The following is a 144179-nucleotide window of genomic DNA, read 5'->3' as shown; positions in this document are numbered from 1 at the left end:
ATCGCTTTGTACCATCGCCTAGCTATCGCTTAGCTCTATCGTATAGAACTACATGATCGCTTAACACTATCGCTTAGCGCTCTCATGTCATCGCTTAGCGCGCGTCGTAGCTAAACGATCGTATAGTGCCATCGTTTAGTAAATCCAACGTATCGTTTAGTTCCCACACAATGATCGCTTAGCTCTGCATCTAAACGATCGCTCAGCGCTATCACGTAGCACTTCATCGCATCACTTAGCGCGTATCGTAGCTAAACGATCATGTAGTGTCATCGTTTAGCAAATTCAACGTATCATTTAGTTTCCACGTCACGATCGCTCAACACTATCGCGTAGCACTTCATCACATCGCTGTGCATGCGTCGTAGCTAAACGATCGTGTAGTGCCATTGTTTAGCAAATCCAACGTATCATTTAGTTCCCACACCATTATCATTTAGCTCTGCATCTAAACGATCGCTCAGCGCTATCGCGTAGCACTTCATCGCATCGCTTAGCGCGCGTCGTAGCTAAACGATCATGTAGTACCATCGTTTAGCAAATCCAACGTATCTTTTAATTCCCACGCAATGATCGCTTAGTTCTTCATCTAAAAGATCGCTCAGCGCTATCGCGTAGCACTTCATCGCATTGCTTAGCGCGCGTCGTAGCTAAACGATCGTGTAGTGCCATCGTTTAGCAAATCCAATATATCATTTAGTTCTCATACCATGATCGCTTAGCTCTTTATCTAAAAGATCGCTCAACGCTGTCGCGCAGCACTTCATCGCATCGCTTAGCGCGCGTCATAGCTAAACGATCGTGTAGTGCCATCGCTTAGCAAATCCAACATATCATTTAGTTCCTACGCCAAAGCTAAATGATCGTATAGTGCTGTTGTATAGCATTTAAATGCATCACTTAGCTCCCCGCAAGTACACAATCGTCTAACTTTTCTTCACATCGTGTAACTTCTGGAACTAAACTACCGCTTAGCAACTGAACCTCAAAATGGGAAGCTTCGGTGAAGCCCGACCAGGTATCTTAAAAAAAAAACAATTTTTTTATATAAATATCAAATGCAGAGCATTATAAAAAATAAAATAATCAACAAAGCAAGCATAAATCAAACTCCAAAAAGGTCATTTATTTTTGTCAAAATTTTCAGAAATTATCGAACTATCGAATACATACAAAACGAAATACAAAATTACAACTTCGTGAAATACAAGTTTTAGACTTGACGAAAGACTTTTCATTTTGGAAATAATTTGGTGAAGAGAACTTTTTGTGGGGTTGTAAACAAATTAAATTTCATGTTTTTTGTATTGGAATGTGAAATTTTTTTTGTCAATTAATTTTGGATAAAATAATTTTTTGTGAATAAATTTTTGAGGTGGAAAATTTTTTGTGAATTATTGTTAGGTTGGTTGTTGAAATTGAAAGTAAGAATTTAATAAGAGGTATAACAGTAATTGTACCATCAATATTTTTCATATTTGCATCATTTTCATCATCAATGGATCAAATAAACTTATTTTTCAAAAATAGGTCAAAAATACAAAATCAAACTCTAAATAGGTCATTTTTGTCCATTTTCCTTTTTACAAGTAAGTTTTTTTTTAAATTTTTTTTGGAGTACAGTCGAGTAATTTAATGGGCATTAAAAAAAACTTGTTAATTTAGTCGAAATTTTATTTTAAGTTTTAACTTTTTATTTTGCCAAAACCAATATAGCTCAAAGTGTTCAGGTTTGAATTCCTCGTTTCAGAAAATAATAATAATAAAATCCTATTTTCTGTTGGCCTATCTTAAACCCTATTTCACCTTCAGCTGCCCCCCTCCCTCTCCTTCCCAGCCACTGCATCTCGCGCCGCCGCACGCCGTCTCAGTGGGTGCCGCAATCTCAGCCTTCCGACGAAATCGCCGCCGCTGCCTCCCTCCTTCCAAATTCAAGAGTTCCACAGGGGATAAAACGAAGAACAATTCCCATTCGAACGATCTTTATTCCCCAAACCAATTTCTCGGCTCTACTGAAGCCAATCGCCGGTCGGCGAACAGTTTCTCGGCGACGCCTCTTCAGCTCTCTCTTCCTTCCTCACAGTCTCGAAAAGTGTTTCCGGCCGCTGCTCTCACGGCCGACGCCCGGCCGTTGTAATTGTGACTATCTCTATTTCTCGGACAAAAACGCAAGTTCATCCGACTTTCTCTGCCCCTCAGTCTCTCAATTTATTTCTTTCCCTCTAGCCGTGTCGTGATTTCTTCTAGATTACGGATGGAGGACTTCTTTTTCTTTGCAGCTAGAAGAACGGAAAGATGCGACATAGCAAGGATCTTTTGTATTTGGAGCGGAAGGATTTATCCTCTTCGTCTTTAGGTAGTTTTTATGGTCGATTTTTCTTCGTTTTAGCTTACATTGATTGTTGGGATCAGTAATTGTTTATTAAACTAATTTTTGCCTTATATCAGAGTCCTCACTGCTAGTTTGTAAAAAGAACTCAACGTCCAAGGAGCCCCGTCGGAATGAAAAACCGATTACTGAACCGGCTTCAAAAAGCCTAGGTACATATGTCCCTTTTGATTTTTAAATTTTTTTTTTTTATTATCTTTTGCTGCTTAGTTTAGTTTGAAATCTGGACACGAGCGTAGAATTTTTACTGCATTGACATCTAGCAGGCTAATTGCGGACATGGGCACACCCTTTAAATCACAATTTCAACTGTCTTCCCTAGTTTTGTGTTTAATGTTGGCTAGATTGTAATGTTTAGGAAATGTTAGATTAGTCAAATAGTACAATTATTTGATCAAGGATCCTCTTCCCAAAGAAGGTAATAAATATGAAAATTACTTGGTCGTATCTTAAACTACACCTATCTTTGTGCATTCCATCTAATTGTTCAATCATGGTTACCATGTGGCAAACTTTTCTTACATGGATTTATCTCGAGATGCACTCAGTATTTGAATATTATTGTAAAATAACGACTTTGCTTGTTGCAAGAGCTATGCATGGACATGTATGCCTGATGGCTGGTTAGAAATACTCACTGGTTGATACCCTTATCTTGATTTCCTCATTGTCTGGAAATATATTGGTTTTTTTAGTGCAATTTTTTTTTTTGCTTTTGCAAGTTTTTTTTTTTTTTTTCTTTTTTTGGTGGTTGTTGTTTCATATGCAACTGATGAGATGTATTTCCAGTTGCTGGTTTAAAACTTTGTGTAGCGGTATTCTATGCAGTTTGAAGTTACATACAGTGGTTGGAAAATTAGTGACTATATAACATTGTAGTGTTGTTAGGTATACTAACTGTTGTCAACTTTAGCACTATCATGAGATGTAATGTAGAGGTTGTTTGTAGCAACTGTTTCCAACTGTATAACATTGTTTACTTCAGCTGAAAACTTACCTCCCCCTTTTATGCCATTCGAAGCAAGCAAATTTCTTTTGGAGTACTGCACTTCGAGCATAGAACATTCAGCATCACAATTTGAATATATTATGGTTCTCGTTTTTTCTTAGGAGTTCCATGCGTTGCTTACTTCCTTTTCACTTCTTGTAGTATTGGGAAGAGTCAAAGATTTTTTAGGAGTAATATCAGAAGCTAATAAAAAGCTGCAAATGGATGCAAAGGTTTGCATAGTGAACAATTACTACTTACGTTTGAATCTAAACCCAAAAAGCTTTCATTGTTACTGATCTGTGCATTCTTGTTAATTGTCATAGGACAATGCTGAAAAATATGATATCGAAGCCCTCGATGGCAATGAATCTAAAGTGATTGAATTGGTAAGTCACTTTTCTTTGTAATGTTACGTTGTGGATGTGGTAGCATGGTTTTTCGTCATTCATAATGCCATGATTTGATCTAAACAGGACCTGATGTTGGGTATTGCCGATCTTCATACTCCTGAAGCTGTGGCCGCTGCTGAATCTGCAATAATTGGTAATCAGCCTGTAATTCCATTGACTTGTAGTAGTAGTAGTGAGTCAGAATCTGAAGAGAGTAGTGATGATAGTATTACCAGTAACGACAATAATGATGACAATGAAAAGAGCGACGATCAGAATACTGACCACAGTAACAGATCGTCAGTTAAACTCAAAAGATCAAATTCTAGGAAAACCAGCTGTAGAAGTAAAAGCAAAGGAAAAAGTAAATCAGAAAAGCGACCAAAGATTCTAGAGCTCTCTTAAGAGCCATCTTTTGATCACACCTATTGCGTCAATATGGATGTGTCGTTATGGTTTAAAAGTTTCATTCACTTTTGGTGTCATTGGGGGAAGTATAGGAAGCTTCTGAAGCTTGCACTGAGAAAATCACCAAGGTAGATTGCCAGCCTAGTCCTTTAAGCTTGGGCGGTAGAAATCAATTTCGCGCGACTGTATGATTTCAAGTTTTTTCTCTCCTCACCTTGATCATGATTTCAATTTTCAAGTGCAGATAAGGTGATGTCTTTATGCATTTCTTTTAGAAACTCCAATATAATTTCAAGTTGTAATTATTCTTGGTCAGTTTGTCAGCCTTGGTTTGTATACTTGATGTCGAACTTCGATATTTCACAATGGCCATTTTTTTCACTTGAGCATGAATCATCATCCTTTTTTCTTTTTTTTTTTCCCTTATATGTTGTAGCTTCAATGGAGAAGTGTAGTTTTGGCTTAAAATCATCATGAGTAGGGATGATAATTCTTGGTAAGAAGTTTCTATTCATGATAACCCGTTCATATTCAGACGTGATTTTAAAATATTGAAAATCACTTATTCATGCTTAAAATCATTTCGAAACACACTTTTGATTCCTCAAAATCAATTTAATGTTTAAGTTTATACTTTCAAACACATTTTTCATACTAATAAAATCATTTTAAATAATTAAAAGTATTTTCCGTGTGGTTTTGATCCATTCATCTTCATCACTGAAATCCTTGCATTTGGATGTTTTTTATCTTAAGAGGTTGTGATTTTGGATGCTTCATTGTTAGATACACTAATTCTGTGGCAGAAAGTTACCATGCACAACTTCCAAAATTTTCACACTATGACTCTAAATCTTGTGAAATGTTTTAGGTTAAATTTTATTTTGGTTGGTTTCATTTGTGCCTCTAATTTTTTTACAATGTTTATTTTAATTCTTAAATTTTTAAAATACCTATCATGATTTTCGAACCACCATTTTGACTCTACCTTTATTTATTTTACAAATTCGTTCCATCGTAAATATGAGAAATAAAAGAAGGGGATCAAGAGGGAAAATGATGGGAAATGGAGAAGTGTTTATATACCATAGATTAAAGTAGATGATGGTGAAGAAATAGAAGGAGGTGATAATGTGTAGATAAATGGTTTTTATCTATATATTAACGGAAAAAGACTTTTTCTAACTCTTTTTTAGAGATCAAGGATAGTAATGCAACCTTTGAACGTTAAGGGGTATTTTTCAAATAAGGTACCAATAGTTTTCATCCGCATACTAATGGTATGTGTATTTTTTGCATTTTTTTAAATGTTTTAAAGGTATGGATAAAAATTTTGAAAAGTCAAAAGTATTTTTGAAACAAAATGTAAAGTTTAAAGGTACTTAATGTAATTTAACCTTCTCCTCCTTATTATTATTGAGTTTTAAAAAAGAATATGTTAAACCATCAACAAATAGTTAAACCACTCTTCCATGTCTCAATCTCTTTTCCAAAATTTTAAAAAATTTCTACTCTAATGATAATTTCAAAATATTCATGCAAGATCGAGGGTAATGTTGTAACTTTCAAAACACTGGGGTATTTCTGAAATATAGGAAATAGTTCAACTGTTTTTTTATAATTTTGCCAATTTTGTAATAAAAAATAAAATAACTTAAAATAAATTTTAAGATCAAAGCTTTCATAGCTCAGTTGGTTAGAGCACCCGTTTAGTAAGCGGGAGGTCTTGAGTTCAACTCTCAATGAAAGCATTTGCTATTGTTTTTCAACTCATTTTGGTTAAAACCCCAACTTTCAAGATTGTTTTTATTTTGTTTCATAACTAGTAAGTTTTGGTTTTTAGTTTAAAAAGCAAGTTTGTTTCATTCCCAATTGAGTTTTCTTTTTTTCCAATTTTAAAAAGTTGTTTTAAAAAAAAAGTTTATTTTGTTTCCAATTGAGTTTTTTATTTTTCTAATTTTAAAAATGTATTTAAAAATGTTGAGAATTTGAAAACAGGAAAAACAAATTTTTCAAAATTTGGTTATTGCCTCTAAACTTTAAAATGATTATTTTGATCTTTAAAACCTCTTTTTCCATAGGGAGATTTTTTAACTTAAAATTTTAAATTAAAAAAAAAAAAAAAATCACTTTGACCCTCACCTTTATTCATCTTGTTTTTAACGAATTAATGACATAGTTTTACGTATGTACACTAACATGTTAATATAAGTTGTTAATGTTGGTCTTTAAAGTCTTTTTTCTATACCGATGTTTTTAACTTAAAATTTTAAATTTAAAAAAAAAACCACTTTGACCCTTATCTTTATTCATCTTATTTTTAACGAATTAATGACATAGTTTTATGTATGTATATTAGCATGTTAATATAAGTTGTCAAATTGATTCTTTTCCATTCAAGATAACTTATCAATGAAATTGATTGTTCAAGTGTTGAAATTTCTTATATTTATATTTGGACGAGATAATTCTTCCCATTTATTCATAATAATGATATTGAAGGAGGGGGAAAACAAGGAGAAGTGAGATAAAGTTGTAAAAATGAGGAGTGAAAGAAGTTGATTAAAAGGGTATCGAAGAAAAGAGAGAAAAAAAAAGGGAAATGGAGAAGTGTTTAAGTCTAAATCAAGAAAAATGAGAGGTAGTGAATGGAATAAGGAGGTAATGAAGTGTCAATAAATGGTATCCATCTATATATCAACAGTAAATACATTTTTAACCCCGTTTTTTTTTAGAAGTTAAGAATAATAATGCAACTTTTGAACATACTAATGTTAGTGATGTTCTTTAACTTTGTTTGAATGTCTATGGATGTTAATGAAAATTTAAAGATATTTTTTAAATGATGTGAAGGATATTTTCTATAATTTGACCTTTATTAATATTGAGTTTTAAAAAAGTAGCATGTTATGGTTATCGATCAATAATCAAACAATTGTTACATACCTTAGTTTTGTCCGGAACTCAAAATGATTTATACTTCAATGATAGTTTTAAAGCGTTTATAAAAGATCAATAGTAATATTTGTAACTTTCAAATGAATAAGGGTACTTTTGAAACAAAGATCAAAGTTCAAGTGTACTTTTATAATTAATTAAATTTATATTAAAAGATAAAATAGCTTAAAATAAGTTTTAGAATGAAGGCTTACACTTGTAAATTTTGAAAGAATAGAAGTACTTTTGAAACAAAGAGCAAAATTCATGTGTGTTTTTATATTTTAATCTATTTTATATTAAAAATTTTAAATAGCTAAAATTAGTTTTAGAATAAAAGCTTTCATAGCTCAGTTGGTTAAAGTACCCATTTAGTAAGCAGGAGGTCTTGAGTTTAACTCTCTATGAAAGCAATTTCAATATTCCTCAACTCTCAAACTTATTCCATTTGATTTGATATGTTATATAGCAAGTGAATATACAACATGTTTTTTTTTTTTTTGAATATTTACGACATGGTTTCAGGTCATATAAATTAGAGAAATGTATTTTAGTTCCCAGATTTTTAAAAGATCTTTCTTAGTAAAGTCATTTTTAGTCCTTAAACGTTAAAATAAGCTACTCATTTGGTTCTCTATACATTAACATTAACTTATGTTCCTTACGTAGAAGTATATATGGTTCATTTAATTTCCTTGTCGATAAAAGAAAAGTTACATTTTTGGTCCTTTGAATTTAGTTTAGGTCGCATTTTACAACATTCTCACCCTTCTATCGAGTTTTATGTCAATAATGCTAATGTAAATTTTGTTTGTTTTATTTTATGTATTTGTTTATATATCTTTCCCTCTACTTTTCCTTCTCGTTCTTATCCTTCATCACATCAATGCTTGTCATCAAGTGTGGCCAACGGCATCTTTTTTTAATTTGTTCCCTTTGTCTTGTTCATTTCATCCCATTGTTTCTTTTTTTATTATTAAAAAAAAAACTTAATTGTCGATAGAATTCTCGAAATCGAGAGGTCCCACTTGATTTCCACATATGAACATTTCATGATTATTAAAAAAAAATCATCAGTATTAATTGTGTTTTGTTAATATTTTAGCTATATTTTGTCAACTTTCCCATGATATAATAATAATCACACATTGCAATGTTGATGAAAATGTTGGCATGAGAGGAAATTTAAGAAAGTAAAAAAATTGAGAATTAAAGAACCTACTGTTAACAACCTCGGGGATGTAGCTCAGATGGTAGAGCGCTCGCTTAGCATGCGAGAGGTACGGGGATCGATACCCCGCATCTCCACATTTTTTATTTGGTTTTTTAAATATATATTTTCATGTGCGAAATTGGCTAGCCTTTTTTGGGCCGCAATATTTCTCAGGCTAACAGGGCCCAGGCCTTCTTATGGGCCCGCTTAATATACCATCCTTCAACTTCATTTTTTCTTTAAACGAAAATTGTTTTTCTTTTTCTTTTTCTTCTTCTTCTTCTTCTTCTTCTTCTTCTTCCCTTTTTTTAGGAAATTTAAAATTATTTTTAAACTATGGGATTATGTTATCAAAGTAATAAAATTTTAAAGAAATAATAGTTCACCCACTCGGTATATTTAAGCTTCATCGGCACATTGATTGGAGTTGCTAGAGGGAATTCAACCTTTTTATTGAATCATTTATTTTTTATTGACTAAACGTGGTTGCTCTAAATATTCAACTTTTATTTTTATTTTACCATTACACTCTTTTACTTGTTGGATTCGAAACATCTCCCATGCATTGTTTTATATATATTATATTTTTTAAAAGTGGATTTCCTTCGTTAAGGAAAAAACCATACATTTAAAGAATTCAAAATTTTAATCCAGATATTTAAAATGAAAAATCCAATAAAAATTTAGATCGATATATTATTTACTTTTTTTCATTCTTTTTTAATTATTAAAAAGTGTATAAAATAATATATAGTTCTTTTACATAAGAAACATATTCAACCTAGTCTCAGCTCTTGTACTGTCTCAACTCTTTTAGTTCTCAAAAAATATGGTAGTTGGCGCTTATGCATAGATAGTCGTGCGGTCAATAAAATAACAATCAAATATAGATTTTCAAACCCAAAAATTTCTTACCTATTGACCAATTAGTTAGTGCAAAGATATTTTCCAAGGTGGATCTACATAGTAGATACCACAAAATAAGAATTAGACCAGGGGATAAGTGGAAAACAGCATTCAAAACTAACCAAGAACTATTTGAGTGGCTTGTTGTCCTTTGAACTGTCAAATGCACCTAGCACTTTTATGAGACTTGTGAACCAAATATTTTTACCTTGCATCAATAAATTTGTGGTCATTTACTTTGATGACATCCTAATTTACAGCAAGACTGTCAATGACCACCTTACACACTTTCGGGAAGTATTCTCCATCGTTGAATCTAATGCTCTATACATCAATCCTAAGAAATGTGTCATTCTTATGCAGCAACATCAAATTTCTTGACTTTATTATTAGACAAGAAGGTGTCCAAGAAGATCCTTAAAAAATTGCAACAATCAAAGTATGGCCAATACCTACATCGATCAAAGAGGTGCAATCTTTCCTTGGTTTAGTATCATTTTACTGCAAATTTATTAAAAAAAATTAGCTCCATAGCTGCCCCTTTTACTCATTGCCTAAAGAAAGGTAAGTTTACATGGTTTAAAGAGACTACGGATAGTTTTAATGCTTTAAAAGACACATTAGCTAACCCACCAGTTTTAGCTCTCCCATATTTTAGTAAAGCATTTGAAGTAGTTGTAGATGCAAGTTCTATGGGCATATGGGTTGTCCTCATACAAAAATCTCATCCTTTAGAGTTTTTTTAGTGAAAAGTTAAGCGAGACTAGACAAAAGTTGTCCACCTATGAATAAGAACTTTATCCATCAATGGGACATAATCTTATAGGCAAGAAATTTGTTTTAATAGCTGATCATTATTCCTTAAAATTCCTTCATGCTCAGAAAAACATAAACCGAATGCATGCTAGATGGATTTCTTTTATACAAAAGTTTGATTTTATCATCAAGCATACATCTGGAATCACTAACAAAGTGACTGATGCCTTGAGTAGAAAGCCACATCTCCTTACCATGCTTCAAAGTAAAATTATTGCCTTTGACCATCTACCAACTTGTTATGAGAATGACTCTGATTTCCATGATATTTGGCATAAATGTTTCTCTAACTCTCCTCCTAAGGATTACCATCTTTTGGATGGTTTTTTATTTTGTGGTAATAGGTTATGCATCCCACAAGGATCTCTACGCGAAACTACCATCATGGAAGCCCATTCGGGCGGCCTAGCAGCTCATTTAGGTTGTGACAAGACTTATGAAACCTATGCCACACGATTTTTCTGGCCCCAGCTTCGCAAAGATGTCAACAATTTAGTGAAAATGTGCTTTACTTGCTAAATCTCCAAAGATCACACTCAAAACATTGGTTTGTATACTCATTTTCCAATCCCTACTAACATTTGGGAGGACTTATCAATGGATTTTATATTAGGGTTGCCAAGGACACAAAGGGGGGTTTGACTCTATATTTGTCGTTGTAGATAGGTTTAGCAAAATGGCTCATTTCGTACCTTGTAAGAAAACACATGATGCTTTGAACATTGCTAATATTTTCTTTCGAGATATTACTAGGCTTCATGGAATTCCAAAGACAATTGTGTTTAATAGAGATATCAAATTTATGAGTTTTTTTGGAAAAGTTTGTGGAAACATTTTAGCACTAACCTCAAATTTAGCTCTTCAAGCCACCCACAGATGGATGGTCAAGCAGAAGTTACAAATTGAATATTGGGTAATATGCTTCGATTTCTGGAGATCAACCAAAACAATGGAATACTAACCTTGCACAAGCGGAGTTTGCTTACAACAACATGCATAATAGATCAACAGGGAAGTTTTCATTTGAGATTGTATATACTAGACCCCCTCATTTGACTTTTGATCTTACAACTCTTCCTTCTAACGTAGATATTAGCGAAGAAACTGAACAACTTGCTAAATGTATTCAAAAACTACACTCAAAAGTAATTCACCACCTAAAGAAAGCAACCTCCACATATAAAGCTCAAGCGGATAGTCATAAAAAACAAGCTGGGAGATCTTCTAATGATATATCTTCGAAATGACCACTTGCCAAAAGGAGCATACAACAAACTTAATGACAAAAAGCTTAGACCATTTGCTATCCTTAAGAAATACAGTGATAATGCTTACAATATAGACCTCTCATCTTCATTCAACATAAGCAATACTTTCAATGTTGCAGACATCTTCCCTGGATGAGTTCAAGCTTTCAACTTAAACCTCGAGGATGAGTTTAATTCTAAGGGGACCAAGTTGATGTAGGGATATTAAGAGTATTTTGGGCATTTCTTGTAAAAGGGGTATTTTGGATATTTCTTGTAAAATGATAGATTGTATTCTCTTTTTAAATTCAGTTTTAATTTTAGAACATTTGTGACAAAACCCTTCTCCTTTGGGTCTATTTAAAAGAGGTTAGGTTAGTTAATTAATTAGATGTGTACAAGCCCTTTCCCTTTAGGCCTATTTAAAGGGTAACTTATCACTCATTTTAGTCAATGAATAAAAACTTCAGCTCCAAGATTCTTCCAAGATTTCTCCAAGACTCTTTAGTTTTCACCATTGTTCTTGATAGATGTGAACGATCCAATGGCTCTAATTGTTCTAGAGAGATGTGAAAGATCTAAGGGTCAAATTGGTCTTGACAAAGTGTAAGATCCAATGGCCCAAAGATGTCTTCTAAGAAACTTCTTGAATAATAAGGATTCTTCTTGATATTATCCAACAATCTCCCATTTGGAGATTTGATTGAGAATCAATCACATTTCCACATCATTCTTTCTACCTTGCCATCTTCATCTTGCTTATGTTTCTGCTAGGCCATTCGAGGATCAACACCAAATGAACTTGTCAACGTTGACTGTCTTTGTCAAGTAATCTACTAGGTTTTTTTTGTGTAATTTTTATTTCTTCCTCCACTTTCTCACGGACGAAGTGGTACTACACTTGAATATGTTTGGACTTAGCATGGAAAGTTGGATTCTTTGCAAAATACAAGGCGCTCTGTCTGTCACAAAATAGAGAAATTTTCTCATGTTCATGTCCGAGTTACTCCAATAGCATTTTTAACCATACCGATTTTTTGCTAATTTATGTAGCTACAACATATTGTGCTTCTGTTGTTGACGTAGCCACAACTGATTATAGTTTGGAAACCAAGCTTACAGCTCCGATAGCAAGAGTAAACACATATCCGGTGGTGGATTTGCTTTTATCAAGATCACCTGCAAAATTTGAGTCAGCATATCCTTTGACATTAAAGGCTGATCCTCCATAACACAATGCAACATCTATGGACCCATCTGGTACAAATCACATATGGTACTCAAGAAATCTCCATCCTTTCTGCTCCACTGCTAGGGCTCATACTAGAGGATATCTTGAAATTAATATAAAAAAGACTATAAATTGGCTTACATGTTGAAGCGTAATCTTGCATGTTGAAGCATTACATGACCTTCTTTAGATAATTTTTCTGAGATAGTTAAATCTTCCTATTATTTCTGTCTCGATGAATTTGCATCCCCAGAATCTTGTTTGCTGGTCTCAAGTCCTTCATTTCAAATTTTCTAGCCAATTGAGCCTTCAATTCTTACATACGATATTTGTTGGGGCCTACTACCAACATGTCTGCATACAACAAGACAATAAAATCTTTTATCTCCAAACCTCTTGAAATATTGATAACTTGTAAAACAATACAAGTTATTTTACCTTTTTTTATTTAGAAATATTAGGAAAATTTATAGGAAAATGCATTAGCTTGATAAGAAAATCATGCAATTCATCATATCCTGTGATCACATGCTTACAAAACCGATAATCCTTGAAAATTATAAAAATTGTCACTTTTGGATGCATGATTCTATAAAAATGGAGAAAATTGGCAAAAAAAAAAAAAAAAAAAAAGCAAGTTGCAGTTGTGAACGCATAGAACTAAGTCTAACGCCTAACTTGGCATCGCATAGTTCCACGCGATGAGATGAAACATGATTAGAAATACGACAAACACATGGGTGGAAGTCAAATAAAAAAGATTAAGTTGGTAGCTGATGTGAAAAGTTCGTGGTAGAGCCAGTGAATCTCGTGAAGTAGGCATGCTGCAAGGCATGGAATTCAAGACGAGGTGTCAGCATAATCATTAGAAAGAGACATTGAACCTTCTTTTTTTAACACCTATAAATAGCCCATCAAAGAATTTTTTAAGAATCATACTTCTAACCAAGAAATTGGTCGAGGCTCTGTTCATTTTCCACCTTATATTTGCCATAGCCACCACCTCTGAAGTTTTTCTTTGAGGAATTTCGGGTGAAGCTCAATTTTCTTCTCAGAAAAGGAAAAATAAAGACATCACCACCATTACAATCGCCATGAAGCAGCAACCATTGGAGTCAAGGAAGCAAGAAATTTCAACCTGCAAGTTGACACTCTCCACCCTTGTCTTTTATTTCATTCTTCTTATCATTAGTATTTGTATTATTCCGTAGAGATTGAAAAAACTCTCTATCAATATGGATGACATTACATTCTTCCATCCATCCATATTTCTTTCATCTAGCATGAGCAAAAAATTCATAATGGGTTGGGAAGGATAAGACTAACATGTTAATAAGTAATACATAAATAAACGCTCATCTTGTTTAGTGTATGCTTCATAAACTGTTTTAGATTAAATCGAGAGATTGCTCTAGATAGAATCAATCACTGCTTGAGAAAGTAAGGAACTTTAGAACTCATTAAATAAGAGAAGAAGTAGCTTTAGAAATAAAAGTTAATCTTCTATATGAAATACTCATGGCATGCATCCTAGAGATAATATATTGTGGTTCAAAGTACTGGGAGGTGAAGTTATAATATATGAGTAATTTGTATGAATGCAGGGCTTATGCATTGCTTAGGAAATGTTAGTAGAAGTCTTTCTCAATCCTACTTTATTTATTGAAGTCTCATCTCTGGACACCTGCAAGCTGTTTCATTTCATATTGTAATTATCATCTCATACTTACCATCATCCATCACATCGTCACTCACACACCCATCATCATTCACGTACTATAGTTGTAATTAGTAAGGCATATTAAGTAGATCCACATCATAAAAAACTTGAGGAACAATTCGCATTAAGATCAAAATAATTATTTCACGCAAGATTAAGCATGATCCATTTGTTCGACCCTGGACTCCCAAGACTCTGATTGGGCTTGCACTTGGGTTGAATTAGATAAAACAATGCATTTATAGGTTTAAAAGGCACGACTTAGGATTAATTTAATCGCACCATTCCAAACGCATCAAATATGCACAAGGGTCTGCATTAAGTCTATTGTATCCAAAGCTCACGATGAAGGAATCAAATCTCTCTTACCAATACCTCGACGTCTGTTTGAGACCATATAGAGATTTGTTTAACCTGGAAACCAAGTTTTCTTTTCCTTTCACTTCAAAACCTTTTGGTTGGAGCATACAAATTTCTTCTCAAAATCTCCATGGAGAAATACAGTCTTAACATCTAACTGCTCCAAGTGTAAGTCAAATGTAGAACACGTTATCAGGACTATTCTAACAGCAATAAGTCGAACTATTGGAGAAAAGATCTCATTGAAGTCAATATCTTCTTCTGAGCATATCATTTACCACCAATCTTGCATGATATTGCTCCACTTGGTCAACATTGTTGCGCTTGGTCTTATACACCAATTTGTTGCCAATGGGCTTTCTCCCTTGTGGCAGCTTTACAAGCTCCCAACTCTTGCTCTTATGAAGAGCTTCTATTTCTTTCTTCATTATTATCATTTATTAAGCAGAATTTGAACTTGTCATTTCTTCTTGAAAAGTTAATGGCACTTCATCCTTGATTAGAAGACAATATGTAACATTGCTATATAATATACTCAGATTGTCAACCTGGTGGTTTTGTTATCTAATTGGATCGATGAATTTTTGGTACTTGTTGTCGCAACGTCATCACGATGCGGAGTGTCCCTTGGAGTCTCTTTTGAGGTGAAAGGTTTTGAGTCGTTACCAATCATTTTAAGGTGTTATTGGTCACCCATTAAAAAAATGAAAATGAAAATGGAAATGGTCTACTGTTTCAAAGATAGGTTCAAGGGTCATTAAGTGTAAGGAAGATATTAGCACTCTACAACACTCATTTTAAAAAGAAGTTTTACTCTATCATCCAAAAGTGTAATGAAAATTAACAAAATGGAAACTTATGAGAATTGACTAGTTAAACAATTTCCAAGTAGAGGTGTTTCCTTACGATCAACTTAAGTACCTCAACCTAGACAGAATTATTACCTAGCCAATTATGTTTAAAATATAAAAAATAGTAAGTTTAATTAAAAGGAAATGACTCACCTAATTTCACTATAGCTTTAGTGATAAAGTATAATGGAATTTTGCGACAATATATGTCAATTTATATTTGGATTCTCTGATGAAAATATTTCCCTCTAGAGCAATATTAATTCCATCATAGGATTTTTGAAAAATCTCATAAAATATTTGAAATTTGAAATTTAAATTAAGCTAGAATTTTAATTTGAAAATGATATAGGGAATTTGGATTTTTTACTTAGAAATTCAACCAAAAAAAAAAAAAAAGAAAGAAATTTGAAGAAAATTTTAGATCAAGTCCAAATGAAGAAATATTTAATAAAATATACTCTCTAGCAAAGTGAAAATTCATTTTGTCAATCAAACAATCGAAGTTTTTTTGTTTAAAATTTTAAAATTTAAGCAATTTTAAATACTATTAAGAAACCTTATTTTAAATTTGAGAGCAAGGTTAGCAAAGTGAAAATGTTTAAATGTCTTAATATGATTTTAAAATTGAACTCCTATACTTGGAAACTTGCAATTGAATCTTGTTTAAGATTATTTGAAAATATTAAATTATGTCTCAAAATCAATTTATGAAATCTAAAATGTAACCTAACCAATTAAAGACCTTTAAAACAACTTAGAAAAATAAAGTAAAATAAAATTAAGAGAAATCCATGAGATATTCTGAAAGAGTTAAGAGGTAAAATAATAAAAAATAATAATAAAGATAAAAGAAGAAGGATGAAAAGTGAGCATGAAAAGGAAAAAATGAAATTGAGTAAGAAAAATGGGAAAACAATAAGGTAAAATGGTAATAGCACCAAATAAATTTGAGGGAAATAAAAATAGAGTGGGGCCCATCACTTTTATTAAACAAATAAAATATATTATAGAATAAAGTGGGCTCATCACTTATTAAACCAATAGATAAATAAATATAAAATAAAAGTGGAGTCCCCTGTAGTTATTAAAACAATAAATAAATAAATACAAAATAAAAGTGGGACCAACCTTCACCTTTACCAATTTTCTTTTCTTTTCCCTTCTCTTTCTTTCTTCCACCATTTTTCTCTCATTTTCTCTTCTTCTTCAAAATCTTCCTTCTTTAATGGGTCACTTTCTCTCCCTTCTTCTCTTATTTCTTCACCTCAAGTGTCAATGGAGCTTCACCAAAATTGTGCATAGTCGTCGGAAGTCACTCTGTTTGTGGGTCTGTCGAAAGTTTTTTCCTCTTTTTTTCTTTGATTTCCATTATACTCTCTACTCTCCCTATGGCCAAACCCTGCATTTTTCTTAATCTCTCTATTTTTTCTCTTCCTCTTTATTAATCTTTCACTTTTCCCCTCTCTCTATTTCTTCTCACTATCTCAAAATATTTTCCTCTTCGTTAATCGCTCAACCTATACTCTCCCATTCTCCAATTCTTTTTCACTCCTCCCATCTCCCTCTACTATGATCAATTTATAGGAGAAACAAGTATGGAGGTTGAGATTTTTCTACAAATTCTAAAGGAGAGAAGACGGGAAGAAAAGAAACGTTAGAATTTGAAGAGCTAATAATAGGGGAGGTTGAAGAATACGTTGGAGTTTAAAAGAGGAAAGAGGATAATAATAATAATAATAATAAATGAGTTAAAAATAAAAAGTACTCAAAATAATAATAATAAAAAACTTATATTAATAAATGAATTGACATTGAATAATAATAATAATAATAATAACACAACAACAATAATAATAAATGAGTTAAAAATAAAAAGTAGTAAAAATAATAATAAAAAAAAACTTATATTAATAAATAAATTGACATTGAATAAATAATAGTAATAATAAATAAATAAATAAACGTCGAACAAAAAACAATGTTTATAGTTTGCTCCCTTTTGTATATCTTTGAAGGATTGAAAGGGTAGACAAAGTGTTGGGAACAAATATTTAATTTTGAGATTACAATAGAATTTTAAAAGATGGCTTAAATGGTCCAACCTTGAATTGGACTAAATTAAACAAATATGAAAAGCAAACGGACCTTACTCGACCAGGCTTCAACCTCAATTAAATAGCAAAGTTCCATTTAACCAAAAATAAAATAAATAAACCTAATTTGACCAGACTTTGAACTTCAATCTTGAATTGGGTTCAAATTAATAAATATGAAAAGAAAACGAACCTGACTCGACCAAGCTCCAACCTTGTCTAAGTAACAAGGTTCGATTTAACCAACAGTAAAATAAACAAACCTGATTTTGACCAGGATTTGAACTCCAATCTTGAATTGGGTTTAAATTAACAAATATGAAAAGCAAACGGACCTGACTTGACCAGGATTCGACCTCGACTAAGTAACAAGATTCGATTTAACCAATAGTAAAATAAACAAACTTGATTTGACTAGATTTGAACTTCAATCTTGAATTGGGTTCAAATTAATAAATATGAAAAGAGAACGAACCTGACTCGACCAGGTTTTGACCTGGACTAAGTAACAAGGTTCGATTTAACCAACAATAAATAAAAGGAACTAACTTGATCAGGCTTCGAACTCTAATCTTAAATTGGGTTCAAATTAACAAATATGAAAAGCAAACGGACCTGGCTTGACCAGGTTTCGCCTCGATTAAGTAACAAGGTTCGATTTAATCAATAGTAAAATAAATAGACATGAATTGACCAGGCTTTGACCTCAACTAAATGGTGAGGTTCGATTAACCAATAGTAACAACTTCAAATGCGTTTATTGATGTTAAATTCTTGAATGCATTAGATGAGTATAACATTCAATATCGTAGAATAGTGACGAGTAAGTTTATATTACTTCTTATTTTAAAACAGATGATAGCCCAATCACCATCTTTACTTTGCACTTCTCCAAAAACTTGAGGTGAATCTAGCAACTTAATCTTCACAACACTATCTTTGTGGTACTAAAAATAAAATTACTTTGCTCCAATTTCGACTTTATGATGTTTTAACACTTGCCGAAATAGTGAGCTACCATAATTACTTTGATTATCAATGTAATTATTTAATTTTAATATTTTAAAGGTAATGCCAACATTCTCTATAACGTCTCAGACCCCATGATTCGAACAAAGATTTGGAATTAGGATTCGACATCCGACATTCTCCTACATACTTGTGGCCTGGCTAAATCATCCTTACTTTCCTTGAATGCTTTTTAGAAGTGAAAATTGTCCCTATAAACCAACACTGGTCCTTTTAGTGTGCTTTGTTCTTACTCACATGCATCCTATGAAATATCTAAGAAGGTCACCCAACATAGGATTGCTTCAAGCTAAGCACGCTAACTTTGGAGTTCTTATGATTGAGCCATTGAAAATGAAGGTACACCTTGTTGGTATAGGTTGTAACTTTTAATTCTTTTAAGCCTTTCTTAACTATACTTTCATGTCCTCGAGATTCCTCTCATTTGGCTGTGATATTAGTTCAATCATGTACCCCTTCTGAACTTGGGTCGTTACAGCTTGGTTCGTCACCGAACCAAATCTTACTAGGGGAGGTTCCTCTTTAATACCATATGTAATGCCCCAGGCCCAGGATTCGAAATTTGGATTCGACACCTGATGGCCCCGACATTCTTCTACATCCCCTACGGCCTGGCTACTTCATCCTCACTTGCCTTGAGTGCTTTTTAGAAGTGAAAGTTGTCCCCACAAATCAATACTGGTCCTTTCAGCATGCTTTTTCTTCACTCACATGCATTCTAAGAAATATCCAATAAGGTCATCCAACATAGAATTGCTCGAAGCTAAGCACACTTAACTTTGGAGTTTCTAAGATTGCGAAAAGGAAGGTGCATATGGTTGGTATAAGTAGTAACTTTTAATTATTTTAAGTCTTTCTTAACTATACTTTCATGTCCTCAAGATCCCTCTCATTTGGATGCGATATCGATTCAATCATGTACCTCTCCTAAACTTGGGTCGTTACATTCTCAATTTAAAGAAGAAGCAAACAACAATATATTTCATAAAGAGCATCTTATTAGGACCAAAGTCGAAAATATACATCAAAGTTGAAAAATGAGAATGAAAAAGAAATCTAATCCTCTTAGGCACTCGCTGAAAGTTTGCTAAGACTTCTAAAATTTAAGCATGGCAATTTCACACATGATCTAAATTCATTAGATTAGGCAGTCTATTGACATCCATATTTTTCAAGATTGGGGCTCCTCCAAAAAAAGTCTTTTCTACTACATATGGTCCTTCGTAATTTGGAGTCCATTTTCCTCGGTGATCTTTCTGAAATGGAGAATTCGTCTTAGAACCAGATCTTCTTCTCTGAAAACTTTGAGACGTACCTTCTTGTCATAAGCTCACGTCATCATAAGTGGAAGGAATAGAAGTCGAGGGCTTACAAAAAGTTCATGTATGAAAATTAGGCCCAAGGGTAACCTGAGCGAGCCCAGATGCCGTTTGGGGCACCAAATGAGCTTTGTTCCCAAAATCCTATGAGGCACTACATTTTCTCAAGGTTTTGAAGCATTAGGTATGTTTTGGGCCATCTGCCTGATGGAAAGTTCGCGCACAAAAATTGAGCCTAGGGGCAGCTCGGGCGAGACTAGAATCCATTTAAGGAACCAAATGAGATTCGTTTCCAAAATCCTCTAAGGCATGACATTTTTTCAAGGTTCTGAAGCACTGGGTCCATTTCGAGCCATCTACCTAGTGGAAAGTCCGTGCACGAAAATTTGGCCTAAAGGTAGCCCGGGCCGGTTCAGAAGTCGTTTGGGGTATCAAATGAGCTCCGTTCCCAAAATCCTCTAGGGCACTACGTTTTTTCAAGGTTCTGAGGCACTGGGTCCGTTCGGGCCACTTGCCTAGTGGAAAGTTTGCCCATGAAAATTGGGCCCAGGACGGCCCAAACTGGCCCAAAAGCCGTTTGGGACACCAGATGAGCTCTGTTCCCAAAATCCTTCAGGGCACGAATGTTTTTTTAAGATTCTAAGGCACTGGGTACGTTTCGGGCCATCTGCCCAACGAAAGTTTGTGCATGAAAATTAGGCTCAAGAGCTACTTAGGCAGGTTCAGAAGCCGTTTGGGGCACCAAATGAGTTTCGATCCCAAAATCCTTCAAGGCACGACATTTTTTCGAGGTTTTGAATGTTAGGTTATATGTCCTAAAACTCGTGGTTCATAAATATTAAACATATTCTATTTGACAATAAAGTTGTTACTGAGGTTTATTCAGTAAAAGGTGTTATTGAATAAGTGAATTGCACATTTTAACCCTAAATCCAATAAACTAAGAACCCTTGGCTATAACATGAATGCTTGAACTTTATGTGGAGACATAAAAATGGATCAAGTTTGAGTAATAGCCAAAACAATATATAGTATAGGGATAAGGTTGGGTGCCTTAACTTAGGGACACTATGGATGCAACCTACTTTGTATTTGATACAAACAATGTGATCCTGAATCGTTCATGTGGAGACATGTGAGTAGGGGCATCCTATGCAATGAGTTTTCATAAGACTGGACCACAAAATAGTCACTTTTACTTTATAACGTTGTTTACTGTTAAGACTAACTTCAACTCGATGACCTGAGTAACTCGATCTTAATCCTAAGCTAACTATGACTCCTATTTATTCGAGATTATCCTTTAATCTACATGGGTGAGAGTGGCTCAATATCACCAACTTAACAAGCCTCCCATTTTAAGGATAAGACTAGGTAGATAGCTGGGGACATTGTCCTGTAAGATAGAATTCACTCCTAGCCATCTTTAGGATTAATAGATAGATGTTCTCTTAAGTGTAAACTCCAGGTCTTGAATAAGGGGCCCCACCCTCTCCTTGGCCCAAGAAGGACTCAGTTTGGTGATTGGACCACAAACCAATTGTTCACTAAAGGATCAGTGGGGCTTAAGAAGAAACATGTAAGTATAGAGGTAAAATGGTTATTTTGACCCAGTTGTTGAGATTGGTGAATGATCCTTAAACATGTAAGTATAACTCCTTAAACATGTAAGTATAACGAACAACATGTAACTCCTTAAACATCTAACTCCTTAAACATGTAAGTATAACGAACAACATGTGAATGATCGACTTACTAATCATGGTTAATTGTTGGGATTGGTGTCTTAATTCTCCCGGAGTCTCATAGTTTGTAAACTTTGTACACATTGTTATTAATAAAATAAGAGTTATTTTATTTGCATTTATTCATATCAAATAAACAAAGATTTGTGGTTATTGTATGTAAACTTAAGCATGCATATGAGATATACAATTAGATCATGTCTTAAGTAATAACCTAAAAAGGACTGTAGTATAAGGATAAAGAAGGGATGCCTTATTCTTGTGACACTACGGATACGGTCCGCTATGTAGAGGTTTACAAGTGTTGTGAACTACTACATATGGTCTGATCTTGACCATTCATGTGGAGACATGTGAGCGGGAGTGTCATATACAAAGAGCTTATATAAGACCAGACCACGAGATGATTCGTCTCTTTATATAACATCGTTGATAATCTAAACTTACATCTCACTTAAACTACCATAAATGACATGACCTTAATCCTGAGTGTTTTGGGAATTCCTACCTTTGAGGGTGGTCCTTTGATTAGTATGAGTGAGAGTGGCCAGATTGCCAACTCAACAAGCCTACCTTTTTCGAGATTTGTCTAATTGGGGAGTTGGGAACTCAGTTACATAAGACGAAATTCACTTCTTCCCTGAAGTAGGGGTAAGTAGATAGATTGCTCCCTTAAAGACTGATTCCGAGTCTTGAACATGGTGGCTACATCCTCTCTTTGGAAAAGAGGCCTCAGTCATAGTAGGACTATGACTTAGGTTTATCGAAGAAATCAGTGGTACTTAAGAAGTTAGATGTAACTATAGAGGGAAAACGATAAATTGACCCTATTGTATGGTTGATATGGACACAGAAATATATTTGTAATGCAGAGAGTACAGTTGTCGGTCTTTATGGAGTGCCCGATAGTTAACAGATGGTAGATTCCATGACTAAAGAGTTTAGTTAGTTATTCACGTACCGTTGGAGATTCAAGCTACAGGTCCATAAGGTCCCCTTGGTAACTCAATGAATTCAAGTTGTGAATCAGTTCTTGGGGTTAGTTTGAAGTGTTCAAATTAACAAAAAGAAATTCAATTATATGTGATATAATTGGCGTGATGTATGAGATACATCAAGTGGAGGATTAATGTAAATATGATTTACATTAAGTACCATAAAATAGAAAAAGAACTATTGTTTGTATGTTTCATGAGATGAAATATTAAAACTATAGGTTATACATATAATATGGTAAGTTGGTTATCATATTTATTTATTATAAATTAATTATATGATAAATAAATCTTTTTCTCTAATAACCAATTGAGTGGGAGGTTATTGAGGGTTTTATGGTAACCATGAGATAAACGAAAAATGTTTTCCTAAAATTAATAGTTACTCAATTCGGAAAGAACTCACGGATAAGCTATCAAGTGAAAGTATTTCACTAAGCGATAGCTCACAGAGACTAAACGATCGTGGAGCATTGACTATACGATAGTTCATTAGCTGATCGTAGCTAAACGATCACATGACTAAGTCTATAGGATATGCTGCCATTTACTACACGATCGGGCACCTTGTCTATACGATAAACGCTTCTTATCTCCCACTTGCTCGATCATCTACACGATCGTTGTTCTCCAGTCTCTTCCTCAAGCCAAGTTCATACAGATCCCACAACTCTTGGATTCTCACACCAAGAATACCAAGGTAACCATTATGGTGGTGTTCTCACTCACTTCGTGAATCGAGTGTGATTCGATTGGTTCGTGAAGGCCGTTCGTTGGGTTCGTGATCATTGTGTTCATTGTGTTCGTGTTGCACTGGTTGTTGCATTCGAGGGGTATATTGCTATGGACGCTTGTGGATTGATCGAGGGAGTTTGAAGAATGGTTCTTCAAAGGAATACATACTCTATCCCTTGATTATATCATTTAACATGTTGTAATTTCGTATTGTGCATGACCTGTTAGTTTCCGTTCTTGTACTGTAATTGTTTATGTTCAATTTCGAATGGAATTTGGAATGATCTTTTCACTACTCATGGAAATCCTCGTGCTTGATTTCCTTCAATTGATATCATAGACAGGTTGTTCTAATATTCCAAATTTCACTTCTGTTTTGAACTTCTTTTACAATCGTGGTGGGTTTTACATTTCTACATTGCGTTTAAGTGTTAAATGCATTTTTGGATGTGTGTTGATTAATGTTTACGGGTTAATTGCCTTTGTTTAAAGCTTTATTCACGATTACAAAGTGTTAATTTATAAGGGCCCCTGCATTTTTGGGCATAATTAACAAGTAATCGAGTCTATAATTCAAAGTGTTTGAGTTTGTTAAGTCATTCGTGATGAAGTTTCGAAGCTTGGAGATGCGGTTCTCATCGAGGAAGAAGACCAAAGGTTGGTTGTATCGTGTAGCCTAAGGTAAATGATCGTTGATATTTGGCTAAACAATCGTGTAGAAAAGTTCTACGCGATCGTGTAATATTTACTAAACGATAACGATGGGCTAAAGTGTTTACTCTATCGCATAACGTTGGTTGCCCGATCACGTGGATGCTGGAGGTAAACGATTGCATAGAGCATTTGATGCTCATCGTTTAATAAAAGGCACGTGCACTAAACGATCGTGTAGTTAGCATGCCTCATCGCATAACCATTGACTATACGATCACGCATATAAGATACCTTAGCGCTTGATCGTTTAGACGATTTTGCTTCACCGCATCATTGTCGTTTAGATGATCGTTTAAGGCTTTCATTGCACATTGTGCACTGCACGATCGTGTGCTTCATGCTTCATCACATAATAAAGGTACACGATCGTTGCTTAAACGATGCATAGTAAAGGTACATAATCATTGCTAAACGATATTTAAGCTCAGGAAACGTTGGTAAACGATTGAGTAAAGAGTTTGCTCTATTGTGTAGGCGATCACTCAAATTTGGCACACGATAAAAGAGACGCATTTCTTCGCCTGGATGGTTCATGACCCAGTTTGCTTGTTTGAACTGGTGACTCATTGCTATTTGTAATAGTTAACTTTGTTTCTTTTGAGGATTTGAGGCTAATTATCCCGTTTCATCAAATTTTATTTAATATAAATGAGATATACGTTGTTTATATTCCATAGTGTATACATATAGTCTTAAAACCCACCTTAGGTTATGCAATTATTCATGCATCATATGTTATAAGTGTTATAATATAGTTTTTGGCATGATGAAATTACAAAAGAGCATGTGCATGCATCATGAAATATAAGAGTTATATTTATGCATGCAATAAGCATATTCATGCATCATCTTTATATTATAAGAGTTATAGTATAAGGGTGTATGGAAGCATGTATGCTTGGTTCATTGCTTGGTTGTATAAGTATTATATAAAAGTATTAATGAATGAACAATGCATGGAACATGACACTTAGGCTGATTTATAAGCGTTATGAATGCCTTGTATGTGTTGCTTCACGTTGTGGATGGTTTTGGTTGTTTCCGGTTATAAGCATTATAATGGAAATTATAACTAAAATCGATAAGTAAGAGTTACATGCGGACATAGGTGAACTCATGTTTTAAACGACCTAAGTTCAAGGTTCTAATGGGATTAGCAACCTAAGTTTAAATCCTTTTAAATCGGTTTAATAGGATTAAATTGATTGGCATAAAAGATTAAAATTGTATTAAATCTAAGGGACCTTTTGTCTAAGGTGGGTTCTGTCTAGACTGGGGTACTTAAGCTGATGGAAACGGAACACTCTTACTTGGGAACTTACCTAGAAAGGTGAATTAGATAGATTTTTGGCAAGCATGCGACCGTTGATCAAAGACTTCGTTAAAGAGTTTAATGGATGACGATCAAAAGTTGTTTCAACTTTCCAAGGTAAAAGTTACTCTTGCGCAAACCGAAAAAGCCACTTAGTTAAAATCCTTAGTCGTGTTTTTTTAAGTAAACTAAACCCTAGGTTATAAAATACTTAGTAGGAGGAAGAGATATATATGATATGTCAATGATTCCACTCATGTTTCTCCCTGAATGTTCACGCCATGAGATTCATGCTTGGCTTCGTGGTACCCTGGGAGCATCCCCCTTCGGATGGTGTTTTCATGAGTCAATATCAAGGTGGACAGAGAGAGTATTTATAGTAAGTGAGTGAAGGGTGTGTGTCAACATGTCTTGCAGTCTCCTTCGTTGGTTCGCACCATGAGATCATCCTTGCACTACCTCATGGCACTCTAGGAGTGTCCCCCTTCATATGGGTTTTATGCAGTTCGCCAATATCAAGGTGAACTCAAGAAATGGATAGGGTCACTTTAGTTTTTACCCTAATTGGATTTTTCCCTTCGGATTTGCTGCTTGGGGCGGAACTCTAGGGCCTAAAATAACAGGTCGCACTTATGGGAAATTATTAAGCAAGTTAATTATTTCTTGACCAAATCAATGATGGTTAGTCGTTATAGGAGAAAGAGTTGTTCTGGTACTAATGGCTGGTTGAGAATGTCTCAATTCAGATGAGGGATAAATTATTAAGATGTCACACGGGGTTCATTTCAGTTTTCCTAAACCGTATTGGATGTTGTTTGTTTTTAAACGAGTATTTGTTTAAAACCTAATGTAGGTCAATGTGTTTGTTTTTTCAGCAACATGAATGTTTTTTCGTTAAATGCCTCCAGTTTGACCGATTACATACAACGGAAAGAGTCCATTAAAACATATTTCGTGGTAAACGACCTCAAGTTTCTCTTGGTTGAGGAGTGTCCTCAAGTCCTGACCCTTGATGCATCGTGAAGTGTTCGTAATGCATATGAGGTGTGAACGAAGGCTAACTCATTGGCTCAACTTCACATATTGGCAAGCATACCTGATGCTTTGGCCAAAAGGGTTGAGAACATGGTCATTGCACGTGAGATCATGGACTCGTTGCAAGAATTTTTTGAACATCAGTTCTTACTTTTCGAGCACAAAGGGATGGATAACAAAGAAACCAGTGGTGTTAGTTCCCAAGATAACCTCTAGTTAGAGATAGCAAGTGTTGCTGATTCTGATAAAGTTTACCAACGAGATGTGTTCTCTGAAATGGAACTTTGAGCTTATTTAGGTTCTGAAACTAATCCCACTATTCTCCAAAAGAGGAGGAAGTCTAAAGACAGTAAATATGATTTATTGGTCTTGGAAATGTGTTTGGTAGAGAATGATGATTCTGCTTGGATCCTTGATTCGGGTGCTACTAACCACGTTAGTTCTTCTTACCAAGGATTAAGTTCCTGGCAAAAGTTCCCACAGGGAAAGTTGACTCTTCAAGTCGGTACTGGTGAGGTTGTTTCAATTGTTGTTGTATGCATGCTGAAGTTATTTTGGACAAGAAACGTTATCTGTTACTGGGCAAAGTTTTTGTAGTTCCTCATATCAAGAGGAACTTAATCTTGGTTTCTTGTATCATTGAACAAGGCTATACCGTCTCCCTTTTTTGGAGTAAAGTGTTTACTTTCAAGAATGGTATGCAAATTGGTTTTGGTTCAATGGAAAATAACTTATATGTACTAAGGCCGTTAGTCGTGAAAACCTTGCTTGATATTGAAATGTTCAGTACAGTGACAACAGCTAAAAGACCAAAGGGTTCTCCTAAGGAAAACGCTCAACTTTGACATCTACGGTTAGGTCACATCAACCTCAATAGGATTGAGAGTTTGGTGAAATGTGGACTTCTAAAGAGTTTAGAAGAAAACTTCTTGTCGGTGTGTGAATTATGCCTTGAAGGCAAGATAACCAAAAGACCTTTTACTGGAAAAGGTTATGGAGCCAAGGAAACATAGGAGCTTAAACATTCAGACCTCTATGGTCCAATGAATGTTAGGGCTCGAGGTGGGTATGAATATTTAATCTATTTTATAGATTATTATTCAAGGTACGGGTATCTATACCTAATGCAATGTAAGTCTGAAGCTTTTGACAAGTTCAAGGAGTATAAGGCTGAAGTTGAAAACTTGTTATATAAAAAGATAAAAACACTACGATCTGATCGTGGTGAAGAGTATATGGACCTCGAATTCCAGAACTATATGATAGAACATGGAATCACGTCCCAACTCTCGGCCCCAGGTACACCTCAGCAGAATGGTGTATCAGAAAGGAGAAACAGAACTCTATTGAACATGGTTAGGTCTATGATGAGTTATGCTCGTCTTCCGGACTTGTTTTGGGGATTTGCAATGGAGACTGCATGTTACATTCTGAACAACATTCCTTGGAAAAGTGTTTCTAAAACACTTTTTGAGCTGTGAAGAGGCCGTAAAGATAGTTTACTTCACTTCAGGATCTGGGGATATCCGACCCATGTGCTTGTGGCTAACCCTAAGAAATTGGAACCACTTCAAAAGTTTGCCTCTTTGTAGGCTACCCTAGGGAAACGAGAGGTGGATACTTCTATGATACGAGTGAGAACAAAGTATTTGTGTCGATAAATGCTATCTTCTTGGAAGAAAACCACAACAGGTATCATAAACTACGAAGTAAGCCATTTTTACGTGAGACTTCTAGTGAGACTACTGAGGGTTCAACAAGAAGACTAACAGATCAATAAGAGTTGTTGACATCGGTTCATCTAGTCAACCATCTCAAGAGTTGAGACTGCCTCAACATAGTAGAAGGGTTATGAACCCACCGGAATGCTACATGGGTTTGACTGAAGCCTAAAACATCATTTCTGATAATGGGGTCGGGGATCCATTGTTTTATAAGTAAGCGATGGAGGATATTCACAAAAATGAGTGGATTAAGGCCATGAACCAGAACATGGAGTCTATGTACTTCAATAATGTCTGAAAACTTGTAGATCAACCTGATGGGGTAAAACCTATAGGGTGTAAGTGGATCTACAAGAGAAAACGAGGTGTACATGGAAAAGTGCAGATCTTTTTAGGCTAGACTCGTCGCAAAGGGTTATACCCAGATTGAGGGAGTGGACTATGAGGAAACTTTTTAACATGGTGTCATGTTGAAGTCTATCAGGATACTCCTGTCCATAGCCACATTTTATGATTAAGAGATATAACAACTGGACGTCAAGACTTTCTTTTTTAATGGTAATCTTGAGGAGACTACTTACATGGCTCAACCAGAAGGGTTCATAGTTTCAAATCAAGAGCAAAGAGTTTGTAAGCTTAATAGGTCCATTTATGGACTAAACAAGCGTCTAGATCATGGAACATTAGATTTAACAATGCGATCAAATCATTTTGCTTTCATTCGATCATTTGGCTTTGATCAAATCACCAACAACTCAGTAGCTTTCCTAGTACTATATGTTGATGATATCCTATTCATTGGGAATGATGTAGGCTTTGACTGACATTAAAAAGTGGCTAGCCGCCCAATTCCAAGGCATGTTCTAGGGATCCAGATCATTTGAGATCGTAAGAAAAAGAGGTTGGCCTTGTCTCAGGCATCGTACAATGATCAAATGTTGATCAAGTACATGTTGCAGGATTTTAAGAGGGGTTTATTACCTTTCAGGTATGGAATTATTTTGTCTAAGGATCAATGTCCTAAGACACCTCAAGAGGTTAAAAAGATGAGATGAATTCCCTATGCTTCGACTATTGGAAGCTTAATGTATGCAATGTTATGTGCCAGACCTAACATTTGCTATGCAGTAGGGATTGTCAGTCGTTATCAGTCCAATCCAGCATTAGATCACTGGACAACAGTCAAAATGATCCTCAAGTATCTTCGAAGAACGAGGGACTACATGTTCGTGTATGGATATAAGGATTTGATCCTTACAGGATACACAAAATCTAACTTTCAGACTGATAGAGATTCTCGTAAATCGACATTAGGGTCAGTATTCACTCTAAATAAAGGAACTGTAGTGTGGTGAATGTGAAACCCAGATTTCCATTATTCTTACTTAAGCAGGTGTTAAAAGGAATTAACTAAGTGAAAGTTAAATCCTATGTTGAAGAGAAGGAAATTTCTAAGTGTTGAATAGAATTTCCTTGAGTAGTTTTGAGTTAAGCTTTAATTGGTGAAATTTGATTAAGTATTTGACAATGCACGTATGTGTCATGCATTGGCCATTAAACTTTGAGAGGTTATTTGGGAGGTTAGAAGTGCACGCAATAGCTAAAGTCTTGAAGAGGTTAGAACAACGCATACGGCTGCCTCAAGTTGCTCATCCAAGGGCGCTGGACGTTGGATGCGATGGATACGTTGGACATGTTGGATGCGATAGATAGAGGCATGCGGCGATGGAGGCAGGCGCGATGGATACGTTGGACGCGAGAGTATGCAGTCGAAAGGATGTACTGGTAGCATGCGGCGATGGATGGCATGCGGTAATGGGGTATGCGTCGATGGTATGTGGCAGCAACTATGCGTTGGTGATGCACTATCCGTTGGTGATGTGCTATGCGTTGGTGTTGTACTATGCGTTGGTGATGTGTTATACATTGGTGATGCACTATGCGTTGGTGATGTGCTATGCGTTGGTGATGTGCTATGCGTTGGATATCCAAGGGCATGTAGGCGCATAGGACAAGCTAGTAGTATGCGTTGAAGAAGTGTTGGTCATTATCCTAGTTGAACGCATATGAAGTTGGATGAACACATATGAAGGATGAACGCATATGGAGGATGGATGCATTCAAGGACGTCATTTGGACATGTGGCTTGTTAGGAGGAATTCTTAAGCCTTAAGCAAATTAAGTGGATGCATAAGAAGACATGCAAATTTGAGTGTTATGCGTTGGTAAAAGGGAAGAGACACTTGGACATGCGGCCAAGTAGGAGATGTCGGCCTTAGAGCAATCTTGGACGCATATAAATAGGGTCAAGAACTTCAGATGAGAACTTAAAATCTCTTCAAAGGACATAAAGAATACTGTATTGGGAGGAGACTATGCGTTGATGGTAAGACCATGCGTTGGTCAAGAGGTTCAAAGAGGGGAGATGTTGTCGGACAGAAAGGACAGAAAGTAGAATCAACTTGGGACGAGGAGTTCTCCCCGAATACTCGTGCTTTGGAGTGATTCCAAAGCCATATGAAATCTAAAAGAGTCTATTTTTCAGGGTAGAACTACCGGAGAATAAGCTCTAAGTAATCGGGCTGGAGAACGAAGACAAAACATAGGGGTCGAGCTATCGGGTAAGCTGGGCCAGTCTTGATATTTTGATGTTTCCAGCCAAACCACGAAGAGTTATGAGCTAAGATTTCGAGGTAAGCTTGATGAAACATTTTAGAGCATATTTGTAGAAGAAAGTAGCCCAAGATAAAGCCTAGAACTATAAGTAGTCTGAACTTTAAGTTGAATCTCGAATTTAGAGTTCAAAAGAGGAGCCCGGGAAGATCAAGGAACTTCTAGAGAGAAAGGTTCCTAAACGATAAGGTGAGTGGTACTTTCCTTTAAGTATTAAAGCATATCTTTTAAAGTAAATTGTATATGCTTATGTTATGAATGAGCATCTAGCATGAGAATGGGATTATATAATCGGGATGATTAGGGGGTCAATAGACCTAGTTCCTGAGCCCGTAAGCAAAACCTCACGGGATGGTCAGGGGACCGAGAGGTCTAGTTCCTGAGCCTGTGGGAGAAACCTCATATGGGATGGTTAGAGGGCCAACAAGCCTAGCTTCTGAGTCCATGAGTGTGGAGTTATGTGCACATAAAAGACAAAGGAAACGTAAATAGTAAGCATTGTATTTAGTAACAGTTATTTATCTACCGTGTGTGTAGGTAGACAGCATACTCATTCTAATTAGTTATCAGTTTAGCTATCTACCATGCGTGTAGATAGAAGTTAAGACCAGACTAGTTCAAACCCGAAGTTTGAATGTAACCTCGTATTTATGATATGCTTGTTATTTATGAGTTAAAATAGACTCTAGAAGTTACTTACCACTCACTGAGCTTTGTAAAGCTCATTCTATTATTACATGTTTTTCTTCCCAGGTAGTAGAAGGTGAGGAGTTCCAGGGTGCTGCTAAGGTCAAGGTTTGCCACAAGCCACAGTTACACTTCCAGAAGGTTTTAAATAGTTGTGTTGTAAACTTTGTTGTTAAGTCTTGGAGTTGTATAAACTTTACATTCTTGTAATAAAATGGGCATACTTAATCAGTAGTTGTTTGCCTCCTTGACTTAATCAGTTGGTTGTTGAATTTGTTCATTGGTATTAGAGTTATTTCTGCAAGAGTTATTAGGTAGTAAGTGTTAACCAAAGAGTTGATAACTACTATAGTCATACCGCTTCCTAGGCTCAGAGGGTAGTCTAGGACTGGGTGTGACAGCGAAGCATCAAGCAAGGATGCAACGTAGAATCCACTATAGAAACCGAATACGTAGTCGCTTGTGAAGCAGTTAAGGAGGTTGTTTGGCTAAGGAAATCCTTTACAGATTTTGAAGTTGTTCCAAATATGTCTTTGCCATCACTCTCTATTGTGATAACTGTGAGGCTAAGGCAAATTCAAAGGAACCTTGGAGTCATCGTAGAGGCAAAAATTCAAAGAAACCTTAGAGTCATCGTAGAGGCAAGCATATCAAACGAAACTATCATTTGATCAGGGAGATCGTGCATCATGGTGATGTGATAGTCACTAAAATCGCGTCAGAGCACAACAGTGTTGATCCGCTTACAAAAGCTCTCATGACTAAAGTGTTTGATGGTCATCTGAAGAGTTTGGGTCTACGAGACATGCAGTATCTTATCTAGGGCAAGTGAAAGATGATACTAAGGTATAGAGGATGCCCTAGTTTATTGTATATTGTACTTTTTTTTTGCATGTATTGTACATGTCTCCCGAGGCATTAGGACAAGTGGGAGATTGTTGGGATTGATGCCCTAATTCTCCTGGAGTCGCGTACTTTGTAAACTTTGTATACATTATTATTAATAAAATAAGAGTTATTTTATTTGCATTTACTCATATCCAATAAACAAAGATTTGTGGTTATTATATGTAAACTTAAACATGTATATGAGATATACAAGTGGATCATGTATTAAGTAATAATCTAAAAAGGTTTGTAATATAAGGATAAAGAAGGGATACCATATCCTAGTGACACTATGGATACGACCCGCTTTGTAGAGATTTGCAAGTGTTATGAACTACTATAGATAGTTTGATCTTAACCATTCATGTGGAGACATTCGAGCGGAGGTATCCTACACAAAGAGTTTGTATAAGACCGAACCATGAGATGATTCATCTCTTTATATAACGTCGTCGATACTTGAGATTTACATCTCACTTAAACCACCATAGGTGACATGACCTTAATCCTGAGTGTTTTGGGAACTTCTGCCTTTGAGGGCGGTCCTTTGATTAGTATGGGTAAGAGTGGCTCGATTTCCAATTCAACAAGCCAACCTTTTTTGGGGATTTGTCTGAGTGGGGAGCTGGGAACTCAGTTACAAGAGACAAAATTCACTCCTTCCCTGTAGCAGGGGTAAGTAGATAGATTGCTCCCTCAAGGGATGATTCTGGGTCTTGAACATAGTGGCCACATCGTTCAGCCCTTAAGGGAGATATCTATCTACTTGCCCTTACTTTGGGGAAGGAGTGAATTCCATCTTGTATAGCTAAGTTCCCAGCTCCCAAATTAGACGAATCCTTAAAGTGGTAGGTTTTAGTCGGCGACCTGGCCACTCGTACCCATGAAAATCAAAGGACCGCCCTCAATGGCAAGAGTTCCGAACTCACTCAGAATTGAGGTCATGTTACCTATGCTCATCCTTGTAAAGTGAAGTCTCTGTCATGAACGATGTTATATAACGAGACGTTAACACTTTGTGGTCATGTCTTATACAAACTCTTTGTACAGGACACCCCCGCTCGCATGTCCCCTACATGAATGAACAGGATCATACCATCTATGACAAGTCACGAAACTTGTGGCCATTCCACAAAGCGGACCAGATCCATAATGTTACCAGGATAAAGTTTCCCTCCTATATCCACATACTACAGACCATTTTTGTTATCACTTAAGACATGATCCACTTGTATGTCACCACATACATGCTTAAGTTACATACAAATAACCAGGGATTTTAGGTTTATTGGTTTGTGGTAAAGAAAATAAAACAAACAACTGAGCAAAATCAAGAAGTGAAGTAAAATATCATATATTATACATCACAAACGTTCATACAAATTGTTTACAAACTACAGAACACGAGACTTTAGGGCATCAACCCCAACACATACAACGTTGCTAGACAATCACAAGGAATTGTTACACGATCAAGGAGATGCGATCTTCGCCCGGACGGTTCAGACCCAGTTCGCCTGTTTAAACCGGTGGACTCATTGTTTTTTGTAATAGTTAGCTTTTTCATGAGGATTTGAGGCTAATTATCCCGGTTCATCAACTTTTGCTTAATGTGCATGAGATGTATGTTTGTTTATATGCCATAGTGTATGACATATAGATTTAAAATCCACCTTAGGTTATGCAGTTTATTCATGTATCATATATTATAAGTGTTATAATATAGTTAATGGCATGATGAAATTATAAGAAAGCATACTCATGCATCATAAAATATAAGAGTTATATTTATGCATGCATTCAACATATTCATGCACCATCTTTATCTTATAAGAGTTATAGTATAAGAGGTATGAGAGCATGTATGATTGGTTCATTGCTTTATTATATAAGTGTTATATACAAATAGTAATGAACGAACAATGCATGAAGCATAACATTTAGGTTTATTTATAAGAATTATGAATGCCTTGTATGTGTTGCTTTGCATTGTGATTGGTTTTAGTTGTTTCTTGTTATAAGTGTTATGATGGAAATTAGAATCAAATCAATAAGAAAGAGTTGCATGCGAACTTAGGTGAACTCATGTTTTAAAAGAGTTTTAAAATTTGATTGAGATAGACCTAAATTCATGGTTCTAATGAGATTAGATACCTATGTTTAAATTTTTGAATTGGTTTAATATGATTAAATTGATTTGAATAAAAGATTAAATTTGTAATAAATCTATCTATAAGGGACTTTTTGTCTAAGACTGGTTCTGACTAGGCTGGGTATTTAAGGTGACGAAAACGAAACATTCCTACTTGGGAACCTACCTGGAAAGGTGAATTAGATAGATTTGCTACAAGCATGCGACAATTGATCAAAGACTTTGTCAAAGAGTTTAATGAAAATTGGGCCCAAGTGCAACCAGTGCAAACCCAGAAGCTGTTTGAGGCACTAAATGAGCTCTGTTCCAAAAATTCTCTAGGGCACAACGTTTTTTAAAAATTATGAGGCACTGGGTTTGTTTATGGTCATCTTCCCAGTGGAAAATTTACGCATGAAAATTGGGCCTAGGGGCAACCCGAGAGGGCCCATAAGCCGTTTGGGGCACCGAATGAGCTCAATTCCCAAAATCTCTTAGGGCATGACATTTTTTCAAGGTTCTAAGGCACTAGATCCATTTCGGGCCATCTATCTGGTGGAAAGTTCGCGCACGAAAATTGGGCCCCAAGACAGCCCAGGCGAGCCTAGAAGCCATTTACGATACCAAATGAGCTCCGTTTCCAAAAAAATTTTGGGCACGACATTTTTTCAGGGTTTTAAAGCAATGGGTCTATTTTGGGCCATATGCTCGACGCAACGCTCACGCACAAAAATTGGGCCCAAGGAAACCCAAGTAGTCCCAAAAGCCGTTTGAGGAACCAAATGAGCTATGTTCCCAAAATCTTTCGGGGCATGTCGTTTTTTCAAGGTTTTGAAGCATTGGGTCCGTTTTGGGTAATCTTCCTGATGTAAAGTTTGCACATGAAAATTGAACTAGGGTAGCTCGGGTGGGCACCAAATGAACTCCATGCCCAAAATCCTCTAGGGCATGGTATTTTTTCAAGGTTCTGAAGCACTGTGTCCATCTTGGGCCGTCTGCCCGGTGGAAAGTTCGCATATGAAAATTGAGCCCAAGGGAATCTTGGGTGGGCCCAGAAGCCATTTTGGGCTCCAAATAAGCTCCTTTCTCAAAATCCTTCAAGGTACGGCATTTTTTCAAGGTTCTAAAGCACTGGGTCCGTTTTTGGCTACCCGGTCGAAAATTCACACAAGAAAATTGAGCATAGGGGCATATTGGGCAGGCCTAGAAGCTGTTTGGGGCACTAAATGAGCTCCGTTCCCAAAATCCTTCGGGGCACGACTCTTGCAAAGGTTCTGAAGTACTTGGTCCGTTTTGGGGCATCTGCCCGGCAGAAAGTTCGCGCGTGCAAATTGGGCCAGGGGTAGCCTGAGCGGGCCTAGAAACCGTTTAGGGCATCAAGTGAGTTCCAATCCCAAAATCCTCCAAGGCATGACCTTTTTTCAAGGTTCTAAAGCACTGGGCTCGTTTTGGGCCATCTGCCTAGCGGAAAGTTCGCACACGAAAATTGGCCCATGGGGCATCCGGGCAGGCCCAGAAGCTGTTTGGGTCACCAAATAAGCTCCGTTCTTAAAATCCTTCGGGGCACGACATGTTTTGAGGAACTGGGTCCATTTCGAGCCATCTATCTGGCAGAAAGTTCACGCACTAAAAGCAGGCTTAAAAGTCGTTTGGAGTACCAAGTGAGCTCTATTCCCAAAATCCTCTAGGGTACGATGTATTTTCAAGGTTCTAAAGCACGAGATCTATTTTGGGCCATCTGCCCAACAGAAACTTCGTGCACGAAAATTGGGCCAAAGGGCAACATGAGCACGTGCATAAGCCTTTTGGGTGCCAAATGAGCTTTGTTCCCAAAATCCTCCTACGCACAATGTCTTTTCAAGGTTCTGAAACACTGAGTCCTTTTCGGGCCATCTACAAGGCTGAAAGATCGTGTAGGAAAATTAGGCCTAGAGGTAGCCTAGGCGGGCTCAAAAGTTGTTTGGGGCAAAAAATGAGCTCCGTTCCTAAAATCCTCCAAGGCTCGGTCCGACATAAAGTTCTCATACGAAAATTGGGCCCAAGGGTAGCTCGGGCAGGCTCATAAGCCATTTGGGGCATCAACTGAGCTTCGTTCCCAAAATCCTCTAAAGCACGATGTTTTTCAAGATTCTAAAGCACTGGGTCCATTTTGGGCCATCTGCCTGGCGGTAAGTTTGCGCACAAAACGTGCCCCAAACAAGAAACGGACAACCACTTAGCTAGATTTCTTGGGCCATATGGATCCATTTTTAAAGAAAAATAAAAAGTGGTACGGATCTCTTAGGTTTACTAGGTGATTGGATAATCAGAACGAAAGAGGAGAAGGTGGTATAACATAAATGAAAGAAAAATGTGAAAAAGGGGAAGGAGCTAAAACATAAAGGAAAGAAAAAGTGAAAAAGGGGAAGGCACTAAAACATAAATGAAAGGAAAAAAAAAGTAAAAAATAAAAATGCTTGCACCAGGTTTCAAACTCTTGAATATTAAAATAAAAATAATAGGTTGAGCCAACATGTCAACATCAAATTTTAAATTGATGGCATCTTTGGTATTAAATAACTTCTTATATTACATTAATAAGCATTTCCCAGATTTAGTCGAACGGAAACATGTATAGCAGACAGTGAAACTTTCGACTGGCATATCTTACTCAATACAAACTCATTTTAAGCATCTGACCACTTGATTTTATGCATTTTTTCACCATCTTTACATCTGTGGTCATAAACGAACCATTTGATTAACAGATAGATGTTGAATTTCCCTTAGAATTACATAGAACTAAGTTGAAAATTTAAAAGACCATAACTTTGAGCATGGATATTCGAATTGGATAAATTTTTTTATTCCCTGTAACTTTTTTAGATTTTTGTCTCAAATTTATCCCTTTGATCATAAAATTTTTGTTCAAAATGGAGGAGATTTGTTTGGTCATACTCTGTTGAACATGTTTATTTCATTCCTTATTTGCTTCATAAATTTTTTCTCTACGAAATTTTTTCTTCTTCTTTTTAAAATTTTTTCATACATCGTAAATTTTTATCTTTTTATAACTCAATGAGGGGTTTTGTTTTTGGAGGGATAGAATGATGTAAGAAGAATAGGAGTTAATTGGGTAATTAGGTAATATTCTATGTTAATTTTCATTTTTACCCGCACTTGTAATAGAACTCTATAAATAGGAGCATTCCCCTCTTGTATGAAACATATTATCATTCTAATAAAATATCCACAATCTTGATTCTTGGAGAATTACTCCTTGAGGCTACTTAGGCTATATCACTTGGATTTACCTCTAGTCCCATGATATAACTCTTTTTATACGTCAGACTCCATAGGGTATAGTTCTTCTCTTTCTTTATGTCGATGATATGATAATTAAGGTGATAATCCTCAGGCAATATCTTACTTACAAAGTTATATGGGGAAACACTTTTAGATGGAAGATTTGGGGCCAATCAGTTACTTTCTTGGTCTTGAGGTCTCATTTCGCTCTGATGGTTACTAATTATCTCAAGCTAAATATGCTTCTGATCTCTTAGCTCGATCTGGCATTACTGACTCTACTACATTAACAACACCACTAGATCTGAATGTTCTATTGACTCCATTCCATGGTGTTCCTCTCGAAGATGCCACTCTTTATCAACAATTGGTTGGAAACCTCATTTACCTTATTGTAGCTCATCTGTATCATTCGAGCTTTTAATCTGTAGGTTCATTAGGTCCCCTTGCTAACTCACTAGAGGTAAAATAAGAATCATTTATTTTTGGATTAATTTGAATTGTTTAAATTAAATAAGAAAAATAATTGTATGAGATACAACTAATAAAATGTATATAGATACATGTTCGGACTCGAGGATAGATGTCATTAATTCGACACTAAACCGAAACAAAAGAAAATTTATAAAATCAATGAACTACTCCTATTACTACTAAAACGTAGCAACAGTGGTAAGTGTGTTAACTGGAAGAAATACAAGTTATTAAAGCTCAAATTATTAAAACAATGGGAGAAAGCGATGGTAAAATAGGCAATATTACGATTGAATGTGTTAAACTAAAAGAAAATTGCGATCGCTAACGCTTTTTGCATAAAAACAGTTAAATTGCGTTACTCTGTGCAGGTACAATGCGATGGCGCGTTTTGAGTTTGTGATCCAAGGGTACCTCAAAGATGATCACATAAAGACCTTACATAAAGGTGATAGCATAATATAATGAAACATGATGGGACGTAAAGCTGATAACGGTCAAATCAGAAATTCAGTTGACAGTCGTTGAAGACCATACCATTCCAAATATATTGAACTTCTGATGACTATCAGACGACAACAAGGTATGAAAATTAATGTTGCCCATCCACGCAATCATTAGTGAGAAGAACTGCTTGCCTAGAAGTTTATAAATATCCAATGTTACCAAACCAGAAAGTGCGCGAGGAGGCAGGGCGAAGCCGAGGGAAGGGAATTCTTGAGAAGAAATTAATTTTCGGAGAAGTCAAGAGACTGCCAGAAACAGCACGGGGGAGAGACACCAAACCTTTGCCAGAGCAAGAGTTAACAACTTGGGAAAGAATTGAAGTGATAAGAGTAGTGTAAAAAGTCAGAGGAAGTAAGACATTGTTTGCCTGGCTTGATACTTCTTACACCATTTATTGTTTTGTACTCAAACATTTTATTTGCAAAAATGGAAACTTCATTTCAATTTATGAACAGTCTCTCCACACCATGCATTAGTAACTAAATTTGTGAATGAGTTGAGAAGTACTTAGTTAGCATGACTTAAGCTATGCACTTTATACGATCATCTTGTCTTATGTATACTTCATTCATCATGTGGAGTACTTGAGAGAGTAGTCTAAAGACAGAATCTAGGCTTGAGAGAGTCAGATTAGATCGCACAAGCAAGAGTAGAGACTTAGAAATATGTTCTATCTACTACATTCCATACACACTGCATGCATCCTAGAAATAGGAAATGTGGCATTATGCATTGAGAAATGTAATGCTTAATATTTGTGTATAGCATGATCGCATGACTTGTACAAAACCTTAAGAAATGCTAGCTAAATGTCTTCTCAACTACTTCATCGTATACTTGTTACAACACCACCCTTTCATCGTTGCACATTTAATTCCATCACATTAGAAAATCTAAGTTAAATCACCATCTACTTCTTCATCACCATTGCAATAGGATCAGAGAGTCCGTCGCAAATCTATTTAGTAATCCCTGTGTTCGACCTTGGACTTACCAGGACCCTAAAAAGGCTTATACTTAGGCTTTGTTAGGAAAACTTGTATGATCATCGCATCCACACATCCTTTCATCGCATGATAAATCAACGCATCAAAGTTCAAGGTCGAACCACAAAGAAGAGATTAATTTCTGTTGCGTTAGATTTGACCGTGGAAAAATAGTAAAAACTGGGTTTTGATTTGTGGTTTTAAAATTGAAAGCACATAAGTAAAAAGTAAAATGTGATGGATATATGAAACGGTAATGGATTCATTTAGCTCTCGGATCAAATAGCCATTCAATGTAAATTAAATCATTGTTTTTAGTCCAAATATCATATATTCGAATTATGCATGCATAACTACTTAATCGATGTGAATTCTCTATAAGCCCAAAAATCAATTAATCTGAATCGATCAAGCATCTTAATTTGTAGTTGAGGCTGGAAAGTTGTGCCCTAACTAACCTACATGCTCCTAGATGCAATTGGGTCCTCAGCAACCATAAAGAACTTGAAACACATGCATTAAGATTCAAGATTCAACTATGTTGATTAAGTATCAGGAAAGTCATGTTCAAATAATCAATTTGTTCCTTAAATCTAGATTAAATATGCGATGCAAAGATTCATGGACAACCTAATAAAAACTAAGCATGCTTACCTAATCTGTGCTACAAGGGTAAATTCAAAGCATGGACGATACAAGGATGCGTGCGAGCTTGAATTTAACTAGAAAAGATGAGCATTTATGATAGGGGCATCAATCCACACATAAAAGCAAATCTAAATTAAACGAGATTTAAGAAAAACATAATTCTAGATTAAAGCATAAAGATTGAACTGAAGCTCATCAAAATACAAATAATGTTTAATCCAAGAACTAATCGAAAAATTACCTCATTGATTCATAGACAAACCAATGAGATACAATCCAATACATGTTCACAATCCAAAAATAAAATAAATAAAACCTACAGACACTAAAAATTAAAGAGAATAAAGAAGAAAGAAAGCCTGACTTCGGCCTCTATGCTTCGGCTCCAAGAGTCGGCCTAAACCCCCCAAAATTTAGTCTTTTTTACCTAGGGCCGAGGAGAGGAATTTATAGGAATCCATCGCAACATTGCAACGCTTGGAATGGCGTTGCAACGCTGGGTTGCGTGCGCGCTCAGGCTCGTCTGTCAAGTGTCGTCGCGTTGCAACGTTGCCGCTTCTTCCATATACTCATTATTCAGTCCTTGACAGCTCGATACTCGATCCTCGAACATTTGATGACGTTTTCTTGATTATTCAACGTCCTTCTACTCGATGGTGCTTCATACTTGGTGAAACTCGATGGCATTTTGTCTTTTCAACTCCTTCGAAGCCCGGATGTTCAAATTAGCTCCAAATTGCTTTAAATTAACTCTGTTTTTCACCAAATGGTTAATTTTACCTCTTGATTGCTCGATACCTATAAAATAGGGAAATAAACATATAAATTCTACTAACGAGCTCGAATTAAGTTAGGAATATTAGCTTTTTTTTGAAAGCTCATAATACATTATGATATACAGTTGATTCTGAATGAGATTCAATATTATACTTTATTTTATGAGAGAGATAAATATTTGAATAAGATTCAAATATTATTTATATGAATGAGATTCATAAAACTATATGTTAAAATTAATATGAATGATATTCGTATTAAAACTATAGGTTATATAAGAGAAGTAAATATTTGAATAAGATTCAAAATACTGTTTATATGAATGAAATTCATATAAATCTATAAGTTAAAATTGATATGAATGAGATTCATATTAAAACTTTAGGGTATGTGAGAGTGAGTTATTTGAATATCATTTAAATGAAATTAAATATATGATATTTAATTAATTATATATTAAATTTCATTTATATATATATATAACTCCCAAAGGGAGTTATTCCACATATTGATGGAGGGGAGTAGTAACTCTACCTCCAACCAATTCTTTTACACTCTCACATTAAGAAAACTTTATCTTCTTCCTCAAGTTCTCTCTCATAAATTTCTCCCTTCCAAAGAAGGATCCCACGATCCTTGACGATTATATGGAGAATAGCAAAGAAACTAAATGGTAGTGTCTCATTCGGTGTTCATGACTGTTTGTGGGAATTAGAAAAAGTCTTGAGTTTGTGTCTATTCATGAGATCGATACAAGGAGAAGGATTTTGTTGAAGATAATTTTCAAGAGGTATTCCTCTCATTTCTCAATAGCACGTTTAGAATTAATGTTTATCATGTACATGTTCATGTATGTTCTCTGTTTTTCAAGTTTTCCAAAATAAATTTCATTGACACATGCATTCACGCGTTTTTGCTGAGAAATTTGATTCCGTCAGCTACCATATATTGTTATGTTTAAATTTAGCAAATTAAGATCCCTATTCTTAGGTTAATTTTATACTTACCTTCTCTATGTTTTCTCTTGTGTATATGTAACTCTTGAATCATCTTTGTATAATATACATTATTTTGAGTGATATTAAGAAAAAAAAATACGATGTTGATTCAAAGTAGTGATATCAAGGGATGAGGAAAAAAAGGGGAGAAATGAGATAAACTTTAATAATGAGGAATAAAAGAAATAGATTGAGGGAGTATTAAAGAAGATGGAAAAAAAAAAGGGAAATGGATAAGTGTTTGGCCCTACATTTATATACATTTATATACATTTAGTTGGTTAGAGCACCCATTAAGTATGTGAGAGGTCATGAGTTCAACTCTCAATGAAAGCAATTTTTATTTAATTATTGATTTTCAATTCAAAAACCCATTTTTATCAACTTCCAAACTTATTCTATTTTGATTTTTAGATTAATTTCTATTTTGTTATTTGTATTTTAAATTTCCTAAATATTGTTCTATTTTTAAAATATCTATTTTAAGAATATTATTTTGTTTGTAATAATCACTTTTTGACTTTAAAAAAACAATCACTTTTTAGATTCCTCGGGCCTGGGACAGAGGACACGAAAAAAATCCCTTCTTCTTCAGACTTTGAGTGCCGCCAGCTCTCTTCTAGTTCTGTTTTTGTGCCTTTTCTTTTAGTTTCTTATAATAAATTCTTTCCCTTTGCCAATCGTGTTGATTTTCGACATGTTCCGTGGCTGAAGGATATGGACTTAGCTTGGGTTAGTTAGTTTAATTTCATTCCCATGTAATTCTTGAGACTCGTTTTGTAATTCTAGTATTATTGTGACTTTATGGAATTTGTCTTGAGTAAATTTTCAGTTTTCGTGTATGGGATAATCTGACAAATTAGCTATGCACATTTAATTGATTGCTTTGATTGGCCCTAATTTGTAATCATTAGGTAGTCATCACTTAGAAGCAAAAGTTAAGTCAATTTATTGTGTTAATTAGGGATTCCAATTAACAATCATTTATTTTCTAATTTAGACAATTTTCACTCAATTAATCGGTTAAATGATGGAAATCAATTAATTGGCTTAGTTTCGCCTTGAAGCTTAAAGCTTGTTAGTTAATTAATTGGTTGAGGATCCTCGCTCTTCTTTTAATTGACTTGATTTTATGGACTACCGGTTAGGATTCTAATTGAGTAGGCAAGTTTTTAGTTCAATTAATCTCACATGAATTTTGAGTAGTTTACGATAGAATTATTGAGGAATGAATTAAATTACAATTGCCCAAGCTAGAGTTTGTTTGATTGATAATTTTCACAATTGTTACATTGTAGTTCTTTTTGTTTTCCGAATTAGTTTTTGAATAATTTTCACAACCCCCCGCCGCCCCCCTGGTTACTTTCTATAAGTTCCAACTTTTTTTTGGAATCCATATTAGGCTCTCTGTAGTTCAACCTTGGACTTTCTACTTGTACTACTGGTTTGTATATAGGGTTTGTTCAGTGAATATAAATTTTATTTGTATAGCAAAGGGTTTGGGAGCGACACCAAAATTTTCGCTATCATGGAGAGCCTAGCCATGTGATGAGCGCATGTGTCATGGGCGATGGTGGTGTGTGATTTCCTTGTAGCCAAGGTTAAAAGCCTAAAGAAATTTCTAAGTGTTTAACACATTGTAAGATAGGCGTTGAGAGGTAAGACCAATGTGTTAAGGAAGATGTGAGCTTAATTATGCATGTTAGTCTTAAAAAGGAGACCATTGCTAGTAGCTACAGTGAACTATTATGTTCACAGGGTTAACACCAACAGGAGAAGCTTATCAACCCTAGGAGGATTGTCCAAAGCCATGAGTGACAAATCTAAAAAGTTTTCTAAAAGTTTTAGCAACTCATGCTTGCTTAATTATAAAAATGTTTTCCAAGCAAACGATGTTTTAAGAGTTATTATTGCATGCTAGTTTTAAAAATGTTTATAAAGCATGTTTAAATATTTAGGTGCTTATGTACACAAAGCATGTGTTAGAAGTTTATACAGATGTGAAAGCTCTTGTTCGTGTTACTATGCTTTCAAGTATACATGTCTTTTAAAAAATAAGATTTATGATGAGCATGATAAATGTAACGACCCAACCCCCTAAGACTTAAGTTAGGTCGTTACTAAATATATGCATGTATGAAACTTAAAATGACACTCTTTTATGGTGAAATAAATGCTAAATAAATAAGGTAAGTGCAAAAGGCTTTCATTAAATTCAAATATTTAAACGATAGGGTACCCATAAATCATAAATGATAATAAATAAGTCTGAAAACGATCCTTAATAGTAAGTTTCAAACATCAAGACTGAAAGTTAAAGAAAACATGAAAAGAAATCTAAATCTTATGTGCGGAAGCATAAAATAGTCTCAGTGGCTCGATCACGAATTCCGCTTGTCCGTCACCGGTGCATCTCTACCCTTACCTGAAACAACAACATGAGAAAGAATGAGTATAAAATACTCAGTAAGTAACCCCACTACTGTGATCAGGTTAGGCGTTTATGTCCTCTAGATGCCTACCTCTGGTGGAACATATAAACTGTCCTAGTCCTCATGAGACACATATATACATGAAAAACTGAGTTCTATCCTACTGTAGCTAAATATGCCCACTACCTCTGGTGAATCTCGAAGAAAATACAATCTGGTGAATCTCGAAGGAAACACAAACTGGTGAATCCCGAAGAAAACACAATATCTGGTGAATCCCGAAGGAAACACAAACTGGTAGGCATTCTAACTAGTTAGTAAAATCACTATCTCAATCTCGACATCACAATCTCAACATGGTTCTATAACATACATATACATCTCATCATCATGATTCTACAATATACATATAAATTTCTTCATCATATCTTTACAACATATGTATGCATCTCATCCTCCTAAGATTCAACAGGATCTCCAATAAAAATAATGTACTCAAATCAAACTAGTATTCAAACATCTCTATGCGCAACTAGCCTTTTAAACTTTCATATCAGCAAGGCATACATAAACATCAAACTATCAATATATCCTTAGTAAATCATATTTGTCAATTCCTGACTCCAGTCATTTCAAACCCCAGTTAATGAAGGCAGAAATAAATATCATGCTAACTAATAATCCTCAACAAATCATAATTATCATTGTCGGGCACTAGGACAGTTCCAGTAGTAAGATTACTTACTTCAACTTGGTAAAAAACGCAAAACAAAATCTCCTTAGAACTTCTTTAGCACACTTGAATCAACCTAAAGTCGTGGCTTGGTCCAAGACAAATTCTAATACTCGATTTAATTAGCCAATCTGATCATGAATTAAATCCAAAATCAAAAGGAAACAAAATTCAATATTTTCAAGATAATCAGTTCTAATATCTAATCAATTAAATTCAATTTAACCAATAAAAGTTTTTCAATTATTTCAATTTAACCCCAATTTTCCAAATGAAAGGAAAATTTAAACTTAATAATTTTAAATAATTAACTTAAATTTTCCTGAAATTCAGGATGTTACAATAAACCCAATACTGAAGGACTCTGAGAAGGTATCTATGTCATGTGCACATAGGTAGATTTGACGTTAAGGGATTGAGCAAAAGCGTTCTCTCTTGACTAAGGTTTGACTTGAGAGATTGAGCAAGATGATTCTCTCTCAACTAAGAATCAGTTTAGTTATGTTTTCAAATATGATATGATTAAAGGTTTTTTGCACATGTTTCCTTGGCAAGTTTCAGATTTGAGTATTCAGTTTTCTAGCTTTCAGTTTTAAGCATGAGAACTATGTTGTTATTAAGTCATTCATTGTGCTAATAGCTCACTCATTTTTAAATGTTTTCCTTTCCCAAGTAGCGGTCAACTCCCCAGAAGATAACTCTACTGTTGTTCTACCACTTAAAGGCTCCAACTTGGGAAAGATTAGGTGTTTTTTGTGTAAATATTTGTACACATGTTTTGTTCATACAAGGACTAGTCTAGTGAGTTGGGACTCATAGAATCTTGTTTGTACATATGTCATGTTTATGAATGGTTGTTATGAAACCCTATTGATATAAGTCTGTTGAATGTTGGGTACATCAGTAAATATATGTTTGTATAATTCAGAGTTTTTAAGACATTTTAAGCAGGTTAGTAGGCAGTAAGTGCCAACAAGAAGATTGGTAACTGCTGTCGTCACATTTTCCTTTAGGTTAAGAGGGCAATCTGGGAGGAAGTATGTCACTATACTTCGTTGAGACAATCATAGCGCCTTTAGATTACCCACAATGATGTCTTTCACGAATGTAGTAAACACATTAAAAATGATTGTCACTTTGTCCATCATCACCTCTTGGGCAAACACTCTCCTATTGAGATCCATCTTCACTAAGAGCCACCAACTGACATCTTCACAAAAGCTTTATCACCTAGTTGCTTTCTTCGGTTGCTACTCTACTATTATGAGTTTGAGGGAGGGTGTTACTGTTGGAATGTATGCCCTAAAGCCTCATAGTTAATAAGTTATCTGAAATAATGATTAATTATTTTATATATGTATTTATCCATTAAATAAAGATTCAAGGTTATTATATGAAACTTGAATAGTATGTGGTAGACATACATGTGGATCATGTTCAAGTAATGACTTAAATGATTTGTAGTATGTGGATAAGGTTGAGTGTCTTCTCCTTGTGACACTACAGTTATGACCCACTTCTTAATTTTTACAAAAGTTGTAAACCATTACAAACAATTTGATCCTAATCGTTCATGTGGAGACATGCGAGTGGGAGTATCTTTTATAAAAAGTTTATATAAGGTCGACCATTCCATATACTCTTTATAACATCATTGACTGAAGAGATTAACATTTCATATGATGACCATAGGTAACCAACCTCAATCCTGAGTGAGATATGAATTCCTGCCTATGAGAGCAGTCCTTTGATCTATATGGGTGAGAGTGACCAGACTCACTGAATCAATATGCCTACCATTTTAGAGATTTGTCCGAGTAGGGAGTTGGGAACATAGTTACAAAATATGGAATTCACTTTACCCCATCTTTAAGGTAGGTAAATGAATTACTCCTTTAAGTGTTGACTCCGGGTCTTGAACAATGAGACCCCTCCTTATGAGTGGCTCAATAAGGTTATATTTATGGTAGGACCATAAACAAATTGTTCATTAGAGAATCATTGGACTAAAGGAGTTAGATGTAATCACAGGATTAAAACGGTAATTTTGACCCAACTGTAATTACAAGCGATTCATAGGGCCAAATTACTGTTGATTGGTTATATCTGTGGACACAAAAATATATCTACAGTGCGAATAATACAGTTGTGGGTCTTTAGTGGAGTGACCTACAATTAATGAATGTTGATTAATTTAATTAAAGAATCGCGTATCATTTGAGCTTTTAATCTATAGGTCCATTAGGTCCACTCGCTAACTCACTAGAAGTAAAACAAGAATCATCTATTTTTGGATTAATTTGAATTGTTCAAATTAAATAAGAAAAATAATTGTATGAGATACAACTAATATAATGTATATAGATACATTATGATATACAGTTGATTTTGGCTGGGATTTAATATTATACTTTAATTTATGAGAGAGATAAATATTTGAATAAGATTCAAATATTATTTATATGAATAAGATTCATATAAAACTTTATGTTAAAATTAATATGAATGAGATTCATAGTAAAACTATAGGTTATATGAGAGAAGTAAATATTTGAATAAGATTCAAAATATTATTTATATGAATGAAATTCATATAAATCTATAGTTAAAATTAATAGAATGAGATTCATGATTAAAACTAAGGTTATGTGAGAGTGTGTATTTGAATATGATTCAAGTGAAATTAAATATAGATAGTTAATTAATCATATATAAATTTCATTGTATATATATAACTCACAACGGAAGTTATCCATATACCGTGGAGAGGAGTTTTAACTCTACCTCCAACCAATTCTTTCACACTATCACATTAAGAAAACTTTATCTTTTCCTTAAGTTCTCTCTCACAAATTTCTCCCTTCAAAAGAAGGATCCCACGATCCTTGATATAATATTAGCAAGGAAACTAAGTGGTAGTAGTCTCATTCAGTGTTCGTGACTGTTTGTGGGAACTGGAGTAGTCTTGAGTTCGTGTCTATTCATGAGATTGAACAAGGAGAAGGATTTGTTGAAGACAATCTTCAAGAGGTGTTCTTCTTATTTTCCAATAGCATGTTGTAGAATTAATATTTATCTTAGATGTTTCTATGTATTTTAATCTGTTTTTCAAGTTTTCAAAAATAAATTCATTGGTACATGCATTCATGCGTACTGTGAGAAATTTGATTCATCAGCTACCAAATATTGTTATGTTGGAATTTAGCAAATTAAGATCCTATTCTTAGGCAAATTTATAATTACCTTCTCTTATATTTCTCTTGTGTATATGTAACTCTTGAATCATCTTTGTATAATATACATTATTTTGAATGATATTAAAAAAAAAATACGATATTGATTCAAAGTAATGATATCGAGGGATGAGAAAAAAAATGGGAGAAATGAGATAAACCTTAATAATGAGGAATAAAAGAAATAGATTGAGGAGGTATTAAAGAAGACGGACAAAAAAAGGGGGGAGGGAATGGATAAGTGGTAGGCCCTTCATTTATACACATGAGAGGAGTGAATAGAATAAGAAGGTGATAGAGTGTCGATAAATGGTTTTAATCTACTTACTAACATTAAAGACATTTTTTAATTTAAAGACATTTTTTAATTTAAAGACATTTTTGAGAGAGTGAGGATATTAATGCAACTTTTGAACATTTAGGATTACCTTTGAAATAAGGTAGTAGTGATTTTCATCCATATACCAATGTTAAGGTTTTTTTTTTTTTTTTTTAAAAAAAAAGGATTTGTTTGAATGTTTAAGGGTATTAATTAAAATTTTGAAAGTTTAGGGATAATTTTGAAACAAAGTACAAAATTTAATAATTTAGTTTTATTAATGTTGAGATTTAAAAAATAACATACTATGGTTATTGACAAATAGTCACAACTGCTCCATGCCTAAATTTTTGTCTCAAATGTTAAATGGTTTTTACTTCAATGATAGTTTAAGACGTTCATGCAAGGTCAATGGTAATATTTGTAACTTTTAAAAAAGTAGAGGTACTTCAAGTATACTTTTTATAGTTTAGCCTATGTGTGTGTATATATATATTAGGGTAAATTGCAATACAACCCTTAAAGTATGGTGGTAGTTGCAATTGTACCCTTAAATTTTTATTTTAGAAATTGAATCCTCAAACTTGTACAAGTATTAAAATTGGATCTTCAAACTTACATAATTGTATAAATTGTCAAATTTGTATAAGTTTGAGAATTCAATTTTTATCATTCATGGCTCTAATTTCTACAATCATTATAAGTTTGATGGTCTAATTTTAACACTTATAGAAGTTATGGGGCTTACTTTTCACAATTAAAAGTTTGAGGGTGTACTTGCAACTACCATCATACTATAGGGGTAGTTTTGCAATTTGTCCTAAATAATAAAATCAACCAGGTTATCAACGATTCTACAATAGGTGGCCGCTACCCGACTTAGTGAATCACTTCCAGGTTGGAATTAAATCGAGATTGTGCCAGTGTCTTTTGTGTGCCTCATTTATGCTAGTGACATAACGTACCGTTTGTGTGGAACACTCACAAAGCTTTCAAAAAGCAATGAAAGCAATTTTTATTTAATCACTTATCTATTTTGATTTTTACACTTTCTAATTTCTATTTTGTTATTTGTATTTTAAATTTCCTATATATTGTTATATTTTAAAATATCTATTTTAAGCATATTATTTTATTTGTAATAATCACTTTTTGACTTTTAAAAAAATCACTTTTTGACCCATGCCTTTATTTTGTTTGTAGTAAATTAGTGGAAATGGTAACGAGTGAACAACATGATTTCAGTCATATAAATTAGAGAAAAGTATTTTGGTTCTCAAATTTCTAAAAGGTCTATTTTTTAAGTTTTGTTTAAGGTTGTTTTAGCTTAAAATAATTGTCGGCAGTTGTACTAAAGAAATAAAATAGTATTTGATATATTTCAGCATAAACTTAAACAAGTAGGTTAGAGTGTTTGGTAAGTAAATACAGAAATAACTTATTTTAGATGTAATAAGTAAAATAGACAAATAATCAATTTTTTATTTATTATTTTTTTTTTTGTAATTTAAAATTTTAAATAATTGTTTAGTATGATAATTTTTGTTTGCTATATATTAATTTTTAAATATTAAGGGAGATAGTTTTATTTAAAAAAGAATCAATATGGTATATTTTTTCTTTAAAAAAATGGATGCTTTAACTCATGATTTTTTTTTTAAAAAAATAATTTAATTATTTGAGAAATAAATAAATATATAAAGTAAATCTTCTTTTTGAAGTATAAAATTTAAAATCAAATATTAATTAAAAATCTCTCGAGCTGCACCATATAAATAGTATCCTAAAGATTGTCATTCAGAAAAGCAGTATTGACATCCATCTGCCATATCTCTAGTCATAATATGAGGCAATGGATAGTAGGGTCCGAATAGATTTCAGCATGGCAAAAGGCGAAAAAGTCTCCTCATAGTCAACTCTTTCTACCTAGGTATAACCCTTTGCCACTAGTCTAGCCTTGAAGGTTTGCACCTTCCCATCAGCACCCCGTTTCCTCTTATATATCCATTTACAATCTATAGGTTTAACCAGAGAAAATCAGAGGTGGTTATTTCTATGATCCTAAAGAAAACAAAGTGTTTTATCGACAAATGCTACTTTTCTTGAGGAGAATCATATAAGGGAGCACAGACCTAGAAGCAAAATCGTGTTGAATGAGCTTTCCAAATAAGTTATTAAGTCTTCAACAAGAGTAGTTAAAGAGCCTGTTACCTCAATAAGAGTTGTTGAAGTAGGTTCATCTAGTAGGTCAAATCCACCTCAAGTGTTAAGGGAACCTCGACGTAGAGGGAGGGTTGCAAACCCACCTATTCGCTATATGGGTTTAACTGAAATCCTAGCTACCAAAGGTCTTTAGGATCATAGAAATAACCACCTCTGGTTTTCTCGGGGTAGCCTACAACCTTGAACGTGGTTCCAGTTTCTTAGGATTAGCCTCAAACACATGTTTTGGGCAATCCCAAATCCTGAAATGACGTAAACTAACATTACGACCATTCCATAACTCCAAAGGTATTCTGGCAACACTCTTGGAGGGATCACAATTTAGGATGTAGTCTCCACTGCATAACCCCAAAATGAGTCAGATAAGAAAGTGTAACTCCTCATAGACTGATCTATGTCCAACAAGGTTCGATTTCTCCTATCTGATACACCATTCTGTTGAGGTGTACCAGGTGTTAAGAGTATGAAAACTATTCCATGTTCTATCATATAGTTTTGGAACGATGAATCCAAAAACTTTCCACCTCGATCAGACCAAAGTATTTTAATCGTTCTATTTCCTGCATTTTCAACTTCAGCCTTGAATTCTTTGAACTTTTCAAAATACTCAGACTTCTGTTGCATTAAATAAACGTACTCATACCTTGAATAATCATAAGTAAAAGTGATGAAATATTCATAACCTCCTCTGGCTTCAACATTCATCGAACTATAAAAGACTGAATGCACTAGCTCTAGAGGCTATTTGGCCATATAACATTTTTCAGTAAAAGACCTTTTAGTCATTTTGTCTTCAAGGCATGACTCACACACAGGTAAAGAATTTTCTTCTAACTCGCTTAGAAGTTCATTATTCACCAACCTCTAAATCCTATTGAGATTAATGTGCCCTAATTTTAGGTATCAAAGTTGGGCGTTTTCTTTAAGAGAAATTTTAAGTCGCTTATTTTGAGTTACGACGGTTTTAAACATCTCTATGTTATGGAGGGAATTTATTGCTAACGACCTTAGCACATACAAATTACTTTAAAGTTGTGCCAAACAAATATCAACACCATTATTTGTAATAAACACTTTATCAAAAGAGAAAAAGAGTTGATATTTACATTCAAGCAGACACTTTACAGAAACTAAGTTCCTCTTTAAATCGGGAACTACATGTACATCATTTAGAATGAGAAATTTGTTATGTAAAATTAACTAGAGACCTCCCACTACCATAACTGAGATGACGTGCTCGGTTCCAACTCGCATCGTCATCTCACTAGCACCAAGCTACCGCCGAGAACTAATTCCTTGAAATGAAGAACAAACATGCTTAGTGGCCCCATAGTCAATAACCCAAGCAGAATCATCATTCTCCACTAAACAGGTTTCCAAAACTAGTAAATCACATTTACCTTGTTTGACCTTCTTCTTATCTGCCAAATATCTAGGGCAGTTCCTCTTTCGGTTCTCGTCTTGGTTGTAATGGAAACACTTTTCTTTGTCAACCTTCACTAGTTGCCTACTCCTTAGAGCAACAAGTTGTGGGTTAACAGACGTCTTCCCCTTACCATCCTTCTTCTTCTACTACTTTTTAGTATCGGAGAAAGAAGGTACAGGCTTAGTTCCAGAGGTCGAACCTTTGTGGAACTTTTTGGATGATGAAGCAACATTTACTTCTCCCTTAGTCTTCTTGCTTTTCAATAAGGATAAAAAAGTTTGCAACTCATTGAGTACAGATGTAACGTTGTAGTCAACCCTATTCAGAACAATGTTGCTAACGAAATGAAGGAAGCTTTCTAGTAAGGATTCCAGAAGAATGTTAACCTGGCTGGCCTCATCGATACTCGACCCGTTCATCTCTGCCACGTTGAAGTGTATCATCATGTTGAGAACATGTTCTCGAATATGTGACCCCTCCTTCATCCGTGAGTTGAAGATGTACTTAAGAGTGTCGTGTCTAAGTTGCACGAACGGTTGTCTAAACATCCTCCGCAGGGACTCCATGATCTCATGTGCAGTGACCATATGCTCATGTTTCTTGACCAAAACTTCGTTAAGGCTGACCAAGATTTATGCTTGTGGCATACCGTACCGTATTGTACGGTACACTTGCAAAGCTTTTAATAAGTCTTACGTTCAAAGCTTTCATAGCTCAGTTGGTTAGAGCACCCGTTTAGTAAGCGGGAGGTCTTGAGTTCAACTCTCAATGAAAGCAATTTTTATTTAATTATTAATTTTCAATTAAAGAAACCATTTTTATCAACTTCCAAACTTATTCTACTTTGATTTTTAGACTTTCTATTTTGTTATATTTTTAAAATATCTATTTTAAGCATATTATTTTGTTTGTAATAATCACTTTTTGACTTTTAAAAGACAATTACTTTTTTACCCATTGCCTTTATTTTGTTTCTAGTAAATTTGTGGCAATAGTAGCGAATGAACAACATGATTTCAAATCATATAAATTAGAGAAAAGTATTTTGGTTCTCAGATTTCTAAAATGTCTATTTTTAAGGTTTTGTTTAAGGTTGTTTTAGTTTTTAAAATAATTGCTGACAACTGTGCTAAAGAAGTAAAATAGCATTTGACAAATTTCAGCATAAACTTAAATAAGTAGGGTAGAGTGTTTGGTAAATAAATACAAAATATCTTATTTTAGATGTAATAAGTAAAATAGACTTATACAATTTTTTTTTTAATATTTTTTTTTGTAATTTAAGAATTTAAATAATTGATATGATAATTTTTGTTTGTTATATATTATTTTTTAAATATGAAGGGAAATAGCTTTATTTAAAAAAAAAAAAAATCAATATGGTATACTTTTTAAAAAAAATTGATTTATTTAACTCATGAAAATTTTTTTAATTATTTGAGAAATAGATAAATATACAAAATAAATCTTCTTTAAGTATAAAATTGAAAATCAAATATTAATTAAAATTATTACCTGGTTTTAGGAGAATCTAAAAACCAATAGGAAACTATTTTTAAAGTGGACGTGAAATTAACGTTTTTTAAAGTGATTTTAACATGTTTAATTTAAATGTTTGATCAAATGTAAAAAATGGTCAATTTTTTTTTCAAGTAGGTTTTTGACACGACTAACGCAATGCCAATTGTAGTCTTAATTCCAAGACGTTAAAGAAATTATTGATCTAGATTGTGGTATATTAACATTGGATCATGTTTATTGGATAGAAAGATAGATGGTTTGTTTAATTTCCTTGTCAAAAAAGAAAGAAAAAGAAGATAGTTTTGATCATCTCAAGTTTGATTTTTATTGCATGCTACAATATTATCGGTCCATCTATCATTTTCCGGTTAATAACACTAATGAAAAATCTGACATGATTTTCCTTTTTGTTTGTTTCTTTATCTTTCCCTCTCTTTTTCTCTCCCATTCTTATCCTTCTTCCGACTATATTTTTCTCGTAGTTTCTTTCCTTTGTCTTTTTCGTACTTTTTCCCATTGTTTTCCACATTATTTATTTATTTAAGAAAAAAATATTGTTTGAAGGGAATCCCTGAAATGATGGTTCCCCTCAAGTTTTAGATATGAACATTTCAATATGTTTAAATAAATTAAAATTCTCATTAAAATATTTTAGCTGTATTTTGTCCATTTTTCCATGATATAATAAAAATACATTGACTAAATATTTAAATTCTCTCTCTGTATAATATTGGGGATGTAGCTCAGATGGTAGAGCGCTCGCTTAGCATGCGAGAGGTACGGGGATCGATACCCCGCATCTCCAATTTTTTTTTTTTTTTTTGTAATTTTTAATTATTTTCATGTGCGAAGCGAAACTGGCTGTGGCTAGCCTTTTATTTTATGGGCCGCAGTATTTCTCACGCTAACAGGGCCCAGGCCTTCTTATGGGCCCGCCTAATTTTCCTAATTTTCAACAAATTGATTCTTTTTTTGGTTTTTAAAACAAAAATTGTTTTTTTCTTCAGTTTCTATGAAATTTAAAATTCTTTTTGAATTATGGGATTATGTGATCAAAGTAATCAAAATTTTAAAAACAAGAGTTTTACGTGATAAAAAAAATAATAGTTCACCCACTTGGTATTAGGGGTGTTTATGGATTGAGTTAGAAAGACTTTTTAGACCAAGCCCAATTGTTTGGTTTATAAATTTTCAACCCAAATAACCTTTATTAAAATTTTGTTCTAAAAAGAAGCACAACGTAAATATGTAAAAAACTTATTTAATTATTTTCATATATTGAATTAAGATGAACAACTCAATTTCAATTTAAACAGTGAAAATTTTCTTTCTAAAATATAAAGAAACAGTTGTTGAACAATAAATTATTAAAAAAATATTTAAATTAAATAAAATTAAAATTAATATATGTATAAATAATTGTGTTATAAGTAATAAAAAATATATTTTAAAGGTAATAATAAATTTGAGTTGGTTCGGGTTATATTAGGTGAACCCTCAAATCAACCAAACCCATCAAATTTTCATTTATTTGAATCCAATCCAACCCAAATGAGTTGATAACATAACCCAAACCGCATGAGTTAGGTTGGATTGATCGATTTTTTTGGGTCATCGAATTTTTTGAACACACCTACTTGGCATATTGCTAGGCTTCATTGACCCATCGTTGGAGTTTCGGAGGTTAAAGTGGTTTTTTTTTTTTTTTTTTAATGAGAAAATGTTAAAGTGGATTTTGCCCATTTATTGAGTGTCCAAATACTTAGCCAATTTATTGAATGTCCAAATACTTGGGGCATGTTTGATTTAATTTTAAAAATAAACCATTTTAAAAAAATTGAAATGTTGGTAACTACTTAAAATAATTTTTGAAACAGTCTCAAAATATTTTTTAAATATCATTTTATTAAAAAAAATTTTGAAAAAAATCAAACGATTATGCCAATTTTTATTTTTACAAAATATAGGATGGAATAATAGAGTCTCTAATCTTGAGGTTGGAAGCTCATATATTATGTCATTTGAGTTATACTAATTTTGACGATGATGTTGAAATTCTCAACATAGTTGACATGTTCATTTTAATAGATGCTTAAATTTTGAGTTTGGTTTAAAATTAGTCTGTAAATTTCAAAATGTAATTTTACCTTGAAATTTGAGTTTTGTTTCAATTTGATTCATATGCTACAAGATTTTATACTTTTAATCTTAATTTTTTCATTAAATATTCATCGTTAGTTATTGAACTCAATGTCTATTAATTAATTTAAAATAAATATGAAATTAAATTTTAATAGAGATAAGAAAATAGTGAAACTTAATTAATTTTAATTATTTAAAATTAATTAACAATAAAGACTAAAATAAATATATAGTAAAAAAATTAAAATTAAAAGTATAAAATTAAAAATTTTAAAATTAAATTGAAATAAAACTCAATAAAATTGTAACAGAAAGAAAAGAATTAAATTTAAACAAAAAATCAAAATTTAAAGACTAAATATACAATTCAAGGACTAAAAGAAAACTTGAGTCCAAAATTTAAGGACCATATAGCATTTGGTAGAAAAAGAAAAAGAACGTAAAAGAAAAACAAATCTCTTGAGAGAGAATGTGGCGGGTACCTCCGGTAGTGCATTTTTAGAGGGGAAAAGAAGAGAGCATAAACTTAACAGAAAACAAAAACCCTAGGGTTTATGATTCGGACCGTTTGAATTCAAAGCATTTCTAGACATCTTCCAATTGTGGCGAGCGAAGATGTCTGACAACAAAGCTTTTTCCATGGCCTCTGTTTTCAGTTCATTGTCAGAAAGCTTCCGGAGAGTGCCTCCAATGGCAGTTCCAGCTATTTTAGATTGCCTTTTTGCTTCTACTGGGTTATCCCCATCTGAGCTTTTCGATTCGCTTCTCGAGACTTTTCCCAAAAACATTGATGTATTACTCTGAAAATTCCCACTTCTTCAATTGTAATATAATTTTGGTGAAAAAAGAAATGCAGGCAAATACATATTGCCCATGTGGGGAAAATAACTTTTCATATCTGTGTGCATGTGTGAAACTCATCATAGAAACTATATCACGAATATTTATTTATCTATGTATGTTGCATCTATATATGTTTTTGTTGGTTTCTTATAGTCACGAGTTCCTATAATTTGAACAAGAGGTTGGCTATAATTTCATAACTTTCAACTCTAAAATTGTTTAATAATGGTGAAATGTGGTGAAAGATAATTGAAGTTGTTGTTTAAGCTGGGAAGTAATTGTTTTGGATAGGATGCTGCCATGAAGGAGGGGAAGTTTGATGCTGATCAATGTAATTACATCACATCTTTGGTATGCGCGCTGTGCCACATACTAAAAAAAAATGGTCAGTCATCATCTGTACCCATATTTTTCCAAATGATTGCCCTTTTAATCTTCACTTAGGGTCATGTAATTTTTTTTAGGAAGAAACAAGACTGTTCATCAATGATAGTTCTTTATACTCAATGATTTATATCTTATACTCCACAAGGGACTACTCTACCCTCAAAATCAAGTTGATTTGTCTGTCCTCTTTCAAAAATGGAAAAAAAAAAGGAAGGAAAGAAGTTCTACATGTCTCTGTACTCTTTTGGTTTCAGAGTAGTGATTTTTCAATATTATGTTGGGGTTTCTTTTGGGTCATAATGTGTGCTATTACTCCAGCTATTCGGATTAGGGAGAGGACAGAATCTTTTAGGCTGTAATGTGCTGTAAATCATATGGTCTGCTGATTTAATCCTTAGGTGCTAATCCTGATGCTTTGAAGTCATTTATATGGAAAAGTTTTGTTCCTTTGATAAATAAGGCAGCTACATTGAATCGGGAAATGCTAAACCAGGTACTATTTTTTAAAAGCTTGTTTGATTTGATGATAACTGGACCTTCAGTTTCCAACTATGCTGGTGCTTTATGCTAATTATCCTGTTGACTTCATTTATTGATATCAGGTCTCTGAATCATTCATTGATGTTGTAAGTGAGACGAACTCATGGCCTATTGTCGAAGCAACCCTAGTTCCATTTTGTATAAGTTCAGCTCTTTATTCCACGAGCGTGCAGCAAAATGTTGAGTTGGACACCTTTGAGGGTGACGGATGTTCTGTCATTTTGGGCTCAAATTTCCCTGTGCACGAACCTAGAATGGATAATCAGATGACGAAAGGCTATCGATTCCTTCAATTACCACTAGCATGCCATGTTTTGTCTATAATGTTAGATGCTGTCTTTTGTAATACACAAGCACCACAAACATCAGGCGTAGTGGTGTCAAATGGGTACCAAAAAGCTGAAGAGTTTACTGTTAAACTAATTTGGGATATTTGCAATTTATCTGCCCAAATGCTTTTACAAAGCTCGGATCATCGATCTTGTGCCATTTGCTATCTTCTTCCAGTAATCTTTGAAGCACTTCTTTCTCACCATTCTTTAGAGATCTCCATTAAAGGCCATGCATGTAATCTCTCCAGGTTAGACTTAAAAGTTCTTTGAAATTTATGGTTCAAACATGTAGCTTGCCCTAGATTTAAGAATTCTGTTTCACTTCATTATTCTCTTAATGCACATGGTTGTCTTACAGGAACCGTTTCCTCATGAAAATATGGAAATGTTGCAAAAAACTATTTTCATTTGGAACTTTGGAGAGAAGAGATGCCTATAGGATTTTGTCTCTTTATTTATGTTTTTTCCCTCACAATGAAGAGCTTGGAGGTGCTGGAATGTGTGATGACGGAGAAGAATTTGACATAAGGGCTGATAAAGATTTTTGGGATGAAATTAAAAGAGGCTTGGTACTCAAGCATGCCTTTGATTGTTTCTTGTTGATTGAGATTCATTTACTTGTACAATTAAGGATTTTAGAGTGACTTAAAAGTTAAAACAATTTTATTTCATGTTTGTTTCTAGAAAAATATTTATTTCATATTTGTGGTTGGGTTGATTATGTTTGTTTGTGGAGCCTGTTTAGGTGGATAAGGAGAGCTCGGTGAGGAAGCAATCACTATATATATTGAAGAAAGCACTATCTATAAATGGAAGAGGCAACACATCTATGGTTCCAAAGACAATTTCACGTGGAAAAGACAATAATGTTCGAGGTATTACCAAAAGGGAAAGATGGGCCAATAAGGAAGCAAATTCACTGGGTGTAGGGCAAATTTGCAGCCAACATGAAATTGTAACAAATAGCCGGCAGCAACAGTGGGAAGCATTCATACTTCTTTATGAAATGCTTGAAGAATATGGTTCACACTTGGTTGAAGCTGCTTGGTGTCACCAGGTTCATTCACATTTAATATTTTCTCAACGTTCATCCTCCGTTCTTTTGTATAATTTTAAAGTGGACACCCCCTCCCTCCACAGTCGTTTTTGTTTGACATTTATTCTTAGGTGGATGCCTAAATCTTCACTTTTTACATAGTACATAGTCCTTCATGTTGTTTATACATGTGTGTTATGTATTTAGTATGTATGGTAGTATCACATCCATTCCTTTTCTTCGTTAATATATAAATCAAATGTAGTCTCACCTTGACAAAGCACTGTTTAGATGAGCTAATGTGGAGGTGGAAGAAGCAGATTTATTGTGTCAGTACAAAAGGTAGGCAATATTAGGCTTGTTTTTTGGTCCAAGTTCGAATAATGGAATAAACTTTTGTACGGCATAGTGTGTGTAATTTCTTGTTACATGGATGATCAAGATTCATAACCTCCTCTCTTTATGGAAAGGTGAAAACTTTAAGATGAATGAAGATAATGTTAGTAGCTTTATCAGATAATGAGATAAACAATTTGTTTGGAGGTGTTCATTGAAATTAAAGGCAATTATTTTAGCTTTAACTCTTCTGATACTGAATTAGAGAATGGCAAAAGGGAGTGAAGTTTTCCAGTGAAGTTCTAGTGGTTTGCACTTGTGGATGTTTATTCTTTGAGGCGGCCATCAGACAGTCTCTCTAATGAAGAAGGTCATTGCCTAATGACAATGTATACTAGATACTACATGTACTCATTGGATCAAAAGCATGGGTTTAGTTTTTCTGGTTTTCTGTACAATAGTACTTTGGATGGGTAGAAGACAAAGGTCTGGTTTAAGAGGCAAATGCTCGAGATCAAACAATGTTGAAATTTTTGACAGGCAGGAAAATGATAGCCCTAAAGGAGAGGCAGACCTGGAGCATTAGCAAATTGTAAGCCCATTATAGAAGCAAGAAGTTGAATTCAGCAATGAATATCCTGCTGAAAGGTAAATGAAGCCCACAAGCTCAGATAGTTTGAAGTCAAAACCCAAGGAGTTAGATTGTTAAAAAGTAGATTGGGTAGCTCCCTTGTTAACATTAGTAGCCTGAAGATTCAGTGGGTCTTTGATAATAATGCAAGCCGGAACACCCTCCAATTATTATAATTTATATGGGCTGGTTTTATCTCCACATGGTCATTTCTTTGGGTCAATGCTGTCAAAGAGAACTATAGTTTGAGGGAAATGGAAACCACAGGATTTTTAAAGACAAGTCTAAAACTCGGATCGAAAAATTCAATATAACTACATTCATAGCATCCCATTGGTGTTCTCTTTCTAATATGTTTGCTATTATTCTCATAATGATATTTGTATAAATAGGGACATGTTCGGTTTCCTCACTAGGTTTTAAGCTCAAAGTTCACTCATGTTGTTTGTTGTTTTTAAAATTTTATTTCTTACTTTCACTCCCTTTGAGATTTTTCTTGTATTTCTTCGACCTTTGTACCGTTGTATGGACATGATGAGGGCGCTAAGGGGGTGTCAGCCTAGTTGAGATGCTTGGGTGCGCTTCCTGATCCTTTTGTTTAGTTTTGCTTTGTTTGTCTCATTTTATTTTTTATTCATGCTCTTCGTATAATTCTCTTGTACCTTAAGCATTAGTCTCTTTTTATTCTAATAAAGAGGCTCGTTTCTGTTTCAAAAAAAAAAAAAAATTTTTGTATCTTAAATAATGTGAAGTTTGTATCTTGTTCAAGATAGTTATTTGAGGACAAGTGTAGTGATGTTTCTTTTGACACTGTTTGCTTCAGGGTCCCCAGATTTTCAATTTTTTTTAGTTAATCCATGTTCTCGATTCATTTGGAGACCATTTGAAATATCCAATCGTTGGATGATGGGGGTTGCTTGTCCTCCTATCTCGATTGTTTCATACCTAAATTTTCCTATATAAACAAAAATAACGTGGTGTATAAATGAAGCTAGTGATTGCACCATCTAAGTACATAATATGGCTACCCCATCCCCAAGAAGCTTAATGTGGCTTAGGTAGGTGGGTGTGGGTGGTTTAGGCTTATGCTTATTTTGTAGTTTGGGATTAGGATTTAGATGTCAAGTATCTTATATGGAATAATTTAAATGCTTATCTTGAAAATGTTTGGTAACCAAACGTATTTTAAACCTTGCATGTGCTCCAAAGAATTTATTATTCTGCACTGTAATACCTAAGTTTACCAGCCATGGGGGTACATTATATGGACAAATTTAAATGCTTATCTTGAAAATGTATGGGAATCAAACGTATTTTAAACCTTGCATTTGCTCCAAAGAATTTATTATTTTGCACTGTAATACCTAAGTTTACATGCCATGGGGGTTATATGGTCTATTTCTATTTATTTATTTTTAGTAAAAATGGGATATATAATCTATAGTTCAACAACATATTAAAAAGGGGTTCAAGGCGATAAACATTTGATTTTTTCTTTTGTCCCTACTTTTATATTTATTTCTAGTTTATCCAATAAATGGTATTGATTATGTTTGCCTTAATAAATCACAACCTTGTTTTATTGGTTGGAAAATTATGTCCTGGGGTTTCAAAACTGCTTTAATGAATCAGTTCACTACAGTCTCTTTGTAACCTTAGGTGCTTGGGGTCTCCCCTTATTTCATTTGTTCAATGAGATATTTTTTNATCTTAAAATATATATATATATATATATATAGATCAGTTCACTCTGCCAATCTGCTTTTGTTTGTTTTGGGAACTTTTTCTTTCATGGTTGATCTTTGATTTCTATTGGGTTGTGGGTGTTTATAGTGCTTCTGTTGTTTTTCTTTTTTCTTCTTTTATTTTTGTTTCCTTGTAATTTTGTGCGTTAGTCTCTTTTTATTACATCAATGAAAATTTCTGTTTCCTTTCAAAAAAATATTCCAACGAAATAGAGGAATATTGTAATCTTGTTTATTATGTTTTTCTAAAATAATTTATAATTTATAAAAGTCAAAGTACTGATTATTATTGATATGCTAATGAACATATTGTTTTACATAAATCCGATCAATCTGTTTTCTTGTATAAAAGTGAGAATAGTTATTTAATGTACCAGAAGACAATTATTATTATGTGGCTGTGTGCAGTTCTCGGCCACTGCACAAGTTTCTTTTAATTTCTCTATTTATATTCATTAAGGAACTCGATTTATACCATCTACTTGGGACTTTTCTGACCCTTTTTTGTTTTGGAACTGGAACTCCCAATCCTTTGTTCTTTGCATAAAATCAAGATCATTTAAAAATTTCAAACATGTATTTCATATAAAGTTTAACCAGTTGTTTTCAGTGTCGTTACTAATTACCAAAGTTTTCTCGCAGATATCCTTCTTACTACAAGATCCGGCCTCTACTAATATGGACAGCTTCAGTAGTGGCGTTCATCAGAACCAAATTGAAATGTCTGGGGAAATCTTTAGTTGGTTATCAATCTTGTGGGTTCGGGGATTCCACCATGATAATCCTTTAGGTACCACTAATTTGTTCATTTAGTCAATAGTATGGGTGGGCAAAATGGAACTCTTGATGTATGTAATGTATCTTTTTGGATTGAAATTTTATGAGTTTTGCTCAATGAATTATGTCATCCCTTCTTGTTTATTGCAGTTAGATGCTTGATCATGCAGTCCTTCTTGGCCATTGAGTGGAGGGAAAAAGTTCCTTGTTTAAAGTCAGTGCCAGAAACTTTTATTATTGGACCTTTCATTGAAGCACTCAATGATCCTGTGCAGCACAAAGATTTCGGTCAGTTCATAACATATTTATGTCCTCTGGGCTATCTTCATGTTTAAGTCAGCTTGAACCTCTTATGTTGAGACAAAGGATTCTTCTTCGATTATCAAATAATTTGCGTAAGGCATTGTCTACAGTTTGTGATTGGATGGACAATAGTTTTGTGGTGGATGAAAATGAGGATGTTCAAATTTCCTAGTCATTATTTTAATCGTATGTGGATTGGAGCATTATGGTTTGAAACTTAAAAAGATGATATGATAACATATATTTATTCAGGTTTAAAAGGAGTTTACTCATCCAAGACAGTTGAAGGTGCAGCCCGTTTTATATGTCAATATGCAAACATTCTTGATGGAAGGTATGGTATAATATTCTTTTGGTTGATTAGAGTAATTTTAAGGAAACGGACTAAATATCACAAAACATTCACTGAAAGCTCACTACAAAAGGAACTGACTTGATGGTTATCCATTGCAATTCGGCTGTTTTCTTTGTTCCTTTTTAGTTTTAACTTTATGATTCATTATGTTTACTTTGCTGATGTTTTTTCCTATTCTTCTATTTTCTGCTTTGTTTTCTCTTGCTCCTTTTGGAGTTTCTATCTCTGAACAATAGCCCATTTTCCTTCTCTTAATGACAAGTGTCGTATCTTGTTCGAAAAAAGAAACCAACTTAATATCACAAACTTTATTTCCATGTTTATATCATCTTTCTTCCATGAGAAATCATACCGTGGCAGCAGTCTTTTCTCATTCGGGAAGGTCTCCTCTATTGTTGGGTTCCATCGTCCATCGTCCATAAGGAAATGGATATCATGACTCTTTTTATCTTTGATTGGGGAGTTTCCTTTTATTCAAAAGAGAAATGATGTTTTTCTTTGGAATCCGAATCCTTCTCGAGAAAATTTCTCGTAGTTTCCTTTTCAGTGTCTGGTCAATCCCTCTCTCTCTAGTGGCTATGTCTTTACCTCGTTGTAGAAGGTGACAATTCTCAAGAAGATTAAATTCTTTGTTATAACTACAAATATTATAGTGATGGAATATTGACATTGTTTTGAGTCGGCTTTGGTTGGTGGCTATTTGATAAGATTTGTAATCATTATATCAACATTATTTATTTTTGCTTAATAGGGTCTTGCTATAGTGTTAAGGATTGTTCTCGTTTTATTTGTTTTTTGCTTTTATTATTCGACTCCCTTGTGGTGTTTGCACCACTTGAGCATTATTCTCTTTTCATTTTATTAATAAAGAGTTTTGTCACTGGTTCAAAAAATATATCAATTAAAAATTGTTTCTTGTTAAGAAAAACATAATAAATGAGGGCCTTGGCAGATATTCTCTAGCTGAGCTGATTTAGTGAGTTACTTGTGATTGATGGGTAGCAGTTCTCTTATCTAAATTTTTTTGTATTTTAAGGTGGTTTTGCTTGCCCCTGGATCCAAACTATTGGTTTGTTGGGATCTTGGGAAGTTTGGTAATTGCCTATGACGGTAGGTGGAAACCCCCTAGATTGCATGCATCATCCCCTATTTGTTGTAGCCTAAGAAGGACAGATACATATACGAGACACATATATGACACGACACGAAAATGACACACTTATTAAAATATATATTTTTAAAAATATATACCATTTTTATACCAACAAGAAAATTCAAAGCTAATGGGTTGATGTATTAATATGCTTAAAAAACTTGGCTTGATGTATTTCAAGCTCAAAAGTTATTATTATTGTCATACATATGTCTTTTTAGTCTACTGAACAAGTGTTCTATGCATGTATAACATATTTGTTGCACTAACAAGTGTCCGATATGTGTTCAACAAGTGTCGGGGTGTCCAAGTATCACACAGACACGCTAGTCAAATGAAGTGTTCGTGCTTCTTTGTTTGTAGCCTTGGCCCATCTTGGAGCTTGGAAGTTCGAAACTCTTCCTCTGCTGAAACCTGTAATTATCCACACTATGGTCAAGGTTATTTGATCATTACTTTCTCAAGTGTTATTTACACAAATTGAATGCCAAATGGGGCTGGCGGCTTAAAATTTGATGTGATTGTTGCATGTTTTATTTTATATTGTGTTGGATTTTCTTCATCTCTTGTGATATCAGATGTTTATTATGTGTATATTCATCATTTATATCTGTAAGACTTTTTCTTTATTGGTAGTTGGTCTTTCTTTTATATAAGAAGACTTTGTATTTGATTCATAATATAAAAGAAATATAACAATATTTTCTTCCCAATTTCAACTTGTTCAATATGAATGTAGGACAAGACGTGTGTTTTTGCATCAGCTCACATCTTTGGCTAGGAAGAAATCATTTGGTCGAGTTGGGTTGATCAGCCTATCTGAATGCATTGCTTCAGCTGCTTCAATAGTTGAATTTGACTACAATAGTGAAGGAGAGTGCTTTAATGGTTCTTCACTATCAGCCCAGGGGGATTTCACAACTTATTCTCTGGAGTGCAAACTGGAATTGCTGGATGATCTGAGATTTGTGGTTGAGAGCAGCAAACAACACTTCAATCCTAGTTATCGCCTTCAAGGTTTATGGTTATTTCATATGGTTAGGTTGTCATTGATGTTTTTCGTTTAGTGATTGAAAGTTGAAAGTCAAATCAGTTGATAGTCAGAGATTGAATAACCATTTCACATTTATGGGTGTTAGTTTGTGCCAAAGCTCTGGAGGCTGCTGCTTCGGTCTTGTGTACATCAAACTTAGCGCTTGAGGTTGTTCTGCATTTTATTTCAGCAATACCACGAGAGGCTACTGACTATGGAGGTGAGAGAACATTTCTTCATTTTTTCTGAATGCAAGCTGGTTATTCATAAAAAAAAATCTGAGTGTTGAAGTTATTATAATTCTCACTTCATCTGCTGTTCTTTTTGTTTATTCTTATCTCTGCCACCTTCTGTTCTAGGTTGCTTAAGGAGGAAAATGCAAAATTGGCTGTTAGGGTGTGGTAAGAAGTGCTGCAGTGGCAGTTGCTGCAGTACCGAGACAAAGTTTATGAAGAGCCTTATTGAGTTCCCTAAAAGATTTGTGAATCATAATCATTCATCCGATGCTTCTGTTACTTACGATGATGAAGAATTGGTAGCATGGGAATGTGAGGCAAAACGATGGGCAAGAGTGGTTTTTCTTGCAGTCAAGGAGGAACATCAATTAACACCTATACTGACGGTTCGTCATTAGTTTCTTTCTCCTATTTTCTCTATAATGAATGAATTTACTTTAAGATAGATTTCTAGGGAATATAGGCATACAATACCTTCAAGGGAGAATAAAAAACCATTTATTAATTGCGATGAGATATTTATTCTAGGAAATTTAAAGTAAAAAATATACATAGGATTGTAAAGGTAAGTTCTCTCTCTCCCTCTCTCCTCCTTTCTGCCCACCTCCCCCCCCGCCCGCTCGCCTTTTCCATAACTCCAGCGACCTTTCCGGCTACTTCACGGTAAGACTATCAACGACCTTCTCAAAGAGAGAGCTTTCACAAGGATTACGTCTTCAAGTTATGGACCATACGGAGAGAAGCCTCGACGGAAGTGGAAAGTTGCAAGGTTCTAAATTTGTTCTATTGTATTTGGGTCGAGAATAAGCTCATCTAAGGTGGTTTACAGATGCAATAGCAGAGTTAACAAGAGGATCAGAGAACCGGTTCTTTCTCAAAACTGGAAGGGATGAACAAGGAAGGAAAAAGCTTTCAAAGTACAGAACTGAAGCAGGATGGATACTGAGATGTGTAGCATGGCCGGCAATAGGTGGTCGTTTCTTCATACAAGTCCTCTCGGGAGAAGCAAAGAGGGGTGGCTGTCCTTTCATAAAATGCTGCTAAGTTTTCAAATGAATCAGGAATACATGGCATGGCAATTGAGCCAATCAAATCCCCTCCAACAGCAATCACAGGGCTTCAATCAGCAATCAACTTAGTCGCAGAGACGAATTATGCAGAAATGGTAAAGTCGAATTGTCACTCACAATCCTCTGGTTTGAAGTCCTCTGTTTCGAAGTCGGAAAAACAGAGCATTGGAAACGTTGAAGAGAAGAGTCTGTTGAAATCCTTTGTTGCAGTAGTAGGAAAACAGAGCTTCTGGGTGTGCAAGAATACAGAAGTATTTAAACCAAATTTTGAGAAATTGTGGATCATATCAAAGCTATTTATACTCGACGATTGAGAGAAATCACAAAAGTTTTGGAAGATTGCTTCCAAACAAAAATAATCATTAATCCTTTGTTTGCAGAGAATGCATTGATCAAGCTGCACCAAGGTTTTTTTTTGAAAAGGAAACTATTCATTGATATAAGAGAATATCGAGCAAAAGCCCAAAGTACAAGAGGATTATACAATGAGCTAAATAACAACCGAATACCAAACAGATCAGCTAGTGCACTCGGGCATCTCAACTAGGTTGACATCCCCTTAGTGCCCTCATCATATCCAAAGATAAACTAAGACTAGCTTAAAAGAAAAGCAGAAAGGAACAAACAACAGGTCTAAAACTTAAATAAATAGACTGAAAAATCAATGAAAATCTAAGAAAACCGCTGGATGCTGAAGAGACTAAAACCCATCACTTGGGAGGGAGTCAAACACCCTCCAATTGAGATTGAATTCTGATAAACAGTAGACATTAAAGTGCTTGGATAGGATACACCAAGAAGAAGCTAGCCGACGGGCTGATTTGAATTGATCTTGACAACCAAGAGCCTTATCATGGAATACCCTTTGATTTCTTTCAAACCAAAGATCAGCCAACAGAGCCTTGACTGCATTCAACCACAATAAACTGCTGGATCTGTGTAGATTTATACCAACTAAAAGCTGCAACAAGTTACCCTTAAAGTCATTACTCATAACCCATGAAATGTTGAAGAAGGACAGCAGCTTATTCCAACACCAAACTGAATAGGAACAAACAAAGAAAAGGTGGAGGGAGTCTTCTGACCAATTTAGGCACAAAGGGCATATTGAAGGAGAGATATAGCTGGCTGCCAGCTTGCTTTGCAACACCGAGGCTACATTCAATTGACCATAAAGCAATTTTTCTCGGGCTGCAAGTCTTCCACAGGGCCGAGTAGAGAGTTTTATCCATTGGGGAGGAGTGGGAGAGGTGTATTCTAAGTGAATTGACCGTAAAGAGTCCAGAGGCTGAGATAGACCATACCTTGCTATCAACAACTTCCTGAAACTTTCCTTGTTGCAATGACCCGAAGCAAATCTTGAAAAGAGATGATCTCCTCTTCTTTAAGCAATCGACGAAAGGTGATTGACCAAGCAGCTAAACTAATGTCCCAATGGTCAGCAACCGAGCCATTTGGAAACAAGGTGATTTGGAAGAGCTTTGGAAATAAGGAACTGAAAGGAATCACTCCCACCCAAGGGTCCAGCCAAAATGCAATTCTGCTGCCATTTCCAAGTTTGAAAGTGGCCAACGACTCAACTTTTAGCCAAGACTTAAAAATACTGATCTATGGGCTTCTCAAACTTCTACCCCCTTTACCTGTCGTGTGCCAATTAAAAGGATATGTGCCATGAATGCTTCTGATAACTTGCCCCCAAAATGAGCCTTCCTTTTTGAAAAATCTCCAGCCCCATTTAGCAAGTAGTGCTAAATTCATAGTTTTGAATCCACCAAGGCCGAGACCTCCATCTGTCATTGGTTTTTGTACCAGAGCCCACTTCACCAAATGATTTAGCTTGCTGCCATTGTGCCCTTCCCAAAAGAAGTTCCTTGTGATTTTCTCCAATTTTGAAGCAACTCCATCCGGCAATATGAATATGGACATAAAGTGCGTTGGGAGGTTAGACAAAACTGACTTGCTTAATGTGACTCTACCACCTCTAGAAAGATTGAAGCGCTTCCATTTGTCCAATTTGGCTTGAAAGTTGTCCAAAACAGGTTGCCAAAAAGACAATTTTTTCGGGTATCCACCTAAAGGCAGCCCAAGGTAAAGGATTGGAAGCTGATCTGCCTTACAATTTAATGAAGCAGCCATGGATAACAACTCATTTTCATCCACATTTATACCGTAAAGGGCTGATTTATCCCAGTTTACCTTCTGTCCTGAACACCATTCGAAAAACTCCACCGTTTGCTTTAGTTTTGCAAGCATGCTGCTGTCATACTTACAAAACAAAAGCATATCATCCGCAAATTGAAGGATGGAGATCTGAATTTTATCTTTGCCAACCACAAAACCTTCATATAGACCGGCTTGAATGATCTTGGTCACCAAAGCACTTAAAACTTCACTTACAAGAAGGAAAAGGAAAGGTGAGAGGGGATCACCTTGCCTAATACCTCTTGTGGCAGGCACTCTTCCCCTTGGTTTACCATTGATGAAAACTGAAAGCATTGGATTTTTAACACAGTCCAGATTCCAATCTATCCATTTCTGACCAAAGTTTTTGCTTCTCAACACCTTTTCTAGGAAATCCCAATCAACACGGTCGAAGACCTTTTCCAAATCAAGTTTGAGAATCCACCCTTTCTTCTTTTTCACTCTATACTCTTCTACAGCTTCGTTAACAATGAGGATGGGGTCTAAAATTTGCCTTCCTTCAATAAAGGTACTTTGAGAAGAAGTTATAATGCTAGGCATTACCAATTTTAATCTTTCAGCTAACACCTTTGCAACAACCTTATATATCACTGATGTTAAGCTAATTGGTCTGAAATCACTAACTTTGACTGCTATGTTCTTTCTTCCCCCTGTGGCAGGCCACATTGCACATTCTACAAACCAATTATCTTTGACTCTGAATTTGGCTAGACGTATGAAACTCTCATCTACTCTTTCCTTTAACAAAAAGAACTCAACCGTTGAAACAAACAAAAGTCTTCTAAAACTCGCTTTAAACCAAATGGCTGTTGCTAAAGAAAGGAACAAGGACTGACCTCTTTTCACATCTTCCACTATGAATCCTGAACCCTCTTGTCACATACAAAAGAAATGACCCAGAATGCTACAACTTTTAATCTCCATGACCGGAAAACACCCCTTTCAAGGAGTCGAAAAGCCTACACACAAAGTGCTCCCCTTCACTTGATGCGGCAAGAGTTAAAAGCCAAGACTGGAAACAGGGCAGAAACAGAGTAAGAAAGGAGGTCGGGGGAAGGGAAGGGGCCGGAAGGAGGGCAGAAGGAGAGGGTTGAGAGAGGCGGTTAGAGGGAAGGAAGGCTAGGGAGGGCATGGTGAGCTCCAGTGGGGTGATCGGAAGGGAGGGCGCGGGGGAAGGGAGAAAAGGAGGAGAGAGGGGAGAGCATTTTTGGAGTGGCCTGTTCCTAGTTAGGAATATCCAGCTGCACCAAGGTTCGATGGAGGGTTTCATTGCTAACCTAGGAAAGTGGCAGGAACTGGGGCTGTTTCATTTAAAGTTTGAAAACGGGACAAATTTAAACATAGCCGGCCATTGCTAATGAAAGGATTTGGAGGATGGTTAAAAATTAAGAACCTTCCCCTGGACTACTGGTGCAGAAAGCCGTTCAAAGCTATAGGGGTTCATTTCGAAGGATTAGAATGTATTGCTGCAGAAACACTCAACCTACTCAATTGCTCGGAAGCTAAAATATAAGTTAAAAAGAATATTTGCGGATTAATGCCTGCTACAATAGAAATTATAGATTATAACAGAGGCAATATATTCTTAAACTTTGATGATATAGAGCTGCTAGAACCTCCATCAATTACTAAAAGTCAACTTTTAGTTAAGGACTTCTCAAATCCAATTGATTTGCAAAGGCTAAAACAGGTCATGATTGATGAAGAAGTTGATAAGTCGTTCAATCCAGCAGGTTTGGATTTTTTAAATTCAATTAAAAAGTTTCCTTCATTCTCAAGAAATCCTTTTGGCGTGTTAAATTCAAAAGTTCAAGCAATGGCTAACTCCCCGGTGCTGGAGAAGACATCTCTTCTGCCTCTGACAAGCATACTAGCCAGATTGTATCAGAAGGTAGTGTGAACACTACCAAGGAAGACAAAGAGGCACATTTAAGGAGGAAAGAGAAAAGCAATATTTACAACTGTGAAATTTTAAAAATGGCAGACCAAAAGACACATAACAGCTTAAGCAAAGAGGAAACGACAATTTAAGAGCCTAAAAACATTCCCCCGGGATCACTTCTGTTCTAGTTTTTAAATTGAGTCTCTTTTGTAGTTGTTTTGTCAATTTGTCCCTGGATTTGTGGAGGTTTTTGCTCTGCTTTGTTTCGCCCATTTCTTGGCTTATGTTGTAATAGTCTGATATTGTTATTTCTTTGTATGGGCTGAGTTTTAGCCATATATTTATTTATATTGAGTTTAGTTTTGTTTGAAAGGGATGAGGGCGCTAAGGGGGTGTCAACCTGATGTATTACTTCAAGAATTCAAGAATACTTCTTTTATTAATGACTAGAAATGAAGGCATAAAGGCCTATTTATATACATTAGGTGGTTGTTGACCTAGGGAGCCGGTCAGTCTAAGGAAGATACCTGTTAAAGAAGGTAATAAACTGCTTCTGTTACAGCTAGTTGTTACAATAGGTTAAAGCCTGAAGAAACATTTAATTCAATTCTAACAACTTAAATTCAACTACAACTAGTCAACAATACCACTACATCAACTCTACCAGCCCGAGAGAAACAAACGCGCCATCGAGTTTGGCTAAGTGAGTTCAAATTCATCTGGAGGATGGTAATGATATACGTCTGGAACATTAAGTGTTGAGCTGATTTTCATTGCTGGTGGAAGATCTATACGGTATGCATTAGGACCCAATTTCTCTAGGATAGAAAAAGGGCCGATCTTCTTGTTGGTGAGTTTGGAATGTTGTCCTTTAGGCAATCTAGTTTTCGTCAAATGTACCATGACCAATTCTCCAATTTTGAAATTAGCAGGTTGTCTATGTTCATCAACTCTACATTTGTAATCAGCAGTAGATTTCTCTAAATGTTGGCGAACCTCCTTCATGTATTTGCTTCACTTGATCTACCATGAAAGTTGCTTCGGCACTTAGGTCAACTGAAACAGGTAAGTTGGCAAGATCTAAGGTCAATCTTGGGACTTGAGTATAGACAATTTCAAAGGGACATTTCCCAGTATAACAGTTGACCATATTATTAAAAGCAAATTCTGCTTGTGCAAGTGTGAGATCCTGTTGACGGGGTTTGTCTCCACTCAAACAACGTAGGAGGTTACCAAGTGTACGATTAGTAGCTTCTGTTTGTCCATCAGCTTGTGGATGGCTAGTTGAGCTAAAAAGGAGAGTAATGCTGAATCTTTTCCATATGGAACGCCAAAAGTAACTCATGAATCTGACATCTCGGTCAGAAACTATGCTTTTTGGAATGCCATATAGACGTGCAATGTCCCTAAAAAATAAATTTGCCACATTCAAAGCATCATTAGATTTCTTCCAAGCTAAGAAATGTGCCATTTTACTAAACGTATCCACAACTACCAAAATAGAATAAAATCGTCGCAGTTTGAGGTAAAACAAGGACAAAGTCCATGGAGAGGTCTTCCCAAATATTAGTAGGGATAGGGAGAGGTGAATAGAGACCTTTGTTTGAACTAGATCCTTTGGAAGTTTGGCAAATAAAACATCGTTTGACAAAATTTGCAACATCCTTTTTCAATTGTGGCCAAAAGAATTTAAAAGAAAGGAGTGCTAAGGTTTTATCTTTACCAAAGTGTCCGACTAAACCACCCGAATGGGCTTCTTTTAGAAGTGACTCTCTAAGTGAAGTGCATCCGAATTACTTAAGGAAGAAGAGTCTGAAAATTTCCAGCTCTTGACTGAAAAGCTCTCCCACTCTAAACTTAATTCGCTTCCCGATAAAAGAAGGTGGATTTTAGAACCAAGTAGGTTCTTTTCAGTCAAATTACTTGTATTACACCTATCTTTCTCTTCCCCAATTGGAACACCATTAGAATCAGCATTATGGAAATCCAAGAGCCCTCCGTGAACCCGGTAAACTCTTTCCATTCTTTACCTACTGTAAATTTGTTGTCTGGATCAATGGGACATTCTGCAGGAATTATTATTGGAGAAAAGTTGAATGACCAAAATTATTTCTCCTAGTCGCAATCCATCAGAATGACTTCGGAAGGAAGACAAAAATTTGGATATCTAACTGGGGAGATACCAAAGTCTGAACCTGGTAACCCCCAAGAATGCATCTGGAGAGCAGAAGATTCATTGCTACGGTCAGTTCTGGTGAGTAGCATGGAACCTCAAATAGACAGACCGTTGCTCTATACGGCAACTGCCAAAGACATTTGGGATGCAGTACAGCAGCTGTATTCAAAGAAGCAGAATGCATCCCGCCTACATACCTTACGCAAGCAAGTCCACGAATGCAAGCAAGAGACTATGGACATAACGTCGTACTTCAACAAATTATCCCTGTTATGGCAATATATGGACTTATGCTGTGAAATTATCTAGAAGTGTGCACATGATGGGACTCAGTGTTCTAAAATTGAGGAAGCTGATCGAGTGTATGATTTTCTGGCTGGGCTAAATCCGAAGTTTGACGGTGTTCGCAGCAGGATATTGGGCTGGGTCTGCTGTTGATAGAAAGTCTATGTTTGGGTATTGCACTTTTGTCTAGGGAAATCTAGTCACTTGGAGAAGTAAAAAACAGGGAGTGTTTGTCAGAAGTAGTGCAGAAGCCGAGTATAGGGCCATGAGTTTAAGGATATGTGAAGAAATCTGGTTGAAGAAAGTATTGACAGATCTTTGACAAGGCAGTGAGTTTCCGATGAAATTATTTTGTGACAATAAAGCAACAATAAATATTGCAAACAATCCGGTCCAGCATGATAGGACCAAACACGTCGAAATTGACAGACATTTCATCAAAGACTGTACAATTTAAGCGTATGCATTCCCTACATCCCTTCCAATCAGTAGATTGCAGATGTCCTTACAAAGGGGTTGTTAAGACAGAGTTTTGATTATTGTATCGGCAAGTTGGGTCTTATTGATATTTATGCCCCAACTTGAGGGGGAGTGTCGAAAAGGGTTGGTTTGCCCTAGGGGCTTATTTGTAATTTTCTTATGGGCCTAGGGCTTCCTGCCTGTCTATTTATTTGAGCAAGTCTTCCTGTATTTCTGTATCACTTGAATAATAAAAAACACGTCTCTATCGTGGTTTTTTCTCCCTGGTATATGGTTTTCCACGTAAACCATTTGTGTTTCTCTTCTCCTTCCTCTTTTATTTTCATCAATTAATGAAGAGGCTTGTTTCCATTTAAAACATATATACGCAGGATAATTTATTATTATTATTTTTTGGAGTAAATGAAGAAAATTGGAGCTTATAATGATGCCATGACATGCAACATTTTTTGTCTTTTTAATAAGAAACCTGAGAATGTGTATGATGTAGCTTAAAGTAAACAAGCCTCAAGAAATATAATTTTCCTCTTGTTTATTAAACTTCAATCAGAAGGTATTTATAGAAATACAGAGGATTTAACCAAGGTTAAATAACTAACTCTACCCTACTTAGAACTATATCAACCTGTTAACAGAACAACAACCAATAACCACCATATACATTATTATAAAGGACCCAAAGCGAGAATTCTCCAAGAAGTCTAACTTAAATTTTTTTTTATGAATCAATTCATGATCTATTACGTGAGAAAAACCCCTCATAGGAATTGTTATACATTAGGGGTTAAAGGGAATTTACCTAGTAATTCACCCGAATTAACCCTAATCCTTCCCACATCAATATATATATATAACTGACAAAAAAGGTGCTGGAGGAAGGGGGTTTCCTCTCCCATAAACAACTTTTAAGAACAAGATACGACACTTTTCATGGAAAGACCAATTACAAAAGAATTTTCATTGTCTAAAACACCACTAAGAAGAGGTGAACTGTATATCTCTACAACAAGAAAAACAGCAAAAGGAGGGGAAGTATACTCAAATGTTCTTTGATCTCTTTTCTACGTACAGCAATTTTAGTAAAAAAATTCATTTTAAATTCTTTGTCAATCTAGTTTGATGTAAATCTTAACTGCATAACTATGGATAAGCTTTATGATGTTTTTTAAGATAATGTCAGACTTCACAATTGAAATTGATTATTGTAACCCACCTTTTATAGGCATTTCATTTATCAATGGAATAGTTATGTTCCTTATAAAAATGTAATTACTCTGTTTCTTTCTTTAAAAATAAAATAATAATGTGACAAACTGTTGCCAAACTGAGGTTACATTAGTAACTGTTGGGTTTATCTTAAAGATGGAGGGTGAGAAAGGAAGGAATGTGGTCCTTTTGATGGAGCCTTATATATGATCCTTTCTTGATTGTATATTTGCCTCTCATAGTTTCTGCTTTGTACTTGTACACTGGGCTTGCCTTTCACTTTAGTGGCCACAGGCTTCTGTCTGTGTGCAGGTGCTCTTCGTTTTTTACTTTTGGTTTCCTTTTTTGGATGAATGTTTTGATGCCATCTGTATTATCTTGTGTAGTTTGTTCACAACCATGGTGTAAATATTTGCAAACAGAAGAGTGATTTGGAAGGTATACGCGTGAAGTTCCTAATACTTATCATGACTTTGGTTCAAGAACTTCAATTAGTTCAGCAGAAAATTGGTCACTGCAACTACAAATGTGACTCGGATGAGCTTACCGTGTCTCAGCCAAGTGACAATTGGAGCTATGCAGGATCAACTATTTTTAGCCAGAAAATAGCCAACCTTCTTCCATTACTACAGGTATTGTCTGATTTCTCTAGTTGCTCTTCTCATTGGAAATCTTTCCATATGAAGTCAATTTCACTTATTTTACTCTGGTTTGGGAGTTTGTATCTTTAAACACTTTGTCCTTTTTTCTTCTTGTACTTTGAGCATTAGTCTCATTTTATTGCATTAATAAAGAGGCTCATTTCCATTTTTTTTAAAAAAACACTTTGTCCTTTTCATTAAGCAATAAAAATTTCATTTTTTGTTAAAAGATATCTCAGAGGTTTTTCTATTATGCAGCAAAATCTACTAATTTCTACATGGATGTACTTGTTGACTTTCAGGTAGAATTGGTTTCTTTTGCTACCGTGTCTTGTTCCATATTCTGGTCCAACGTCAAGTCAGATGAGACAGTATTACCAGGTTCTGTGAAAGGGAAACTTGGGGGCCCCAGTCAACGCCGGTTGCCATCCTCTGTTGCTACTTTGGTTCTGCTAGCTGTATGATCTTCCAATGCTCTTTGGCTCTTTTACGTTGTGGTCTGATCTTTTATATAGATGTGGTATCAGAATCTATTCAATAAGAATATCCTTTGTATAGATGTGGCTAACAGCAGCATTGTTGAGTCGCAGCCAGGTGCTCGCCTTAGGCGAGAGGCGAGATGATGGGAGGCCATACTGCCTTGCAAGTACCCCGGGCGAGCACCTTCAATGGGGCCCTCGCCTTTTGCACCTTTCTTCTGTCGCCTTGAACATATGTTCAAGGCGACACAGGTGCTCGCCTTTTTTTTTTTTTATGATTATTCAAGTTTCCTAGTTTTCTGCTTTCTTCAAACTTTCTTCTTTAATATCAATTTAAACAAGAAGTCAAGAAAAACCATAGAAAGGAAGAAGAAATGAAGAGAAAGAATAGCACAAGTAGTAGAAAAAAGTTGAAGAAGTCATCCTTTTTGTTTAGTCATCCATCGGTTGCTTTTCAAAAATGAAGAAAAGGAAGAAGAGAGGGGCTGGAAATCAGAAGGGAAGAAGAAATGTTCTTTTATTTTTTACATTTCCTGGAAGAGAAATGAAGGGTTGGCTGCCAGCATTAAAGTAATGTTGGCTGCATGCCAACCAAACTGCCGAATGGCAAAATTTCTACCCCATTACTCAAAGAACTATTTTTTATCTATTTAAAATCATTTCTATTTCTATTTCTTATGCCAAATATATATTTTTTTTCTCAAATTTTTTTAGTTAATTTTTATTTTAATTCTTAATAATTTTGTTAATATTTTAATATTCTAACATTTTAAAAATATATATATTTTCTTTTATCAATAATTGTAAAAATAATATTTATTTACTATTTTTTTAAAGTGTGCCGTGCTTCAGTTGGACAATGCTTTTTGGTCACCTCTTGGCGTTCGTGTTGAGGCGATTAAAGAGTTTATCGCCTTAAAGTGCACCTTGCGCTTTGAAAATATTGGCTATCAGAATCTATTAAATAAGAATACAAGGTCGATCGAGTCATGGGATGCAGTTACTTGACTATTGAGTCTACAACATTTCCGTTTATGTGGACTTACTTTCATTAAAGTTATAATTCTTATATTATTCTTTGTTTAAGCATAGCCTTCATTCTTTAGAGTTCTTGTAGACGTTTTACACAGAGTTTACTTCCTCTACAAATTATTATAAGCAGAATAGTACAGCCCTAGGTTTGAACGAGAAGATTTGTACAGGAATAGAAATAAAGGAAACATTAGAAGTTCTACAAGGTAAGAGAGAGAATGAAACCTAATAAAGATGGATAGTGGAATATAAAAGCATATTTCCATAGGAGGAGAATGATAAGTCCATGGGATCTGAGGACTAAGGTAGAAACAGAGGGCTTCATGGATGTGGATGGGCATTATCAACAGCAGAGATGGAGTGACAGTCAAATTCCAGACTCAAATGAATAGTAAATAAGGTTCAATCCTTTGGTAAATTGTGGAGGTCTCATTATTGATCGACTGGAATTAGTATTTTAGTTTTACTAGTCATTTGGGGCTGGAGTTTTCCTGGAGGTTTTATTCAAAAGGAAGATTCTTCTGATGCAAATTGACGTTTAGCATCTAAGGGATCAAATGAATTGTTCAAGCATCGGCCTTATCTTGATCACTTTGAAGTTGTCGGAGTTAAAGCTTCTTCTTTTTGGAATTCTCTTTCCAATCAATTTGCAAAATTTTCTAAGACTTGTGCTCAACCAGGAATGTATTCATTTCTCCAATTTAATTATCTTGTATTATCCTATGTATTGCTGCAAGTTCACATTTTGTTTTGTTTTCTTGTACTTCGAGCATTAGCCTTTTTTCATTTATTCAATGAAAAGTCATGTTTCCTTTCCAGAAAAAAAAAAAAAAAGGTTGAGGCTAATAGGAAATAGAAATTGCAATGGGAAATAGATGCTACCTGTTTTGAAATATGAAAGGAAATTACAATAACCATGTACTTTGAAAGGCCTGGACTCTCCTAAGTTAACTCTATTTATAGCCGTCTACTCTAACCAACTTCCCTAGTAATTTCAATTATGCCACTACTAATATCATAATAACCTCCCAAATACTTATCTATAAAAGATTCTAATAGAGGTCTGTAGCGTTAATTTCTAAAGTAAAATTTGAAGTATACCATTGGCCATCCTATCGCTCTATTTTCAGCCTTTCATTTACCATTTCTATGTATTGTGCTCTAAATTGTGCTTACCTCAACCAATTCTCTCTCTTAGGATTCTTAAATAATTCTTCATCATTCAGTTTCGTGTGGTTCCATGACAAAGGATATTGTGTGTATTTTGCTTTTCTTCATACATTTTAGAATTATCAAGGAAATGGTTCTTATCACGAGATAAGGGTTTCCTTCTCCACTTTTTCTCCCCATCCCTTTACTTCTATTTAATAACAATAAAGAAACCTACTGTCGTGCAATGGAAAGTTGGTTTGTGGCTGTTATTATTTATTTAATACTCTTGAAATGTCGTGCAATATGTATAGTTTGTTATCATTATTGCTTCATTCTCTACCCTTTCTGTTTGGGAGAGTGATAAATGCTTTTCTACTTTAATGGTTTCAAGTTTGTTAGATTTTACTGGTGAACAGTTTCATCCTTCCTTTGTATGAATGGATAGGTAACATCAACGAAGGCTGTAGCATCTGTCTTGTCATGTTGCAGACAGTTTCAAATCCTTTGTTCAAGTAATCCTGGTGTCGATTTTTTACTGACGTTTTTGTTGAAGACTGTTTCATCTCCAGCTTATCACTCAGAGGTATAATCATAATTTGCGGGTTTTACTTTTTCTGCAAAACACTAATTTTATATTATTAATTTTATGATAAAATCTTACGTCTGTTGTTTTTTTTTTGAAAACCTTATATCTCATGACAAAAGTTTTCATGTTCTTTTTGTATTTTGCACATTTTCAATAAGAAATATCCTTTTTGTATCTAGAAAGGAAAACAAAAGCATAAATCTTATGCTTAATTAATTTACTCTAATGTAGAGTGGAGCAGAAATATGTCTTGCAACATATGAAGCGCTAGCCTCTGTTCTCCAAGTGCTCGTGTCAGAGTTTTCTTCTGAAGCTCTAAGATTTATACGGGATGAGACTACACTACGTCATCCAGGAGTAGAAGGAAGGCCAATGTTGGACTCTCTTATTCTAACTTTACATCAGCATGTAAATGGTATACTTGATGCGGGAGTTTTAGTTCGAACTAGAAGGGCAGTTCTACTGAAGTGGAAGGTGGCTGTTCAATCTTTGCATTTGTCTATTCTATATATGTTTTTTTCTTATTTTAAATTTAATAGTTTTACTAACTTAAAATTGTTAGTAATAGCATTTGAAAATTTTCTAATTACAAAGTAGTTTAATATGACATGATACCATAATAGTTTTTCTTTTCCTCATGAAACAAGAGAGCTTCTCATTGAAATAATGAAAGAGACCAGCTAAAAAATACAAAAATCATAAAAGGTTGATAAGCATCAAGCAAAAGTATAAATTACAAAACAGTTACCCCCGTTTGGGTCTAAGGAACACTCTGACACATACAGGAGAGTTGTGCAAGTAGATTTAGAGTTTCCTCCAAGGCCAGTCATTTCTTCAACTGCAAAGGTCCTTATAAGTCATATACTTGTCAAGGATTGCTCTTAACGTCTGCCACTACACAAGGTTCTCAAACACCTTTGGATTGTGCAAAATGCAGTGCCCTCTGGTGCATATAAGAGTTGATCTGCCATGATGATAGCTATTGGTACAAATCTTAAAAAATGATCACCATTAGTTGTAGCATCAGTGTTGTCTAAACTTCTCTTAGAGGTTGTAAGCAATTACTAATAAATTATATCCATTCAATTCTTAAAATATATATAAAGCAAAAGTAAAATTACAAAGGAGTAATAAAAACATGCCAATAATAATTAACATCGAATATCATAAATATACAAAAAGCTTAGAAAGTGACCACCAAAAGAAAGCCTATGAGCACCATTTCTGAATTTGAATGCACCAAAAGATTCAAAACATTTCCAAGTCTTTGAAATATGATGAAAGAAGAATATGTATTAATTGGGTAATTAGGCAATATTCTAGGTTAATTCCCTTTTTACCCTCACTTGTAATAAGACTCTATAAATAGGAGTATTCCCCTATTGTATGAAACACATTATCATTCTAATAAAAGATCCACAATCTTGGTTCTTGGAGGATTACTCCTTGAGGCTACTTAGGCTACATCAATTTGGTATTGGAGCAATCGTCTAGGCCAACGTTGATTGCTATTGGTGGAAGACTGCAAAACTCTTGGTGATGTCGATCACAAGAAGGAGCTTCATGAGTTGTGCTTGTTGCTGAATAACCCACATCTAATTAAGGCGAACCCTTGAAATTCCAAGAAAGAAAGAAGAAACCAAAGAGTTTTCAAGATTTTGCAAGAATGGACTATTGGCGATCAAAGAAGATGTCTTATAAAAAATACAGCAATTTGTACGGACAAGAAAATCAATTTTACTTCGAAAAAACAATGCTTGAATTCTGACTCAAGTGATTCAGAAGAAGAATTCCAACATACTAATTTTGTCCGTGCTCGATTTTCTCAAAGAATCTATCATTATCCACCTTGAAAATTTGGTTCTAGTGATTCTAGTGATTTCAATGATGTTTCTAAAGTAGTTTGGGATGGAATAAGAAGGCAACAATATCGAAAAGATTCCCAACGATCCAATCAAACCCAATTTTCAAGAAATCGATGTAAAGAATGGGAGTTAGATGAATTAAATAATCATCAAGAATCATCAAGAATGGATGTCTACAGTCCAAGAAGAACGTTCAAGACTCAAAATTACCTTTTTGGTTATGAAACACGATAAAAAAAGGTTGATTAAAGAAAATCAATGGATAAGTCCTATACTCACTAAGAGATTGAAACATAGAAAAAAATCCAACGAAGTGACTACATTTTGATCTTGTAGCATTTGAGGAAACAAAGAAAATAACAAAAGAAATCCAACGTTCATTGGAAAAAATGACTCAAACATATTAATCAATTATCAATTCATTTGCAGAATTCAAGAACATATTGATTTCACATATAGAAGAAAAAACAAAGGCAATCACAATTTGAAAATTTTCAAACATAAAATTTTGAAGATAAATTTGGGAAAAATCTTGTTGAGACCCATGTTGTTGATGGAGGTGGTTGGGGAAAAAAAATCACGCGAACGAAGTGGAAGATAAAAACAAGAAGAATTTGAAAATGTTGATTCGAAAGTAGTCTCGAGTGAAGAAGAAAAATCCAACGAAGAATATGGAAAGGAGGTATCGAACATCGAAATTCTAAACGTCGAGGTGGAAATAAAAAAATCGACCAAGAATGACACACCGACTGCGTTGGAAATCGTTTACACAACCGTCAAAGAATTTGAAGTAAAAGATGAAGAAAATGTGATTCTTGAAGGGTTCTCTTCGGAAGCTAATTCTTTTGTGATTAGTCCTATGATTATGGTTAATGAGCTTGATGTAAACTTCTTTTTGGGTTTATGGCCGATGGAGAGTTCATCTTTTGATGGCAATATTGGATTTTTTGTCTCGGATTTACTTCTTTAATCGGAATAATTCTGTCCAAAATGCAGGGTTTGGTTTGGTCATATGCCATTGAATGAGTTTATTTTACTTCTTGATTGTTTCATTTTTTCTTTTTAAAACTCGAGGACGAGTTTTCTTTTTGGAGGGGTAGAATGATGTAAGAAGAATTGGGGTTAATTGGGTGATTAGGCAATATTCTAGGTTAGTTTCTTTTTTACCTCCACTTGTAATAGAACTCTATAAATAGGAACATTCCCCTATTGTATGAAACACATTATCATTCTAATAAAAGATCCACAATCTTGGTTCTTGGAGGATTACTCCTTAAGGCTACTTAGGCTACATCAAAATGTTATTCCATGGTCTTTTTGAGGCCGTATCTGTATGCCAATCCATTGACACCTGCCATGAATACTAACAATAACTTTTCCCCAAAATGATGTATCTAAATTTAAACACTTATTTTGTTTTTTCAATTTCTGTTACTTCTATTAGTTGCCCGGTTACCTAGTTAACGGGTACCAGCTGTATAACTACCCTTGCCTATAAATTAAGAGGTTGGGTTCTTCCTTTAATAACATACAATCATTCTTTTGAAGTTTCCATTCTTTAGTGTACACCATCTTGGTATCAGAGCTGAGATCTTTGGAGTTGATGGCAGGGAAAAAGCCTACCAATGGCAACAATCCCGAGCCCCCAAACAATGAGGTGGGTACATCCACTGCTCTATCACCTAGGTCCTTAATGAGACACATGCTGTCTGTCGAGGAATCCATTGGTGGTATCCACCGATTGTTGGAGAGAATGACTTTGAAGATGGAAGAGATCGACGGCGATGTCTAGGCCTTAAGGCAGCCGGCTCAAATTCAAGAAGACCTTCCAAGACCCAACAATCCACCACAAGAAAGGAAAAATATCAATGCTTGACAGTATAATCTACCAAGAAATGTCCAAGATTTACTTGCTATCAATCAAGATCGTCCAAGAATGCAAGTTTATCAAAGGAGACAGCAGCAAGATAGTGATTTCTCGAGTGAAGAAGAGAGGGAGAATGAAGATCAGCTGGGACGTTGGCAAATGGGGGCGCGACAGCACAATGAGACAAATGAATGTAGAGTAAAATTAGATATCCCCACTTTTAATGGTAAGAGAGATATTGAAGATTTCTTGGAATGGATCAAGAACGTGGAAGGATTCTTTAAATATGCCAACACTCCTGAACACAAGAAAGTACAACTTGTAGCATTGAAATTTCGAGGGGGTGCTTCGGCATGGTGGGAGCAATTAGAAGTTAATCGATTCCGAAATGGAAAGAACCCCATCATCAGTTGGGAAAGATTGAAGCACCTTATGAAAGATCGTTTCTTGCCTGCCAATTATGAACAAACTCTATACAACCAATATCAAAATTTGCGGCAAGGTTCAAGGACCGTTGCTGTATACACAGAAATCTTCCACCGATTGGGGGCTAGAACAAACCTACCGAAAAGTGAACAAAATTTGATAGCTAGATTTGTGGGTGGTCTACGCTCGAACATTAAGGAAAAGGTAAAGATTCAACATCTAGGCTTCCTCATGGACATGATCTCTTTGGCTAAAACAATTGAGGAATCTCAATCAAGAAGGACCGATAGAAGAAATCAATGGGAATCTTCAACAAGTAATGCTAGAAAAGGAGGCACACCAGTGGCTAAAATGCAGGCCAATAATACGTAGGAACACATACCAAGATTAAAAAAAGACGAGACAGCAGCCAACAAAGAACGGACAGCTAATGAAGCAGCCAAAAAACAACCTAATCAATATGGCAGGCCCACACTTGGAAAGTGTTTTAGATGTGAGAAGACTGGTCACCTATCTAACAATTGCCCCGAGCACAAAACAGTGGCCATTTTAGATGATGAAGACTGTCAAGAACAGACATCCGAAGTGGAAGAAGATGAACAAACAGATATTTTAGAGCTGGATGAAGGGGATAGAGTAAGTTGTGTTATTCAACACATCCTACTCAAACCAAAATCAGAAACACACAACCAACGACATTCCTTATTCAAAGACTAGATGTACGGTGAAGGGGAAAATATGCAATGTGATCATGGATGGTGGAAGCTCTAAAAACGTGGTATCTAAGAAGCTCATCCAAGCACTGGACCTAAAGATGGACCCACATCCAAACCCATATAAGGTCAACTGGATCAAGATGGGAGGCGAGGCTCAGGTATCTCACACTTGTACAGTCCAATTCTCAGTTGGCAATAGCTATAAGGATCAAATTGTGTGTGATGTTTTGCGAGGCTCAGGTATCTCACACTTGTACAGTCCAATTCTCAGTTGGCAATAGCTATAAGGATCAAATTGTGTGTGATGTTTTGGACATGGATGTCTGCCACATTCTTCTTGGTAGACCATGGCAATATGACATACAAGCCACCTACAAAGGGCGTGAAAATGTGTATGAGTTGTCTTGGCATGGGAGGAAAATTGTACTCCTTCCCCTCTCGGCTTCAAGAACATCATCTGAATCCAAAGCTCCCAAAGGACAACTATTTTGCATCCTGGGATGCAATTCTTAAAACAGAAAGAGGACATCATGTGGGGATTAATAGCAACAGGAATGAAAAACAATGTTACCATAAAGGAACTCCCTGAGCAAGTACAAAAACTGTTTTTAGAATTCCCAAACATTAATCAATCGCCAGCTACATTGCCTCCCCTACGTGATATTCCACACCAAATAGATTTCATCCAGGGAGCTTCCTTACCACATCTTCCTCACTATAAAATGAGCCCGGCTGAATATAAAATCTTACATGAACACATACAAGACCTATTAAATAAGGGGTTTATCCAACCTAGCATCAGCACATGGCTCTCCTCACCCCAAAAAAGGATGGGAGTTGGCAAAGGAATTAAGGTTGTCCTTAGAAAGTAGAAACCATTTCTAATTGGCCTATACCAACATCAATCAAACAAATCCAATCCTTTCTAGGCTTAGCTTCCTTTTATAGGAAATTTATTAAAAATTTCAGTACAATAATGGCTCCTCTAACTGATTGTCTTCGAAAAAATAATTTCATATGGGGAAATGAACGAGGGAAAACTTTTAAAACAATCAAACATTATTTGTGTCATAGCCCTGTACTAAGATTACCTGACTATCCCTTTTCAAGTAGCCGTTGATGCATGTGGGGTAGGTATTGGAGCAGTTTTATCTCAAAATAATCACTCTATCGAATATTTTAGTGAGAAACTCAGCCCACCTAAACAAAATTGGAGCACCTATGAGCAAGAATTCTATTAACTTGTTAGAGCATTTAAACAATGGGAGCACTACCTACTTTATAAGGAATTTATTTGGCTCACTGACCACTTTTCTTTGAAGTATTTGCAATCTCAAAAACAAATTAGCAGGATGTATGCTCATTGGCTAGCGTTTCTTCAACGATTTGATTTTGTTATTCGACACCAAGCGGGAAAAGACAATAAAGTTGCCAATGCTTTGAGTCGAAAAAATGAGTTACTTACCCTTTTAGCAGGAGAAGTCATTGCCTTCCAGCATATTTCAGAACTTTACCCTACTCATCCAGATTTTGAAGGACCCTGGTACAAGTGTTCTAATAATATCCAATGTGGAGACTTCCATATATTCGATAATTTTCTATTCAAGCGAGATTGCTTATGCATACCACATACTTCTCTTCGGGAATCATTAATAAAAGACCTTCATTCTGGAGGTTTGGCAGTCACTTTGGTATTTCAAAGACATTTGAGTTGGTTTCTGCTCGTTTTTTCTGGCCTCAACTAAAAAAGGATGTACAGAACTTTGTCAAACGTTGTTTCATTTGCCAAACAGCAAAAGGAACTTCCATAGACACCTGCCATGAATACTAACAATAACTTTCCCCAAAATGATGTTTCTAAATTTAACACACTTATTTATTTATTTTTTTTTCAATTTCTGTTACTTCTGTTAGTTTCCCGGTTACCTTGTTAACAGGTACCAGCTGTATAACTACCCTTGCCTATAAATTAAGAGGCTGGGTTCTTCATTTAATAACATACAATCATTCTTTTGAAGTTTCCATTCTTTAGTATACACCACAAAATGTGTAGGCAACATCATTCAACACCAACCTCGTTGGCTATTTTTTGTGTTTTAAGCCTCAATACCTAAACCCCCCATCTTCTTTTGCTCTAGAGACCAATTTCTTGTGGACCAAATTAGTTACCTTACCTTCATCAATCCCTTCCTAGAAGAAATCTTGCATCAAGCGATCTAATTCCGAACTTACCTTAGATGAATTTAAAGAAAGAGACATATAGTATTGGAATGCCAGCAATGCTGTATTTTTGTGATTTGAGCCCCCATACCTAAACCCTTGATCATCTTGTGCTTTAGAGGCCAGTTTCCCGTGAACCAAATGACTTATCGGACCTTTGTCAATCCCTTCTCAGGAAGAAATCTCGCATCAAATGATCTAATTCCAAACTCATCAGAGATGGATTTAAAATAAGAGGCATATAGTAGATTGGAATGCCCGCAACGCTGAATTTCTGCGTGTCAAAACATATGTCTTAATTGGAATGCTGTAATATTTCCCTTATAATTTATTATGTTCTTCCTTTATTTTTTTAATGTTGTTTTATGTGTTTTTCTCTTTGGGAGTATCTTGTACTTTTGAGCATTATGACTCTTTTCATTACATCAATGAAAAGTTCTTTGTTTCGAGACATATGGTATAAAGAGATGCTTGATAAAACCAGTAACACAAAGTTAGTCCTTGTTGGGTCTTCGGCAACACCTTCAAAAGCAATGTACAGTAGCTACTTTCTGGACCATTCCTCAAGAAAAGTTCAAATTTACTATGGATTAATGCAACAAAAGCATTGTTGGCTGAGATTTGGTTTGAAAGAAACCAAAAAGTGTTCCATGATAAGGAAACTCCTTGGTTTGCTCGGTTTGAGGTTGCAAAGCTTAATGTTTCTCTTTGGTGCTCTCTCTCTAAAACTTTTGAAGCCTACTCCTTACAAGATATAAGTCTAAATTGACAGGCATTCATTCAACTGGACAGCTAGTTTCAAAAGACAGTGGACAACTTTTTAGAATTTTGTGATCGTGCTTTCAGGATTTTGTCTCTGTTGTTGTATTTGTTTTTGATTTTTGAGTATTGCAGCTACTGTTTAAGTAGCTTTTGTAAGTTTTTGTTTGTTTGTTCATAGTCTCTTTTGGTTGCTTTGTAAGGTTTCCTTTGTAGAGTTGGATATGATGAGGGCGCTAAGGGGGTGCCAACCTAGTTGAGATGCATCCCGATCCTTTGGTCGTAGTTCTTAGTCCTTTGCCTTTATATTTCAAGTACACATCTCTTGTACTCTCTTTTAATGAATAATAAAGGCTGTTTCCCTTTAAAAAAAAAAAGTAACACAAAGTTAATCTACCACCACATGAAAGATTAAGACAAGATACCACCCAAACTTCTTGAGAATTTTATCAATCACCGGTTATGATGTAACCGAAGAATGACTGAGGAGAATTTCTCCAAGAAGTCTAAAACTCCAAAGTCCAATCTCTATTAATGAATGAACCCTAATCCTTCGACATCAGCTTGCCAAAAGGAAGTCAATTTGGGATGTTCCTCCAAGGGAAGGCCTGGAAAGAAAAGGCAATGTTTCCACCATACAATTTAATCTTCTTGAAAAATGATGCAATTTGTCATCTTCCACATTAATGCTACAAAGAGCAGTTTTGCCCCAATTTATTTTCAAACCAGGACATGTCTAAAAATGAGAGATTGTTGAATTACTACCTCCAACATATCATTGTTATGGTTGCAAAACAACGTGTCACGGGCAAATTGAAGAATTGGCACATGAATCTTATCTTCACAGAGATTTCTGGAGAGAATATTGTCAATCAATGCAGTGAGGACTTCTGAGACCAAAATAAATGAGAATGGAGAAGGTGGATTCCCCTGACATATGTCTCGAGAAGCCAAAATTTTTCCTCTAGGCTTGCTTACCATTCACAAATACTGAAAATTTAAGGCAGCCACAAATCCATTGAATCCATTTACCATGGAATCTTTTGAAATTGGGTCAAGTATTTGTCTCTCCCAAGGAAAGCACTTTGGAAGCTAGAAATTATCAAAGGCATTACTTTCTTCAAACAACCTGCAAGGATTGTTGCAAGAATTTTGTAAATTGAGAATTTTAAGCTGATAGGCCTGAATTCTTTCACTGATTTAAAATAATCTTTTTTTTTTTTTTTTGAGCAAGGCAGATAATTTTTTCTTTTAAAGCTGTATAAATATACCCAATATGGAATTCATAAAAAAGATGAAGGGAATCTTCCTTCAAAAAGGGCCAGAATTTCAATAAAATTTCACCGTGAAACCATTAGTGCCCTTGGTTCCCTTTCAAACAAATAGATAAAAATTTGCACTTGGTCCTTTGGTCTCATAGATATGCACCTTATTTATTTGATATATATACTTTTCATTTACATGCGTTAATGTAATGAAGATATTATCATCATGGGACTTAAAGTGATCTGTGTGTCTTATGCAGTGGCTTTGCCTAGAGTCTCTTTTATCAATTCTCTATTGCGCTCTTCAAAATGGAATCAGTTTAGTGGATAATAACGTTTTTTTATCAGAAGCAACTCTTCTACAGATATTCAGTGATCTTGTTGAGAGGTATGATCTGTAGATAGCCATAGTTGCTCCTGTTGCTTTATATTTCTGCTGAGGAAGGGTGTTGCAATTATCAAGTTAGCCCATTTAACAAATGTTGCTAGTCTTTGGTAGTTACTTATCTCCAATTGTAGATTTAAATTTGTGTGTATTATAGTTGCATTTAGATTAAAATATTTTTCTTTTATCTCTTAATTATATTTAGATACCCTTTTCTTTTTTAATCAGTTTTCTTAGTTGGAATTCTCTGAATTGTCTGGGTTCGTTTGCAATTCTTCATTTGTTGATGGTTTATGTTGGTCACACAACTCTCCAATTGCATGGCCTTTGATTCTAAATCTTGTATTGGTGGTTCTAGATTTCCGATCGATTGATCTTAATCAGCTTATCTTATGAAGAGTTTAGTTTGATTCAGCTCAGCTGGTCTTAAGGCTTCACCTTGGTGCTCTCTTCCCAAATCTTTTGTTGGCTTCTCTTTACAGGATATACGTCTTATTTCGAATGTCTAGATCTTTTCATTGTAATCTTGTTTCGTTATTTACTGCTTTCTTTATTTTGGTCTTTTGTTTGGTTTATTACTTTTGGTTCTTTGTGGAGGAATGATCTTTTTTTGTATTGTTATGTATAAATTATTCCCTCTTTGTTCCTTCTTAATTGTTCTTTTATTTCTTCAGTGAAGCTTTATATCTTTCAAGCATTTGTCTCTTTCGTTATTTATTGTTTCTTGACTCTCATTTTAAAAAATTACTCTTTTTTTAATCGTTTTTCTTTGTGAAGTTTGTATCCTTTGAACATTAGTCTCTTTTCATTTCTTTTGAACATTCGTCTTTTTTCATTTCATCAATTAAAGGCTTTGTATCTTGTTAAAAAAAATTGGCATATGGCTCATCCTCTTGGTTTGAATGACATTCTTTTTTTAAGCCATATGACCATCGAAGTCATGCTCTTAAAAGGGAGTAAAAGAATATTTTGGTTTAACCTGCCAGCACGTTTTTTTTTAACCATAGCCTGGGAAATGATAGTCTTTAATTACATAGAAAGCTTTTTGACCATTTTATGCGTAGTTTCATCTTTGTGGCGCAGTGTAAACTTTAGGATGCTTTTTGTAACTTCAATTTGAGATCTTTTTTTGCCACTTGGAAATATTTTTTATTATCTTTTAGGTTTGACTTTCCTCCTCCTTTCTTTAAGTTCATCTACTCCATAAAATTATTTTGTCACTAAAGAAAATGTTCCATTCAAATTGATTCTGCAAAGTTTGCAGCCTCGAGAATGCTGGAGAATGCTCTGTTTTGCCCATGCTGAGATTGGTTAGATTGACCTTGTGTCTATTTTACAAGGGAAAGTCTGGTCTGCTTGTTACATCGTGTAATGGCATGAATTCAGAGGTTAACACTACATTCTCTATTTTGTTCCTGATACTGTTTATTATATTTTTCTATCTCGTGTACAGTGATGCGGGTGTACATAGTGTTGTGTTTTCTCATCTTTATGGAGCTGTATATGGTGTTTTCATTCAGATAACTTTATCCCAGCAATGAGTGATATAGTGCATTTCATTCAATGTTAGTTCTTTTATAATAAAAGACAATTTATTGGCGTATGCAATTTACAAAAGAGGGAGTGAAAGACTCCGATTCAAAGGAATTGCAATAAACTTCTCCGGTTGGATAAAAGAGAGGAGTAACTATGATAATTTAAAAGAGATAAATGCTGACTACAAGATATATAGCTAAGTAGACTATTGTCTAAGAAAGAAAAAAGAAAAATCAAAACATCAAAAGTGTGTTTTTTGTCATTGAAAGCCCTTTGGTTCTATGTTGATCCAAGTAGTGTTTAACGAATAAGATTCATCCAAAGAAGTTTTCTGGCTTATTTTAAGGGATGGCTGGTAAGGATGTAGTTGAGGGGGCAAATATGGTTCTTTGTGTCTCCCCTTTTGTCTCTCATTTTCATTTTCTTCAGTAGATTTTGTAGTCCTCCGTTGTCATCTTGTCCTTCTTCCTTACTTTTTTTTTTTCTTGGAAACAAGTCTCTTCAATAGTAATGAAAGAAGGCTGATGCTCGTAATACAAGAAACGAAAGCAACAAAAACTTATTCAAGATAAAGATTACAAAAATATTATGAAGGAAAAATAAAAGCATTCCAATTTAAACAAATATCTTGAATAGAATAATCTATAAAGAGCTTGGAAAGGGAGCACTAGGATGACGCTTTGAGGCGAGAAAAATCAATCTATCCATCTATGGGAAGTGATTTGTCTTGAAAAGTACGTCAATTCCTTTGAACCCAACTTCAGATAGGATAGTTTTAATAGGATTGGACCATAAAAACTGGGATTTATTCCCGAAAGATGAACCAAGGAGAAGCTGAAGGAAATTTTCCTTCAAAGAAAAACTGAAGGCCCATAGAAGGTTAAAATAGGAGAAAAAAGGCATCACATCTTACTTGAGTAGGAACACTGAAATAATAGATGTTGCAGGTCCTCATTATTAGCCAGAGTAATGAGCTTATCTCAATAGTAATTAGCATGATTTTTCTTTTCGAATGTCGGAGGTTCGATCCCTATCCGCATAGTTGTACTAAAAAATCTGGAGATAAATAATGATTCTGAAGCTTGCTCTGTAATGTGGATGAACAATTAAGCGTGTCATAATTCATCATCCAAATGAGGATGTTTATACACTTAGGACTTTTAGTTTTCCACAAGACTTGAAAAATATCCTTACCCATAAGAGCCGAAGCATCAAACCATTTGGATAGGAATTTAATTGAAAATTTACCAAAAGGATCCAAACTCCTACCGTGTGAATCCAGTCAATCCAAAATTCTCTGACTTGCTATGCATCCCAATAACTGCTGAAAAAGGAACTCAATCATTGAACGTTTATTTTAATGCTTTATCATTTTTGGTTATTTCTTGGTGTTAATTCTCTCCTTTCTCCACTAAAGGTTTTCTTCTATGATATCCAGTTGGAGAGGTTTTCTGTAATTTCCTTGGATTGGGTACTCCCCGTTTTGTAATTTTATACCATCATTAAAATTGTTTCTTATAATATATATATATACACACACATACATACATTTAACCCATCAAAAACTGAGAACAAGTACAGGACTTAAAATTATGTGGAAAGTTTTCTGTACCCTCGTTTTTTCTCACTTGGCTATATTTATGCATTTCAAATTCTACAATTTCAGATGATGTGGCGTTTGGTGCGTTCCTCTTGGATATTGCATGTCAGCTGCAACAAGCGAAGGGTTGCCCATATTGCTGCGCTTCTATCTTCTGTTTTGCATTCTTCTACGTTTTCTGAAAGCAGTATGCATTTAAGTGATGGTGGACCAGGACCTCTGAAATGGGTGTGTACTCACTTTGGTCACATACGTTTTTTCACAGTTGGGTTTTCTGCCTACTGTTTCTTAATCCTTATTTTTGCAGTTTATAGAAAAAATTCTTGAAGAAGGCACCAAAAGTCCTCGAACATTTCGTCTGGCCGCATTACATTTGACTGGCATGTGGCTTAGTCATCCATGGACCATAAAGTATTATCTTAAAGAACTGAAACTGCTATCACTATATGGTTCTAGTATGTCTTCATTGCATATCTTATTTGTAATCCATATAAAATATATCAAACAATTTAACGTTCTCTGAAATCACATTATAACAAATTTCTTCTTCAGTTGCTTTTGATGAAGATTTTGAAGCGGAATTAACTGATAATGATACACGGACTGAAGTATCATTATTGGCAGAAAGTCCAGACCCTGAGCTCACTGAAGTAAATCTTACATCTGTTCTCATTCATACAGTTCAAAGATTTTTTTCTGGGAAAAGAATATTGAAATTTTCATTAAGGGAATGAAAAGAGACTAATGTTCAAAAGTACAAAGTAGACAAAATGGAACAAAATGTAAAAATCGTCACCAAATATACAAAAGATAAAGAACGACTAAGAAAGAAACATAAAATTCTTCCAGTTCATGTTCAATTCTTGGATGGAATAACCCTTAAAACTTTCAAAAAGAGAATACCATGAAGAAGACTTCAAATGGGCTGAATCGAAGTACTCCATAACAGAGCGTGACGAATCCTGAAAAATACACTGATTTCTCTCGTCCATAGCTCACATAAGAGAGTAGCATTAATCCACAGTAAATAAGCTTTCGAACTCAAAAGAGGGTCTCATAAAATCTGTAAAACATTGTCTCTAAACCAACTGGTAAAGATCCACTTGAATCCAAATAACTGAAACAAATATTTGTTGATTTCGTCTATTGTCATTCTCTAATTTACTGAAACACATTTTTATATTAGCATTTCTGCTGCAGTTGTCTTAGGAGCCTGTGTTGATATCTTCTCTTTTCCAGTATTTTATTTTCCAACCATAGAAGTGCATGTCTCTTGAGCCATATTCTTTTTCTTTTAGTACTCCAATTTCAACTTCTCTAGAATCTCCTAATTATTTGTTGAATAATTCCAGTCTCATATCTCTTGTGCTCTCCCTTTTTCTCTCTCTCTCTTTTTTCATTCTTTTTTTTTATGGGAAACATTTAGAATAATTTCATTGATGATATGAAATTACAAAAAGGCACAAAGGCCAGGAGAGATTACATAAAAGAATTCCATCGTGTAATAAGAGATGTAAGACTGTAATCACAAAAATGTGAGGTGAATTTACACCAAGTGAGAGTTGTATACAAGAGGTGATCAAAGAAGCATGTGAAGTTTGACACCTTTTCTTCAAAGATCCAATTGTTCCGCTCATTCCATACGAGCCAAAGGAAGGCTTTAATGATGAATGTCCACAATATCTCCCTTTTAACTTTGAGCGGATGGCCAAAAAGCAATGAATTCAATCAAGTGAGGGGGTCGTTAGGAAAGACCAATTGATAGTTGAAGCAATTGAGCATTATTTCCCAAAAGGATTGAGTGAAATCACAAAAGACCAATATATGCATAGTAGATTCTCTATTATGATGGCAAAGAACATACCAATTTGGAGCCCATGAGATCCAAGGGGCCTTCTTAAGGAGAACCACCATGTTAATGCTCCCATGACTGACTTCCCATAGGAAGAGACAGACTTTTTTTGGGATGGGACCTCTCCAAATATTCTTGTAGAGAGATGTGTTCTGTTTAAGACCTTTGGATGCAATATGTTTTGTGAGAGATTTTATAGAAAATCTACCGGTTTTATCAACATTATCTCCAAATGTCAATCACATTGCGTTGACCGGGGGCTAGAGCAAGGTGGACATAGTAGTCCACTCATCAATCTCGGCCTCTTGTAAATGACGTCTCAATCCAAGGTCCCATGCTCGGTGACCTTGGTTCTAACAATGTGCAATAGAGGCCTCTTTGTGGCTAGGGAGGGCAAATAATCTCGGGAATGCACTTTTTAGAGGAAGGGTGCCCGCCCATGTGTTTGCCCAAAAACGAGTATTACAACCATTGCCAATCACATGAACAATGTTATCAAGGATTGACAATGCGAGTCCATGGCTCTTTGAAATTTTTAAGGAGCCCATTTTGTGGTTGTAAGGGAGAATCGTATTTTGCATCAATGACGTTTTTCCAGAGAGCATCATTCTCGGCTTGGTATCTCCAAATCCATTTAGCTAAAAGGCCATTGTTTCGTTTTCTCCGATCAGTCACGCCAAGGCCTTCGTCAAATATGGGAAGTTGAACTATATCCCATCTAATTGAATGGATACCTCTGTTTTCCTTGTGACCATGCCACAGAAAATGGTTATATAGTTTCTCAATCTGCTCACTCACTGGTGCGTTTTAAATATGTGTTGGAGTGAGTGCTATGTGATGTCTTATTAACACATTGTTTTACCTAGTTAGACCCAAGTATAAATCAAACTAGAGTCCTAGTGAGTCTAGGGTCGAACTCAGGGATTGTGTTCTATATATGTGTTGACAAATATTGTTTCGATCTTCACGCGAGTTGTTTACTAGATATGCGATGATTTTGATCCTATTCAATTGCTAAAATAAAGAGTGATGAATGTGATGGAAATAACAATCGTAAGTGAAACAGCCTATGCGAGAAATACAAGATTCAAATAAATAAAGATAGGGTTGAGAAAAATATTCAGTCATTTCTAAGTAAATGCATAAATCATGCATTTTGTGGTTGTTAAGTAGAACCGTATTTTGCATCAATGGGTTTCTCCAGAGAGCATCATTCTCGATATGGTATCTCCAAATCCATTTGGCTAAAAGGCCATTGTTTCGTTTTCTCCGATCAGTCACGCCAAGGCCCCCGTCAGATATGGGAAGTTGAACTATATCCCATCTAATTAAATGGATATCTCTGTTTTCCTTGTGACCATGCCATAGAAAATGCCTATATAGTTTCTCAATCTGCTCACTCGCTGATGCGTTTTAAATGTGATGGAGTGAGTGCTATGTGACGTCTTATTAACACATTGGTTTACCTAGTTAGACCCAAGTATAAATCAAACTAGAGTCCTAGTGAGTCTAGGGTCGAACTCAAGGATTGTGTTCTATATATGCGTTGACAAATATTGTTTCGATCTTCACGCGAGTTGTTTACTAGATATGTGATGATTTTGATCCTATTCAATTGCTAAAATAAAGAGTGATGAATGTGATGGAAATAACAATCGTAAGTGAAATAGCCTATACGAGAAGTACAAGATTCAAATGAATAAAGGTTTGGTTGAGAAAAATATTCACTATCATTCCTAAGTAAATGCATAAATTATGCGTTCAAGCAAACCACTCAAAAATTACAACCTACACTTCTTAGTCTATTTAGCTACCATATCCTATCTCTAGGATGCATGCGATGAGTATTTGATGCAAAAGATGTTTTTTTTTTTATTTCTAAAGATGCTCTCTTTTTATTTTATGAGGTCTAAATATTTGGCCTTTTCAATCCTAGATTTAATCTACTTGGAATAATCTTTCGACTTATTCAAATAGTTTATAAAGCATACATAAAACAAGTTGAACTCATGACTAAGCCTTACTTAGTTCATGTTAGCTGCATTGTTTCTCAACCCATAAAGAAATTAGTTGCTCATGGTAAAAGTTGAGGAGATGGATAAAAGATAAATTGTAGATGCATTCATATTGAGAAATAGGAGTCTTTCAACATTTTACACAATACAAATAACAACTGTGGAAGAAAAGAGAGAGATAGAGAATCAAGCCGTGATATGCAATTCCTTGCCCTCTCTGGCTTAGTAGACGATTGCTTCACAAAGAGTGTGTTGAAGATGAGGTTACCTTCTTGCTTCCAGAGAGAAATCTTAAGCTTTCGTTTAAGATTACATGAGGGCTCGAAAAGGAAGTGTTTTTAAAGTAGGAATTTGGGCAGAGTTTTTCTCCAATGTCTTGACTCTTGGCTATCAGCTATTCTTCATTTTTTTTTATATATATATTTTTACATGGAAATCTAGTTGGGTATTTATAGGCGTCATGGAACAACTTTTTCTTCTTTCACTAATGATTATGCTGATAAGGTGCATTAATTTCCATACCTTGATGCACTGCCTGCTCTGCGTCAGAAGTTCATTTGCTCTGTCGTGAAGCTTGCTTGTTAGCTACCAACTTAGTTTCTGATTTGACTTCCACCGCCCATACGTCATGTCATCCTCTATCGCATAAGGTTACCAACTTGTTCAACTATGCGATTCTAATGTTGGCATTGAGAATTCTTTGTGATCGCATTAGTAGATTTCTTGCACCCAAAAAGCACGATTTTTATATCTTTCGTAGATAGTGAGACTTTGTGTGTGTGATCGCATGATATAATTACTTTTATGAATTCTTTATCAAGCTATCACATTTTCAAACCTATTTCCTAATTATTTAGATAAATGAGATTAAATAACTTGTATTTCTACAAGTTATCACTCACCATGGATGAGATCTTGAATAAAGATAGGTAATATATGGGGAGGTTGCTGAGAGTGGCTTGGATCAAAGTAAGTCTTCCATCCTCTGAGACATATGTGCCATTCCAATTATTGAGACGTCTCTCAACCTTTTCAATGATAGGTTCCCAAAATGCGAAAGAAGATGGCTTCACACTTAATGGTAAACCGAGGTATGTAGATGGCCAACAACCTATCTTGCATCCATATGCAGCTGCCAGTGTGCTGACTGATGTATTATTTAAGTGTTTGTCCAAAATCTCGGATTTGGCATGGTTGATGCGAAGACTAGAAGCTTGTTCAGAGGATCCAATAATGTTAAATAGGTTTGCCAATTTTGCATCATTGTGGGTTGTAAAAAGAATGGTATCATCTGCAAATTGCAAATTGTTGATGTTGATACCTGAGTTCCTGATTGCAAATCCTTCGATCAAGCCTGCCGTCTGTTAAGATCCTAACCTGTACTCAGAAAACTAACGAAGAAACCAAGAGACAAGAAGAGAAAACAAATACTCTGCTATATTGATAATCAGGAATGCTTCAAATTACATGAAAGCAAGATCTTAATAGCAATAAGTTAATCTATTGTAGTGAGAGATTGTAAAGACATGAAAATAAAGAGAAACAATAGAGACCCAACACAATTCGAGAGGTTGGGAATTCCCTCCATAAAAGCTTCCTCAGCTCTCAGCTCTTATTTATCTCACAGAAATTACTTGCCTCTTCAGGTACCCAAGCTATCCTTATAAAGGAATGAACAGTGGTCCCCCTTAACCGGTCAACTTCATCTGGAGCGAAGCTCACCACAACCACTTTCACCCTCTCAGCGTCTGATAGCTCATGTATTTCGAAATGATGTTCTGCTCGATACACCCATAACTCTAGATTTTCTCCTGTGAAAAGAGGGATTTCCAAACGTTTATACTTACCCTTATCAGTATTTCTAGCTCTGTGCGTTTGGGATGATTCGGTCTCCTCTGCCTTCCCCTTCGATTTAAGGTTACTTCCTTCGGTGATTCCTGATTCCTCCTTCCTTGAGGGAGTTATTCTCCCTGACTTCTTTGGCTAACTTTTCGATGTTCTTACATAATCCCAGGAACACTTCCTTCAATCCCACGATCTCTTTCTCACTCGACTCCACCCTTTCTTCAAGTTATTTTTGTGTCATCACTCTAGTTCGCCCCAGGATTGTGGCTCTAATACCACTTTGTTAAGATCCTAACCTGTACTCAGAAAACTAATGAAGAAACCAAGAGACAAGAAAAGAAAACAAATACTTTGCTATATTGATAATCAGGAATGCTTCAAATTACATGAAAGCAAGATTTTAACAGCAGTAGGATAATTTATTGTAGTGAGAGATTGTAAAGATGTGGAAATAAAGAGAAACAATAGAGACCCAGCACAATTCGAGAGAGCTGGGGAATTCCGTCCATAAAAGCTTCCTCAACCTTTATTTATCTTACAAAAATTGCTTGCCTCTTTCGGTACCCAAGGCCGTCCTTATAAAGGAATGAACAATGGTCCCCCTTAACCGTTTTCACCTCCCACTTCCTCCTCTGTAATAAAATCTTAACGTTCTTCTGTCCATTCCCCTTTTTACCCCTTCTTTTATAGGTGTAAATAATCGGGAGTTTAACACTGTCATTCCATTAGTGAGCATTCGACTAAGGCAATCGACCACTAAGGTGAATAAGAAAGGGGGGGAGGGGTCTCCCTGACAGAGGCCACGGGATGCCTTGATTTTCCCTCTAGGTCTGCCATTTATAATGATAAAGTAATTTGCAGATGAGATACAACCCATAATCCATTTCCTCCAAGTCTTACCAAATCTTTTTGCAGCCAAGATTTTGTCAAGGAACTCCCAATCGACCATATCAAATGCTTTCTCAACATCCAGCTTTATCACCAAACCTTTGGCTTTGGTTCTGATGCGGAGATCAATAAACTCATTTGCAATCAAGGAGGCATCAGGAAACATGGTGGGGTGGTAGGGAGGGTAGGGCTGGGCTGGTTGGGGGAGGAGTGTATTGAAAGAAACATCATAGCTCGCCTTTTTTCTTTTGATCTTGTGCTTTCCATTTCTGTTAGTAACTCAAAACTGCAAATTAGTTTTTGAGTTGGTCTAGTCAATTCCTAGTTTCTAGGAAATAGTTGAAGTTATTTTTAGTTGTAGTCAAGTCTAAGTTCCTATTCTTGTGGAGTTAGTGGGATTAGTTGCTAACTTCGTGGAATCTATTTTTAGACTTAAGATATGTATTTATATTGGAGTTTTCTAGAATGAAATTTAACACACTTCCCATTTTTCTCATTTCCCTCTCATTTCTTCATTCCCGCATTTTAAACTTGCTCCGTTGGAGAAGGCTCAAAGGTTTAACTTTGGAGGATCACTAGGTGGGAGATGAGCCTCTTTGTGCTTTATTTCCAAGGATGTATCATCTTTTGAACAAGAGGCTGAATTTTGTGGCTTCAGTGTTGCCTTCTTCAAACTTTCAGTGTCCTTTGTCTGATAGAGAGGTATTGGAAGTGGTGGGTCTTCTTCTCTTCTTTGAGACCAACATGTGATTCCAGGAAGGAGATGTTAAATTCAGGTTCTAGTCCCTGATTCTTCTAGGGGCTTCTCATCATTTTCCTTCCTTTTTTTTCCTTCTTTTTTTTAAAAAAATTAACTTTCAGTTTTTTCCCTCCTTTCCTTCATATTTTGTCTTCCCCTTCTTCCTCCTTCATTATCCCTGCTTTTGTCTCTTTTCCTCTCTCTAGAAGGTTAAAAATTAAAATTTAAGGGAAGGTTAGATGTTTGCATGGTAGCCTGGTAGGTTTTACTTGGGAGAGTTAATACCATGGATCGTGTTCAAAGGCACTCTTCCTATGTTTTGTTCTTGCAATGGTGCATTCCTCATAGTGAGGCACGAGGAGGACTTGAATAATTTTTTTTTGGGATTTTCATTTTGATCACCACCTTTGGAGAGGCTAGTTGAGATCATTTGATGCCTGTTGAGTTGGAATAGAGATGGTAAGGCCCAGTTAGGGGAGGTGCTTTTGAATTGGGTCAAGGTTTGTGGTTGACTAGCTTCTTTTCAGGTTTGTGGAGAATTTGGCTTGAGAGGAATGATTGAATTTTCAAAGAGGTGGATAGAGTGAGTGATGAAGTTTAGGATGTGGCTAGGTTTAACGCCTCCCTATGGCGTTAGTCACTAGGCCTTTATGTAATAATGAACTTGGTCTTGTTGTTCTTTTGGATTGGAAGTCTTCTGTAATTAGGCCAAACTCCTTTTTATTTGTTTATTTATTTGTGTGTGTGTGTGGCTATTAAAAAGTTCTGCTCAAAGATATCAAGAAAATAACTATGCTATAAGAAGAGTTTCACTGAATCCACTACAATTCATCAAAAAACGAATGAGAATAGAATTCAAAATCATTCATTGTTTTAATGCCGAAGGGTTTGGTTGGATGGCCTTTATTTAAGGATTATATTACCCCCAATTTTTATTTCTAATTCTTATGAAGTACAAGCTGCTCATTAAATAATATGAAACTAATCCTCACTTCGACAACTTTGAAGTTACCGGAAATACTACTTGTAAATTACAATGTAACAGCATATGGAATACAAAAAGATGAAGAGATAGTTCTGAAAATATCTATTCAGATTTTCTTCTTGACTTTGCATTAAATATATAAGTTGTGATTTCGAATATCTTCCTTCTCGCTTTGACTCCATTATATTTTCATCGGGTCGATTAGGTGTTTATCAATACAGAATTGTATGCACGTGTATCAGTTGCTGTTCTGTTTCATAAACTTGCTGACTTGGCTGACATGGCTGGATTGTCTAATGAATATGGGAGTTGCCATGATGCTGTGGAATCTGGAAAATTGTTTCTGCTTGAGCTCCTTGATTCTGTGGTATGGATTTTTGTAACCCTAGAGCATGCATTGTGCATATATGTTTTGTTTTGTGTTTTTTTTTTTTTTTTTTTTGGAAAGGAAACAAAACTTTCATAGATGGAATGAAAATAGTCTAATGCTCAAAATACAAGGATATAAATGGGACAACAAGGAGAACCTCATTTTATGACTATCCCTTGTACATTTATGTTTATTTTGATATCCGTCATTGTCTGGGCCAGTTTGTGCACATCTCGACTAATCCCTTGTACATTTATTCTTTTTCACTATATCAGCTGGTTTAGAGGTCCTATATATGGTATAGTTGTTGATTTCGGCTTTGGGTTGAATGTTGATTTCATCATGTATTGGTACAGGTAAACAGCAATGACCTAGCAAAGGAATTGTATAAAAAGCACAGTGCTGTGAGTATTGAATTTAATTATGGAGTTTTCTATGTGGGATGCATTTTTCAAGGGGGTAAATATGTATATCTTATTGATGAAAATATTTATAAAATTTTAGGAGTAAAAGGGTTTATTAGTAAGGAGGAAAACTGTGAAGCCTGTTGTAACTTGTAAGGATTATTGGTAGTGGAATTTTAATCACTGAATTTCATATATCTATCCATTTTTTATGAAACAATTCGTTTAAGCACCCACTTTGTGAATATTTCATCATCCATCTTCTTTTCTTCACTGAAAGAAAGATTATGAATATTATAGCACCTGTCTGCTCATTGATTCTTTTGTCTGTGGGCTTTATTGCAAATAAAATTTAATTTGATACCTCTTGTTTATCAGATCCATAGACGCAAAATACGTGCTTGGCAAATGATATGTATTCTATCCAAGTTTGTCTGCCAAGATATAGTTCAGCAAGTTACTAATAGCTTGCATGTCTCCCTCTCTGTAAGTAAAATAAATCATACAAGTCAGTGATGAGTTCGTAATTTACTCATTTGCCATCATAATTTCTTTTTTAACTGCATGATATTGCGATAGAACTTCATTTGAGCCACTATCTAGTCTCTAATCATATCCTCATTTGGTTCACTTGCTTCTTCGCAATGCCATTGATTCTATAGCAATTCTTTTCTATAGCAATTCATCCTCATCCTTCATATACCTTCCCTTTTAGCTTATAAAAGGGAAAATAGGAAAAAGAGTATTTAATACTTGGTGATCTTGTTTTAATTGGGATGATATTCCACTATTGGTTCCTTGTTTTCCATTTTCTTTCTATTTTTTTGTATCTTTACTATGTTATTTTTCACTCTATCTGGGAGTTTGAATCTTTTGAATATTTTTGTTTCTTTTACTAATCAATGAGAACTGAGAAGTAAGAAAAGAGAAATCTATTCAGAATGCCTATGTCTTTCTTTCACCTCTTGATAGTGATTTACATGACTTGTCTTATAGAAGTTGAGTAAGTGAACAGGATTCAGTTTGATTCTTTATCTTGAAACCACTTGTTTTGAATGTGAAGAAGATTATTTTACCGGCAGCTGTTTTTCTTGTCTCTTCTTTTCTTTCCCTTCTCTTTTCCCTACTCAGTTCTATTACCATCATCACTAGATTTAGGGCGTTACCTATTGATTATTTTAGCAGAATTTTCAAAGCATATTTTGTTGTTAATTTACCATCAGAAATTATGGAAAATAAAATGTTTATTCACGAATTAACCTGGCTAAATTCTGTAGATCATTTTTGGTACTGATACACATCATTTCCTTCATTTCATTGTTTGTTTACAGAGAAATAACCTACCTTCAGTTCGTCAATACTTGGAAACATTTGCAATCAGCATTTACTTGAAGTTTCCAACATTGGTAACATAATTTATTTCTTTGATTTTGTTTGGAGGATATAGCATATATTTTGTTTCAGGGAGAGGGATGGAGAATGATTCATCCCTATAAAACCCTATATCACATATTCATGTAAACATTTGTGTGGTTTAGTTTATGCGTCAATGGAGATGGTTACTCCAGTCACCATGTGCTGCAGTGAGCCTTGGGGTGGGTAGATAACTGTAAGCCAACATGTGTCACTATTGAAATAGTAACGTCAACATGTTATGAGTTGAGAGTCATCAGTCATGTAGGAAGCACTAGGATAATCTTAGGCAAATCCCTAGGTTAATCCCTTTTACCTTCATTTGTATATTAATCCCCTATAAATAGGGAGTCTCCCTCAATTATCGGATACTTCGAGTCATAATAAAGATTTGAGTTTAGATTCTTGGAGAATCCTCTCTTTTAATCATTTTGGTTACGCCAGTTTGGTAGCAGAGCAGCATTTGAGCCAACATCTATTTGAGATAATATCCTTGGTTACGCTATGTGTGTGTGTGTGTTTATATATTAAGAAGAAACAAACTTCTAGTACCACATAAAACCAAAACTACCCTTCACCCATATCTTGTCCCTCTCTGTGTGACATCCAACAAGACAGAGATACAATGTAATTTATAACACTGAAGAATAATCAATAGAGATGGTAACTAATGGAAACCATGGATGAAGGTGATGTGGATTAGTAATGAATTAGGACAGAAAAAATAGTTCTATAACATTTTTTTTTAGTAATGAATTCGGTTGAATTAGATTTTAAGTAAAGGTGCTACAAATTTTCACACCCACAGACCACTGAGATCTACTTGGACTAATCTTCATACCTGTATACTTTTGTGTAGTGTCTGACATTTTTATATGATCACTCAAACCGCAGGTTAAGGAGCAATTGGTTCCTATACTACAAGATTACAATATGAGGCCTCAGGTAAAAAAGTTCAGCAATTACTGGGCTCTGCACCTTTCTGATTGTGGTAGTTAGTGGTGACCGATAATCTAGATCTCTGGGAATTCGCATGTATAGCATTATCAAATCAAATTTCAACTGATGTTGATTTTTCTATATCATGCCAGTAAATGAAAATTTTCTTGTCAAATATGAAATGCAGGTGCTCTCTTCTTATGTATTTATAGCTACAAATGTTATCCTCCATGCAACTAAAGCAGTTCAGTCCAGCCATTTGGATGAGTTGCTTCCTCCTCTTGTTCCACAACTAACCTCTCATCACCACAGTTTACGAGGTTTTACTCAGGTTGGTTTTTCAGGAGCATATAATCTTGCTTCATTCAAGTAACCTGCATTTCATATAATGTCTTTGGTTTTCTTGCAGTTACTGGTGTACCATGTTCTTTGTAAATTTTTTCCAGCAGTGCAATTCAGACCCCACAGGAATATGCCTTTAGAGAGAAGATGTTTTGAAGATTTGAAATCATACCTTGAGAAAAATCCCGATTGTGTCAGGTGTGGTTACTTATTTTAGTGTTCAATTACTAGATATTGAATGTTTGTGCCTTTTTGATACGGATTCTAAATATAATCATACCTTTACACCAACCCCTCCAACCATAAAATTCCAGCTGGGGTGTTTTTCTATTCTCATCTCTCTGCAGTATATGGTGATAATACATGGTTTCTGCTTTTTGTATAATTAATGTTTCTGGAAATTTATTTTTGGCTGCTGAATTAAAACTGGTATGTTTGAGTTCATAAATTTTTCAATCCTATAAAGGTATATATATTCCATCTAAAAGTTCACACATTAAATGTTATTCTTTAATCCCACTCCTGAGACATTTATCTTTCAGATTACGGGCATCAATGGAAGGATATCTTCATGCCTATAATCCTGCACTATCTGTCACACCATCTGGAATTTTCTCAAGCAGAGTTAAGGTCAGCTGCATGCTGAAAGTTGATCAATTTTACTATCATTATGCACATAAGCATACCATGTAAATATACCGTAGTGTAAGGGGAGAAAAAATGAGAGGAATTGTACTTTTCTCTTCTTTTTTTCTTTATAGAAGAATTTGCATTTGCTGACAAGAGGTTGAACTTTTGTACAACTTGGGAGCTTTAGATGTTATAAATTTGTGATGGAGGCTGCTTATTGCTATTTGATGAGACAAATAAATATTTTTATTGTGTTTCTTTCATTGAGGTACTTGTGTTCTTAAGTTGTTATGAATCCACTATTGTGAACAATCGTGCATGAATGTGAAACTTAAAATCTCTCAGTAAAGAATAGATATCATTAGCCGGAAAGCAATCGTCAATTTAATTCCCTTGTCACATTTTTAAGTTTGAACGGTGTGAGATGATACTTCAAATGACTAACTTGCTAAAACAGTTGTGACTGACCTAGATATGTCATGAAATGAACCCTTTCCATGTTTGTTTATTATTTCTTTTATAAGAAACGAAAAATAAAAAAGATAACCTTTTTCATGTATATTGAATTGCATTAGCCACCATTTCAAAATAATTAATTATATCATTCCTTTTATGAAAGGACCTTGAGTTCGAGTGTGTCCCAACATCTCTCATGGAGCAAGTTCTGAATTTTCTGAATGTAAGTAATTCTCATATTTGTCCATCGATGTCTCTTTATACCTTGCGTATGTAACATTCTTAGTATGTTTTAGGATGTCAGAGAAGATCTTCGGTGTTCAATGGCAAATGATCTGACAGCTATTAAAAATGAGAGCTTTAAAACTATTGAAGATCACAACCTTATGGGTATATCATCTGACATAAATGAAGAAAAATCTACTTCCATACTGCCTGTAGCAACTTCTTTGGATTTTCAGAAAAAGGTCACTCTCTCAAAACATGAGAAGAAAGACACTGAGAATAGTTCCTACTTGGGCAGCAAAGAAGCTTACAAGTTCCTTTATGGTACGATTTATTATTTTTTATGTTTCAACTTGTTTACTGACTAGTCTCCTAGAAAAAATATATGATCTGAAATTAAACAAAACAATTATATAATACTGAATTGAATAATTCACTGTATCCATTTTAAGTAGATCGTTGATGCTCAATCTTATTTTATTCTTTTGCAATTTGGAAAGACCGACCCTCCATAAAAAACCATTAGTTATTTTTCAGTAGAAAAACATATATGAGTCATAGAAGAGCAAGGGGAGTATTAAGTTTATAATTATAGTATGGATTCGATGAATCTCTCAAGAACATTCCAGAACTTCTTCATTTCAATAATCACAATCAAACAGTGAAGAATGAACTCATTACTCTCAACGCTGACGACTACGACGACGGCCGTTGGCTCGGCAACACAACGAACAATTTGATGAGACGATGCATGACTGCCGCTGAGATGAAACTCCTCGGAGTGGTGGCCATCGTTGGAGTTAGTCGGCGGATGGTAGTACATCCGGCCAGTCTGAAAGGCAATGTGAATGAAATCTGGCGACAATCCTGAAACTGGCATCAAGAATCTTGATGAACTTCTCCATGGAGATGCCGAAGCTATGGAAATCTTTGCAACGATCGGAATAAGAATCAGAATCAGAATGTGAACAGAGAAGCCGATCTCTATTTTGGGAGAGATGGAAGTTAGCGATTGAAGAATCAAAAGACGTCCCAAAGGAAGGCCATGAAAATGGAGGAGTGAGAAAGAGAGAGCTAGAGAGAGAAAATGTATGGTTATATGGATCCAATGAAAGAATAGTTAAGACTTTTGAGGGGATTAAGGAAGGATGGGGAATCTAGAGAATTTCTCAAGAATTTAAGCCGTCCAAAAGTTCTGATCAAACTAGACTTGCTCCTAAACTAAGAAGCATGGACATTATTTAGTAGAGTGTCGTCATAGGATACATTGAATGTTGACATGCTTTGGAACGGAGGATTTGGACTGTCCAATTTTATATATTTTTTTATATTCTATAAATAAGTCTCTGTTGAAATTCATGCTCTAATCTTTCAGAATTATGTCTCCTTATCCATGTTGTCTTGTGTCTATGTTCATATCCACGCCTCTCATGACCTTTATTGGTTGGTCTTTATTGTTAGCTTCAGGATTTTATGGGTTCTTTTGTCTTGTCAAGCTTCTGGTTGTGTTATTTATTTATATTGTACGTTTTGGTAATTTCTTCTCAACTTTTTGGTTTGGAGGCAAAAGGGGTAGGCTTCTTTTTTGTTTCAGTTTGTACTCTAATTTCTCAGTTATTATTTGTGCTGTATGCTCCAAGAATTCAAAGAGTAATCTTGTATAATAAATAAGATTGTAGGCATAAAAGCCTATTTATACACAGAAGGTGACTGGGCATCTAGGGAGCCGGTCAACCACACAAGGGAACCGATTTATAAAGAGAATTACAACTTCTTTTACAACCGGTTTACAAAGGCATAAAAGTTGCATCAGTTCATCAACTAATGTTAAAATGTTTCTTGAGCTTCTTTTCCTCCAATTGTTGAGAGTATGGAATCCCTTATGAGAAGTTTCTTGAGTGACGTTTGGCTATCCTATTTCTTTTCCTTTATGTTTAATTAATTGTCTTTTTAGGAAACTCTTCCATCTACGGCTTTTTACCCTTCCTATCAGCCTCTCAATATGCTCCATCAAACTTTATCTTATGTCACTTAGTTTGTTAGTTTTTAAATGCAGAAATGGAGGGGGAGGATCAGCTTCTTAACCAGCTACTGCATTCCAGAAGTTTGTCAATGGAAGATTTAAAAACAAATCGACAAAACTTTATCCTTGTAGCATCTCTGCTTGATCGCATACCGAATTTGGCTGGTTTGGCTAGGACTTGTGAGGTCTGTTGTAGATGCTTACAGAGAATTTTCAAGCCTTGGGATGAAGTTTTTTTACATCTTATGTTATACTCAGTTCAATGTTCTTTTTACACTAAACTCTGTTTTCAACAGGTTTTTAAGGCTGCAGGATTGGCTATTGCAGACTTGAATATTCTAAATGACAAACAATTTCAACTCATCAGGTTCGGTAGTAAATTGTCTAATTGAGTTTGTATATGTCGGATTATTGAAATACAGTTAAAGGAGATCTTTTCCATCTGCTACTGCATAAAAAATTACGTGCTGAAATCAAGAATTTGAATAATCTACTGACTAATCTCTCAACGTACTTTTATTGACATAACGTTTATGAGATCTCTGATGGAGGATACACCATCCGCACACCTGCTTTTGTATCCCTTATTTTGAGCAGTACTTTTTCTGGTTAACCAAATCAAGTATTTAGAAAAGAAGAAATTTCTCTATTGTTTCTTTTGCAGCGTGCTACAACATAATAGCAAGTGAGACATAAAACTCTACCGTATTATTTTATGCCTTGCTAGGTGTGAAGAATTTGAAATTGCTTGAACTATTAAAATGCAGAGAATTCTGTTGAACCTGTCTTGTACCGTTGCTATATGTCAGTTATTTTAGATAAACAGTTTGAATTCAAAGACTTTGCTGTCTGATGTTGGCTAAAATGATTGATGCCTGCATACAAACCGTTACCAACTTATTACTTGTTTTTATTTAAATATATATTCTGAGGTTCTAAGTAGAGAAATACCATTAAAGGAGCAAGTCAAGAGCCAAAATCTCTTCCCCAAAGTTTATGTCCTTTGTTAAAATCGTGTGCTTTTGAAGAGTGGTTCTTAAGTAAAATCATATAATAGGAAGTTCTTGAAGTTACATTTGCTTCTCTTTTTTTCTCTTTGGGTCTCAGAGATTCGAGCTTAATTTTATGGAATGAAATAAACTCCAGTGTCTCGGTTGACTTGTTTGAGCATTGTTGCTTTCTTTCAGTGTTACAGCAGAGAAGTGGGTGCCAATTGTTGAAGTCCCAGTGAACAGTATGAAGCTTTTCCTAGAGAAAAAGAAACGAGAAGGCTTCTCTATTTTGGGTTTGGAACAAACGGCTAATAGTGTGCCTCTTGATCAGTATGCATTTCCCAAGAAGACAGTAAGATATTCTTGAAAGTCTTCTTAATATCTTCTTGTTAGTATTTTTCCTAGTTTTTTACTTGAAAAGTGATTGGGTCGAGAAAAAAGAAAACATGAATCAAGAAAGAGCGAGAAACCATCGTATTGGTTTTCTGCATCACTTGTTAGATTAATTGAGCCTTTGTTTGAGATGGATTAAGATGGAATAGGAATATTAGTTATACACAATCACTGATAATGGGGAAATTAAGAGATGAAAACGGGAAAAAAAAGGTACTTTTTAACATATTCTTTTTCTTAGAATAATCTTGATCAGTTCACAGATCTCAGTTAAGTATGAATGTTCCTGATGTATGTCATCCTTTATAAAGTTAGAAGTTTGAACGTTGGACATAGCAAGGGTATAGGTATTCAATTATATCTTATTTAATTAAATTTGGTGGTTTTGCATGTTTGAATTCTTTCTCACATCCTAAATACAACATGAAAAAGAGGATGGGATATGCATCATTTTTCTGAAGATGAAATAACTAATTTTTTATTTTTATTTTATTTTATTTATTTGTTATTATTAATATTGTTATTATTTGGTGAAGTTGACAACACTAGGTATATATTTCTAATGCCGCAATGAACTAGAACAAATGATAGTTACCCTAGTTACCTATTTATGGGAATTACAAGATTGAGGGTTGATCATTCTTATTCTTTACTTGAAATTATGCTTATAATTCTTTAATCACCCTGGTAGGTATTGGTCCTTGGACGTGAAAAGGAGGGTATACCCGTTGACATAATCCATATACTTGATGCATGCGTTGAGATCCCTCAATTGGGAGTTGTCAGATCTCTTAATGTTCACGTTAGTGGTGCCATTGCACTCTGGGAATATACTCGACAACAGAGACACCTCTCATGACATTTCCAATTACTTTTGGTGGAAAGTTTCAAACATTAAGGTTCACTTGCTAAATTTTCAGGTTGAGTAATTTATCATCTAGGACAACTGTCATATTTTGGCTGTGTAAAGAAATCAGAAATGGATTTCATATGGGAAGGATGGTGGTACAGTAACAAGTCAATCATAATTTGTATGAAAGAGTCATTGTATTGTTGTCAAATTACGAGTTCACTTGTAGAAATTTTGTATGCATTAGAGTTTTTCAAGCAACTCAATCAGTGCCATTTATTTTTCATACAGCAAATGTTATTTTTCTAATCTCATTCTCTGTTGTAGCATGATAATTTAATTTGAAAATTGTACTTTCTTCCTGTCCTAAAAACATGAATTCCAATCTTTCTATATCCAGTCTGTTTTAAGAGGAGATCTAGAATGGTGTTAGCTGAATAGTTTAGAATTGAACACAGAACTCGGGTACAGGGACCTTTCTGGTCAACAAGCACACTAAATATTCTTGAAACATGAATGTTCAGGTAATGGGAAATTGACATACCATTTTAAACATCATTGATTGGTAAAATCTAATGATGGCTTAATTATGGTGTGGACAAGGAAAAGTATCAATGCATACTAACCTACATTTATCTAAGTATTGCTTATACAGTAAAAAGGACAGTGGGGGAAAAAATCTTCTTAAATAATGAGAGAAGATACAATACTGCAATCATACCCATATGCAAATTGGAAGATTAGTAGTAGATACTGATCTACTAATATATTTTACATTTTATGGTGGTATTTCTTGAGAAGTAAATGCCAGTAGTTTTTCAGAACTTTGATAGATTAGTTTGTAAGATTTTTTTTTTTTGGGGGGGTGGGGGTTAAGTCCTCACTTATATTGCTCTTGAAAGAAAGTCAAGTGAGGAATCTGGGGCCTACAGCCACAAATTTCATGGAGATCTATAAAATTAAGTGCATGTAAATTTCAGTAGTCTTATCCTTCTGCCCTTTACTTTATCAATGGTATTCTTTCTTTTTGATTCACTGCTTTTTACATTATCATTAACATTCTTGCTTGATCCACTGCTTTGGTTCTGCCTTTTTCCATCTTTCTTTGGTTGGAAACTTGTCAAAGCTTTGTAAGACCTTTGAATCAGGTTGCCGAAGCAAGATGTAAATCTGGTACCCTTGGGCTTTCCACAAAGATTGACAAGCTATCAAAAATGGAAAATTTTTAATTCTTCATCAAGCTATATCCTTCCAGAAAAGTAGATTATATACAGAATAGAAATAAATGGGGTTTGAGTTATGGTAAAATGGCCAAGGAGAATTCCATTTACACCTCCAGAACTTGACTACTTTACCAAATGTTACTGCTATATTCATTCAATTTGAGTTGTCCAGGTGAATTTGGTGTGCAAATTGTGTTGGGTTAGATTATCGTACTACCTTGCTAGGACAAGAAGATAAATGCGATTTCGTCGTGAATCAATATGCAAACTTACAGAAAAGGAAGAGCATACAAGATTAATCGCTATGCTTCTTGCGATCGGTTGTTTGTTCTTCAAGGAGATCGGCTCCGGTGTTCGGATATATGGAGATGCAGGTGACCGTGTAGACTTTCGAAGGTGTTGAGAATACTTGAGGAGTTCAGTTCTCCTATTGTATCCTTTATTAGCCGCATCTTGCTTCCATTGATTTCTCACTGCTTTATTCACACTATCACGTTGGTAGCGATTAACTGGTAGTCTTGGTTCTTGCTTCTCTGAATACACAGTCACCAACACTTTATTCTCTTTTGTGACTGTTGCCTAAAATTCACAAATATCATCACACCATGTTAGAACAAAGACCCTGAGTTTCCAAGTAATAGAGAGAGGTAGAGTTCACCATTTTTCAGTTAACAAGTTGACAGGAAGATGGGATTATGATTTTTATGTCTTCTTTCCTCTGATATACTTGTGACATTATGAAATTATATAACTTATATATCTAGATCATAGTATTAAGTTTTCATCATGTCGATGTTTTCATCAATATTTCCACATTTTGATGGGTTCATCATTGACTTGGGGGTGAATGGATATTTTCATTATGATAAACATACAAAATAAGCGATAAAATGTCGTTAATGTAAATATAATATAAATAATAGACATGTTAATTTATTTAAAAATCATAAATCTTCATTTACTAATTCAAATTTATATATATTTTTTAATTTTTTGTTTTTATAATTTTTTTAGGAAGATATTTTCATTGACATTTTCATAAAATTAAGACATCGATATTTCGGTTGAAATCGACATTTTATACCTTGATCTGGATGTAAGATAAGGATGGATATATTACTTATTATTGTTATACATATATCACCTTGTATATATCACCTCGTGTGTGTATATGTTTATATATGTGTATAATATGTTTGTGGTGATACATACAAAGTGATAACATACAATATTTTAGTGTGGCGATATATACAATGCGATATATACATACAAGATGGTAAATTGTACATTATCTTTCATCATTCAACTCTAATGTGCATTTTCTTGATCTCCGACTACCAAACAAGGATCAGTTTGGATTCACTTGTGAAAAATTATTTAAAAGGGAAATTATTTAAACGCTTTTAATAAAACTGTTTAGAATACACTTTAAAAATAATTTGTGATTATCAAATAATCTTTTTTTTTTTTCAAAATAACTTATTTTTTAAATTAAACACTTAAAAATGTATTCAAAACACTTCTTAAATGTGATTGCATAAGGTGTGCTTGAAAGTGCTTCTCAAAAAAAGTGATTTTAATAAAAACACTTTGTTCAAAGGTGTTTGGTGCATGTTTGATGACTTTTTGGTGGTTCCCAGTCAATCAGCAAATAATGATTGAAAAATCAAATTACTCTTCACCATAGTTTAAAATTTTCATTGAAAGCTCGAAATTGATCGCTTTGAAATTTTGATTGGGGAAAATTCCGTCACAAAATTTCGAGAAATTTCAAAGTTTCAAGAATATTCCAATTCATCCCATTTTGACGAAATTTTGAGATTTTGAGAAAATTTTGAAGAATTTTGACATTTCAAGAAAATTCAATTTTTGTAAAATTAACTACGTTAGCTGAGTTCAAGTTTTTCAATTTTATGATCCTAATTATACACAATTCTATAGTTTCACATGCCACTTTTTTGTGTTACTTTTTCTAATTTCAAACTTTTCTCAATTTTTAACTTTATTTTCTACTCAAAATTTTCATTTCTAAAGAAATTGAGTTTTGAAAAAGCCACGAAAAAACAACATATATTTATTTTTAACCTTATTCAAACTTTTTTCATTAAATTTTCACATTAATTAACCTAATCAATTAAATTGATGTGAGTTTTTTCTTCAAATTTCTTTTTTAACTTTTTACTCTAGCATCAATATTTACATAAACATCTACAATAGACATCTAAATATTGTCTTATTTTATAGAAATTGTGATTAGAAATTGTCAATTATAGTCTAATTAAATCCAATTTTCATTAATTTCCATAACTTTTTCCAAATTTATATCAATATTTCCATAAAATCGAGACCTCGATATTTCTAATATCGATATTTCGAACCTTGCAGTTATTGAAAAATCAAACTTTAAATCCTTTTAGATCATAAGACAAATCATGAAAGTGATTTTGACATAAGTGATTCGTAAATGCCAAAATCACTCTAAGAAAACGTTTTTATATCACTTCCCCTTTTTAAGTTCTATAAATGCTCAAACCGTGAATGATTCACCTTCAAAATTCTTTATATATGTGTATACATACGTAATTGATAATAGCCCTACACCAAACCAAATTTTCCTCACATGACTACTTGCACAACAGTACTAAAAAGAATTAAAAGAATAAAATAAAAATAAAGACTACTTGCACAACAGAGATGGATGTTTGGGAAACTGATTAGGCTAAATCTGGTAATAAGGTCCTTTAGAATAGCTGAAGCCTGAAAAGCATACTTCCAGAAAGATCAAAGCTTTTTGAGTGATGTTTTCATTGAAACTCTCAACTTAAAGATACATTAAACTGAGGCCTAAAAATTTAGTATCTTTCAGAGCTCTATCCTTCTCTACTTAGCCCAAATCTTAGAGATACAAACATAATTAATACAAAACAAGAAACAGGCAACTTTTGCCTCATTACATTTTGCCTGAGCCTGAGTTTTCATCCTGCCAAGTTGCTTGCCATTGCTTGTCATAAAATGTTGTCTCATCAATCAACTTCTTTAAAGTCTCTATATCTTCATTCTTTCTTATCAAAAGAACTCCCACCACAGCGACAAATAACAAAGTTTTGCAGAAGAAGTTGCCCATTTGACCTACTAGTCCTACCCCAGTCAAGCTATCCACGAAGTAAGCCATGAAGAACCCTACCATGGCTGCACGGCCTGCATCGAAAACCATTTCACGGCTCGAATTTACTTCAACATTATAGTAGATATGATATGATACTTTGTTCATCGCTATATAGAAGTTCAGGATCTTGAAAAAAAACCAAGGACTTGTCTTGAAAGCTGTATTAAAATCATTTTACTTGTTCTTGTTCCAAAATTGCTTTTAAGAATTGCGATAAAAATGACAGAGAAACCAATGTTATGACCTGCATTTAAATCGTCATTCACAAACATGAATGAGAATACCATAGTAATTTTAACATGGTTAAAATCAAAATTACTCTTAAATATGCATTTAATTATTCAAAATCAACTTAATGTTTGATTTTACACTTTTAAACATGATTTACCTACAATCAAATTGATTTTGAATCATTAAAAGCATGTTTCGATCCAAGCATACCCTAAATCTATCTATTTTCTTTGGTACAGCAAATGGAGTATGGAGATTTGAACCTCCAACTTCGATATCAATTACCATGGATCTAAGCTCGCTTGAAAAAACAAGCCTACAAACATGTTTTAACATTATTTGACTCAGACAAGCTTTAAGAAAGCAAGAGAAAACAACCATACAAATATGTTAATATTATACCATTGAGTAGCTCAGCCTCTGGCAGATGGTAGCGCTTAATCCAAGCCCACCAAGGAACTATGGATGTGTCAAATACCACAGGGTCCTCATTACTTGATGATTCTGGATTGTTTTCCAGCCATTTCCTCCTCCTAGCCTCTGATGGAAAGATCAAGTAAATGCTCAAGCATCACCAAGAAATTACATTACAATTTGAACATAATCAGAACTTGCAGAATCAAGATTTCCCCCAAGAAGCATTTCAGACAATGCATGTATCTATTTGCAATCTTCCACTCAATTTCCGATGCACCCCCATTAAACATCTAGATTTAGTTATGCAATTAGAAGCAAAATCAACAGAGAATATAGGGCAATTTTTAATTTCTCAGAACCAAAGAAGAATGAAGGTTACCGGCATCAATAACAGCATCCCAATCAGTACTTCCATTTTTCTGGAACTGATTCAAATCCCAAGTCCCATTAATCCATTTAGGGTCTTCAAATTTGCTAACCACCTCGACTTCTTCAGCAGCCGCTACCGACCCATTGGTTCCAGCGAGACTCTCCTGCTCTTCCGATACAGCCTTGGCCGGCTCCGGATCCTTCTGTTCGACGGGGGTTTCTACTGCAACAGCGGCTGAACCACCTGAAATTCCAGCGCCATTGTCAGCAGTGGCCCTGATGGTGAAGAGAGAGGAGGAAGAAGGGTTTCTGGTTCTGAGAGAAGAAAAGGGTCTAAAGGAGAAATGGGTTCTGTGGTGTGAAGAAGGAGAGAGAGTAGAAAGATGGGATGAAGGAGAAAACAAAGCCATTGAAGACATTGTTATGGCGTGGAATGAAGAAGAATGGAGAAGGGAGGGAGAGAGCTCCACTTCTAAGCTCTATCCTCAGCCTTGTAATTATGATGGATGGGGAAGCTTTGCACTTGTACCTGTAGTTGTCAGTTTCCTACTATCAACTATGTATATATTTAGAATTTTTTTAAAAATAATATTATTTTAATATTTATTGACAATTTATGTACTCGTCCACGATTTAAGGTTAACCACGAATTCAGATTAATTTTTTTTTCATATTTTTTTCTCAATTTCAGTCTTCTAATATTTTTTAACCATTGGAAAATTGTGAAATTCAAATTTTAAAGACCTACAATAAAATAAAAATTGAATCAAATTTTTAACCAAAAGTTAAATACTTTTTTTCACATTTTTCCACAACTTTTGTCTTCTTTTTTTTATTGTTTTTTAGTTTTTTTTTTAATTTTCGGATAATCTTTTACTGTGAAATTCAAATTTTTAAAAGTCCAGTAAAATAAAAATTGAATCGAATTTCTAGCCACGAATTAATTTTAAATCTATTTTTTTTCACATTTTTCCCTAACTTCATTTTCTTTTATTATTATTTTTTGTTTTTTTTTTTTTTTTTTTTTTTGGATAATCTGTAAAATTCAAATTTTGAATCAAATTTCTAGCCACGAATTAAGGATAAATCTATTTTTTTTTCACATTTTCCCCACCTTTTATTTTTTTTGTGTTTTTTCATTTTCGAAAAATATTTTACTGTGAAATTCAAATTCTTAAAGGCTTATAGGAAAATAAAAATTGAATCAAATTTCTAGCCATGAATGGAGGCTAAATCTTTTTTTTTTTTTTTTCACATAGGTTTGTTTTACCGTAGTTTTTTTTTCACATAGATTTGATATAAATTTGAATAGATTTGTTCCACTTTGTATCCACTTAAATCAAAAGGCAATAAATAATAATAAAAATATGGAATTCTAGGTCGAGGTTTAACAAAAATAATGTACCAGTGTAATTTTGTTATCCTATTTTTATCAACACTTTTTTCTCCACCTTACTTTTGTTTTTGTAATTTCTTTCTATGTACCCTATTTTTGTCATTACTTTTAAAAAAATATATTATTCTTGAACTTACCCCATATATTTAGTTTAAAATACCATTTTGTCCTCAAGACATTAACTATAGTAATTAATAATGTAGTTAATTGTAGTTTATAATTGAGATGATTTTTCTTTATAAAAATGACTAAAATGATTTTTCTTTATAAAAATGGCTAGATGACATGATTTACTAATTTATTAAGTTAAGAAGTGGACAGATATACCCCTGGTGAAAACTTCCTACAATCATGGGATGTTTACATCAATTCCAACTTTGCACACAACCTTTTTGAAAATGAATTCCTAGTAATGTTGATTTTAAAGAGAGGTGTAAAAATAAACAAAAACTTGAAAAAAACTTGAGCATAAACAACATAAATGCAAAAATAAGAAAATATTGAAGAATAACACCCTAGTCAATATTATTTAATAGAGATGGACCATATGAAAAACTTTAAGATACGGTGAATCTTTGTCGACAGAAAAGGCTTGAAACTATTTTATTATACAACTTTCTATTTTACACAGTTATATAACTGTTTTTTCGATAATAATAATTAAACTCTTATATATGCTCTATTTTGGCACCACAAATTAGTATTGGCAATGGGGCGAAAACGAGAATGCACTCTCTGTCTCTGTCTCCATTCCTGTGGGGATTTATAATCCTTGTCCCCGTCCCATTATCCATTTTGGGGTTTGGAGTCGGAGTCGGTATCTCGGTTTGGGAATTGGGTCTCCACAGGAAAAAAAATTTCGTTTATATTTTTAATTTTAAATTAATTATTTATTTAAAATTAATTAAATTTTGATATTTATATTCAAATTTTAAAATATTTAATATAATAAAGTAGTATTATTATTAATTTAATTATTTAAATTAATAATTAAAACCATTTTAGATTTAATAAAAGTTTAAGATAATTATATTATGAAATAAAATTAAAAAAAAAGTTGAAAGAATATATATATCATTGTTAATATTATTAAAAATCATTAAAGAAAAATATTCGGGTGGGGATGGGAATTCGGGACGGGGACTGGTTTCTATCCCCGATTTGACCCCCTGGTCAAACTGGGGATTTGACTCACAGAGATTTTTGCCAACCCTACCACAAACCTTTATAATAACTATTTTTATCCCTAAATATTAAAAAAAGTAACTTTTAATCTTATTATAGTTCTTCTTACAATTTCTACCTTATCCATACTCTAGCCAACTTCCACGATCTTTTATTTTATTTCAGTTAAATAACGTGTTAATCAATCGATGTTCAACTCTTTTATCCCTTGATCCATGACATTTATATCAATCAATTGGGTTATGCTTTAGTTAACCCAACTATCTGATTTAAATAGGTTTAAAATATGAGTAAAACATCCATGCAGGAGGGTCTGTACCTCTATTTGTAAACCCTCCATGTGGCAGTACAAGATTGTTGTGCTATGTTTCAAACTTTATTTTTTAAATTCGGAATTCAAATTTTGCGTGGAAAAGTGTCCTCCAAATTCACTCTCTCCTAACAACCTCGTTTGCAATGGAGAGACCCTCTATACTACAATCGAAAATGAATGTGGTGGCGATAGAGGTTGTTGCGGTGTTGCCTCTTTCTAGGACGAAGAGCAGACCAACAAGTTTAATGACTTTTTCCAGTGGATTTGATGGGAATGTCATTGACAGCTACTGATTTCCAAATTTGCCGTCGCCGGAGTTCTTCACAAGTGGACTAATTGGCGCAAGGGGTTGAGATAGATTTCACATTTAAGATAAAACCCAAAAGTAGATTTTAAAAAATTTTAAAAAAAAATGTTAGCTGGTGAAAAGACAGCGCCTTCAAAGGTTGATTTCATGCAAAATTTTATTTTTTTAAAAAAAAAATTAAGAGGATGTTTGACTCACCAAGATGAGTTGAGTTGGTATAACATATCAATTCATTGTTTGGTCCACCAACTTTAAATGTTGATGGAATTGAGTTGGTATATTTTACCAACTCACTTCAACTCCCCCAACTCTCCCTTCTTTCCATGTTTGCAATGGCTCTATCCATTGGTCATTGTCACACTCCGAGAATTAACTCTAGGCTCCAACAACCAACTTCGATGACAACTCTGACGACCAACTTTGGACTTCAACAACCACCTCCGATAAGAATTCCGACGACAAAATCCAGACTCCGACAATTACCCCCATTGACAACTCCGACGACCAACTCCAAGCTCCGACAACATTCACTACAAGAAAAACCACCTTTCTTGAAGTTTGTAATTTTAAATACTTGACGTTTTTATGAAAAAAAAAATGTCAAGAAATAGGTGATTTTAAAGAAAAAATGTCAAGAATTAATTTTAAAAAGCGGGAGTTATACATTTTTTCTGAAAAATACAGTACTTGACATTTTAAAAATGACAAGTTCAATTAATGGATTCTTGACGTTTTAAAAACGTCAAGAATCATAGAATATACAGGATAGCGTTGCAACGTTACGTATTTTAACGAAAAAATGAAAAACGTGTACCTCACGCACGCAGTGTTGCAACGCTCTCAATAGCGTTGCAACAATATGGGTTTTGATGGAAAAATTGTGCCCTTCTTGAACAGTGTTGCAACGCTAGCATCGCGATGCTATCAGACAGATTTAAAAGAAATTCCAGCAGTCGATTCTCAGTCTATCTTTTGCAACACTTTTAGTCGATTTTTTGCACAATACACCTGAAATCTTCTTGGTTTTTCACTTCCCTTTGATGCATCTTTGTTATTCCATCAATCTTGAAGAGATTCTTCATTGAGGTAAGTAGATTTGAGGCATGAACTTTCAAAGTTAGGGCTTAATATTGATTTTCTTGTTTAGATTGGGTTTAAGTCTTCATTTTCTTGGTTTGATTAGGCTTACTCTTGATTTTCTTGTTTAGATTAGGTTTAATTCTTGATTTTCTTGGTTTGAGGCATGAAGTTTCAAAGTTAGGGCTTGATTTTATTCGTTTGAGACATGAACTTTCAAAGTTAGGATTTGATTTTTTTGGTTTAAGGCTCGAACTTTCAAAGTTAGGATTTAATCTCTCATGTATACTCTTGAATCTCATAATAAACTCTTGTTTCATATTGTTCTTAAATGAGATTGAATTTTAGAGAACTTGTCATAATTGGGATTGTCACTTTGTCAAAGTTAGGGCTTTGATTTTAGAGACTTGCCACTTTTCTTTAATTAAATACTTATTCTCATTAATCTCTGTTGAACCATAGAGGAGACCTTATGAACCTGTAGATTGAAGCTCCAATGGTACTTGAATAATTAATTACCAAAGTTAGATATGTCAATGTGTCTAATTTGTTAGGGTTTTATGAACTAAGTAATGCTTTGCCAAACTTGGATTCAATTTTTAATTATTGAAATTAATATATGTTTAGCACATTAGAGTACGTGTACACCTTTAGTTCAATTTTTTGAGGTTCGATTACACTTTGGGTTCAATTTTTTTAGATGTGTTTGTCTTTGTTCTCTGATTTGCCTTGAGGTTCTCTGATTTGTCTTACTTTCTTGAGGTTGGAATGTTGTAGAGCTAGAAATGACAAGTTGTATGTATTAGGAACTTGTTTGTTTTCCACAACTTATTTTTTGAAGTTGATCATTGTTTATCATCTTTTCTAACTTGATTTACAATCATGGATGCGCAAGAGTAGTTTATCCAAAGATTGTGAATTGGGTGTGGAAAACTTCATAAAATTTGGATTTTCTAATACAAATAGCTCCTATATTTGTTGTCCTTGTTTGAAATGTGGGAATTGTGAAAAGCATAGTAGCAAGAATATTAGAGATTATTTATATGTCAATGGGATTGATGAAAGTTATAAAATTTGGTTTTGGCATGGGGAAAAACTTCCTAACTCATCATTTTGTGGAGAATCTTCTAAGTTTGACACCCATATATATGAAGAGACTGATGTTGAAAGTTTAAAAGAAATGGTTGAAGTTGCTCACGAGGAATATTCAAGAGATCCAAATGGATTTGAGAAGTTGCTTAATGATATTGAAAAACCATTATATGAAGGGTGCAAAAAATACACTAAGTTGTCTACATTAGTCAAATTGTATAATTTAAAAGTTAGATATAGATGGAGTGATACTAGTTTTTCATAACTACTCAAAACCTTAAAGGAAATTTTGCCCACTAGCATTGAGCTCCCAAATTCAATGTATGAAGCAAAGAAAACTTTAGGTGCACTAAGAATGGAATATGAGAAGATTCATGCATGCCCTAATAATTGTTGTTTGTATAGAAAAGAATATGCAGATGCAATTGAATGTCCTGAATGTAGTGAATCAAGGTGGAAAAACGAGAAGGATACAAAATGTGGGAAAAAACAAATACCTTCAAAGTGATATGGTACTTTCCACCAATTCCATGATTCAAAAGGCTTTTTAGAAGTATTGATTGTGCTAAAAACTTGACTTGACACGTTGATGAAAGAATTATAGATGGTAAGTTACGACATCCAGAAGACTCTCCGGCTTGGAAGTTAGTAGACTCTAAATAGCCAGACTTCGGTAATGCCGATGGAGTAAATCCACATAGTTAAAAGGAGTTCTAAATATAGTTGTTGGCCTATAGTGATGGTTATTTATAATCTTCCACCATGGATGTGTATGAAAAGAAAGTACATAATACTGTCAATGTTGATTTTGAGTCCAAAACAACCAGGGGACGATATTGGCACATACTTAGTTCCACTAATTGAAGATTTAAAATTTTTATGGGAAAATGGTGTTGAATGTTATGATGTTTATCGAGAAGAACTATTCAACTTACGTTCAGTTTTGTTGTGGACAATCAACGATTTTCTGTATATGGTAATCTAAGTAGATGTTGTGTGAAAGGATATAAGACATGTCCAATTTGTGGAGACAATACGTCTTCTATAAGATTGAAATATGAGGAAAAAATGACATACCTTGGACATCAAAGATTTCTAGCACGAAATCATCCGTACCGGCACCAAAAAAAGTCGTTTAACAGTCAAAAGGAACTTGATACAATTCCAGAGCCTATTATCATGTACCTATTATATGTACATCTTGGAAACATGTGCCTACTGAGTTGAAAGATACAATATATAGTACAGTTGAGGTATATATATACAACTTTTTATCTTGATAATATTGTAGATGTACATGTAATATTTTCACTAAAATATCAATATTTAGGCTGCCTTTGTAATTGATACAAGATCTAGGAAGAACATTATAAAAACTGCAGGCATAGCTTTTCGTCATTTTAAGAATTGGTTAACAACAAAATACATTATGCCATTTAAAGATGAATTTTTAGGTTGTTATATGTGATCGTGGTTGGTCATTTTGGATGTGTTTGTTTCGGTTGATCAATTTCTGGATTTACTTCGTATCCATATAGGTGTAAATATCTTTTGATATTATTCAAATATGTACGGGGGGAGTGGGATAGTTTTGGATTGGTACATGTGTAGGTAGATGAATGGTTTTGTAGACTAAAGTTTTGGAAATGTATTTTTTGAATCTGTTCATATTGGGTTGACAGAATTATGTTTCTTATATTGTTTTAGAAGTGTCCATATGAGTTGACTGTTAGAATTATGTTGCTTAGGTTGTATATATTGAAAATGTTAAAGAAGTTAAGTTTTTATAAAGAAATGTTGGTGGTTTTTTTGTTGATATATAAGTTTGTTAATGCCTGTATATTGTTTATTTGATTGATGAATGTATGTCATATATATACCAAATGTGGTTGTTGGATCAAAATATAGGAGTAATTATAGGTAAAAACGTCAACGTTGTAGATTTTTTGAAAAAATCACAAGCAAATTTCTTGACATCACTTTTCTTGAAGTTTTTAAAACATCAAGAAAATCAACATTCTTGACACTGGCTTCCTTGACGTTTTTAAAATTGTCAAGAAAAGTCATTCTTGACATTTAAAAAACATCAAGAAACACTGTTTTTGTAGTAATGCTTCATGCGACCAACTCCGACAACCAATTCTGGTCTTCGACAACCACTTCCGGTGACCCAACTTCGACGACCACCTTCGCACTACCAACTCCGACGACCAATTGGCTCTGAAAACAAATTCTGACTACAAACTCTGATGAAAATCACCTTCGATGATCACCTTTGAACAAGCAACTTCAACGACCAACTTTGGGCTTTGACAACTACCTTCGACGACAAACTCCGATAATCAACTCTAATACTATCTTCATGCGACTAACTTTGGGTTCTAACAGTAACCTTCAACTACAATCTCCAACGAAAATCATCTTCGATGATCAAGACGACCACTTTCGCCCGACCAACTCTGGAATTAAAAAACCACCTCCGATGACAAACTTCGACAACCAACTCCAATTCATCTTCATGCAACCAACTTCAAGCTCTGACAACCACCTCGACTACAAACTCTAGCAAAAATATCTTTGATAATCAACTTCAACAACCACTTTCGACTACTATAAGAGTGAGGACTATTAAAGTATATTGTAGGGTTGTTGATTATATAAAATATATTATTTTGTCTACATTAAGTGTAATATTTATACATAAAAATTTATAACAAAATATTTTTATTTAATTAAATTCATATATCAAATGAGTGTTAAGAATATTTAGACGAAAAGTATGTATGTAGTTGAAATTTATATAACATATAATAAAAAAAATCATAAAATGAAAAAAAAATCCTGGAACATTATTTAGTAAAAATTAGTGAAAGATAGATATTTGTTCTCTGACGATCCTCCAAATTTAGAGGAAATGAAAGTGAAATTATTGAAGAAATGTAGTGACATTCCATTGGCTGTTACGATGATGAAGGAGATTTAATTAAAAAAATTCATGACACAGTAAAAATATAGAGCAACAATAGGAAGAAGAAGAAAAGAAGAAGTTGATAATGAAATTCATGGAGAAAAATTAGTTAAAATCGAAAGTTTTGATTTCGCTTTGGTTTCTCATTTTATTTAAACATATTTCTACAAGAAATGTAATGGATTAATTGTTGTTCATTGCCCAGGAAAGAAAAAAAAAAGAAAGAAAGAAAAATTTTAAAAATTAAAAGAAAAAAATGCAATCCATATTTTATTCAAACCAAAATGGGTAGAATTATTGAATAAAAAAGTTTTAAAACAAAAATAGTAATCATAAAAACATATTAGTGAATAATTTTTTTAAAAAAAAAAACTGCATTAGATACCCAAATATATGAACTTTGTACCCCAAACACAGACATATGAACTAAAACCAAATAACTTTGCACCCCAAATACAAACATATAAACTCCACGAATATATGAACTCCATAGACATATGAACTTCAGGCATCCTATAAAGTTTGAAACATGACACAATAATCTTTTGCAAGATGGAGGGTTTGCAGATAGAGGTGCAGGCCATTTGCAGGTAAGCTTTAACTCTTAAAATATTACTTTTGTCTTTGTAGTATTGACTTTGGTTCATTTTGGTTCTTTTATTTTCAAAGTATTTATTTTGGTCTTTGAATGTTTAAAAAATGATCATTTTGTTCTCTCCATTTTTATTTTTAAAGGACCAAAAGTTACTTTTTAAAATTTAATGACCAAAATGAACACAAGTTGAAAATAAAGAACCGAAATGAACATTTTAAAAGTACATGCGGACAAGAGGAACCAAAGTTAAAAGTGGAGGTACTAAAATTAACAAGTACTTAAACTAAAATAAACCAAAATCAAAAGTACAAAAAGCCAAAATAAAATATAAACTATGTTCATAAATACTCATTACACATTAATAGTTTTTGAACCAACGTTATTGATAGTAAAAATTAGTTGAGAGCAGAGTATCTGAAATGAGATTGAGAATTATTAGCATTAATATTATTTACTACTGATTTGTGAAAAGGGTTTCAATGGATGAACAACACAACCCCTAAAGTTCTAATCGTACCATAATGTAATTGATTATTCGCTAAACAACAAAAATATCTTATTCCATGACAACAGGAACCACCTAAACCTCATTGTGAAATACACAATAATTTGTGATAGACTCGAGATTATGGAGATCTCTCCCTCCACCCATGAAAAAAGATCCTCACCTAATCATTGTTTTTTTTTTTTTTTGGGAAAAAACTTGGATGCAACCAGATTACACTTATTTTTTTTGCACAACTCAGCTAACAACTCATATTTTATCCTAAAATGCTATTAATAAAGCAGTGGTAGACGAAATTCAAAGCATTTACTATTTACAACAACATTTCTAAGTTCAAATTACAAACAAACCACACACTAAAATAAACCCTAAATAAAATAAAAGAAATGATAGATGAATAAGAACATTTCCTCAAGTATCCCTCGATCGTTCATAAAATCGTTCAATCAACACGAACTCGAACCCAACGATCAGAACACGATCTCAATAAACGTCTGAATGAACCTCGATCCCAATCGAGTCTAACTCGATCCTCGAACGAAATTAGAACACCACCACAATGGTTACCTCGGTATTCTCGGTGTGGGAAATCAGAAGTTGTAGGCTTTGTATGATTTTGGATTGAGAAAAGAAGGAGGTAAACGATCGAGTAGATGATCGAGTGAGTGGGAGATAAATATTGTCTATCGTATAGACGATGTACTCGATCGTTTAGAAGATGAAGCCTATCGTATAGACTTTACTACTCGATCGTGCAACAACGATTAAGCAAGTAACTATCGTATAGTAAACTTGTAGCTCGATCGTGTATGCTCTCTATGCTATCGCTTAGTAAAATCTTTTTACTTGATAGCTTTTTTAAGAGATTATTTTGAATGAATCATCAACTTAATTTTGGAAAACCATTTTTCTTTTTATCTCACAGTTACCATAAAACTTCTAATAACCTCCCACTCAATTCGGTTATTAGAGAAAAAGAATAATTAATTATCATATAATTAATATGTTATAAATAAATATAATACCCAACTTATCATATTATATTTATAACCTATAATTTTAATATTTCATCATATGAAACATATAAACAATAGTTCTTTTTCTATTTTATGGTATTCAATATAAATCATGTTTATATTAATTTCTTCAGTTAATGTATCTAATACATCATATCAATTATATCACATATAATTGAATCTCCTCTTGTTAATTTTGAACACTTCAAATTAACCCAAAATCTGATTCCCAACTTGAACCCATTGAGCTACCAAGGGGATCTCATGGACTTGTAGCTTGAAGCTCCAACGGTAAGTGAATAACTGATTAAACTCTTTAATCACGAGATTCACCATCCATTAACTGTTGATCACAACATTAAAGACCAGAAGCTGCACTCTTCGCACTACAGATTTATTTCTTTGTCCATATGACCAATCAACAGTGCGATGACCCTTCACAATGAAGGATCTCTGACCGAAGAGTTCCATGAGCACATTTGGATCGCTCCGATCTCACCGTAACCGAAATACACATTATACATTCAAAACATACAGTTATGCAAACAAACACTAATTATCGGCATGTTATGAACAACAAAATAACAAGAGAATGAGCGCCATACCAGTTGAAGATGTTCTTTACACTTCGGAACTCAACGCAGTGGAACCCTCCAAGCGATCTACCAATGCCCAGCAGCAGCGTCAAAAAAAGCAGCACGAACAACTGATGAACACAAATGCCGCGGGGACGACACCACATGAAAAGAGCCCCCGGTATTCTCGAAGTGAGAACCCAAAGCGTAGTCTTTGGTGAATTTGGTAGATGAAGGAGGAATACCAGATTATATAGGCAATAAGCAAGTGGGAGGGAAAAAGGCATTATCGCATAGCAAAATGATTATCGTTTAGGAAAAGCTACACAATCGTGTATATTTCACTAAACGATCGTTTAGGAAAAGGTATACGATCGTTTAGCAAAATCGGCACACTATACGATCATTTAGAAAAGCTATGTGATCGTGTAGGAACTAGTGTGCGATCGTTTAGGGGGAGAGGACTATCGTATAGGCTCTCGAAACTTTAAGCAATCGTTTTCTTTCACCAGCGCACTCCTTCTTTTTTTTTCTTTGGGCGTTCTATCAAAATGAAAACTATTTTCATTTTAATTCATTGGTTACAATAACCGACGATGCACCATTAACCCACATCTGAACGTGAATTTTGGATTAACTATCATATAATTAACCAACTAATTAATAATAAATATTATCATATTATATTTTTAACCTATAGTTTGATATCACATATCTACTATAGTATTTTCTTCTCTACTTGATATAAATCATATTTATATCTAATTTCCTCCAAAATAATATATAATTAACCCGTTCAATTATATCATATATAGTCGAACTTCCTCTTGTCAATTTGAACATTTCAAATTAACCTAAATACTAGTTCTCGACTTTATCCAAGCTACCCAGGGGACCTAATGGACCTGTGGCTCGAAGCTCCAACGGTCCGTGAATAGCTTACTAAACTCTTTAGCCACGAGATCTACCATCTATTAACTATCAGGCATTCCACTAAAGACCAACAGTTGAACTCTTCTTACCACAAATCTGTGTTCATCAGATATAATCAATCATGAGTACGATGACCCTTCAGAGATGCTCATAAGTACAGCTAGGCGAAATTATCGTTATGCCCCTGTAGTTACATCTCACTCATTAAGTACCATTAATTCCTCTAATGAACAATACAACATAGTCCAACTATGTGTGAACACCTCTCGGGCTAAGAGAAGGTATGTGGCACCATATCGTTCAAGCCTTGGAATCAGCCTTTAAGGGAGCTATCTATCTACTTACCCCTGCCTCGGGGAAGAAGTGAATTCCATCTTGTGTATCTGAGTTCCCAGCTCCCAAATCAGAAAAATCCCCAAAATGGTAGGTTTGAATCGGCGACCTGGCCACTTGCACCCATACAAATCAAAAGACCACCCTCAATGGCGGTTGTTCCCAACTCACTCAGGATTCAGGTCATGTTACCTATGGTCATCCTAGTGAAGTGAAGTCTCTATCATGAACGGTGTTATATAACGAGACGTTAACACTTCGTGGTCAGGTCTTATAGAAACTCTTTGTATTGGACGCCCCCGCTTGCATGTCCCCAACATGAATGATTTGGATCAGACCATCTGTGACAAGTCATCACACTTGTGACCATTCCACAAAGCGGGCCGCGTCCATAGCGTTACCAGGATAAGGTTTCCCTCCTATATCCATATACTATAGACCATTTTGGTTATCACTCAAGACATGATCCACTTGTATGTCACCACATACATGCTTGAGTCACATACAGATAACCAGGGATTTTATGTTTATTGGTTTGTGGTAAAGCAAATAAAACAAGTAACCGAGCAAAATATCATATGTGAAGTAAATATCATATATTAACAACACAAGCATTCGTACAAACTATAGAACACGAGACTTTAGGGCATCAACCCCAACAATCTCCCACTTGTCCTAAAGCAAAGTGGGGTGTCTAAAAACCTAGTACAAAATAATAAACTAGGGCATAAAAGCCCAAAACAAGAAAATCTCCCACTTGCCATAGTCCAGCTACAAGCTATCCTGTAGACCCATGCTCAGTAGGTGACCCTCAAACACTGTAGCCGTGAGAGCCTTCATAAACGGGTTAGCAACATTAAAATGACCTGGGTTAGATTGATCCATCTCATATCCTCAACCTCTTGAGGCGTCTTAGGACACATGTCCCTAGACAAAGTGACTCAATATTTGAATAGTAGTAGGCCCTTCCTAGAGTCCTGCATCGAGTACTTGAGCAACATCTTGTCAATGTACGATGTCTGAGACAGTGCAAGCACTTTATTCTTACGATCCCGAAAGATTTGTATACCTAGAACAAACTAAGCCTCTCCCAAATATTTCATTTGAAATTGGGTCGCTAGCCAATTCTTAACTACAGTCAGTAGACCTACATCATTCCCAATGAGTAGGATATCGTCTACGTACAACACTAATAAGAATACTGAAGCATTGATGATCTTCTTGTAGCACAAGGCTCATCAACATTTTGGTCAAAACCATACGACTTGATCGTAGTATCAAACCATATGTTCTAAGATCGAGACGCCTGTTTCAGTCCATAAATGGACCGATTCAGTTTGCAAACCTTTTGCTCTTGATCTTGGGCTATGAATCCCTCGGGCTGCACTATGTAAATGGTCTCCTCAAGATTGTCATTCAGAAAGGTTGTCTTGACGTCCATTTTCCTTATCTCATAATTATAATAAGCTGCAATGGACAGGAGGATGCGGATTGACTTTAAGATGGCAACAAGCGAGAAAATCTCCTCATAGTCGACTCCCTCTACCTGGGCATAACCTTTTGCCACAAGTCGAGCCTTGAAGGTCTGTACCTCCCAATCAGTACTCCGTTTGCGCTTATAGATCCATTTACAACCTATAGGGTGAACCCCATCAGGCTGATCTACAAGATCCCATACTGAGTTAAAGTACATCGACTCCAATCTCAAAAGATCAAATGCCTTGACCCATTTCATCCCGAGGTCAACATCTACATTGCGCTAATTATAGTACAACGGATATCTGCAACGTCGCCATTTGTACCGAATTACTAGCAAGATTTTTCAGTGAAACCCAAGATAAGCGAACAGGATGGGGTGTCGCAACCGCGGTCCCACTACGTCGGATGGTCCTCAACTCATGCGGTGGACTGACCTACTAGATAGACGAACTCCCAATAACAACACTCTTATTGATGTAGCAGGCTCACTCAACAACTCCTGTGTTGAGATTTCAGTAGTTTCATTCTGGAAAGTCTAGCACATGTGCTTCATAGACTATGCTCTCTTATATGATCCTCCATCCAGAAAGTAATAATTTGTTGAAACAAACACCCGTTTATTTTTGCGTTCAGATTCATAAACAAATAACCCTCCTGCGTGTACACTTTGGGTAGCCTACAAAGAGGCATAACTCGACTCGTGGTTCCGAACTTCTTGGGATTAGCCTCAAAGCACAATGTGCAGGGCAACCCCAAAATCGCGAAAATAATGTAAACTAGCTTTACGCCCGTTCCACAACTCTAGAGGTGTTCTGGGAAACACTCTTACGGAGGAAACACAATTGAGTATGTAAACCTGCAGGCCTCCACTGCAAAACCCGATAAACGAGGTCTCGGTAGAAAGCATAAACTCATCATCGATGAACTCATGGGTCTTAACGAGACGTCCTAGTTTCCCTCTCCGCTGACACCAATACTGCTGAGCCTGAGTATTGTACCCGATGCTGTAGATTGGGAAAACGATTCACATGTGTCCTAAACTCAAATTGAGTCCTGGGATATGCCAAGTCCTTAGGAAAAAGCTCTCCACCTCGATCCGATCAAAGTTGTTTTAATGCCGTTCTAGTCGCAATGACAATTTAACGCGTTCGACCCTTGAACTCTCTTTGAAAATTTCAAAGGATTCAGACTTCTCGTCATCAATAAGTAAACTAATACCTTGACCGGTCTGGAGTAAATCATCAAGGTAAAACTTATAAAAACTCATAGCCACCTCGGTGCTCACACATTTAAGAAACCACAAAGGTCAGGATGTACTAACTCAAAGGCTCCTTGGCTCTATAACCTTTTCAGTAAAAGGTCATTTAGTAGTCTCCTTACCCTTAAGGCAAGAATTGCACACTGGTAAAAAAATTTTCTTCTAACTCACTTAGAAAGTCCATTTCTTCACCAATCTCTCATCCATTGAGATTGATGTGTCCTAAACGTAGATGCCAAAGTTAGGCATTTTCTTTTGGAGAAATATCGTCGACATTTTGATTGAGTTATCGGTAGTTCTAAACAAATTCAGTATTAAGTGGGAGGGATAATATAATAGAAGCTAAGCCAGCTAGCATTTAAAGACACACCTATCAAATACAGATTCCAAGATTTTCTGTGCAAATAATAAACACCATTTTTTATGAATAAACGATTATCCATCATTAAACGAGTACAGTAATTTTAACCCATTGCAAATAAATAACTTTACAGAAATAAGGTTTCCTCTTTAGTTCGGGAAAACTAAATTATATACATCATTTTAAAAATAAAAACCTATTCTGTTAAAGCTAATTGGAGTCCTCCCACTGCCACAGGTTTGACACGACGTTGTCGCCCAATGCCTACTCGCATCGCTATCTCACCAGCTCCAGTTGTCTGCTAGATCTAATCCCCTGAAAAGAAAATAATAAAACATGGTTAGTGGCGCCTGAATCAATTATATCCAGAGTAGAATCAATCATTCCCCACTAAAACAAGTCTCTCAAGCACAAGTAAAATCACAATTAACCTTTATCGGCCGGCTTGGCCTTGGCTGCTTTCCTTCCTCTTTCAGATATCGAGGATAGTCCTCTTCCAGTGTCCATCTTTGGTTGTAGTCGAAAACACCTTTTCCTTAGCAACCTGGACCCTCCTTGGGGTGACAGGCGTGGGTTAATAGGTGCCTTCCCTTTTCCCTTACCATTCTTCTTCTTCTTCTCTCTTTGCAGAGTTAGAAGCAGAAGGTGCAGACTTCGTTCCTGAGGTCAAACCTCCATAGAACGTCCTAGGAGTGAGATGAAGCAACATTTCCTCACCCTTCTGTCTCATCTTACTTTTCAGTAAAGATTGGTATGTCTGCAACTCGTTGAGGAAGGAATTTAGGTTATATTTCACTTTGTTAAGAATCACATTGCTAACTAAAATGCAAGAAGCTCTTTAGCAAAGAATGCAGGATTATGCTAACCTGGCTGACCTCACGATGGTAGACCCATTCAACTCCGCCACATTAAAGTGGACCATGATGTTTAGCACATTTCACGAACAGAGGTGCCTTCTTCCATTTTGGACTTGAATATGTATTTGAAAGCCTCATGCATAAGTATTCAGACGGTTGTCCAAAACATCTCTCGCAGGGACCCATGATCTCACACGCTGAGACCATAGGCTAATGTTTCTTGGCCCAAGACTTCAAGAAAGACTTGCCAAGATGTAAGGCCTCAGGCCTTCTCATTTCCCTTGCCACATCGCTCGTATGCCCCGACATTTCGAAGTGAAATAAGAGCTGGAATAGGAGGCAAGCCTCTGTGAGAGTGAAACATGATCCTCGATGATCAGGATCGTCTGTGATCATGTGTTCCATGTTACAGAAATTATCGTCATAGTATTTTCAGTTGCTTAAATAATGCTAATGTAGTTGTTACCATTTTGAAAAAACTTGCTGAAAATACCGGAATAAAACTTTATTAGAATTTGCTAAAACCACTTTTTAACCAATTAGTTTTGCAAAACATTTTCACGTCCCTAAAGTTATAGACTTCTATTTTGGGCAATGATGCTCCAATGATGGCAAGACAAAACGTCACCAAGTGGGGTAGGATCAGTTGCCCCTTCGCTGGATGAACATTCTCACCATAAGCAGAACCAACTCTTAGAACTGAGACATTCCCTTCGCTGGGATGAGACATTCCAGAATCGTTAACTTTTAACTATTCCGTGTAAGTGTAACCCCTCGCTTCCGGTGTCAGAGTCCCGCCGTAATGAGCCCACCGTAGGGAAGAAGCAGATTAGGACAAGAGACTAAGTTACCTTATCCTCTTACAGGAGATAAAATAAAGAAATACGCAAAATTTCCATCCTTTAGGGGGACATCCCAGGGTGCCTCGAGGCAATGCGCAGAACTTTATTCAACCTAACAAGGGAGACCGAGGGATATGCTGTCGCACTTCTCACTCCCACTTACTATGAACACTCTCTTCATCCACCTTGATATTGACCTACCCAAACACCATCTGTTAGGGGGACACGCCAAAGGTGCCGCAAGGACAAGGGTAGATCTCATGGTGTGGACTATTTAGGAGAAACGTGAAAGGTTTAAGTGAAACATCTCATGCCCCAAAAACCTCCCACTGAATGTTCTACCTAGGGATTCATTAACCTAGACAATCTGACTACTGATTTTAGTATAAGTTGTTCTTTTAAACTCTGCTCATAAACAATGTTTGTCTATGAAATATGAACAAGTTCAAGTAGTCACATTTAAACACTTTAATGGATTGTCCTTAACTTGCATGCATGCATCAAATCTATCTAATTCACCTTTCCAGATAAGTTCTCAGGTAGGGGTATTACGTTTCCGTCAACTTGAATACCCCAACCTAGACAGAACCCGTCTTAGACATAAGGTCCCTTATAGATAGATTTGCTACATTTTAACCTTTTATTAGCCAATTTAATCCTATTAAACTGATTAAAAGATTAAAGCCTTAAGGTTGTGATCGTATTAGAACCATGATCTTAGGTCTATGTGATCTAAGTTTTAAACACTTTAAAACCATGAATTAAACCTAAGTGAGCATGCATGTCTTTCTTATTTCTTTTAGTTCTAATTTCTCTTTAACTTTAAAAAAAACAACTAAAACCATTGCGCACAACGAGGTGTTTATAACATTTATAAAGTAACCTATGTGTCATGCTTCATGCAACTTCCGATCATTACTATGTATAACTTTTATATAACGCGTAACAACCAAGCAAACATGCTATCATTCACCCTTATACTATAACAATTATAATATAAAGATGATGCATGTCAATGCTTTGTATGCATGCATAAATATAACTCTTATATTATATGATGTATGAGCATGCTCTTATATAATTAAATCATACTTCTCTAAATTATAACAATTACAATAAAGAGATGATGCATGACCATTGCATAACCTAAGGTAGGATTTACTATATGTGCATACCATATGACATATAAAAACATACATCACATGTAATAAATAAAGGATTAATGGACCGGGATGAGCCTTTACAAAAACTCATAATGAAAAAATCCTATCTATTACATTTTTAACTGAGCAAATCGGTTCACAGGCGAACCGGGTCTTGAACCGCCAGGAGGTCTTCATCGTGTAGCAAACGCTGCAGGTAGACGACCGTTCAACGCGCACTAGACGATAGGAGCATAATTAAACGATCGTGTAGACGACAAGGAGGCTGCGAAGCCTGATCGTCCATGTGATCGTGTAGCGTGACGACAGGTAAACGATTTACCATGCGTTACTAAGCAATTGTTTAGTAAGTTACTAAGCGATGATGCTTGTTGACCTAAACGATCGTCTATGCGATCGCTTAGCACGACAAAAGGTAAACGATTTACCATGTGTTACTAAGCGATCGTTTAGTCAGTTACTAAGCGATAAAGCTTGCTGACCTAAACGATCGTCTAGCGCGCACACGTTAAACAATCCGCGAACATCTCATCGTCTACACGACGTGATACTCAACGATCGCGTACCCGATCGTCAATACGATGCGATCAACTCTTGATCTCATACCTCATCGTTTAACCGATGTGTTCAACAGTGATCGCATACTCCATCGACTTTACGATGCGATCAACAGCGATCGCGTACCACATCTTCTGCATGATGCGATCAACCCTAGATCGCCTCCTTCTTCGAAGAACCGCAACGCTTGCCCATAACTTCTTCGAACGATTTAAAACTTCAAACAAACTTTGAATACAGACTCGTTAACGATTAATAATGCCCAAAAAACGCAGGGGCCCTTACAAACAACCGCAAATGTAAAAGCATCTAAATTAAACCGAGGCTAATCATCCCGAAAACATCCATTAATCTGCACATCCACAGAAAATTTAACCATTAAACAGTGTAGAAATGCACCCACCATGAATGTAAATCTCACAACGAAACCTATAAATCGATCACTGGTCCAATTTGAGTTTCGTTGCAACAGATGAAATCAGAGTATCAGAACCTGGCTCTGATACCAATTGAAGGATCTCTTACTGAAGAGTTCCATGAGCACGTTCGGATCACTCCAATCTCACTGTGACTGAAATACACATTATACATTCAAAACATACAGTTATGCAAACAAACACTAATTATTGGCATGCTATGAACAACAAAATAACAAGAGAATGAGTGCCATACCAGTTGAAGATGTTCTTCACACTTCGGAACTAACGTAGCGGAACCCTCCAAGCGATCTACTAACACCCAACGCAGCGTCAACAAAAGCAGCACGAACACGAACGTCGCGGGAACGACACCACCAGAAAAGAGCCCCGGGTATTCTCGGAGTGAGAACCCATAGCATGGTCTTTGATGAATTTGGTAGAGGAAGGAGGAATACCAGATCTTGTAGGTGATAAGCAAATGGGAGGGAAAAAGGCGTTATCGCATAGCAAAATGCTTATCGTTTAGAAGAAGCTACACGATCATGTACATTTCACTAATCGATCATTTAGGAAAAGATATACGATTGTTTAACAAAATCGACACACTATACGATCGTTTAGAGAAGCTATGCGATCGTGTAGGAACTAGTGTGCGATCGTTTAGGCGTGAAAAGGACGATCATTTAGGCGGAGAGGACCATCGTATAGGCTCTCGAAACTTTAAGCAATCGTTTTCTTTCACCAGTGCGCTTTTTCTTTTTTTCTTCAGGCATTCTATCAAAATGAAAACTATTTTCATTTTAATTCATCGGTTACAATAACCGACGTTGCCCCACTAACCCACATCCGAACGTGAATTTTGGATTAATTATCATATAATTAACCAACTAATTAATAATAAATATAATCATATTATATTTTTAACCTATAGTTTAATATCACATATCTACTATAGTATTTTCTCCTCTATTTGATATAAATCATATTTATATCTAACCTCCTTCAAAATAATGTATCTCATACATTTAGTCAATTATATCATATATAATTAACCAGTCCAATTATATCATATATAATCGAACTTCATCTTGTCAATTTGAACATTTCAAATTAACCCAAATATTGGTTCTCGACTTTATCTAAGCTACCAATGGGACCTAATGGACCTGTGGCTCGAAGCTCCAACGGTCTGTGAATAGCTGACTAAACTCTTTAGCCACGAGATCCACCATCCGTTAACTGTCAGGCATTTCACTAAAGACCAATAGTTGAACTCTTCTTACCACAGATCTATTTCTGTGTCCATCGGATATAACCAATCATGAGTACAATGACCCTTCACGGATGCTCGTAAGTATAGCTGGACGAAATTACCGTTATGCCTCTGTAGTAATATCTCACTCCTTAAGTACCACTGATTTCTCTAATGAACAATACAACATGGTCCAACTATGTGTGAACACCTCTCGGGCCAAGAGAAGATGTGTGGCGCCACATCGTTCAAGCCCTGGAATCAGCCTTTAAGGGAGCTATCTATCTACTTACCCCTGCCTCGGGGAAGGAGTGAATTCCATCTTGTGTGGCTGAGTTCCCAGTTCTCTAATCAGATGAATACCCAAAATGGTAGGTTTGAATCGGTGACCTGGCCACTCGCACCCATACAAATCAAAGGATCGCCCTCAATGGCAGGAGTTTCCAACCCACTCAGGATTGAGGCCATGTTACCTATGGTCCTCTTAGTGAAGTGAAGTCTCTATCATAAACGGTATTATATAATGAGACGTTAACACTTCGTGGTCAGGTCTTATACAAACTCTTTGTATAGGACGCCCCCGCTCGCACGTCCCCAACACGAATGATCAGGATCAGACCATCTGTGACAAGTCACAACGCTTGTGACCATTCCACAAAGCGGGCCGCGTCCTTAGTGTTACCAGGATAAGGTTTTCCTCCTATATCCATATACTACAGACTATTTTGGTTATCACTCAAGACATGATCCACTTGTATGTCACCACATACATGCTTGAGTCACATATAGATAATCAAGGATTTTATGTTTATTGGTTTGTGGTAAAGCAAATAAAACAAGTAACCGAGCAAAATATTAAATGTGAAGTAAATATCATATATTAACAACACAAGCATTCGTACAAACTGTTTACAAACTACAAATCGCTCGTAAGTACAACTTGGCAAATTCACCATTTTGCGCTATGTAGTTACATCTAACTTCTTAAGTACCACTGATTCTTCTAATGAGCAATAAGTCATAGTTATACTATGACTAAGTCCTCTCGGTCCAGAAGAGGGTATGGCCACTATGTTCAAGACCGGGAATCAGCCCTTAAGGGAGCAATTTATCTATTTACCTCTACATCAGGGAAGGAGTGAATTCCGTCTTATGTAACTGAATTCCTAGCTCCCCAATCAGACGAATCCCCAAAACGGTAGGCTTGTTGAGTTGGTAATCGGCCACTCTCACCCATACAAATCAAGGGACCATCCTCATAGGCAGAAGTTCCCAACTCACTCAGAATTAAGGTCATGTCACCTATGGTCATTCTAATGAAATGTAAATCTCAATTATCAACGGCGTTATATAAAGAGGCTAATCATCTCGTGGTCCAATATTATACAAACTCTTTGTATAGGATACCCCCGCTCGCATGTCTCCACATGAATGGTCAGGATCAGATCATTTGTAGCACTTTATAACACTTGTAACATATACAAAGTGAAACGTATTCGTAGTGTCAATGGGATTCGGTATCCTTCCTTTATCCATCTACTATAGACCATTTAGGTTATTACTTAAGGCATGATCTACTTATATGTCTCCACATACATGCTTAAGTTATATGAAATAACCACGGATCTTAGTTTATTGGATTTGAGTAAATGCTTATAAAATAACATTTATTTTATTAATAACAATGTGTTTACAAAATGTTTACAAACTACGAGACCATCGGGAGAATTAGGACACTAATCCCAATAGCACATAGAGCGCAAGTATCATCTGATACAAGATATTATGCATTCAGGGGACTAATCGTCACACAGATAGCTTCGGCACACAATGTTACTGATCCATTTACGAAGGCCCTCACGGCTAAGATATTTGAGGGTCACCTACAGAGTATGGGTCTATGGGATATGCCCATCTAGTCTAGGACAAGTGGGTGATTTTGTACTAGGTGCATATTGTATGCCCTAGTTTCTTGCTTTTGTGTACTTTTGTAATAGTTTGACTTTTACAATTAACACCCCACTAGCTTTAGGACAAGTGGGAGATTGTTGGGGTTAATATCCTAAATCTCGTGGGTTCTGTAGTCTGTAATTATAGTGTACAAACATTTTAATTATCAAATAAAATATGATGCATATTATTTGACATTTAGTAGCATTAACACACAAAACCAATAAACTAAGATCCAAGGTTATCTTCTATAACTTAAACATATATGTGGAGACATACAGATGGATCATGTTTAAATGATAACCTAAATGGTCTGTAGTAGATGGATAAGGTCGGGTACTTTATCCTAGTGACAGTACAAATACGGCCTGCTTTGTAGTTGTTACAATTGTAGTAAAGTGCTACGAATTATCTGATCCTGATCATTCATGTGGAGACATGTGAGCGAAAGATTCTATACACATAGTTTGTATAAGACTGAACCACGAAATAAATAGTCTCATTATATAACACCATTGATAGAAGAGACTTCCATTTCACCAGGATGACCATAGATGACTTGACCTGAATTCTAAGTAAGTTGTAAACTCCTGCTTATGAAGACGATTCTTTGATCTGCATGGGTGAGAGTGGCCAATTCGTCAACTCAATATGCCTATCATTTTGGAGATTCATCTAATTGGAGTGTTGGGAACACAGCTACAAAATAGGAATTCACTCCTTCTCTATAGTTAGAGTAAGTAGAAAATTGCTCCATTAAGGACTGATTACAGGACTTGAACAATGTGGTGTCACACCCTCTTCTGGCTTAAGAGGGGTTTGGTCATAGTTGAGTATAACTTATTGTTCATTAGAAGGATTAGTGGTACTTAAGAAATTAGATTTAACTATAGGGGCAAAACGGTAATTTTGGTTCAACTGTACTTACGAGCAATTTGTGAAGAATCATCACACCATGGATTGGTTATATCCAATGGACACAAAAATATATTTGTAGGACAAAAAATGTAGTTGTGGTCTTTAGTGGAGTGATTGATAGTTAATAAAAGTTGGTTAATTTAGTTAAAAAGTTTAATTAATTAATCAAGTACCATTGAAGTTTCAATCTATAGGTCCATAAGGTCCCCTTAGTAGCACAACTGGGATTAATGAGAATCGAATTAATTTTGAATTATTTTGAATTGTTCAAATTAATTGCGGGAATTAATTACATATGATATAATTAATATAAATTAATTATATGTGATATAATTAATATAATATATTTGATACATTATAATATAAAGTTTTATTTGAGAGGAAATATATATATGAATATTATTCAAATATTAATTATATGAATTTGATTCATACAAAACCTATAAGTTAAATTTAATATGAATTTGATTTATATTAAATACTATAGATTATTCAGAGAATTTCAAACTATAGGTTATATTATATTTGATATAATATAAACTATATGTTATATGTTATATTAGATATAACATATAGTATAATATATATTATTGTCACACTCCCTCCCGAACTAACCACTCTAACCCAAAAGGAGGTGTGAGGACTACAGATATTAGGAACTTCTACTGTCTATGATTTTTTTAATTATTATTACAATACATAATTGCGCTACTTCAGCTAAGAGTATTTTATATAATACATTATCATTTATCAATTATGAAGTTACATTGCTACCATGTGTCTGAACACTCCTAATACAGCTGCCAAGACGGGATGATGTCCGCAATCACTCCTTTGACTGGTCCTAATCCAATTCCATCGCCCTCTTTCTGATACCTGGGAGGAAATTTAGAAAAACATTTAGAAAACATGAGCGAGAGTTCTCAGTGAGTGGTAAGTTCAATTTAAATTATTTATTTTCAAAACATTTTTGGGAAAGCAATATTACAGCATATACGATCATCGAATATATATACATTCAGTTTAAAATAATGAGACGAAGTTGGCATGATCACATAATCCTCCAATTACGTAGCAAATCACCATAAACCGATTTGAGGAAACAAATTCCAGTATCCCAAACAACCCGTTGAATATGCATATGTCGACATTTCCTGCTAGACATACTCAGGTACATGGTTAACCCTAGCCAGATATACTGACAATTTCAGTCCAACGTCCACGAAGTATGCTAATAATATCCGGGTACAATTTCTAGTTTCCAGTCAAACCAATAAGAACAAACATCCATACCAAGACTCACAGAGTAAACAGTTATCCAAACAAAAGAACAATAATTATAATCCAAGAAAACATATATTTTCAGATCATGCCAATTTACCAAACTGGTACAAATATATAATACATCCAACCATTCAAAAAATATAAATCACTCACCGTCAACTTGTTTTCCTTTCGAACTCCCATCCCACAGGTTTTTGATAAATCCTGAAATTTAGTTAATATTAATTTTTTCCAATTTGCAAAATTTTCCTATTAACCCTAATTAGGGTTTACTTTAAATTAGCCCCTTAATCAACTTCAAAGTTGACTTAGGATCCCAATTTCTTCTAATTTTAGGTTTAAGGTATCATAAAAATACCAATTGGATCCCTAATTATGCTTGAGAACACCTCAATTAACCTAAAATTGATTTTTCAGCTTTTAATGATGGATAATAGATGACAGACAGAAGTCAAATAGGAAAGTCAACTTTTTCTTCAATCTCCAGCCCAAAAATTTCAAGATTTGACCTATGTTTTGCCGGTGAGCATTTCAGACTTAAATTCATCATTTTCCGACCATTTTAACCTACGAAAACCTTTTACCCATTATCTTAATTAACTTACCTCAAAATTTGGACGCCCGAATCGAAGGAACTTTTATTCAAAAGTACCTATGAGCGGAAGTGGATCTTTTCAATTCATTATGAAAAAATTACCACATATACATTCATAATGCTAAAGAGATCAAAAGATCATACCAGTTGAAGATTTCTTTTTCACAACGAGTCTAAAACCCAACCGTCTACCTTGAACAATCACCACTTGAACAGAAGGAAACGGAGATGACATCACCACTCAGAGCCCTCAGTATTTTTAGAGTGAGAATCCAAAATGTGGGCTTTGTTCGGATTTGATAGAGGGAAGGAGGAAGAGAGACCATACACAACGATCAAGCAAGTGGGAGATGAGGTCGTCTATCGCATAGACAAGATGCTTGATCTTTTAGGTGAAGTATACGATCGAGTAGGAAAAAGTAAGCGATCGTCTAAACGATCGTGTAGGAAAAGGGTAAACGATCGTCAAAACGATCGTGTAGGAAAAACTAAGCGATCGTCTATACAATCATTTAATAAATACCGGGAGCTAAATGGTCGCTTAGGAAAAAGGTAAACGATCGTTTAGTAATAGCGCGCGAAGGTGTAATCGTAAGCGATAGTGCAAGCACTATCGTATAAGCACTAATTTTCTAAGTGATGACACTCTCTTTAACACAATGTCTACGCATCTCATGCTTAACACTCCGTCAGCTACTTATGCATCTCAAAGTGATCTTTCAATACACTCATTCGTTATTAGAACAGAAGAGACGCTGTCCCATTTCCTTTATAAATGAATTTGATCTCATCATATTCATTTCATATAAATTAATATCATATATTAATTATAATATTTTCCTCTACTAGATATAAATCATATTTATATCCAATTTCCTCCAAATTAATGTATTTCATACATAAATTAACTCGTTCAATTATATCATATATAATCGAACTCCCTCTTGTCAATTTGAACATTTCATACTGACCCAAAAACTGACTCTCAACTTGTATCCAAGCTACCAAGGGGACCTTATGGACCTATGGCTCGAAGCTCCAACGGTACGTGAATAGTTGACTAAACTCTTTAGTCACGATATCCACCATCCGTTAACTACTAGGCATTCCAATAAAGACCAACAGTTGAATTCTTCTTGCCATAGATATATTTCTATGTTCATTGGATATAACCAATCATCACTACGATGACCCTTCACAAATGCTCGTAATTATAGCAGGCCAATTTACCATTTTGCCCCTGTAATTACATCTTCCTCCTTAAGTACCACCAATCCCTTTAATGAACAATACAACATAGTCCTACTATGTGTGAACACCTCTCGGGCCATGAGAAGGTGTGTGGCGCCACATCGTTCAAGCCCCAGGATCAACCCTTAAAAGAGCAATCTATCTACTTACCCCTACTTTGAGGAAAGTAAACTCTATCTTGTGAAGCTGAGTTCCCAACTCCCAAAGCAGACGAATCCCCAAAATGGTAGGTTTGAGTCGGCGCTCTGGCCACTCGCACCCATGAAAATCAAAGGACCGCCCCTTAATGGCAGAAGTTTCCAACTCACTCAGGATTGAGGTCATAGTACCTATGGTCATCCTAGTGAAATGAAGTCTCAGTCATAAATGGAGTTATATGACAAGACATTAACACTTCGAGGTCAGGTCTTATACAAACTCTTTGTATAGGACGCCCCTGCTCGCATGTCCACTACACGAATGATCAGGATCAAACCATCTATGGCAAGTCACAATATTTGTAACAATTCCACAAAGCGGGTCGCGTCCATAGTGTTACAAGGATAAGGTTTCCCTCCTATATCCATATACTATAGACTATTTTGGTTGTCACTTAAGACATGATCCACTTGTATGTCACTACATACATATTTAAGTTACATAAAGACAACCAGGGATATTAAGTTTATTGGTTTATGGTAAAATAAAAAATATCTAAATGTGCAAAGTCAAGAAGTGAGTAAATATCATGTATATTATACATCATACGTGTTCGTATAAAGTTGTTTACAAACTACAGGACACGAGACTTTAGAGCATAAACCCTAACACGAATTGCCCTAGAACTCCTGGAATCAACCAATCTTTCCACGGTGACCCTGTTTTTGCTGGCGAGAAGTTGTAGAATTTTTAGAGCTTAAAATTAAAAATTTTCAGCCAATAAAGATCACATCAAAGACCATATAACTCTAGAAGGACCTTAGAAGTAACTTATCGTCAAATTTGGAGCTTCAAATTAGCTTCTAACTCCACGAATTTGCAAAAAACCAAAGCATCCTCTGTTTTCGCGATAACTCTAGCGCCATTGTTTTTCTTCATTTTCCTTACTTCTCTGGCCAAATTTCTTCAAATAAAGCCTCCTACGAGCTTCTTCTTTACTTCCTCTTTAATTTGTTGCATTTTGCCCAATTTTCCTTCACAAACAAGGCCCTAATTCGAAAACTTCTTCTTCATCTTTTTAAACCAGTCGGACACCCCAACTCTCCAAATCCTTGCTTATTGCCCGATTGACACCTCCAGCTTTTGGTTTTTAACGTATTTGGATGACTCTCTTTTCACCTTTTGGGCACCCAATCAGGAATTTTGAGGAAGATGGCCCAATTTGTCCAAACTTCATTCATTTTTTCCTTCCTTTCTCTCGATCCACCCAATTTCCAGCCCAAATCGAGTCCTACAAGCCCACAACACCTCCAATTCACCATTAAACTCTTGAAATTTCTAAAATTGACCATATATCAAAAGTGTTTAGTTTTCGTTGACTTTGACTTATCCAAACATGCCTAATTCATCATCGAATTTACTTGTGCTTAACTAGGTTCGATACTCTCAAATTATTCCTCAAATCCTTATTTCCTCTTCAAATTTTTTTACTTATAATTATAAATCTTAACAAGAGATTCACATTAAATTTTATCTCGAGTCCTCGAGTTCAATCTCAACTATATGCTTCCTAATATTCCAAGAAAGAGTGGAAAAAGAGAGGGCTTATAATTATGGATATTTGTAATACAGAGTAGAATAACAGAAAAAATCTAAAAATATATTACATTTTTAAAATATTTGCAAATTTGAATGAGTTGACTAGTCAATTTTTAATTTTTTTAATTTCCAATTTCGCCCTCCCTTGTCTTATCTTGTTGTACACCTTTTTTTAGTCTTTTTATTTTCTTTCTCTTCTTCGATTTTTGCTTCTTCCCTCTCTTTTTCATTTTTTCATTTTATTTTCTTTCTCAGTTTTTGTTTCTTGTCCCATTTTTTTATTCTTTCATTTATCCGATTTTTGCTTCTTTCCTTTATTTTTTTATTTTCTTTCATTTTCTTCTTTTTTCCTTTCTTTTTTATTTTCTTTCATTTCTTTCTTTTTTCTTTTCTTTTTTTCCTTTTTTTTAATTTTCTTTTCTTTCTTCGGTTTTTACTTATTCCTTTTTTTTTCTTTCTTCAGCTCTTGCTTATTCTTTTTTTTTTCTTCCCTTTCTCCGATTTTTGCTTCTTCCCTTTTTTTATTATTTTCTATTCTTTTCTTTTCTTTCTCCGATTTTTTGCTTCTTCCCTTTCTTTTTCTTTTTTTAGTTTTTTTTCATTTGTCCGATTTTTGCTTCGTTCTTTTTTATTTAATTTTCTTTCCTTTTTTCGGTTTTTGCTTCTTCTCTTTCTCTTATTTTTAAATTTTTTCTTTCCTTTATTTGAATTTTTTCTTCTTCCCCTTTTTTTTCACAAGAGTTATGAGGTTGAGTTCCATACACAGGACTTGAAAGTACTCAATTCATAAGTGACTTAATACTAACAAGTCAATCATCAAGTTTGATTATTGTAACAAATAATAAATATAAATAGCAAATGAAAGTCTATCAGTGATAGCCACTAATATTTTCTATCATTGATAGCTAAATCTTTGATTATATTTTCGTAGTTAATAGTCACTTATAAAGATCTATCATTGATAGCCAACTTAATGAATTTAATTAATAAATTTGAATCTCGAACTAAAATGTAAGTGGAATGCCTAAAAGTTATCACTAATAGCATGTTTATCAGTGATAGAATCTATCATCGAAAAGAAAAGAGACTTATAAATGTTTGGGAAGGACAAGAAATGGGCAAAAAAGTGTTCAGTGGATATGATTGATAGAAGCTACTACTGATAGCATGTTACCAGTGATAAAAGCTAATACTTATAGCATGTTATCGATGATAGAAGCTATCTGATAACACGTTATCGGTGATAGTGAACTATCACTGATAGCATGATATCGGTGAGATCATTGATAACATCTTATTAATGATGTTATCAGTGAAGAAGCTATCGCTGATAACCATAATATGCGTGATGTTAGTGATTTCGGTGATAAAACTTAGGTGATATCTATATATCGAGTTTTTTTTCAAAGGT

General features: G+C 34.9%; 3 protein-coding genes, 1 long non-coding RNA gene and 4 other non-coding genes across 12 annotated transcripts; 6 read left to right on the top strand and 2 right to left on the bottom strand.

Moving 5' to 3' along the window:
* The first annotated feature begins 1742 nt into the window (after positions 1 to 1742).
* Positions 1743 to 4587, top strand: LOC120089721. Of its 2 annotated transcripts, XM_039047089.1 has the most exons (6): positions 1743 to 2168; positions 2280 to 2356; positions 2449 to 2541; positions 3540 to 3610; positions 3704 to 3766; positions 3854 to 4587. In XM_039047089.1, exons 2-6 carry the CDS (start codon positions 2296 to 2298, stop codon positions 4172 to 4174), a joined length of 609 nt encoding a protein of 202 aa, XP_038903017.1. In that variant the 5' UTR covers positions 1743 to 2168; positions 2280 to 2295; the 3' UTR covers positions 4175 to 4587. The 2 variants fall into 2 exon arrangements, with proteins under 2 accessions (XP_038903017.1, XP_038903019.1); XM_039047091.1 differs by having other exon boundaries at positions 1743 to 2356.
* Positions 4588 to 5854: 1267 nt separating this feature from the next.
* Positions 5855 to 5928, top strand: TRNAT-AGU. Its single transcript has one exon. It is a non-coding gene; the product is annotated as a tRNA-Thr (tRNA).
* Positions 5929 to 8349: 2421 nt separating this feature from the next.
* On the top strand, positions 8350 to 8422 carry TRNAA-AGC. The gene has a single exon. It is a non-coding gene; the product is annotated as a tRNA-Ala (tRNA).
* Positions 8423 to 53285: 44863 nt separating this feature from the next.
* Positions 53286 to 53359, top strand: TRNAT-AGU. The gene has a single exon. It is a non-coding gene; the product is annotated as a tRNA-Thr (tRNA).
* A 1476-nt stretch (positions 53360 to 54835) lies between these two features.
* On the top strand, positions 54836 to 54908 carry TRNAA-AGC. Its single transcript has one exon. It is a non-coding gene; the product is annotated as a tRNA-Ala (tRNA).
* Positions 54909 to 56674: 1766 nt separating this feature from the next.
* Positions 56675 to 109457, top strand: LOC120092116. 4 transcript variants are annotated; one of them, XM_039050325.1, is made up of 35 exons: positions 56675 to 57037; positions 57380 to 57473; positions 57874 to 57968; positions 58078 to 58595; positions 58706 to 58916; positions 59093 to 59404; positions 62738 to 62885; positions 63023 to 63160; positions 63428 to 63509; positions 65423 to 65700; positions 65823 to 65936; positions 66076 to 66338; positions 75640 to 75885; positions 76197 to 76352; positions 79003 to 79140; positions 79375 to 79617; positions 88522 to 88649; positions 89911 to 90034; positions 91849 to 92010; positions 92090 to 92237; positions 92335 to 92432; positions 100312 to 100473; positions 100833 to 100880; positions 101259 to 101366; positions 102212 to 102286; positions 103188 to 103238; positions 103420 to 103563; positions 103642 to 103772; positions 104117 to 104204; positions 104824 to 104883; positions 104957 to 105209; positions 106942 to 107093; positions 107205 to 107275; positions 108096 to 108252; positions 108985 to 109457. In XM_039050325.1, exons 1-35 carry the CDS (start codon positions 56861 to 56863, stop codon positions 109150 to 109152), a joined length of 5541 nt encoding a protein of 1846 aa, XP_038906253.1. In that variant the 5' UTR covers positions 56675 to 56860; the 3' UTR covers positions 109153 to 109457. The 4 variants fall into 4 exon arrangements, with proteins under 4 accessions (XP_038906253.1, XP_038906255.1, XP_038906254.1 ...); XM_039050327.1 differs by lacking the exons at positions 92090 to 92237; positions 92335 to 92432; XM_039050326.1 differs by lacking the exons at positions 92090 to 92237; positions 92335 to 92432 and having other exon boundaries at positions 91849 to 92046.
* A 433-nt stretch (positions 109458 to 109890) lies between these two features.
* LOC120092117 lies at positions 109891 to 111058 on the bottom strand. The gene is made up of 2 exons (XR_005485912.1): positions 110640 to 111058; positions 109891 to 110348 (listed from the first exon to the last, which is right to left on the bottom strand). It is a non-coding gene; the product is annotated as an uncharacterized LOC120092117 (long non-coding RNA).
* A 2055-nt stretch (positions 111059 to 113113) lies between these two features.
* LOC120092191 (light-harvesting complex-like protein 3 isotype 1, chloroplastic) lies at positions 113114 to 115088 on the bottom strand. The gene is made up of 3 exons (XM_039050427.1): positions 114560 to 115088; positions 114166 to 114303; positions 113114 to 113564 (listed from the first exon to the last, which is right to left on the bottom strand). Exons 1-3 carry the CDS (start codon positions 114966 to 114968, stop codon positions 113317 to 113319), a joined length of 795 nt encoding a protein of 264 aa, XP_038906355.1. The 5' UTR covers positions 114969 to 115088; the 3' UTR covers positions 113114 to 113316.
* Positions 115089 to 144179: the final 29091 nt, after the last annotated feature.

The sequence above is a fragment of the Benincasa hispida genome, chromosome 11 (assembly GCF_009727055.1).
Source record: "Benincasa hispida cultivar B227 chromosome 11, ASM972705v1, whole genome shotgun sequence".
NCBI classification, from domain to species: Eukaryota; Viridiplantae; Streptophyta; class Magnoliopsida; order Cucurbitales; family Cucurbitaceae; genus Benincasa; species Benincasa hispida.
Note: the sequence above shows the minus strand (reverse complement) of the source record. Positions and strands in the feature narration are given on the sequence as shown.

Bases quoted from the DNA above. Each gene is read 5' to 3' on its own strand.
- LOC120092191 (XM_039050427.1), bottom strand. From the start codon at position 114,968: ATGTCTTCAATGGCTTTGTTTTCTCCTTCATCCCATCTTTCTACTCTC. The intron at 114,304-114,559 runs GTAACCTTCATT...TCTTTCCATCAG, and splicing joins GGATGCTGTTATTGATGCCG to AGGCTAGGAGGAGGAAATGG. The intron at 113,565-114,165 runs GTATAATATTAA...TTTTCGATGCAG, and splicing joins AGAGGCTGAGCTACTCAATG to GCCGTGCAGCCATGGTAGGG.
- LOC120089721 (XM_039047089.1), top strand. From the start codon at position 2,296: ATGCGACATAGCAAGGATCTTTTGTATTTGGAGCGGAAGGATTTATCC. The intron at 2,357-2,448 runs GTAGTTTTTATG...GCCTTATATCAG, and splicing joins TTTATCCTCTTCGTCTTTAG to AGTCCTCACTGCTAGTTTGT. The intron at 2,542-3,539 runs GTACATATGTCC...CACTTCTTGTAG, and splicing joins ACCGGCTTCAAAAAGCCTAG to TATTGGGAAGAGTCAAAGAT.
- LOC120092116 (XM_039050325.1), top strand. From the start codon at position 56,861: ATGTCTGACAACAAAGCTTTTTCCATGGCCTCTGTTTTCAGTTCATTG. The intron at 58,596-58,705 runs GTTAGACTTAAA...GTTGTCTTACAG, and splicing joins CATGCATGTAATCTCTCCAG to GAACCGTTTCCTCATGAAAA. The intron at 92,011-92,089 runs GTGTGTACTCAC...TTATTTTTGCAG, and splicing joins GACCAGGACCTCTGAAATGG to TTTATAGAAAAAATTCTTGA.